We start from the raw sequence: 138,928 nt of genomic DNA, 5'->3' as shown, positions 1-138,928 counted from the left end.
AAGGGCTTCTTTCCAGCTCCGATGGGGAGGAGTGCAGGCAACAAAACACTCCATGCTGCAGGAATGAAAATTATTTCAATCTTGACTAAAGGTTAAGAGCTGTTTGGAGAAGTGAAAGAAGTGGCAGATGGCATGTAGAAGGCTGTAGAGGGGACACTTGGAAAGAGGAGCCCCAGCGGGAGCAGGGACACTGCAGTTTGGGGTTGTCACCCATGGGGGACCCTGATGGGGCAGGGACACCCTCATGGACCATCAGCAGCTCCCAGAGCAGAGGAGCAGCAGAAAGGAGCCGTCAGCACTGACCTGAATGGAGCTGCTCGTTCCTAGGACTTGGCAAGGTTGAGCGTATTACAGTGAAAACAGGCAGCTGTTTGATAGTAGGAAAGGTGTTGGACTGACACCAAGCTTGGGTGAAGGAAAGAAATGCATTTCCTTGGTATTTAAAACTTATCTGTATTTCTCAGTATCCAAATCAGTAATTAAGTTTGCTGGCAAACTAAACAAAATGCTGCATCTCCAGACCGCTTTGCCCACAGCAGGAGGGCTGTGACTGCTTCCAGCTCCAGGGGAGAGGGAGCTGCTTGCTGAGGTGGCAAACCTGAGGTCCACCAGCTGTGCAGGGACAGTGCAATGGCTGCTCTGCTGGAAGCCTGTCCCCAGGACAGCTCTGCATGAATGAGTGACCAGCAAGGGATAACTATCAGTCTGCCTCAATCCCTCCTGATGGAATTAACTTGCTGGAGCATAGATGGATGAGTGTAAGTGAAATGCTTTCTGTGCTGCACCCAGATACATTCCCCAGCTCCAGCCGCCCCATACGAAGCACTTGGAAAGAAAACAGCACAAATGCTGAGCATGCCAGGTACACTTTATTGTCTGAATGTTGCTCCTGCTCTGTGGGCAGTGCCTCTCCCCATGTTCAGAAGCGCTCAGTTTTTTTCCTTGCCTCAAACAGCAGCAAGAAGTCACACTCCAGGAGTGGATCACCATTCAGCAGCAGCATTGGTCCTTCTGAAGGGCAGCTCTTGCTGCTACCCCTTCTCGATGACAGCCAGGAGGTGGCTCAGTGTGGGCAGGATGTGTCCTGGTGGCACCTCTGGCTGTGTGCTCTGCCCAGGGTCGTGGAGCAGGAAGCTGTGCATGCCCACCTCCCGTGCCGCCCTGTAATCCCTGCTGTAGTCATCCCCTATGTGAGCCGCCTGCTCAGGCAGTACCCCGCCAAGGCGCAGGGCTGTCTTGAAGATCTTCGGGTCTGGTTTGGCAACACCTGCAGCCTCAGACGTGAGCACGAAGTGGAAGTGGTGCCGCAGGTCACACTGTGCCAGGATGCTTTCCAGCCGGTTATCAAAGTTGGAGACCACCCCCATGCGGAGGCCGCGCTGCTGGCACCAGCTCAGGGTCTCGCTGGCCCCTGGCAGCAGCTCCCAGTTGCGTGCACTGCAGAAATCCCGGTAAAGGTTTTCTGCTATCAGTGAGAGCATCGTGTCTTCATGCACACCTGTGAGCCGGAAGGTTTGCTTGACGACATCCACCCACCACTGCTTGGAGCTCAACCCCTCGGCCCGGCCGTAGTTGGGGAAGCGGCGGCTCTGGGCCCTGTAGGCCTCATGGAAGGATTGGCTGAGCGCCTCTGGCTCTATCTGCAGGCCGTGGGCCTGGGCCTCGGCCGCGTAACTCAGCCCCACGGGCTGCCGGAGCCGCAGGAGCGTGTCTTTCACATCCCACGTCAAAAGGCGCAGCCTGAGCATCGCTTTGGTCAAAGTTAGGACTAAAGGGAACCTACAGCACGCACGGGGGCGAGAGCCTGACGCATCGGAGGGCCACGTTAGTCCCGGCTTCACCGGCGCTTGGGGGCATCAGCCCCGCTCTGGGGCAGGACGGGGAGACACCGCCCCGCTCTGCCCCGGCCGCGCTGCTGCCCACACTGTGCCCCAGGCCGGCGCCGCGGGGCCGGGCCGAGGAGCGCCGCTCCACCCCTGCGCTTCCGCTTCCGGCACAGGCGCTTCCGGTTCCGGCCCCCGGCGCTTCTGGGCCCGCCTGCCGGCTCAGGCCCGCCCCACCGCCGCCTCCTCCCTCAGCCAGCGCAGCAGCTGCGGCGCGAAGTACGTGATGATGGTGTCGGCCCCTGCGGGGAGGAGAGCGGATGGGAGGTAGGGGCTGGGGCCGGAGCTCGAGGCAGCCTGGCCCCGTGCCCACCCGTTTCTCACCTGCACGCCGAAAGGCGGCCATGGCCTCCATGACCGCGGCCCTCAGGCTGAAGGCGCCCGCCTGTGCCCCGTGCCACAGCATGGCGAACTCGCCCGAGACGTGGTACACGGCCAGTGGGTGCGTGGGGTGCTGCAAACAACGGGCAGGGGTCAGCGGGACAGCAGGGGCATCGTCTGCCCACCCCGAGGACTGGAGCCCTCCGGGCTGTGCTGTGTCCCCATCCACTCTGGTTTTGGAATGGTGCCGTGGCGGTCCCCAACCCACGCTCCTCCTCTGGGGACACCTGGTGCCCTCAGCCGGGCCTTACCCGCTCCTTGACGTCCCGCACGAGGTCCAGGTAGGGCATCCCAGGCTTCACCATCAGCATGTCTGCACCCTCACGCACATCCCGGTCCTGTGGGGACAATGCACACAATCCCTGCAGCTCACAACCAATGGATGTTTCCTAAAAATTTGATTCAGTGTTTACTTTCCCAGGAGCCCAGGACACAAGGAGCCCACAGTGGCCACAGGAGCCTGCAGCCAGGCCTGGCAGCTTGTCCCTTATCCCCACACTCCAAGCCACAGTGGTGAATGGAGTGCCCAACTCCTTATACGTGCTCCTCAGGCTCTGTGGTGAACTGATGGTCATCAAGGTTCTGACTTGTGCAGGGCAAGGACCCTTGGCCACGATGGATGGATGAGTTTTTTGGTCCTCACAAAACCACAGGGCCTAGCTGTACTCACCACAGCTCGCAGTGCCAGGCCACGGGCACCTGGGGGCAGCTGGTAGCAGCGCCGATCTCCAAAGGCAGGTTTGGATTGTGCAGCATCCCTGGGAACAAGCAGTGCACAGGGATCAGTGCCTTCAGTGCGAGGCCAGGCCGGGACAGCGGCCAGAGCTGCTCCCCCTTCCTCCCCACGTGACTCAGGATGGGGAGCAGCCCCAGCGAGAGCTGTGCCTCCCTGCCCACAGCCCTCCCCATGCCCACAGGGTTGGAGTGAAGCTGATTCAGACATTTTCCTTTTGATCTCTTCTGTGTCCCCTGTTCTGTTGGGTTCTGTTGGGGTCCAGGCCTTTCTTGGGATGAGCTCTACATGCTGGGTGAGCCAAGGCTCATCCTAAAATATGCTCTCTGGTGCAGTGCTGGCTCCCTCCTTGCTGCTCCTGCAAATGTGGGCTGTTCCTGTCTCTGTAGAACCTCACCTGAAGGGCCCGTAGAAGCAGGAAGCAAACTTGGCACTGTAGCTCATCACTGAAACCTGCAGAGGAGAGCAGGGCTGTGAGGGCTGGAACTCTTTGCTGCATCCCAACTCATGGGTGGTGGCAATTCCCTCCCACAGCTGGCTTATATTCCGTCCTGCATCCTCTGTCCCCTGCCAGAGGCCTGGCACCTCACTGGCCCCATGTGTCTGGCCAAGAACCTTCCCATCCTGCATGCACCAGGACAGAAAAATGCCTGTAGCATGTCCTCAGCAACATGGAGATTTGCTTCTTCCACTCTGTGCCCAGGCTACTTCATGGTGCAGCCACCCCATTGGGGTTGCTCCCATGGCACACACATGTCCCATGCTCACCTTGTTGCCCATGTCGTTGGAGATCAGAGCCTTCTTAATGGCTGCAATGCGCCCATCCATCATATCCGAGGGGGCAACGATGTGGCAGCCTGCAGGGGAAGGCCAGAGATAACAAGCCGAGGGCTCTAGTGCTTGCAGGAGGGGGTGAGCCTAGGCATCTCCCTCTTAGGGCCAAAGGAGGTGTCTGGGGTCCCTGCAGCTGTCAGGTGGATGCTTCCCCAGCTCAGTGGAAGCCCTCCCACTGGAGCCAGGCACGGTTTGCTTTTGGGCTGGCTATAAGTGAGAGGGGGCAAGATGACAAGAGCTGTGTGTGGTTGCTGCTGCCAGGGACTGCTCACCTGCTTGGGCATAAGCCAGTGCCACTTCTGCTAGCCGCTGGCAACTGGCCTCATTCTGGATGGTGCCATCTTCCCGCAGGATGCCTGGGAGAAAAAATGCATCAGGCAAGGGGCAGGACAGTGAGGTGAAGGCCTCGATCCCTCAAGTTCTATAATAAACTATGGAGATGCTCAGAGCAACAGTGGGGAAGGTGTTAGTGCTGGATAAGGAGGGGCTGAGCAGGAGACTAACAATGCAGTGCCCACAGGCTGGACTTGACATGTGAGTGCACCAGGAAAGGGATGACAGTGATGGGGGACCCAGATGGGTGCTCAGACAGACTCAGGCATAGGGAGTGGGTTCCTGATCCACCTGTACTTCCCACCCTGACTGCAAAACTCAGGTCATCCAAGCTCAGCACAGTACTGGGAAATCTTGAGGCAGGTGCTGGCCAGGCCCTGCCAGCACCCAGAAGTCCTCACGAGAAAGCAGAAACCCCCAGGGACTCCTGGTAAGAGGAAGGTGCCTGAACAGCACCCCAGTCACCCATGCTGCGTGCTCACCGCAGTGCCCATGGGAGGTGTAAGGGCACAAGCAGACATCACAGGCAATAAGCAGCTCTGGGAAGGTGGAACAGATCTTCCTGATGGCCTGGATGGCAGGCGTGTCTTCTGCATCTGCAGCAGAGCCTCTCTCATCCTGCAAGAAGAGAAATGCGTGAGCACACAGAGCTAAGGGCCTCCCACCAGCTCCTCCATGGCAGCAGGTGAACCAAAGGAATGTTCTTGAACTGTGAGACCTCATACTGCAGAGCAGTGTGATCACCAGTGGTGGAAAAGGGTGACAGAGCAGTGATACCGAAGTGAGCGCAGATCTTGGGGCCACCCTGCAACAGCTCCCAGTGCAAGAGTGGGGCAGGAGGAGCAGCACAGGATGTGCTCTTATCAAGCTTCCATGCTGCTCTCTGCAATGCAGAGCTCTCTGCTCTCATCTCACCGCTCATACAGAGCAACAGAGCAGAGGCACCCAGAGCTACTGGGAGCACTCTGGGTGTTGCTGCAGTTTTCCATCCCCATCCTGCTCTGTAGAATGGGCTGCCACAACCCCAAATTGCCTGTTTTGTTGGGAGACCCTCCAGCCCCACAGTGCTCCCCCACGCCTCTGTGGCCCCCTGCCACCACCTGCTCATGCACACTGACCTTAGGGACCTTGCTGGGCACCCCGAAGATGAGCACACACTTCAGACCGTCCTCAACAAGGGGTTGCAGCATCTCCTCCAGCTTGTTGACTCCATACCTGAGAAATGCAAAGTGAAGGGGGGCTGCCAGGCACCCAGATCTGCCCTAGGGGGTGAGCTGGACAGGAGCCATGCTGAGTTAATTGTTAACTTGGGCGCTGGTGCACACCAAGCAGCAGTGAGAGATACAAGGGAGGTGCTGCTGAGAGGAACAATCCAGGTCCTTATCTGGGGCTACAGCACAGTTATCTACCAGGCAGGGACAGAGCAGGGAGCCTTGCTCTGTCTCTGCTCTGAAAGGATGAGCGTGCCTTGCCCTTGGATCCCTTATCTCAGCTTTCCTGTTGCAGCCCTGAGCAAGCCAGGCTTGGGCTCAGCACAGCACGCAGGGTGCCGGGCACAGCGCCTGGTATGGAACAGAGTGTAGGCTCTGCTGTACACGCTCTGCTTGCACAACTGTGGCCAAGTGCTCAGGGCCAGCAGACTGGGTGCCAGGAGCAGCAAGGTCCCGTGTGACTTGGCGGAGCTGCCAGGAGCCCCTCCCGTGCTGACCCACCTCCCACTGCCCAACAGCAATGGCTGATTTGGAAAACCTGCCTAACACACCCTACCCCTGGGAACATCCCACTCTGGCCTCTGTCCAAACTTTGCAAACACAGCAGGAGCTGCTCATCGTGCAAGACTGAATACAGGACAGGAGTCCAGATCCAGCTGCTGCTGGCCTCCCTGTTCTCTTCCAGCTTCTCTGTGTGTCCAATGAGACCCTGGCACCACCCAGTATCCCCAGTTTGCTCTCCTTCCCTGCTTTGAGCAGAGGGATGTTCCCACTCTACTTGATGCTGGGGGGATCCTCAGGGCAGGGAATATGGGGAACAATATGGAAGCATTGCCCCTGTCCTGTGCTCATCTCCGGCTGCAAGGCAGCGCCTGGCTGGCTCCAGCCCTTACCTGGCCTGTCCAGGGAGGCTGGCAATCGGCTCCACCGCATCAGGGCTGTCACTGCAGAGGGAGGATGGGACAGAACACGAGCACTCTGTGTGAGAAGGAAGACTGCAGGCAGGCTGTGCCTGCAGAACCCAGCCCCTGCACCACACTTGTCCACAGGGAATCTTTTGAGGAGTCTCAACCTCCCCCATTGCTCAGGGGGTGCCCATGCCTGTAGCACTATGCCCAGCCAACCCAAGCTCGGTCTGTCCCCAGCCCAGAGCACCAGGGCTCACTCACGTGACAAAGATGGGGTAGATAAGGTTGGAAGCATTGAAGGTGGTGGCTGTGCACTGCCACGAGCGCAGCACAGGGTGGAAGTAGCCACTGTGAAGGAGCGAGTCTGCCTGCATCTTGGGAATGCACAGGAACGCTGGGAAAAGAGACCCTGAAAAAGCAAAAAAAAAACCACAGGTGGTGAGGGGCTGGGTGCCACTGAAGCACATTTATTGCTTTATGTCGGCATCAAACCCCTCTTGCCCTGGCGGATGCCAGACTGAGACTAACAGGCTTCAGTGCAGGAAATGAGCCCTGCTCACTGGGAATCACAGCTGCTGCTCAACTGGTGACTGTGAGATGGGGAAAAAAAGAATGTGACGGCCCCACGTGCTGCTCTGCTCGGACATCTGTGAGCTGCAGTGAATTCCCCAGGGCATCTGCTTCCCAGGCTGCGGGGATGGAGCAGGAGCTTCCGCTCCATAACCCAGAAAATGCCATTCCTCCTCTGCTAACGCCTGCCCGTGGGCTGCACAGCGCCCTGTACACCCACAGGACTCGCCTGTGCCAGTATTTTCTTCCACTAGACCTCACTAATAATCTTGTGACTGGGTAATTTAGATGTACATTTCACAACAACAAACCCCTGGCTTACTCAAGCTACGCTCCCTTTGCCCACAGTACCTGCAGCGGCATGTTAGCACCTGCCTGATTTCCCCAACACTAAACCCCAGTGCTCCTCCACTGGTATCCAGCTCTCTGCAGGACACACCAACCTCTTTCTGCTTGCCAGAACCGCAGCCCAGGAGCTCCTACACCAGCACTCGCCACACTGCGCAGCAGCAGAGCTGGGCAGGAGATGGCTCCATTCCTCCAGGAAACTTAAACTGGAGGTGTTCCCATGTTTTACACTGGGAGAAGCTCAAAGTCCCCTCAAGTATCCCAAAGTGGAGCCAAATTGTCCATCTGTATCAGACTCGCCCACTTGAACAAGTTGCTTGCATTCCTGGCTTGGGGACGGAGCAACCTCTCGGTTACTTACACAATTACATATATAAAAGGACTATAAAACCTATGATGGTGCTCACGCACGGTGTGGAACAGCTGGCAGCATGCAGGCAGTGTTCTGGCACTGCAGGAAGGAACGCTCAGCCCAGGGTCGCTGCCGCTCCGTGCCCACACAGCAGAGCCCCTGGGCACCCGGCAGTGCCCGGGCACAGCTCCAGGCAGCGGAACAAAGGGCTCAGTGAGCGCAGCACACCTCGAGAATCCAGAAAATGCTCCGAGCACTGATCCCACGGAGGGGGATAGGAGGGAGCAGAGGCAGCAGCTGCCATCGTGCTGTCAGGGACAGATAGAGGCCACAGCCTGCACTGGAGAAGTGGGGAGGGCTTGTCCAGAGGAGATAACAGCACTGCAGGGGGACCCCCACCCCTGGCCCCCCCGGCAGGGGAAGCTGCCATCAGCTGAGCAGAGCGCTGACACTGCTCAAAGGGCATCGAAAAGGGGCTGGGGTGCATTGCCCACAGCTGAAGTGGAAAGCTGAGCTCCTGGGAGACACAACAGAGCTACACTAATGAGGGCAGGTTAATTAACAGTAACAAAGGACAAGGTGTTCGGAAGGATTTAATCTTCCAGATATGATCTGGAAACGGTGTGCTCAGAGGTGCTGTTGGAGCACGAGCAGTGACACCACAGGAGAGACAGCACTGTTGCCAAACTGCAGCAGTCACTGCTCTCTGAGTTCCCCTGCTCTGTTCTCCTCCCTTTGGCCCCAAAGCCAGGCACTGGTGGAGCCCTTTGGGGCAGAGCCAGGCAGAGCTCTGGGCCTCAACACCAGAGTTCTGGCACCACACACTGAGTGGCTGGTGTCTGCGGCTGACTTTGCCATGATGATCAACAGATGAACAACACCGCAGCTGGCAGGGACCCACAGGGATCACCGAGTCCAACGCTGGCTCCGCACATCAGCACCCAAACCCCAGTGCTATGGCTGAGGGCGATGTCCCAGCGCTCCCTGAGCTCAGGGCCGTGCCTTCTGGGGCAGAGCCTTTCCCCAGCCCCCGCCTGACCCTCCCCTGACACAGCTCTATGCCGCGAGCAGAACCCTCAGGGCCCCGTCCTGGAGCTGCTCCCCAGCGTCTGTCCGCACTCTGTGCACAGAGTCAGGGCCGCCCCGTCCCAAGGGCACAGCCCGGCACTGTCACACTCCCTGCGCTCGGTGCCTGCCTGGCCCTCCATTTGTCAGGATCTCTCCCCAAGGCCTCTCTGCCCTTGAGGAAGCCCGGGGCTTCGCACGACCGAGACCCGTACGAGTGCTTCCCCCGCCCGGCGGCGCCGCGGGAGGCGGCGGGAGCGCCGAACCCAGGAGTGACCGAACCCCTGTAGCCGCGAGCTACGCCGCAACGGCCCGGGCCGTACGGGCGCCTCCCGGCCCCGGAGCGCTGCGAACCGGCCCGGGCACGGTGGACCGCCCCTCCGCGCGTGCAGCACCGCCCGAATTCACAGCAACCGCCCCGCAGCACCGAAAAAGCCCCGCTCGGACCCCAACCGCCCCGCGCTCACCTGCCGCCGCTTCCCGCCGCGAGAGCCCGGGGAGGTTTGCATAGCCCCGCCCCCTGATTTGCATAGCGACGCCCCTCGGCTCCTCGCAGAGGAGGCGTGAAGTCTCGCGCGGCGGAGCTCGGGAAAGGGCGGGCGCGGGCCCGTGTCTTGGCGCGCTCCCAGCGTCGGGGCGCGCCCGCCCGCAGCGTGGCTGGTGGCAGTACGCGCTGCGCGCCGTGTGTTCGGAGACCCCGCACGCGAGGCAGGACGCAGCGGGCACTCACGCTCTCCCCTCGTTACCTCCCGCTCTGCAGCCAGCTCCGTACCGTGGCCGCTTCTGCTGCGAGCTCAGACATGCACTTAAACAACTTAAAAAGGCTCATTTATTAATGATGGAAATCAAAGATTGAATTTCTGTAAAGAATCTGGCTTTTATTTAAATACTGGTCCCTGCCGGAATATGCGCCCCAAATACATACTAGAAAATTTAAAAAAATAGAATAAAACCCCCAAACCTAGAAGGACGGCCATTTTTGTTCTTCAGAACTTGGGAAGACATCGCCTTTCATCCGCCACTGCCTGCAGCCTGCACACCAGCAGAAACCAGACAGCAGAAAATCTTTGTTGGTTCAGCTCTTTTTGGGAGCTGAGCATCTGTTAGGAAATCATCGTGCCATACAAATGGCAAGGAGCTCTGCATCCACTCTGCAGAACACAAAAGGACGCACTGCTCCTCCCAAGTGCTGGTGTTTATACTGCACATCAGCCAAACTGCTGCATTTGTTTACACGTACCTAACTTCTTCCTCGTGTTTCCTTCACCAGACCCCAGTTAAGACTAAATGTTAGGTTTATTAGTCTTGAAAAAGATCAGTCAAATAATAAAGCACTGTGTCCCAAAAATGAGCTTATTCTAACAAGTAATTTTTCAGCTGGTCTGACCCCATCTTTCTCCAAGAGGCTATTCTAAGAGCACAGGTTTGAAGCTGGCCATCCTACACAGGACTGTGCTGTCCTCACTGCATCCCTGGAGCCCGCTGCACTGGGAGGAATCCCACACACCTCGAATGACCTGAAAAGTAATTCAGAAAACAAACCAAACCAAAAGCCACCGCTATTCTAACACCTGCAGCAATCACCAACCTGTCTGCAGGAACTGCAGCTCCGCAAAGGGAAAGGAGCTGAGACCATCAGAGCCACTGCTGCCCGCTGCTGCCCTGCAACATGCATTCCACTTGACCCAGCCTTCTTATTGCTCCTCAGACACTATTTTTCAGTTAGCTTTGCTTCAGATTTTTCATAAAAATCGCTCTTAGTCTCTGAGGGCTTTAAAGACACAAAACAAGCACTTCTGCTAATTAGTTTACTTCGTAAGTGCTGTGAAGTCTTTTTTTTTCCTTTTGGTTTTGGTTCATTTAGGGGAGGAATTCAGCTCAGAGGACCACTGGCCCTTGTACAGCTGTGCTGCATACAGCTGGTGAGGTTGAAAGACACAGTATCACTGTCAAAGAGCGGGAAAGAGAAGGCACAGCCAGAATGCAAGAAAATGAAGGAAAAAAAACATATCACTTGGATAAAAAGCTTGAACAGTCAGCTTCTAAGGCTCTTAACATCATCATGTAGACTCTAAACCCCGAAGGGTTAATGAACCAGGACTCAGATCTTCGCTTGGTTTAACGAGCTTATTCAAAAGTTCTTTCAGGTTGTCCAGGTCAGCTTCTGTACTGAGCATGACATTTCTTTTTTTTCCCCTTTGTTTCAGAGTCAATCCAGCATAAAAATACCAGCCCCATTACTGTCTGTTCAGCACCTGGGGAGGCTGCCAAGTCCCCTGCGTGCAGGGAGGAGGTGAGGCACCCATGAGAAATGCTTTAGCCAAGTCCTTTATGTACATGCTAAAGCCAAAGACAGATTCCAGAAGAACAGTACAGAGCTCTACTGGAAACCAGAGGGGACACAGCAAGATTTCTTTACAACATTTATATCCCTAGTAACAAAAACCCAACCCCGTATGTCTCATTGGCAAGCTCAGTTGTCCACCTCTTCCTCATCATTTTGCTCTTCTTCCTCCATTCTTTCATCATCATCATCATTATCATCTTCTCGGCTCTTATCTTGTTCCTCTGAGTCTGCCTTCTTGTCTTTATCTTTTCTTGCTTCTTTCTTTCCTTTCTGTTCCCGTCTGTAAACTAAAAAGAAAATAACAGTGAAAAACTGCAAGCCAGTGTTCCCACTGCATGAACAGTACAGCAACTGGGGCCAATGTCCACTTGCTGAACCCATAGCAACAACTCACCAAGAGCTGTGCTGACCAGCCCCATCCATGAGAAATCAGGTTAAGTTTCAGCAGAAAAATGCTGAAAAGAACACAGGAGTTCATATGTACAGGCAACACCTAAGACTTTCCTTAGATAAACATAATAGGGGATTGATATCAGATAAGACTTTCTCAATTCTCATCAGTTGTGAAATGTTATCCCAGTCCTGTTAAGGTGCACAGTATTAATCACTGTAAAGCAGTGTAGGATGCTGGGTGAAGAAAAAGAGAAACAAGACAGGCAAGTAAGTGTTGCTTGTCTGATGTTCAAAGAAAACAGAACTTGGCACTATTGAAGCTCCCTCAATATGATCTGAGGACAATACCTTCCAGGGATTCTTTCAAAGGGGCTATAAATCGCTGAAACTCCATTTCCTCCATGGCAGAGAGAACATCACCAGCATTCAGCGTTTTCCTCTTCCCCTTCATGGCAAAATTATTTGCACTAGTCAAAAACAAGGAGAAGAGAGGTAATTGATAACTGCCATCAATTTTTTCTTATTACAGTTCTAAACATGTCCAGAGGAGGGCCACAAAAATGCACCAAGGGATGGAACACCTCCGTACGAGGACAGGCTGAGAGCTGGGGCTGTGCAGCCTGGAGAAGAGAAGGCTGCAGGGAGAGCTGAGAGCGGTCTGTCAGTGTCCAAAGGGCTGTAAGAAGGAAGGAGACAGACTCTTCAGCAGGGTCTGCTGTGATAGGACAAGGGGAAATGGTTTCCAGTTAAAAGAGGGGAGATTTATACTGGATATAAGGAATAAGTCTTTTACAGTAAGGGCGGTGAGGCACTGGCACAGGTTGCCCAGAGAGGTGGTGTTGCCTTGTCCCTGCGGACAGCCAAGGTCAGGCTGGACGGGGCTCTGAGCACTGATGGAGCTGTGGGTGTCCCTGCTCCTTGCAGGGAGTGGGACCAGATGGCCCTTAAGGGTCCCTTCCAATGCAAATGATTCTACGACAAATTAAAAAATTAGCAATATCCTAAATATTCAGCATTTTTAAATCATTTACTATAATAATTTAAGATGCTCTGTTGTTCTCACTGGCTGTTTGTGTTTTCACCTAGTTGCCCACATCATTAGTCTTCTGATTGCCTGGGCCTTTTCTACAAATAACCATGGGGAAGGAGAAAGCCTGAACACTGGCTACAAGGCAGTAATTCCACAAAGCCAATCCAGTACTTAACACCAGAGAAGCAACTTCTGCAAAGCATATTGTGGACGAACACTCACCCCCATGTTCCCAGCCACCAGCTCCAGGGCTGCATGGTGAGCTTTCTAAGTCAGCCAAGGGTTCTTGCCTTTGCCAACCTGTAAAAGGCAATCCAAACCCAACCACTGCAGACTGTTGGACTGGGGTACAATGAGATTGTTTAACTGAACAGACAAAGCCAAAACACATCCAGGAACAAATTTCCAAGACAGCCAGCAGAGAGGTGTGTTATAAACATCAGTTACTGGTTATCTGATGCAACAAATTCTTACCATGACGTTGCATAGAGCACAAACACACTTGCTGCTCGAGATATTGCGCTCCGAGCTTCTTTGGATATGTTCACTCCATCAGGCAGCTAGAAAGCAAATTCAAATTTGTTAGCTGCTGCTATCAATGACTCAGAGTTGCCTTATGCACATGTCAGTTCTGCTGTGGCATTCAGAGAGCTCAGCATGACTCTCAGGTGTCACCACTTTTCAGGCTGGATATTAGGCACAATTTCTTCTCAGAAAGAGTCCTGCTGCACTGGCACAGGCTGCACAGCGGGGTGGAGGGGTCACTGTCCCTGGAGGTGTTCCAAAAGCGTGGAGATGTGGCACTGAGGGACACGGTCAGTGGGCGTGGTGGGATGGGTCAGTGACCTCAGAGGTCTTTTCCAACCTTAACACTTCAGTGAGTCTGTGATCACAGAAAGCTGGACCCCAGCTGGAGGCACCCACTGAGCGCTCCCCCCGCGCCATGGGCTGCACACAGGTGGGTATGCCCCATCGCAGCCATAATCCCTGGTGGCTGTCAGCTCCCTGACACAGGCAGCTCTGCGAGACCCAGCCCCGCTCACTAAGCTCTCAGGACCAAGCACACCGTTAAATTAATTACTTCTGGAACGGCGGCTACACAAGCACAGCCCTGTCCCGAGCAGGGGCCGTCCCTGCGGCTCACGGCGGTCCCTGAGGGGCTTCTCCTGGGGCCGGGACGCGTTTCGGGCAGCGAAACCCCGAACCGAGGATCCCTCGGGGTGAGCGAGGCCTCTGTCAGCGCGTCTGTCCCCGCGCACCGCGGAGAACCACGAGCCCCGCGGCCCGGCACCCACCGCCTCCTTGATGATGCGGGTGATGACGGCGTTGGGCAGGTTGAGGTCCTCCGGTCTCTCCGCCATCCTGAGCCTCCCGCACAGCACAGGCGGTGCACCCCGGGACGCAGCCCCCCCCCCAATCCGCTCGGCACCGCACCACCCCGCGTCCCGCGCCGTCCCACAATGCACCGCGCCGCCTCCTTCCCGCCCTGCCCCGCGGCCGCCGTTGCCTGGAGACGGGGAGGCGGTGGGCGGGAAACGGGAGGGGCTGTGAGGAGGGGTGGGCAGGGGAGGGGGGCGGTATGGCGGCGGGGGGAGTGTGTGGGGAGAAGTCAGAGCAGAGAGGGGCCTGTGAGGGGAGAGCTAGGGGAGGTCTGTGTCATGAGAAATCTGGAAAGAAAACTAACTCCAGTGTGGTGTTAGAAGGTGGCATTCCTTTATTCCTCCAAGTAAAACGTCCTTGCACGTTCTGAGGCAAAAGATGAAAGTATTCTATTATGTCCCCAGTGCAGAATTATTGAGGAAAACAAGACTATTCACCCACTAAAGCTGAAATGGAAAGTTTTAGGGCTATCGCTTATGGATTCCTTTTGCTAAACTAATATATTGGTTACTAACCCCTATTGCTAAGGAAACCAACCTATATCATCTGTGAGGGGAGGGGGGCTTATGGAGAAGAGGAGGGTCCTGTGTGGTGGTGGGTGTGGGTGTGGGGGGAGGCTGCTGGGAGGGAAGCAGGAGGCCTGTAAGGTGGCAACCCTATGGAGGGGATAGGGATTGTCAGATGGCACTGAGCTGCGGCAGTTAGAAGGGACCTGTGGGGGTTGGCAGCGAGGAGGGGCCTCAGCGGGGTGGTGGGAGCCTGAGGAGAAGAGCAGGGGCTGTGGAGTGTGAGGGGCAGGGAGCGGCTGGGGCAGGTTGGGGGAACCCTGAGGCTGAGGTGTCAGTGGGGAAGGTGGCTGTATTGTCCCCATTTTTGGGTTCTTCCCTGTCCCCGCAGTGCTATGTGGGTGTTGGAGTGTACGCAGGGGCACCCACCACCTCACCCTGTGGGTTTTGCTGTGCCAGGAGTAGCACGGAGCCTGGGGAAGGAGAAACTGCTGTGCTGGTGCCTGAACCTGCCCACAGTGCAGGTGTTGGGCGATGCAGAGTGAGGCCACGCTGCCCTACAGACCCAAGCCCCACAGCTATCATGCCTAGGCTTCAATTAAATGTACAAGGTTATCTCTCTTTGCATGATGAGGTAACTAAGTAAACTCAAGTGCAAGAAGGCAGAAGGTTAATCTGGTCCTGTGCTGGGATGATACCTGAAGTTGGGAGCAGTAACTGACAGTGCAGCTTTTCCTATAGCGTGCATTTTCCAGTAGCAGGAGCAGCACTGGGGATAGTGCATGGGCAGTCATTTATAGGTGAAGTTATAGCTTGTATTAGACATAATAGTGTGCTGGGGATAGCGCACAGCATTTTGGATACGCAAAAGTCAGACCTGGAGGAAGGCTTGTGTGCGTGACAGTGCTGATTACTTTTCCACTTACAGTAATTGTATTAATAAAAATCACTGTTCATACAAACCACGTCTCTCAAGTCTCCTTTCTAGCGCGCTTCAATGTATTCTTTGGTTAACAATTCTTTTGCAGGGTCATTCTGCGGCTGTCAGGGGTGAAGTGCTGTAGCAGGTGTTGCATTACTTTTTAATGAAATAATGACCGATTGTAACGGGTCCATTTGTAACTGTAATACACAGTGCTAATGCCTGCTTCTGGACCAGCTGCCGGCTTGCTGTTGTTAGCAAAGCCATCAGAAGTTGATTTCTGTTTTGCCAGAAGGCGAGGTTGTTTCCTATATGCCTAACTTAAGAACAAAGGAAGGCAGAGTTGTGTTATTGTGCAGTGGTGGGGGTAGGCTGGAATAGAAACAGAGATGATGTTGGCCCAGAGCCAGGGTCAGACAAAGCTCCCCTGCTCCCAGATAAATGCCAGGGAGTAATGCCAGGCTGTCAGCCTGTCGTGGCCTAGCATGGGGATACCTGAGGACAATCTGTGATCTGATTCATCTACAATTTTGTACTGTTTATTTTACACTGTATGTTTCCTATAACCCCTTTATTTTTTTTCCCCCAAGTTAATTTGCATAAACGTTCTCTTCTGTATGATACCATCTTCCCGCTCTCCCTGCTGCAGTGGTTGCCAAAATGGCATCTGCAGATGTGAGCCACTGAACTGTAAGTGCTCAGTTTCCAATGTGATTTTTTTCTTCATTTGTACGCATAAAACCTTTCTCATTGATAATTTCCTTCCACCTGAGGACCTCAGCATGCTTTAGTTATGTGTTTGTGGATGAGGTTTGTATATCAGTACCTGGAATGTGATCTGCATATAAAAAAAATAACAGTAACTATCAGTGAATTCTTGTTTGCTAGCTGGAATATAGAGTTAGTGCACCAGTGGAGCTGCTGTGGCAGCACACTCCATAGTTTGTAATTAGCAGATCCTCAGTGTTACATTTGCTAGTTAGTTATGTACTTATATTTGCTTTCATCTTAGATTAACTTCCAGCACTGAAAATTGTGCACATCTTCCCCAGCCAGTGCTCGAGGAGACAGACCAGATGTTCCAAAAGGCACCGAACTCTGCCTCTGCTGCACCCTCCCTTCTAAGTTGTAAGAAAGCTCAGAAGAAAATACCACTGTCAGCTGAATTACTCTGAACACCTGCCTGTAAGCTGTAAGCTTGTGGTAAGGCTGGGCAGGTGGGCTTGTTTTATTTTCTTTATGGTCCTGCTGCAGTGGACACAGCTTGCCAAGTGCTTTCTGTACTGTGCAGAAGACACTGTTAGCATCAATGGTATTGAATCTTGCTTAACTTCTGTGAAAATGATACTTCAGTACTGTCATGACAAAACAGGTGATAAAAGTACAGATTATTCTTGCGTAGAGCCATCGCTGTGGAACACCTATGTTGTTTCTGTCATTCTTGAAACTCTATTATGATGGATGTGATACAAGTTGGGAGGAAATGCAGGTCCTACAGTAATGAGATTGTTAGTTCAATAATTTAACCTCTTCCTCTCCTCAAAATTGAGGAGAAACATGCCAGAAAGTGGCTCACGTAGACACTGAGGTTCTGATCTGGAAAACCTTCATTGTGTGCAGAGAACAACCCTATTTGTTCTGCTGGGAACTCTCTGGGATTGCAAGATTAAATGTAGGTGTAAGAAAGGCTCTGTTAGTCCCTGAGCCTGTGAACCTGTATTCCCAACCCCTGCAGGCTTGTGAGTCAATTCACACCTCTTCTTCCACATTAATACTACCAGCGTCTGCCCTAAGCTGCTTTTTGGAACAAGTTATGACTGAGCTCAAGTCGGGGAGGACTGCAAAGTGCTCAGTGCCAGAGCTGAGGGCATGTCCTGTTGGCTTTATTAGTGTTGGATGAAAAACAGGAAGAGACCGAATGTTCACAGAGCTGAAAGCAGGACACAGCTCAAATCAGAGTGACTTCAGTGACATGGGATGTTGTTACAGGCGCCTGTTTTCACTAGTTTAAGTTTGTTTTAGAGGCTATTCCTGGCTGCTCTGTGTGCTTTATTTATTTATTTTGTGGTTTTGAAAGAAAATAAGATTTTTTTTTTTTTTCAAATGATATCTTCTAAATTGTTAAGTATTATTAAGTTTTTATTCCTGAAACTTAATTCCAATGTCTGGAATTGTTCCTTTTTTCCCATCTCCTAGATAAAAGATAGCCACTGCAAGGAGGAGTCCAGCTCCTAGCTCAGCGCACTAGCACACAGATGTCTCTTGCCCAATTATCTCCTGACCTCAGGTTTGTTGAGGTTAAATTATCTCTGATGAAGGTCTTCAAATTCAGTTGTTTTATCTTTAAGATATTCCTATGGGATCCTCTTCCACCATAAACTAATTCAGTGGTTTTGACTACGAAAAATTGCCATCCTAAAATTCTACTGATTGAGTACATGTTCCTGTCTGCCCACAGAAAGATATTTGGACAAATTACGTGTACCGGTTAAGGAGCTATTTTCAGCCGCGTGTACCAATTATTACGTTAATGCTAACTTTGTTAATTCACTTTGGAAAGTTAATTCACTTTTCTTTTGAAAAGGAGACCTGTAGGGTAACCTCTGATTTGCCTTTCACGCTGTTTGCCTGCATTTGTTTCACTATGAATCTTGCTTCTGTTTGTGCTGCAGCTCAGAAAGACCTATTTTTCCAGGGCTGAACTCTGCAGCAGGGTTGGACGTTATCTCACCTGGACAGATGAACTGAATGATCTTTAACAGCATTAGAAAAGTGAATGTTTTCAGCTTGGGGAGGGAGAATGCCTTGCTGACTACAGAGAATGGAGCTGTCATGAAACGAAGTATGTAAAAATCAGGCTATGCTCTGCTAATTGATTTAGAATGCAAATTACACTATAGAAGTGTCTTAAGGTGGCCATGTTAGGGCTGAACTAATGGCATGCCACTGCTCAAACGGGAGCTGTTTTGGTGACAGTGAGCTGTTGGACCTGCTTGGCTGTGACATGTACCTTCATCCTTAGAGCTTGGTTTTCAGGCTAGTTTAAGCAGATCTCAATCTTCACTCCTCTGAAAGAACATTCCTGGCTGGGTGCTCCTGCTGTTTGCTTAAATCAGCTCTGGAGTAGGTGGCTAGGGTGGGCTGGTCCAGCTGAGGTCAGCCTTCTGAAAATAAAAGTTTTCAGGTGGATCAGTGTGCTGTGCCCGTCAGAAACACAATGCTAAGCTACACAGACCTTTGTCTGACCCAGTGTTCTGCTTTTAAATTCTTAACTTTTTTTGGTACCTGTTCCCGTGGTTGGACAGAAGATGGGAGTCACAATGGGGGAAGAAAAAAGCAGATGTCCTTTCAGCAGCAGCCTACAATTAAATTAGTTTAATCCAAAAATGAAAGCGTAGGAAAATTTGTTTATGTACCTCAGTACATTTTGCTTTGCACTTGTGTGAACTAGAAGTGGGGTTTCACCAGGTGTTGAAGCAGATCTCTGCCAACAAAAGGGAACTCACCCTTTCCCATTGTGCCATTTCTGGTATTTGATCTCTACCTCCTCTGCAAACCCTGGCCAATCCAGTTTGCTGTGCCAGAAATAGTTCAGTTTCTGCTGGATTAGTGAGCTCAGCTGACCCACTGAGAGGTTGGGCAGTGCCAGCCCTGGCTGAGGCAGCGGAAAGCAATGCCCGAGTGCATGGGGTCAGCTCAGCCACTTGGTGTAAGCTCAGCTTCAGACTGCACACAGCTCAGCTCAGGTGACAGGCAATAACCTTTTAAGCTTTTTCAACCAAATTGCTTTGCTCTGTGTGACATCCTTGCAGTAGGGGAAACCTGTCTCGGGTTTCAGATTGGAGAAGGATTTAGTGGTCAACCGGTCTGTGGCACCTCACTGGCATTTTTCAGGGAAACTGCTGCTCTTGCTGCAGGGATGGTGCTGGGTGATAACGATGCCCCAGCTACATCCTCTGCTCTGTGTTTGCCATAGACCCTAAACAAGCCCAATGCTGGAAAGTGTTGAGGTTTTGTGTCTGCCCTTAATGGCAGACTTTGCTAGTCCCAGAAATAGCCTTTCTATTCCTAAAAATCTGTTTCCTGGGAGGGCAGGTAATTTTTCCCAATGTGATTTAGCTCCTTGAGTTTCAAAGCCAGCTTTAACTTTGGGGGTTTTCTGTGTGCCTGTGGTACCCTTTAGCCTGACATAGCTGTCTAAGCACGTGTTTGGATTTGAATATCCAGCCAAAGGCAGATCCCAGTGCTGGCAAACTGAAATTTGTGATGGAGAACTGTGTTAAATTTTAAAAGAAAGTCATTAACTCCCAAGCCAAGCAGCTGAGTGTGCAGTTTGCTGGAAACCCTGATAGAAAAGCAGGTGAAGGTCAGTCTCCAGGGGTTTGAATGTTAGGAGGGAAGTTGGAAGGAGTTGCTAACGTGCTGTTGGGAGCCTGGAGGGAGTGGGGCCAGCATTTGTCACATCTACCACCTCTTCCCTGCACACAGATTAATTTTTGACTTCCAAGAGCTGAAGCTCTGCTCCCTTTGGACATTTCCATGCTTTTTTCCCCCTTCTTTTACAGTGGTACCAATCTTGTGGCAGCTGAATCGCACAGGACGTGGGTGCTTGGACGTTGCTGGAGCAAGGGACAGTTCTGTGCCGGAGCCATGGAGCAGCGGGGAGAGTCGGAGCTGGTGTGTGAGTGCTCGGGTGGGTGATTCCTCCACTGAGTTCGTAGCGCTGCTGTCTGCTGGGTGAAGCGTGAATCACGACCATGCAGGTGCCAGGTTATTACTGCTGAACCAGATCCTAGTGCTTGGAGGAGACGGGACCGTATCTCCCACACATGCTTTGCAGAGTACTGGAGATGCTCGGCTCCTTGTGGGATGTCAGATCACGGGCTCCCTGTTTGCACCTTGTGCTTCAGGATGGAGTGGGCATGAGCGTGTGGGATTTGAGAGTGAGGTCTGAGTTTTGCAGCCAATGAACTTCAGTCCCTGTGGGTGTGTGGGACTCCCGTGGTCCTGGAGCCCCAGAGTCAGGGTGGGAAAAACTATGTCTAATGGCATTCTTTTACCCAATTCTGTGAGAATGGCTACTTTAGAGAAATTGTGCTGTTCTTTTATTGTCCTGTTTGTATTTCCTTTTGCCTCTTAAAAGCATTCTGCAATGACAGCATGGAGAGGGGAGGCTTTGTGTGAGCATGGGCAGCTCCTAGGAGACAGGGAGGCTCTGGAGACGTCTCGTGCTGTATGTGCAGCAGTGTGCAGGGAGAGCCACAGGCTTGGAGGCTGGAGAGGAGCAACATGAGCCACAGTCTCCGTGCTGCTGTGGGAAGGTGCAGGGAAGAGGGCAAGGTTTGGGCCAGCACACGCTCTGCTTGCATTAATAGAGATGAGATTTAGGACACATGGGACTGAGGAGTATCTATCCCTTGGTGGGACTGCTTGGTGTTGTGTGTCCTGTGGGTTGGGATGTCTTGTGCTGATTGCTGATAGTTGGGATACTGTGTGCTGAAACATGCAATTCCAGGCTGTATTACTATTATTATTATTTTTTTCCCAGGGGCTAGTACACTTGTTGGGATGAGCCCTTGATTTTGATGGGTGGCAGATGGAGATAACTGGGAATGTCAGCAAACGGTTTCAGCTGAACAAAATGAGGGGAAGTGTTTTTGATAAGCCTGGAGGGAAGAATATTTTGCAGAGCCTGCTTTCCCCTAGAAATTGTTCTGTACCCCTAGGCAGTACCCATTCCACCTGCTTCCTGGTTCCTGATTGCCCAGCACAGTGCTCTGACACCGCTTTCCTGTGATCTGGTGTATGGTGTCTCAGCATTAACAAGGCTTCAGGGGCATGCAGCGTGTGATAGGTGCTAGGGATGGTGGCAGTCCTCCAGCCCTCCTGTCCAGGGGGTGACAGCAGCTCTGGCTGTGACCCTGTGCCAGCAGCTTGTTTTCTGGGGACCTCAGTCTGTGATCTTGCTGTTAGACACTGCTTTAAGATGGGTTTTGAGCCTTCGTGAGACTTGTATAGCATTCCCCTGGGCGGGGATGATGAGTATCTCCTGTTGCAGTGATCCATAGTGTCGGTACATCTGACTCAGTTTCTCTCCCAGGTCCTTCCTCAGTGCTGCCAGTGAGGGCTGAAAGAGTTCATTCCCTCCCCAACTCTGTGTCCAGGGCTCTTTGGCACAGGAGCAAACATGGCTGGGTGGTGGTGAACAGGACACCTCCAGTTTCCAGTCTGGATGAGCTCTGGTGCTGGTGAGCTCTGCTGAAGCTGCAGGAAAGGCAGACCTGTTTCTCTGATGTCTAGAAGGCACAGAGCATGCCGTGGCGATGTGTTTCTAAATGCTGGGATGTGGGAGACATGGCAGTGTGATGTCTGGGAGACAAAGCAGAGTACACAGGATACCACAGAGCGATGTCCCCTGTGTTCTGGCTTTGTGACCTGACCTGCCTGTTTCTTTTCTCCCTGGCAGGCACAAGGCAGAGTCCTCGGATGTGGAGGCTGCTGGAGGTACAACGCAGGGCAGTGCGAGCCTGCCTGCGGAGCCAGGGAGTGGTGCTGGGCAGCAGGAGGAAGATCAGTCCTGCACGGGTGAAGGGGAGAGGTAAGGGATGAGGCTGAGGGGGATAACAGGTTGGCTTGGCCCTGGCCAGGAGTGTGGGGAGGAGGCTGGGGTGCCAGCATCCTTCACTCTGCAGGATTCCGTTGCCTGCTGTGGTGGGCAGAGCTGGCTGCAACCTCATCTCCTGTTGCCCACCTCAGCCTGGGCACAGTGTGGGCTGGCCACTGCCACTCAGAGAGCCCCATGGAGATCGGTCCCTGTCAGGTCTTGCCCCGCAGAAGCAGGGCTGCATGGTTCTGTGGACCGTGCTCACCTCCAGGTGCCTCTGCTTTTTTTTCTGTCACTTCTTCTGAGCTAATAAAAGTGACCAAACATTGAAAGGGAGCACAAGAGGGGGAAGTATGTGCTGTTTGGCCCTGCTGCTAGAAAGGGTCTCTGGGGCACTATGTAGTCTGTGTGTGCAGAAAGAGAGAGAATTCTTTCAGTTGCTTTTGTATTTTTCTCTCTTCCTGTGACTCTGGTGAGCTGTGGCACAGCTCCTGGAGCTGCTGTACACACTGCCCAGGGCTCCATTCATTGCCGTGAGCCCTGTCCTGCTGTCCCTTCCTGCTGTAACCCCCAGAAATGAATTCTTCTGCAGCCCTTCCCCTCCTGTGTCATTTGTCCAAACAGCTGTGAATGCTTCTCTTGCTCTGGTGCCCCAGCAACTGATTGCATACTAACAAACCGGGCAGTACAGCAGAGAGGAAGAGGCACTATGGCTATGGGGCTCCTGGGCGGGCAGAGCGCTGCCAGGCGCAGCGGGCTTAGACCTGTTTGCCCAGACAGGTGCGGCCTCCATTCAAATCCGCGGGGCCAATGGGAGCTGGGCCAATGGGAGCTGCATCATTCAAATGCAGTGGTTGGAGCGCGTCCCTTGGAAACGCGACTGCTGGCCAGCCTGTCCCTCCTGGCTGCAACTCGCTCAGCTTTCCCAGACCTGCCAGGGAGGGCTGCAATTACTGCTAGTTAGAGCTGTCCTGCCATGGAGCTTGGCAGTGTGCACAGTGTGCACAGAGTCTCGCTCTGCACTCGCCGGGCTGAGCCCCTGGGAGCTTCCTTCTGCCTCACCACCTTCGGTAAGCCATGAGCCTGGCTTGGCTCGGGGTGCCAGGGGATGTGGAATGGCACTGGGAGCCACAGTGGCTCACAGTGGGAATGGTGGGAGTTGCTTCAAAGGCATTAACACAGAGCTTCTGCCTCACTGAGCTGGGGTAATGCTTGGCTCCATTGAGCCCTGGATCCAGGCCGCAGCTGATGAGGTGATTTGCACCCCTGGCTGGGCATGAGCCGGGATTGTGTGGGGCCGCCCACAGTTATGGCAGAGCCCCTTTCTCCTTCCTTGCTATTTGTGGATCCTCCTGCAGCTACCTCAGTTGTGCTGCATAGACTCAAAGAAGGCCCAGGGAGACAGGGAGCTGTGGCTGGGTCCTGCAGCCATGACAGCACGCATCATGGCCTCCACTCATGTGCACAATGGTTTGTTGGTGGCTGTCCTGCACAGAGGAAGGCTGCATGCCCTTCTCAACTGTGAATTTTAAAGCAGAAGTTTTATTTCAAGGCTGCTGCTCATTTTTGTAGGTGAGCATTGCAGGCAGTCATAGCACAAGGGCATGGAGAGGGTGATGCGAGCAGAGCAGGGCAGTCCACGGGCAGCCAGGTGTGCTGCACTTTCCTTCTCCTGGCTTTTAAGTAAGTGTCCTATTGCTCAAGACAGCCTGGAAGCTAAAATCCTCCTGTCTTTGAGACAAAGACTTTATCTGTGCCAGTAATGTTGGACTTGGTCATTCTTATGGGTCCCTTCCAACTCCAGCAGCATTGCAAAGGCTGTGCTGGTGTCTGAGGCTGGACATGGTGATCTTGGGATACTCTGCCTTATGCTGCTAAGAATCCCCCTTTGGGGTAGAAGCACCTTGCTGTGCACCCCTGTGGTTCTCATCTCTTCTGGCCTAGGCAAAACCTGCACTTTTCCCTCAGTTAGATAAAAAAGCATTTTAAGGCGCCCAACCCCATTTTTCCATTCACCAGAGATCATCAGCAAGGAATACGTTTTCCTCCCTGCTGGGTCTGCTCCCAACATATGCCATTCTTGTGTGCCCACCAAGCTTCTCTCACAGATGGGAATCTGTTTTGTTGCCAGCTAGTGTTTGTTGCTGCCTGGTTCATCCCTGTTCTCTGTGTGCCTGCTCTGCCCACCAGCTTGAATCACCTCTTTCTGAAATCATGAGGTCCAAATGGATGGGCCCTGGGTGTCCTCTTGTAGGCAATCCTATGAGCCCTGCTCTCCACCATGGGTATGCAAACAGGAGCTGTCTGTGGGCCCTGCTGTGGGATGAGCTGTCTTCTCTTTCCTCTTCCTCTGGCTTTTCTCTGTACCTATTTTCATTTATATTAACACTTTTGATCCAAGTGACCTGGGCAGGCTGTGTCAGGACCTCTGTGCTGAAACTGTTTCCCTTGGTGCATTTTAGAGAAGCGCTGAAAAAAGCAAACCTGGGAAAAATCTTTCTCTGACCCTTTGCTTTCGATGAGTGGTGGAAATGCAGCCTAAGTGCTTTCCTAGGCAGGAGCTGTGTTTCTACTCACCCAGCCCTGGTGGGAGGTTACTGCTCCGTGCATCTGAGAAAATGCAGCTGCTGCTGCTGCTGCTGAGCTGCTCTGTCCAAGTGCACCAGCGTACAGCATCCTGTCTGCCCCAGTCCCTTGTTCCAGCTCTTACTGGGCAGAGCCTTGGCCCCACGGCTGTCCTGGAATTGTGCAGCCCCAGCTGCTCCCAGCCCAGGGCTGGGCAAGGAGCTGCCTCCCCTGCACTACCCGGCACAAAGGCTTCCTTTCTCCTCCCCAGCACCCATTCATTACTGGGCTGACTCCTCGTCATGCTTGGTTAGACGGGCATTTTACTTGTGTGCTGTAGTGGTTGTTAAATGCTAACAGAGGAGCAGCGAGTTGGTTCCCACAGCATCAGAGATCTGGAGATTGCAGAAGGGTTAAGTCTTGGCTCAGAAGGCTGGGGTAGCTTTGGTGGCACAAAATTCTCAGTGTTGCAAATTGGTATGAGATTAAAAAGCTGCACTGATTTACCCACCTGAGAAGGTCTGTGTCTTGTCTTTCTTGCCTTACTTTCACTGGCACATGTGTATTGCACATAGACATGCGTTTCCACATGTACATGTAGCTATGCACTCAAACACACATACACACACGAGCTGGAGAGAGATCTGGCAGTTTTCTGTCAACGTTTATTTTTTGAGTGAAAGATGAGATATGGGTTCTTTGAATTGTTTCAGGTTAAACAATCCCTCAAGATATCCCCACCCCTGCAAAAGCAAGCTCTTGGGTGCGTCTTTTACTAAATGAAACGTTGCTTTGTAATTGAAATGATGTTTATATGTGCATGAGTGATGTTTACCAGTTAGTTTGTTGGTTTTTTTTGCATGCCAGGAAAGGAGTGTAAATGGGCTATTTTGCTTTGGACTAAATAAGATGTGCCAGTGATATTTTCCATCTGTTTGACTCTCCAGGAGCGTTTAAAAACGTTCGGTTTTGGGTTGATTCAGAATAATTAAGTGGATGTGAGACGCTGCATCACCCCTAAACTCTGCACATCACATCCAGGCTGGCAGCAGCTCCCTGGGACCCTGCTGGGGTGTCATTCAGTGGGGAATATCACACTCCACACCTCAGCAGCATTTTACCTAAACCGTGCCAAAAGCCATCATGTGAGAATTCGTGCCAGTCTGATCACTGGAGACGGATTTCTCATGGAGTGGAGTTGCTCATGTGTGGGAATGGGAGCATAACAGTGTGCTGGCATGGCAAAGCGTCAACCCCATGCTCTGTGCTCACTTGGTGTTCAATGCTGGGAATCAGCTGCCTGCGGCCAGGCCTTGGCAGTGCCAACAATCACAAACTGCAGCTCCAGATAAGTGGTGGGAGCCTAGAGATCTGGCATGGGAGTTTTGAAAGGCAACAGGAGCTGCAGGTTGAATTTATAGACATGCAAGAGCTGGATTTTATTCCTGGGTCCGCCATCATCTGTGTGAAGAGTGGGCTGTGAGTGATGTGGTCTTCAGTTGTGGACGCTGTGCTTGCAGGTGGTGACTTTGTTGACAGGCAAAGGCATCTTTGGGATGTTCCTTTGTTGGTTTGTTCTTTGGAAAGAGTGCTCCTATCTTGCCTTCTGTACAGGTGCAGGGACTTTCTGGATTCAGAGTCCAGCCTGGATCCCCCAGGGTTTCAGCTGATGCTGTCCTAGACACACAAGTGTGAGCCTGGGTCTGCCTGTGAGGCCCATCCTGGGGGCCGTTCCCAGCACGATGCTCAGGCTGGTCTGTTCCCTGCAGAGCCCTTGTCTGGCACTTGTCTCCATTAGTCCTGCCTCTTCTCTCTGCTGGAGTCCTCCCATTTTTTTCTCACTTTAAGTACTTCAAAAGACACTGATGGCTATAAATTCACACAAGGTTGCCAGGTCTTCCAGTTTGTCTGGTTTGTCCCCTGTTTTCACTCCCCATCCCTTTGCATGGCACCAGGCACTGCCATGTGCCCCAGGTGGGCTGGGAGCCCTGCACAAGCTGGGTCCTGGCTGTGATGATTGTAGCAGGTTGGGTAAGTCTCAGCAGTCCAGCCAGTGCCACCTTTGTAGTCTCCCTCCCAGCTTCCATGTGCTGATCAGTCCAATTCTTCTCCTGATGCCAACCTTCAGAGGGGTCAACTTTTTGGAAGCAGTGTTGAATCTGGAAAACTTGGCTGTAGTTTTGGCATTGTGGTGGTCAAATCTCAGCTCCAGCTTGTGGAGCCACTTTTGATCTCTTCTTGGCCTTGCTTTGCTCACAATGTTGGTAACAGTGGGTTGCCTGGAAGGCTTGGACACTGGGGGCTTGAAGGCAGTGCAGCGCAGCGCAGTTCTTCCTGGGGCTGGCAGCTCCCAGCCTTGTTCACTGTCTGACAGTTATTTGGAGTCAAAAAGGTGACTGAAACCAGACTCTTTTAATTCTAGGTTAGGGCAGGTGTTGACTCCTGGTTTTAGGAGCTTTGCATGTCTGCTTGCCAACCCATGCTGCTTGGGGTCCCTAGGAAATGCAGCCCTGTGGAGCTTAGGAGAGGGGAAGAGGAAGCTGAATGTGGGCTGGGGGAGGCTTTGAACGTGCAGCATACATCAGCAAGGCTCATCTTACTCTCTGCTGAATTCATCCCACAGCAATCCCTTGGTGCTCTCCCTTCCTTTCTGTTGTGGGTTTGTGCCAAAATCTTACTGCACACTGAGAAAACTGTATTCAGTTTTACCTGGAAAGTTTTGGGGTCTGAAGGCTTCCTTGGTAGCAGATATCCCCTCTCCACCACGTTCCCCTATCTCCATGAGCAATGCCCCTATGCTGGGGGTGGGGAGGCAGGATGGTGACAGCATGTGGGTCCTACCTCCTCACTGTCTCTCCTCTCTGTACCCCCAGGCCAGCTGAAGCTGTCTATTGAGGTGCAGGACCGCTCCCTGGTGCTGCACGGTGAGTATTGCCCTACAGTGTGTGGAGAGGTGGCCCCAGAGCCATGGGGGACATACTGTGGGTATAGCACTGCCATGCCCTCCTTCTTGCTCCTTCAGATCCAGGGGACAGCATTGTGGTGGCTGTTGGGAACAGCTCCGTGAGTAGACCAGCTCTCTGGTTTAGTGCTGAACCAAATTTTCTGGAGGCTCTCATATCCAACTGGTCGCACTGTGTTTTGTGTTCCAGTTACATCAAGTTTTTATTTCACTCTGCATGAAGAAAGAAAAAGATAAAGATGTAATTTGGAAAAGAAAATCTGAAATGCTTTGTCTCTGAGATGTCTCACATTGGCCAAAAACCATTTGCCAGCATTTCCAAATGGTTCAGTTCAAACATTGAACATCAGAATTATTTCTTCAAAAATACATCTGACTTGGTCCTGGATGGTGGTGCTGTTCCTCACATGACATGTTCCCCTAGGGACAAGTGATACTCTGTTGAAAATTTCATTATCTGGGGGTCTGGAACTTACATGTGGGTGGTAAGGAGAGTTGTGCAGCACCTGGGGATCCAGACCTGAGGCCCAGGGCCTGCAGCACCGCCACTTTGTTGGCAGGTATTGAGCCAATGTGAGTGTCAGAACCAACTTTTCCCTTGGGAAAAGACCTGCCTGGTGGCACCCATGGAGCTCACTAGGGTTGCTCCTGCAGTGAAAGATATGTGTGTTTGGGTCTCCTGGCACAGAATTTTCCCTGCTGGGATCTTGTCAGGGCTTTGGGATAAATAAATGGTTGTAGGCTCAAGGAAAAAGCCAAGAATTTGAAGTGGAGTCAGAATCCCCTTCCTGTGAGCAAAGCAGGCTCATTGCTGCTATGGAGTTAAACTCTATAGAACAAAATGGAAATCAGGTACCTGGGGCTCCCAGCAACTTTAGGGGTGACTGTGCCAGACACCTGTACAGAAGGGATGGAAAAGGCTTTTTTCTTGAGCAAAATTCACCTTTTCAGCCCAGCCTCATCCCTGCCTGTTTGTGATGAGATGGAGGCATGGGAAACAGCTGAGCCATGCTCAGCCCCTCGTCTTCTTCAGTTGCTCCCCTTTTCCAGCTGTGCAGGGAAGCTTTGTACAGAAACAACAGTAGGAAAATATGGTTTTTTTCCACCTCAATGCCTTTAAACCCAAAGGAAGCTCTTAGTGGGGCCTGTGCTGGAGGAACCTTGCAAACTGCTTCACAGGGCAGCAGAGGGTCCTGCAGAACCCCTTTCTCCTTGTGCACCATGGCTTATGCCAGGATGACTGCACTTGCTAGGCCACACATCCCGCTCTGACAAAGGCAGAGGCACTTCTGCCTTGCTTGCACGTTAGGAGTGAGCTCAGCCTCACTCTGGTAGCCTGTCTTGCACTATCTGGGCTCTGCAGCACAGATATTGCCTTCAGATCCTGCCTGGGAAGCGCACAGTCCCCTGCTTTCAGCACGGGGACAAAGCCAAGTCCCTGCTGGTGGGGCTGCCATCAGGATGTGGCCGTGGATGTTTTACTTGATGATACATTTGGCTGCAGGGCAGAGAGCGCAGTGCAGAGTGAAGTCAGGCAGATGAAATGCTGTTTGCCATCCGGATGCTGCAGTGCATCTGCTGCCAACCTCACCCACAGATGCCAGTATTTGTAACACAGTTGTCATTAAAGAAAAAACACAGCAGAACCCCTCCCCTGTTTAAGGCTGAGCTGCTAGGGAGGTGTGCAGGGTCCTGCAGGGAGGGAGGTGCAGAGAGTTGCCTTCCTGATACTTTGGGGCCTGAATGCTTTGTTTCCTTTCTAGTCATGGAAGCAAAAGGTCTGATGGGGACAGAGTACCAGCCGTGCAACTCCTACGTGAAGGTTGGTTCTTCCTGCTGTCTTTGGGCTTTGGTGTTGGCTCTTCCATGCATGATCCCTTCTATTTCCTCCTTGGGCTCCTCTACCCTACCCTGGTTGAGCAGTATGCAGGGAGGTGGCTGGTCTTGTGGCTAGGCTCATGAGTTTGTTGACACGATGGAGCCAGAAGAGCAAAGGAGAGCCCCGTGAGAGAGACTATGTGAGCCATTCAGGGGTGAGAGCATCCCACTGGGCAGCCAAGGGAATAGTGCTCTGGGCTGTCCTGTGGTGTGTGCAGTGCAGCAAGCATCTCCTCTGCGAGGGGGCTCCAAGTCAGAGACCGACCAGCACCATTTGCGTACACCAGTCCCTGATGTTCTGCTGTTTTCCTTCTACCACCCTCTAAGGAGTTTTGTAATACGATTGCTTGACATATGCAAGGTTAAGCTATTTAAGCTACCTGTGAGCATGGGCTCAGCCAGACCTTGGAGGCTCAGCCACCCATAACAGTGGCTGTGCTGCTCTCCTGTACCGGTGCTGTGTTACTTTGAGATGGCTGATGAGCTGCTTGCTTCTCCATGCAGATGTCGATTGTGCCAGATGCTGACTGGAGGTGCAGACAGAAAACAAAGACTGTGCCAGACAGCAAAAACCCAGTCTTCCACGAGCACTTTGTCTTGTGAGTACAACGGATCAGGGATGGCTCTGGCTCATCCCCCTGCTCCCACAGAGCAGTGGGAAAACAGTGGCCACTGTTGTGGGGCACCCTCTGGAAGCCAAGATGATGCGTTCACTTTTACATTATGATTTGTAATAAACATGCATCACGCATGAGCTGCTCTGCTGCTGAGATGAGGAGTGACAGACATTATTCTGCTGTTTTTTATAGCTGAAATGTCTTGAACTTTTGGGCAGAGCTCATAAAGCTGTCAGCACACGACGTGGCAGTGGTGTTCCTGCACAGTTGGGCTCTCTTTCTGGGCAGGAGTTGAGCAAACACACTCAATTTCCTTGCGCCTGCAGTAGTATGGGCACCGGTATGGAAGAGAAAGGTAAAAGGATTTCCTGTAGCTCCAGCATGTCTCTGCATGGGAAGGGAGCTGTATGGCATGGAATGTTTCAGTAGAGCTCCTCATTGCTAGCAAACATGTCTGTCAGACCTCCGTCCTCATGCAACATTTAATCTGGGTCAGAACGGTTGTTTCATAGCATGCATGATTCCTTGTTCCTCATATTTATCCATTGATGTTGGATGTGTCCTTTTGCATGATACCTCCTTAAAGCACTGGAGCAGTGCCCCCAACACCTGCCTAGGGGGGCATGTCCCTTCACTACAGTTTGTCAGGAATGAGTACATTGGTGTAGCAGTGCCTTGTTGGAGGAATGCCAGCTGGGGTGATGCTGCAGGGCTCGTGCAGGCAGTAGAGAATACCCGGCTTTGAGGAGAGTGTGGGACCCGTGGCCATGAAGGCAGCCTGTGCTGAGCTCTGCTGGGCAGAGCATGCTCATGGGCTGCTCCTGTGCTTCTTGCAGCCTGGTGCAGGAGGAGGATGAGCAGAAACGTCTCCTTGTCACAGTCTGGAACCAAGAGAGAGATTGCAGGTATGAGACCTCCATGCTGCGTTTTGATCTCTTTAGGACAGAGCTGTCACTGCAGTGAACCTGCCCTCTGCTCTGGCCACCCCATGTGAGCTCCTTGAGAGCAGGTCCTGACACCAGGGCTGCTGCACATGGAGAATTCAGGCTGCTCCATGTGCAGACTGCTGGAGAAGAAACCTGACCCTTGCCATCCTCTGCCTGCGGTGCTGCTGCTTGGTGGCAGTCACCAGGGCCAGCATTTAACATTCCCATATGCACTGCTGGCTGGAGCTTGGGGCCAGGGATCTCCCTTACCTCCTGGGGTGATGCAGGGAAGAGGAAATCACAGCAGCTTGGATTGTGCCACCTGCTCAGGCAAGTAGCTGCTGGCTCCTTGGCCAAGCTCCTGTCAGCATCAGGGAGGTGACCAGGATGCTGCAGCCCAGGTCCTTCCTGCCCCTGCTGCAGCCAAGCTGTGTGGTTACACCACGTTTGCTCCAAGCATGGAGAGAGGAGCATGTCTTGGGCATGGCCCAGTTCCCAGTGTGGGCAGGGATATCTGCATGGTCCCTGCAAAGGGGTGCAGGTGGGGAGATGGTCCTTGGGGGGGTTTCAGGTAGCGTGTGCTGATGGTCTCTGACTCTCTTGCAGGCAGAGCAAACTGATTGGGTGCATGAGCTTTGGCGTGAAGTCCCTCCTGACCCTGGACAAGGTACCTCCATCCAGAGCACTGTGTGTGGGATTGGGGCGAGCAGGTGAATGTGGTGCACCCTTGGGGCAGGAGCAGGGAGGAGCTGGCTCCTTACATGAAGGGGCAAAGAGACTTTGAAGGTGTCCAGGGACCTGCCAGGACAGAGGCACTGTGAGCTGGAGGCAGGGGTGGGGAGCATAGGAGGGGTTTTAGATCAGGGAACTGCCACTCCATTCAGTGAGGACACACTCAGCAGCACCTGGGGGTGCAGAGATGTGGTTCCTGTGAGTGCTGTGTAGGAGATGGGACCAGCCTTACCCAGCGTGCTGGCACTTGTCACATCTGTCCAATGGCCTCTGGAGGGTAACCAAGGGATGGTAGGGACACACTCCTTGGAATAGGATTCTGCCTCTCTCCCTGCACTCAGCAGACAGGGCTCTGCAGCTGAGGTGAGTGTGGGGTGGGCAAATATAGGGGTATCCACATCTGAGGGTGTACCTGGTGGCAGCAGTTCTGCAAGGTGCCTCTCTGCCAGGCTGCATCCCTGCTGCTGCAGGTCTGTTCCTACTGCTGCCCCGGCCTGGCTGCTGCTGGGTAATACAGCTCTCGCATAGCTGGCGTTGCCTTTCTAAAGGAGACTGCAAGGCTGCTGCTTGTGAATGACCTCTGCTGATCCACTGAAACAATGAAAGGTTCCATTCTAGCCATTCACAGTTAGGGATTTTGTTCCTGGACAGCCCGGATCAGGTGCTAGCGCATCAGACAGGCTGGAAGGGCTTTGAGGAATGTTCATAAATCACCTGAGGTGTGGGCATTTGCTGCCTAGCAAGAGGTTAAAAAGAGCTGTTTGTTCCAATTACGTGTAGCGAGGGTAAGAGATAGCTTGGACAAATGATATGCGTGGGTTTTTTTTGTTTTGTTTTGTTTTTTAATAGCAGTGAGGATAATTAGACAGAGCAGCTCTGAACTGCAGCTGTCCCCAGGAACAGCCTTTGCTTTGGTCATACCTACCCCCTCCAGGATGTCAGACTTTGGCCATGAGCTTCACAAGTTCTCACTGCAGGGAGAATCCTTACATGCAGCCCCAAGACACCTTACTCTCACAGGGATGGAAGGAGGATATGGGGAATCCATGGTCTTTCTGGGACCCCATTTGGGTCTGGGAAGGGCTGGTCCAGCCTCCTGGGCTCTGTGGTGCTGCTAGATACCCCCTGCTCTGCAGTTTCCCCATTGTGGATATAAAGCATAAGTTTTTTTTAAACAGACCCCACCTTCTCTGGTCTTTGTGGTTCCCGCAATCTCCATCTGATTCCTGGGATTGGGTGCTGGATGTTTTGTTTTCTGGCTTCTGTTGGCTGCCCAGAAAGTAATGAAAGATGGTGGCTCCTGGACGAGATGTGAGGGATTGCCAAGGCCATCCCTGGCCACATGGGTGGGACGGGGCAGAGGGAGCTCTGATGTGGAGCACCCAGCACTGCTGGAGGTTGGTGTGGTCACCCTGCTCTGCAAGCACAGTGTGGCTAATTTTACCTAGGTTCACATTTCCTGTGAGAAGTGCTCCAGGGCAGTCTCTGTGCTCTGGCCATGGCAGCTTCTGCAGCAGGATCCCAGGAGCTTTGGGCAACCAGATCAAGTTAAATGGGATGGAGTACCTGCCCCACTAATGAGAGCTTCTTTCTCCCTACGCAGGAGATCAGTGGCTGGTACTACCTCCTTGGGGAGGATCTGGGCAGGACCAAGCACCTGAAGGTGGCTGTGCGGCGGCTGAAGAAGAGCAGAGGTGCGTCACCCTCCAAAATGGCCTGGGAAGGGTTGGCATGGTGTGGGAGTGGGGATAAACTCATGCCTATCCCTGCTGTGGTGTGGAGCAGCCCCCAGCCCTATGGAGTCTGTGTCCCCACATTAGCTGTAATGGTCACTGGGATCAGTGTGGTGGGCATCCTGGGCAGTTTGGTAGGCTCTGCATTGGCACTGAGCCTCTTGCTTATGCTTTGCTTTGGGCTCTCTGTGGGTCCCCACTTTTGCAGCTGCCTCTCTCCTCTGGGCTGATGCCATGGCTGGGCTCTGATACCCAGGGGCTGTGATGAGCTTTCTCTCCTGCCTTGGTCTGTTTGCCACAATGCTAGGGTGTTCAGAGGAGGATCTGCTGGGGATAGCAGGGTGAGGGAGCAATGCCCATCCTAAATGTGCAGCCCCCTCACAGCTGTTGTCATGTGGGGCAGCCCCAGCCCAGAGGTGATGTCCCCTAACACATAGTGATCTTATTTATGGTGTGTAGATGTAGTGGGGAGGGAGAGTGGCTGTCAGGAGCTGTGTGCTGTTGGATTGATGTGCTTTTTTCTTTTTTTTTTTCCTTAAGAACCAGTGCTGGAAGGTCAGAGTGCAGTGTGTGAAGCCCAGGACGTTGTGAACATGAGGCAGCTGAAGGTGGGTACGGCCGGGCTCTGCCCTGTCAGCGATGAATGGTCTGAGGCTGGGGAAGCAGCACACCCTGTGTGCAGGGGTTTAGATGAGCAGGAGGGACAGAGTGTTAGTGAGGATCATACTGAGGTGGGAGCTGAGTCAGTTTCCCTATTGACGCTATGGCTTTGCAAACAATTAATGTTCCCAATCCAAGGAGGCAGTGGAGGTAGTAATTCCACATTTGCTCCCTGTTGCTGAATAGGGACCTCCTGTTTGTCCAGGATAGTACCACAGAGACCAAGTACCAGCCACTGAGTGGGAGTGATGGGAACAAGGAGCAGTGGGCTGGGGTTGGCCGCCTGCCTGCAGCGCAGCGTCTGTCCCTGGCCGGCTCCACGTCGCCGTGCACGGGTGCGTCTGCTCCCCTCCTCCTTCTGGGGCCGTTTGCTCTGGGAAGGGAAAGGCTCTTTGTGGAGCCTCAGTGATTTATAGGAGAGGCAGGGATGGGAAATGGGAACGCAAACACATGGCCTGCATCGGAAATAGGGCTCGGCTGTCCCTGTGATTTATCTGTACTGAATTCCTCTTCGCTGCTTCCCTCAGCTGCATTTTCAGTTATTTGTTTTAAAGCGTAGGACTGAGCAAGACAAACAAAGCCAGCGCCCCTCTCCTCCCTTCCTCTCCAGCGGTGCTGCTGACTGGGAAGATGGTGGCTGGGGGGAGGTGGATCTCCCCATGCAGACCTCGCTGCACCATGGGGGCATTGCGCCCAGAGCAGCTCTGATGACCTTGCAAGGTGCTGGAGCCCCTCTCCTCCCTCCACGGCCAGTCCCGGTTTTGCAAAGGGGCCCAGTTCTTGGCTTTCCTCGAGCTTCACCTTTCCATCTCCACGTTAGAAACTTTCTCCAAGAAGCCTTGTCACAACGTGCAGAGCTCCCCAGTGCTGCCCCGTGCCCTGCTGCTGGCTGGGCTCAGAGTTTGTCTTTATTTTTGAGATTACACCACGGGTACAATTCAGCTGACCTCTGATCCCACTCCATGAGCACAAAGCATCAGGATGTGCTTTTCCTTTGGGTCTGCGCTTCCAAAAACAAACTATTTTTTTTTTTAAATTAAAAAAAAAAGCCCCTCTCTGTTGTCCTCTCCGAGTATAAGCAGTGCAAGCCATCCCTTTAATGAAGTCGGGCTGCGTGGTCGGTGCCTGTGAAACGCTGCTCAAACATCCTCCAAGTGTTTGTGAGAACGCCGCAATAACAAAGTGCTCCGTGCGGCCGAAGAATGCCGCGGGAACAAAAGCCACATCAACAGAGCAGGGACCAGGGAATACTAAATAGTTGACAGGAATTTTAATATAAAACTCTCTCTCTTCCTTGTCACTTGGGGTTTTCAGGAAGCCCTCTGGCTTATCGTAAAGCGGCATACAGCGCAGACAGGGGCCGGGAAGGTGAAAGGTGGCTTCCTGCCATTCTTCTCTGGAGCTGGGTTCCCATGGGCGGTCATGCCAGTTTGACTGGGGTTTGTTCCACGCTGGTGCAATACGAGGAGATCAGGAGCACGGCTGCTTCGGGACGCTGCGTTTTCATGGGCTGACGGCGAGGTTAGGGGCTGCAGCCATGAACCGCTTCAATGGACTCTGCAAGGTGTGCTCGGAGCGGAGATACCGGCAGGTCTGTGCCCCCGCTCTGTGGGTCTCGGTGCTGTCTGAGTGTCCGTGGGCTTTCTCCCCCTTGTTGGGCTGAGTGTGCACTGCTGATCTGCTGTTGTTTGTAAATGGTGATATTAGGAGGGAAAGTGCCTTCAGGTGGGTGTCTGACTTCTTGCTGCACGTTGTTGCAGTGTTTAAGTGGGGATGGAGGAAGGAGAGTTCTTACTGCAGAACTTAGGGTGCAGCTCAGCAGCTGGCTGTGTAAGTGCTCAGCTGAAGGATGTTTCTGTTTACTGCACATAGACGTAGGGTCAGCTCTCTGCTAGGTGGCTGTGATCTCTTAAAAAAATAGTTTTTACAGAAATATATATGGGAATGAAGTGTTGCTTGAAGCTGGCCGCAACCAAAGGTGATCAAGGCAGCTCGCTGTATTGTGCATGAGCTGGCATGAGCTCTCAGATGCTCTCAGTGTGCAGCTCTGGTGGGGGTTTTGCTAGAGCAGGTCCTGGTCTCCCACACTTTGGAATAGTTTTTCCACTGGGGTCTGCACTGGGGCTCCCAGCTCATGCTCAGCATTTCTCTGCGCTGCTGTGTTCATCTTGCATGTCGTGGTATGGCTGCAGTGGGGATTGCAGGGAGAGTTAGCTTAATTAAAAATGCCTGCTGCTTATCAGGGCTGTAGTGAGTGTCTCATGCAGGCAAGCTCCTCTGCTTTGCACTTATGGTAATGGTGACTTGTGTCCTACATCTCTTCAATTCTCTATTTTGGCAATTTCTGCTGCACCTTCCAATAAAGTTATGAGCACAGTGAGCCCTTCCCTGCTGTGGGCTGGAGCCTCGCATCATTGTCGCTCATCTTCCAGCTTACATCAGATGCTCATATTAGTTCTGTGCTGAGTGGCAAAAATGGATGCTGAGCTCGCTGCTAATCCCACAGCGGTAGGAGCTGAGGAAAGCAAAACGTCAGCGGTGGGAAGGTGGCGGACAAGAGCCAGGAGTAGAAGCAGTGGGAGCCCTCTTGGTGTGGGGAAAATTCTGGGCTGGGAGGTGGCTGCTGGGGGAGATGCTGGGCTGTCAGGGCTGGTGACATCCTGCAGAGCCCAGGTCCCTAGGTGTTGTTTTTATGGTGCGAGGTTGGTTTGAAGGTGCAGAGCCACAAGCAGTCTTGTTCCCTATTTGAGAATACAATGACCTCCAGAGGAAAAAAAAATCAGTGTGGTGGGACTGGACCTATGTACTTGATCCTGCCAAGGGAAGACACTTTTTTTGTTTTGAAACCCTTTTTTTTTTTTTTTTTTTTTTTTTGCTGAGCAATCAAACAGGGACAGGGAGCAAAGAAAGGAAAGCTTGCTGGGTTTGCCCTCAAGCTGCAAAGGAGTGTGGAAGCAGCTCTTGGCTGTTTCAGCTGGATTCTCCTCTCTGTTTGTTCTCAAAATAGCTCAGGTCACATATGTCAGATTTTTTTGTTTTCTCTGTCGGTAAAACAGGAATCCTGACAAATGTCTTGAGGATAATCAGGTATTTGCAGGAACCGTCGTGCTGAGCGGCTGCTGGAAGCCAACATAAAAAAATAAATACAATTTTATTAATGATCAAGTTGTTTCTAGAATCAGGAGGAGAAATGAGCCTGGATCAACACAGCATCCATCCTATTCAAGCTCATCAAGAGAAACATACCTCAGCTAACAAGGTGATGCACATAGCCTGCCCCAGCTGGTGCCTGGCAGGCCGAGCGTGCTGGTTCTCACGGCTTCCCCTGGAGCAGAGGAGTGCTGCTATTTGTGTATTGCCCCACTGGGGAGGAAATGTTTAAGTGGCTTGCTTGGAAAAGCCGTGCTAGAAGTGAGCATTGGAGCCAAGTTGCCAGGTTTTCCTTCCTAGTGTCTGGATAGACTTTTCCTTATGCTTTCAGGAGTCATGAACAGGGACTTGCATATATGCTCAGTAAATGCTCACCTTGTGTCATTTATTTCCATTGGTCTTGGGCTTGATTTCACATCGTTTTTCAGTGCCCTTCTCATCCTCTGGGCTGCAGAACAGGAGAGACCTGTTGTCAGTGGGGCTCCTGGAGTGACAGTGTTCACTGGGACAGTTCCTCTGGGCTCTGCAGCTGCTTTTAGAAGTGCTGTGCTCCTGCATTTCTGAAGGCTGTGGTGCAGCATGTGGGTGAAACAAGGGATGCTCCCTGATCACAGGCAGTGGATACTTTCCTATTGAAAAGGGTGACCCTGGTGTTTCTTTTCAGATTACAATCCCTCGAGGAACAGATGGGTTTGGCTTCACAATCTGCTGTGACTCCCCAGTCCGTGTGCAGGCAGTGGACTCTGGTAAGAGATCATCTCAGTTTTATCCCTTTTGATTGGAATGAAGCTTTGCTCCTTTTTGCTTCCTGGAGCAGGGTGTGGCTTGGGGGCACCCATGCCTTCATGGACTCTGGCTACCTCGAAGAAACTTCTCTTAACAAACACTGTTGCCTCTCATGAGGACAGAGGCTGCTGTGTTATTATTTTGGTGTTATATTGCAGCGATATGCAGAGATTTTGTTTTCCCTCTCCAATGTGAGAACTATCTGGTTGGGAGACCTATGGAAAGCATGTGGGGGAGTCAGTCTGGCACAGGAGGGAAGCAGAATTACGGTGGGCCTTGATTGCCTGAATAGATGCTCCTGGTGTGAGCCTCCAGGATGGATTCAGCATCTCTGTTATCCTACTTCACACCAGGAAATCCCCCTGGCTTCCCACTTTGGGCTATTGGCAGTGTCCTCTCTGAGAGAAGCAGTGTGTTTGGACCACAGACCAGCAGCAGAGATCCATCTGTTCACATCCTGGAGTACCAACGCATAAATGATGCGTTCATTTGTACCTAATTCCTAGTGTTATTTATGTAATGTATATTTAACACAGCAAACTGCTGGGGAAAGCATTGCACTCAAACACTGTAAAATTGGACTTAACAGATTTCAGTAAGTTCCTCAGTGATACATTCAAGACTCAAAAATATACTATCCTTAAAGTGAAAAAGAACCTTAGCTCTGTTAGGGGAAACAGTTGAATTTTGGTTGAGGGAGTAGTGCAAGCTGTGAAGCTGTGCTATATGGGTGTCCCCTCAGCCCTGGTGTTCTCAGCTCTGTGTCCAGCAGGTGACTGACACACACACATCCCTTCCCTCCATAGGTGGCCCTGCAGAAAAGGCCGGTCTGCAGCAGCTTGACACAGTGCTGCAGCTGAACGAGCGGCCCGTAGAGCACTGGAAATGTGTGGAGCTGGCACACGAAATCCGGTGAGCATTTACCCAAAGCATCAGTGCAGGGGTATGGGAGGAACAGCCTAAGGGAGCCCAGGGCAGGGCAGCAGGAACTTTGGGTGGCTGCAGAAAGGGGAAGGGTTTGGGGAATGCGGGAAGCCGGAAAGGAATCTTTGGAGGGGAAGAAGAAAGGATGCAAGGACTGGGAAGGAACGTGGCTGTCTGAATGCCTCAGTGCCCGCTGCTCTGGCTCTGAGTTGCCCCATACCATCTCTTCCAGGAACTGTCCCACGGAGATTATCCTGCTGGTCTGGAGGCTTGTCCCACAGGTCAAGTCTGGACCTGATGGCATGATCCGCCGCTCATCCTGCAAGTCTGCCTACGACCTGCAGTGCCCTCCCAGCAAGCGGGAGAAAAACAGCACTGTGCCAACACGGCCTGAGCAGCGTCGGAGCTGCCATGTCCTGTATGATGGGAGTGACGGGCTGGTGCTGAACGGCTGGGAGAGGTACACGGAGATTGGCAAGCGGGGCCAGAACACCATGCCCCCTCTGTCCCATGTGCCCTCTGCTGCTGACCAGAACTACATCATCCTTGCACCTCTGAACCCAGGGAGCCAGGTAGGGCTGCCTCCAGCCCCATGCTCGCGGTACTGCATGAGGTGCTGGCTTTCTGACTTGACCCTGGCTTCAGACTTCTCAGGCATAATCTCTAAATGTTTACTAGAGCACATGCCATGTTTCTAAGCTGGAGCCGTGTCCCTGGGTGACCTTTCTCTCTATTTCTAAAGCATTTGCCACTAAGGCAGCAGAGCCATGGTGAATGAGCTGTTGCCTCCTCTCAGGACTCCTGCAGAGGGTGGGAGTATGGAAAGTGTTTCCACTGTGCAGGTCACAGCACAAACCACTTCTGTCATGTTCTGATAGTAAGAGGATGAAGGTGATTCTCACCTCCGGCTTCGCTGAGTTTGGCATGCTGAAATATGCTGTTTGTTTTTGTGAAGTCTGCCTTGAGCTTCCTTCAGGTGGCTGTTCCTTTCTGGGTTGTGTCTTGCAGCTGCTGAGGCCTGTGTACCAGGAGAACAACGCTACTGAGGGTAAGTTGCTGATGTGTTGAAAACATTGCTCAGAGCTCCCGGCAGAGCCAGACTCAGTCTATCCAGTGCCAGCGATCCTTGCTCCTAGCCCTTCAACCAAGTCCCTCATGTTCTGAGGACAGTGGCTCTTGGCAGTGTCACCTTACCACTTTCTGGATCAAGCATAAAAGCAAGAACCCTGCCACCGTGCCCGGAGGAGAGCACAGCTGCCGGTGTCATTGCCCCATGGTGAGGTCTCTGGGAGCCCACAGGACGGCTGGGGAATGTAGGCTGGTGACAGAAACTTTCCACTGGGGGATAAGAGAAGCATGAAGTGCGAAAGTGCTAGACATTTATGATGTGGCAGATCCCCACATGTTCATGGGTCTGTCTGTGGTGTGTTTCCTTTGTCAGGCATGATGCAATGGCTAGGGGTGCTAACATTGTGTCCCCCTGCTTTGTAGTTCATTTTATTACTAGTAAGTGAGGATGGCCATGAGTTGAACTTATGCAAAGTGGAATGCAAGTTGAAGTGCAGGGTTTAGGAAATGTTCATTTCCTGGGTTTCTGATGGTCTCTGGGCCAGCTTTCCTTGAAAATCCTTGGAAGTATTAACACTTTCTGCAGTGGATCTGGTGGATATCCCAGGAAAACTGGGTATAGGTGGACTTGCAGGAAGAGCAGGGCTGGGGATAGCTGCATGAATCCTGGCATGGGACAGGGAGCAGAGGCTAACACGAGGTCTTACTGAGCAAGGTATCAACAAATGACTGCCACTTGGAATTAGAAACCGGGAGCAGAAGCAACCCAGGAGCCTGGAGATACTGCCAGGCTGTTTGCTGCTGTTGACCTTATTAAAGAAATGGCAATTTTCAGCATGCTCAGCTCCATGCAGAAACACCTCTGGCCTGCTCCTTGATTTGGGAGCTGCAGGAGGCGGCGCTTGTTCTCTCATCTGTTAGGATGCCCTGGGTTTTAGCTGTGTGTCCTGGCAGAGCTGAGCTCCTGGCCATGGTCTCGTAGGAAAGAATCTCTCATTCAGCTGTCCCTCCTTGGTGCAGGCACAGCTGTCAGTGCAATTTCCAGCTAGAAAATGTTCTGCAGCCTGTAAAGGTGCTCAGGGGTGGTGAAGTGTGGGGCTGACAAAGCCCCGGTGGGGTCATGAGGGAACTGCATGGGGCTGAGGCCTTGGTGGCTGGATGGCCCCCGCCCTGCAGCTCTGCAGATGGATGAATTTTGTGCACTTGAGCTGCAGGGAGTGTTCTTTGCTGGTGTAACTGCAGCTCTTTCCTGCTGAGCTGAGCTGAGCTGCAGGGACTTGTTCTTACTGAAGGGTATAATTTGAAAGACTTGAGTTTCTTCCTGGTGTAATTTTTAATGATTATTTTCAGTTTATTTAAAGATAAGTCTTCAGAGAGAGGAATGCAGTGGTTAACCTGAGCAGTGCAGAGTGGACAGTAATGATAGGAGTTGATGCATCTGTGCCAGCATGCAGAAGATGGGGTTTATGCAGGTGATGAATCCCTCAAATGAAAGAAGGTGAATTAGGGGTAAGATGAAAAGCAAACTGCGCATGGCCCAGACAGATCATATCTGCCCTATGTTGGACTGTCTCTCAACCTTTGATTTTTATCTGGCAGCACAACCATGAGAAAGGGGAAAGAGAAAATATGAGAATTATTGCTCTTAGAGGTGGAAACAACACTCTAGGTCATGAGAACCCCCCGTGCAAAGGCAGGCAATGAGAGCAAACAGCAAGCAGTGGGGCTGGGTTGCCAGCAGAGCATGATCTGGCTCTGCTGGCGTTTATCCGAAAGAAAACATGCTGCTTCCTAATACTTAATGGAACATGTAATGTTGGGTAGATTCATGTGTTTGCTTTGGACCAGACCCTATCTGCTCTGATCCATGTTCAGAAGTGTTTTGGCCCATTCTGCTCAGGAAGTTATGGGTATTTGTTGTGGTGCAAAGGCAGAAAGCACTTCACTGAAAGCTGCCGTGGTAGGAACAGAAGGATGTGGGGCTGGGGGCTGGAGGAGGGATGCTCACAGTAGCTGAGCTGGGGCACCCCTCTAGCATGGCCCTGAGACATCGCTGTGGGTGAGAGTCCTGGGCTGATGCTGCAGCTTCTCCCCTAGTCTGCCTGCTGGATCTGAGCTGCTTTGGTTCATCAGCTTTAGGAGGGAGAGGATACTGCAATATTTCATAGGAGTGTCAATGTTTGGTTAGGGAGGCATCCAATTTCCACTGGAGTTTTTTCTTGTGAGCTTTAAGACAGAGCACAGGTGACTTGAGAGTGCTAAGAGACAAAATGCTGGAGGAATCCTGCGGGATGTATTCAAAGGTTGTGAGCAAAGGGCTTAGAAACCCAAACAGCAACTAATACCCAGCAACAGGGGAAGGAAGGACTCACCCAAGCAGGAGCTAGCAGGGAACAAGGATAATCCATAATGCTTTTAATCAGAGAATTGTTATTTATATTAGAGATTCTGGGACTGGTGTGACGTACCAGGTGCAGGCTGGCAGGCGTGAGGTGGCTGTAGGAGCTGCCATTGGCTTGCTGGGAGATGTGGAAGCTGTGCTTGCCCAGCTAAGGCTGTGTCGCATCGCTTCTGTGTAATCCCTCCTCTGAATGCAGATAACAGCTCTTTGCAGTGGAGTGGGACAGAGTGAAAAGCCGGTCAGGCTGCTCAGGCTTCCTCCAGCACCAAAATGCGATGCTGAAAACTTGGAGGATGATGTGCCAGCCTCATGCCTAGTGAGGTCATCCTTCGTAAATTCCCCTCCATCGCTGAGCAACCATCACCTCCCTGGAGGCAATTTGGAAGGACATGGGTAAATCCCATGCTCATGAGTGTGTTTATCACTTCTGTTCTTTTCTCCAATCTAAACGCCTTCTGAAAGCTGTGATTAAAAGCATCTGCTCCTCCTCATGATGTTACATTCCTGCACTTTGTGAACTCCCATGCCCTCAATTTCATACAGGCAGGATTTCTGTGGATAAAAATGTCCCAGGGTTTGAATTTCCAGTGTTTAACTTCCACTCTAAATTAGTCATGGATGGTTTTCCCCCAGCTGGGAAGTGACTGGCCGTGGTTTGGTGGTGCGGGCAGCAGTTTCCTGATGGGGGGATCCTCCTTGGTGCTTGTGAGATTTGAGAAAAAACAGTTAAGGTGCTTGGCATTCTGTGTTTCTTGTTTTGTACGCTCAGTACTGCGTAGGGAGATGCGTGTCATCACACCACATCTCTTTCTCTGAAGTACTGTACTGTATTCGTAAACTGTGCAGAAGACTGCGCACACCCAAACACAGGAAGACGTGCTGGCCTGCAGTGGGGCAGCTGTGACTTTGGGGTTTTGCCTGTTGCTGTTCCCTTGCTGCTGCTGGGCGAAGTCCCGGGCCCAGCAAGAAAGTAGCTCTTAGTTGTGCAGAAACATCAAGGGGCATCTCATTTTGCGTTAGGAGAAATGAAGTCAGCGCTATTATTTCATGAATCCCTGAGGGGCCTTGATAGCAGGGTGATGAATGTTCCTGCAGCTCCAGGCTCCAGCTTTTTCTCTTGGGCTCTCTGTGCCCTCCTCCAGCCTGTGAGGGCAGGAGCCGAGCTGGCAGTGTGCAGGAGCTCTGTGGGAGCACTCCTAATTCTCTCTGCATTGCTGCTTCCTCTCTCGGTCCAGGAAATGGATGCAAAGGGAAATCACACACGGGGTCTGGGAGAAAATCCAGGCTGATGAAGACTGTGCAGACTATGAAGAGCTATGGGAACTACCAGAACTGCACTATAGTGAGGCCACACATCCCGCACTCCAGCTATGGCACATACGTGACACTGGCTCCCAAAGTGCTGGTGTTCCCCGTCTTCGTGCAGGTAAGCATGGCTGCAGGCGATGTGCTACGGATTAGTGCACATCTGTGCACATCTGTGCACAGCACAGAGCTTGCTGCTGTCTGTTGGGTCCGTGCTGCCATGCCAGATGGTTGCCTTTCCCAGTGCATGAGGTCAGCCTGAATTTTCTTCTCTGGGGCTGACTGGACTCAGTTCCAGGTGCTTTCTTTAAGGGAGTTGTGTTCTGCCCAAGCAGTGCTTTGTTGGATTTCCCCTTTTCAGCTTTCCAGTCTGGCTCTTGGGTGCTTGCCTGCATCAGGAGAAAGTATCCCAATTTCCAGGCTTCAGCAGACAGCTTTGTATAACTGCAGATCAATATGGGTTCTTTATGCTGTTAATTAGTGTGTGGACAGAGGTTTTATAGTCCACTTGGTGGCCTGCACTAGAATTACTGACAAGGATCCAGAGCAGAGGTGTCGTGACAGAGGATGTTCTTGATCCCCAGCTACATAAATGATTTTCTTAAAATTACACCTAATTTTGGTGCCTTCCATTTTTGTCCTTCATAGGGCCAGAACCCCAGCAGGTCTCTGACTGTAAATCTGAGTGCGTTACTGATGGATACAGCATCTCTGAGGCTGTGGGAAGCTGTCAGCCCTTCTGTTAGCAGCTCAGACCATTTCCTGTAGGCTCAAACCCATGATCTGTGTTGCCTGTGACTCTGGCCTAGGCCAGGGAACTGCACGTTTGTTGCCCATAGCCATGTGCACCATTTGTTCATCAGCAGGAACACAATTAGCACTCTGGACTCCACTCCTCTGCAAAATCTGTGTCTTGAACTGAACCTGGGCTGTTTCTGCCCCTTCAGGAGCTAGTTATCCTGCTTTGCTGTCTCATACTGCACAGCCCCTGTGCTGGGTACTTGTACCCTGCCTGCGGGCTGTGCTGCTCAGTGGGATGTCTGAGGGCTGGGCAGCAGCTATGCCAGCCAACACGCTCCCGTTACTCTGCTGTTAAATGGGACACACTGCAAGTGCTGACTGGAGAGCAGAATGTGACAGGAGGAAGGACAAAAGCCTTAAATTTGCTTAAACTTGTTGTGAAAGTAATCCACAGAATCATAGAGCAAATATTCTGTCCGAGGGACGTGAGAACCTAACGGGCTGCAGTTGTGGTTGTGCTTCCTGCTGCACAGCACCCATAACCCGCGTGGTGCAGAGCAGTTAATGTACCAAGAAGCAAGCAGCTGATTATTGTCTTTTTATAGATGAGCCTGACATAGGCGTTAAATGTAAGGTTTTCTTTTCTATTGCATGGCTGGACTGCAGACTTCTGAATTTCTGAGTGCAGCGCGGGGTGACTTCTCCCTGGATGAGTTACAGCTTAAAGTGAAGACAAAGTGGGTTTGGTGGGCGGAAAGTTTTTCTGGCAAACCACACTTCCAGTGGAAGGTTTGACTGTTTCTTTTTTTTCTTTCTTTCCATTTCAAATGTAGCCCTTAGATCTTTGTAACCCAGCCCGGACTCTGCTTCTGTCAGAGGAGCTGCTTCTTCACGAGAGCAGGAGCAGGACTATCCAGGTAAGGCTATTTCTGTGCTGCCTGAGCTTTCTAAACTCGCTTTTCTGTGGACTCATGTGGTAGATTGAGAAGGGGAATGTACTTCTGTGCTGAACTTTTATTAGTATGATGGTTGGAAAGAATCTGTAGTCAGTTTATGCAGGAATAGCTGGGATAAACTAAATGTCGGTACTTTATATTTTTTTATTTATTTATTTTGCTGGAAATCAGTTTTTTCTTGTCTCTCTTTGTGCTCATGAAGGAGAAAATGCACAGGACAAATCCTCTGGCAGACCCAGAAAGAGGGAACTTAGGAATATTTCACGCCTGTTTAGAGATCTAGCCATAGAACGCATTATGGGGCTTTTTAGAAGTTTAGTACCTGAGAGTCCTGTCCAAAATCCTCTCCATTGTGTTATTTCAGCTTCTTTTCTGCAATGCAGGGAGTTGATGTAGAGGACCTTTAAAAGTCCCTTCCAACTCAAATGATTCCATGATTCTATGTTATCGGAGGGATATTAAAAATCTGGGGAACACCTAAGCTTTGATTACATGCAGAACCCATGTATGTGACAGCTTTCAACAGCCAAACCAGCAGAGTTTGTAATGCTGTGTACATTTTCTGTTGGCTTTGCTTGTATCCAGCAGTGAAGCCTGTAAACTGTGGAATTTGGGATGGAGGAGGCATCTCAGTGAATGGCGTGGTGCATTGCGCAGCCAGAGCAGCTCACTTGGGCATTGCTCAGCAGTGCTGAACAGTGACAGTATCTTTTGGGGCATTGTCACTGAATCTCACTGCTGTACAGAACACATGTGTTTTGAATTTGGTGGGACTGAACAATGTGTCATCTTCACAGAGCTGCAGAGGACCTTTCATTTGAGTAATTTAGTTTCTGTGTAATGCTTTCTGGGTGGCTGACAGCAGAATCTCAGAAACATATCATCTTGCTGGCCTGTAGAAAGCTGTTCAAGACTGTGCTAAGGAACTGTCCTTGCTCTCTCTCTGGCTTTCAGCATGTAATCCATCCTTTATTTTTGTCTTGATTATTTCTTTTTTCTGCTAAAGTACGTGAAAAACTGCATCACCCATCAGGAAACTTGTCACTGATTTGTAAATAAAGCTCTTCCCCTGCCTGTGCTGCTGCTGTTTGCTCATCAGGGTCTTCAGGGCACGTGCATGAATGAAAACATAGATAAAGCACATGGCTGTGTAGCACAGCAGTGCTATGATGGTTGGAAATATGATAGCCAGCCTGTGTTCAGGATACTCCTCCTACCTGGTTTGTGTTCCTTGCCTTCAGGTCAGCCACAGAGGTCTGTAAAAGCAGTTGAATGTAAACTAATTCTGAGTAACAAATGCCATTTTTAGTCTGGGTGAAGCATGTTTGTATGTACAAGGATGTTCAACGGTAGATGAAGCAGAGTCTCGGGATCATTATGTTTGGAGGAGGTGTGCTGCTCTGTTGCCTAATGGCCACATTAGCTATTTTGGCGACCCAGCTGTGGATAGGGTTAGGAAAATGCCTCAGGGAAAGGGTTGTCTGTTTGCTAATGATGCCCTACGGATGAGCAAGCTGCTGGGAAGAGGATTTCCCTGTTGGAGCTGCTGCCAGGGAAGGGTAGGATGCTGTACAGTGGCCAGGAGCACAAGACAGCCTCTGAGAATGATGGTGCCTTGAGGCTGTTATAACTGTGCAAGCCTGGCAGAAGGGCAAGGAAAGAGGCTGTGACTAAGTGCAGTGAAATAAATAGAAACAATGAATGGAAAAAAGTATGTGGCAGACTCTGCTCTGGGAGGCAGGTGCCTTTCCCTCAGTGTGAACCCAGGTGTGGTGCTGAGCCCGGTATTGCCAGGAGCCAACAACTGTAGGAAGCAACACCAGGACATCAACCATATCTCTGGGGAATGGCTGCCTCCTGTCTGCAGTGTGTCACTTACAGCTTCACCTCAGGGCTTTGCAGAGCTTTGAGGAATTGGTATGTGCTTCTCTGGAAAGCTGGAGACCTCCCTTCTCCTGTGGAGCAAGGATGTCTGCTTTCGTCCTGACAGGCTGTGGGATAAACTTCTGAGGCCAGCAAGACCTGAAGTGGCCTGGCCACAGTGGAATTTCCCTGGTGCAGAAGGACTCTTACTTCTCTTTTCACTGGACTTGAGCTTACTCCCAGTCCTCCCTTCTCTGCTGTCTTGTTTCTGATGAGTCCTTTCTTCCTTGCTCCATGTGACTTTCCATTTCCCGCTGCTTTTCCCTTGCAGCCTCTCAAATTGGAGTCTACTCTTTGCAGGAATACTTTCTGCATCTCATTCTGCTTTGCCCAAGTGGCTGAAGAGAGGAAAGCCTAGATGCCCAGGCTGGAAATCGAGATCCTGTGTCATTTTTACTTTTTAAACCAGAATCTTTCCCCCTTGGTAGTTTCCATGTCTGGCAGCGCATCCTTGTCACTGAGCAAGCCCTCTCCCATCTCCTAAAGGAGACAACCTATCTCTCTGGAGGCTTGCCAGGATCTGTTCTTTCCCTGACCTTACCTCTGGGGCAATCCTTATTCAGGCCTTAATCACATCCTGTCTAGACTTTGTTGCAATTCCCATTTTTATGATGTTCTGAAATCCCTCCAGCCTGCAGAGTGCCAGAGGAACCAGCACGATGCAGACAACCACGTGCGAGGTGCTGGATGCAGGCTTTGTCCTTTTTGATGCTTCTGTGTTGCACCTGGAGGCAATTTTTCAATGCCCTGAGGAATCTTCACAATGTACATCACACTCAACCCCTTCTCAGTTCTCTGCTTTGCCATTTTGGCAGGGTCTGTAGGTCAGGATAGCTCTCCCTTGAAACCTGGAGAACAGGGACTGGCATGCCTAGGGTCTTCTGTCCCAAGTGCTAAAAGCAAATACTTGGCACTCTGGGCCCTGGCTGGGTCTGCCAGCTCCCAGTTTCAGTGGGTGGCTGGGTTTGGCCTACACAGTGGGTTAACTAAAACCCCACTCTCTAGCACAGATGTTTCATGATCTGTTTTTAGACAGTTTCATTTGGGTGAGAAACCAGAAACTTGCACTTACCTCCTACCTCCACCACATTAGTTCCTCTCACTCTGTCCTTTCTTTTCCACTGCCTCTTTATGTTCTCATCTCTGTCATTTTTGAGTCAGGTGATATCATTTCCTCATCTGCAGAGCCACTGCTTATGCTGGTGCTTGAGCATGGGTGTGTGACCCTTTGGGTCCTTTGATTCTAGTAAACCAAGGTGAGGTTCCAGGTTGACAGCTGGAGCCTGCAGCATGGATCTGCTTTTGGCAAGTGTTGTCTTGTGTCTTCACCAAAGTCCAGTTGAGCATGTAAACTCTTTGCTGAGTACCCAACCCCCTCGCCAATAATCTTGACAGAAAAAAATGCATGAGGTGGTAAAAGGGTCTGAGCATGCTGTGGGTTAATGACTGTTTGGGTGTCTTAGAAGGAAAGCATGCATTTAGAATGGACAGATTCAGAAGTCAAAATCCAAGAGCAATAGGGCATGCTTAGAGAGTTAGGGCTGCAGTGTGGAAAGCAATGGCCCAAAGGCTTTGCCGTATCGCTGTGGGTGGTAAAGATTCTCTGACCTGGGAAGCTTGTGCCCATTTCCAGTGCACCATGCCTGGTGAGCATGCACTTACTCCCTCTGCAAAGCTTAGACCACTTCTCTAGTTAGATGGTGGCTCTGAAAAATGCCAACATAGTAAGCTTGTGGAAGCTTGATTATTTTTGTTGCTGGGCTCCTAATCCCATGGTCTCTGTGAAAACCAAGTGAATAACTGCCAGTGTAAAGCTGCAGCCCAGAAAGTTGTGACTTTGGAGCATGTGATCAGGGGAGCAGCAAATATAAGTTCTGGGCATTCACACCCTGCATGTGGGAAGCTATGCTGTTTGTGGTCTGGTGAGCACAGCACTAATGTCTGCTTCCTACAGTATGGGCACATAAGAGCATTGCGAAGATGAATGTAGATCTGGAAAATTTGAGAAAAATTGAAGACAGTTTCGTCCATTTAACTCAACCCAACAAATAGGGCACATGAACTTCGTACTGTTCTAGCTGGGCTTTCTTTTTGAGATTGCACCCATTTCTGCTGGAGGAGGTCCCAGTGCTCATAAACATGTACAAAATGCGTGTGGATCAGAGGATGTGCGTTCAAGATATCTGGGCTTGCTCTAGCCAATTGCAGACGGCAGTCTCTGTCCAGTGATGCAGGGGATCATCACCGTGTTCTCCTTTGGCATCTGACAGCTTTGTTGCAGAAGATCTACCTCTGCTTCCCTCTGCTCCCTCTGTTTTGCTGGGCATGGCTACGGAACCACAGGAAGGGAAGAGGGAGATGTCTCGGAACACAGCCTGGGTCTGTGTGCCCCGTCCTGAGGTGGCTCTGCTAATACCTTGCTGCAGTGACAAGTGCCAGCTCCTCCCTGCCATAACCCCAATGGCAAAGGCTTGCTGTGTGTAGGTGTGTGAAGAGGGCAGGGGTAACTATTCTTAAGCTTGAATGCAGAGGTACTTTGGCTGCAAGGCTTAATTTGCAGGCACCTTTTCATCATGGTTTTGTTATCTTGATGAGGCTTGGTGTTGACCTTCCTTCAGCAGGGCTCTGTGATCTCCTGTTCTCATCTTGGGGAAGTGTAGTGACTCGTCACTTTCTACCTTATCTCCTGGCTTTCGTGTTCTCTTGTTTTCTTTTAGGAGACTCCTTAAATGTACCTCTTCCTTCTGTAACAATGATTTGCCGACTGTATTCTGTAGGTAGAATCAAATCTGTCAGCAGAAGGGGCTCTGTGGTGTGCCATGGTGCAAAGCTCACACAGATGAACACCAGTGCCAACCTCTAAAAACAGATTTTTTGTAAAATCTACTCACAGCCTCTGGAAGGTCTGTGTGACAACAGCACGTGGCCTTGATAACTCTAATAATAACAGAGCTATGCTTATCTTTTTCTTCAGAGGAACCCTTTCATCATCCCGTTTGTTTACTTTCTCATTCTGAGGTATGAAACTTAGTTCTGGGAAACAGACAGTGATATTCTGACTCTTCAAGTAGCAGCTCTGGAGAATTCTGTGTTGTGCCCAGATGAATCCAGGCACTGTATTTCTTTTTTGCTTGCTCTTTTACTCTCTGAGCCCTGTGATTTCATATGGCAGATACCAGATCTGTTGTAGGGGGCCGTTGGAGGTATGTCAGCACTGTGATGCCCACCCCAGGCTGAGCTCCAGATGCTCTCTGCAGCCCTCCCCTCTCACACCAGCTGACCACTGCTACCTGGGGCTCACCCCTGATTTGGTTTCAGGAGGTCCCACTCCCAACCTCTGTGAGCAGGGTCTGCTGAGTCCTGGCCCTTGCTTTGTCCCCCTGTGGTTTGCAGAAGCTCTGTAACCACCTGTGAACTCCCCGTTGTGCAGAGCTGCTCTAAAATCAGATGTCTTCCAGGAAGGGGCATCTAATGGAGATGCTCTTACCTAACCCACACCAACCGTGCTTTTATCTTCTCTGCATCCTGAATTCAATCAGTCCCATCTTCCCGTCAAAGAACAACGTTACCTCCAAATGCTTCTTATGTGATTGTTTCCATGATTCCCCATTTAACTCTATTTGGTTTCAAAGCAATATTTTTTTCCTTGCTAATCCTTCCATCCTTTTTTCTTCCCTTTAAACTTCCATGTGCATTAGGTCTACATTTTCTTTCCTCCATTTCCACTCTTATCACTTGCTGGTCATGCTTTTATTTCCTTCATTTCACTGCTCTCATCAAAACCCCTGAACATCTCTTCGACACTGATGCACCTGGAATGGCACTGGATGTGCCCCAGAGCAGAAACTTTGTGAAGAAAGAAAGGCACAGGCGAAAGTTTATAGTGCACTTTGTGCTTGTTTTAGTAGTCATAATGCCAGAAGTAATGAAGAGGGGGAATGTGGGCACTAGGCCAACAGTGTTGAGAACAGGGGAAGGGATTTTCCAAATAGTACAGAGAGAAACAGACGCTCCCTGGTTTAATTGTCCATTTAAGCAGTGCCGGGAGCTTTCTGCTTATTAAGAATCCCACAAAAATGAGTTGGCACAGCAAGGAGAAGTCTTGTGGCAAGGACTTGATTTTGGTTGAACAGTTGGATGCACTGCCTTGACATGAGTCTCAGCACCATGGGATCGATTGCTGCGCAGCTTGTCCCCTCTGACACGTGCCTGTCAGCCGGCGGGCACAGACACGCTGTGCCGGCAGTGCATCCCCATAAACAGTGACTCAGCCTCTGTCCTCAGCAAAGTCACCTTTCAAAGGGTGACTTGGTGGCAGTGATGCCAGCCCGTGGGATGCTGGGCGGTTTTCTGCTTTTGCAAGTGAGTTGCTAAAAGGTCAGAAAACACTCCTGGTTGCTGCTCAGTGCTGCAAAGCGTCTTTCCCTTTGTGCTGGGGTGTGTTTGGGGGCATCCCCAGGAGTGGTTATTAGCAGCCATGTGCTCCTGTGCTGCGTCTTGTGATCAGAGCAGAGCATGGGTTGTCACTGTGCAGAGCGTTCAGCATCCACTGTGCCCACTGGCATCTTGCAGCTGCTTTCTGGCGTCATCTGAGCTTTGCTGCATGCCCCAAGCTTGTGCTGCAGAACAGGACAGGCTCAGCCCTCAACTCCTGTCACTCAGACAGACACTCAGACAGAAGCCATAGGGCTTCTGGGTCAAGGATCTCCAGTACAGCAGAGAGACTGGTTCTTATTTTAAAAATCACCATCTCCTGTACCGATCCAATGAAGGATCTCATGAGCCAGAGGCAGAGCAAAATCTGCCTGTTGAGTTGTGAGCACATTCCGCTGGAGTAGCTTCCCAGCTTCTAGGACTCTTGAGTCACTGCTCAAGCACAGAGCTGGGCAGACATGCAGTGCAGTATTTGCTTTATACCCCTCAAAGTGGTTTAAAGGTATCAAGTATGTTCCCTGCAACCACGCTCATGGGTTCTGCTTTTTTATTTTCCCTCAAAGGGAGTAAAACAGGGCATACAAAGAGTGAAAACAGTGAGGAGCTCCTTCCTGAGTGTGTTGAGGGGAATCGCATTTGCTTTTATGCTGCAATTTCTGCAGTGCATTGAGATTAGTTGGCAACTCATTCCCTCCTCCTGCTCCCCTGATTTATAACTTATGTAAATGGGAAGTGACATGAGAGAGCAGAGAGGGTGTGTTTGTGCGACGCTGCACTGTCGGGCAGGTTTACCCCTCCTGTCACGGGACTGCACAAGCCTTGGGAGGTGGCTACCAAGCAGGGAGCCCTGTCTGGGGCTTGCTGGGGGCACCCGGTGGCATGCAGCACCCTTAGGGCAGGTGCCTGGGTTGCTGTTCATGGCTGGTGCATCTCCCTGGTATGTAGGGTCTTTTCCAAGGCTCTGAGTGCCAGGAGATGGATTCCTCATAACCTCTCCTTCGCTGCTCTTCTGCTATCCAGGTGACTCTCTTCGTCTACTCTGACCTGCTGCTCTTCACCAAGGAGGACGAGCCTGGGCGCTGCAACGTGCTGAGGAACCCTCTCTACCTGCACAGTGTCAAGCTCCAGGAAGGTGAGTGTCCACTGCAGTGGTTGGAGGTGTTTGGGGTGTTTTCTGGGCTCATGGTTAGAGATCTCTGGATAGCTGCACACCACTATCCCATTGCTTCCAGTTTGCAGCAGTGCTGGCTAACGCACGCTGCCAATCTCCCTGTGCTGGACCGTAGGTCTAGCACCACCCTTCCCAGCCCAGCATTAACCTAGTCTCCAGCAGCTCTGTCCCCTGGTGTGCCCTGGCAGCACCTTGCAGGCCTGTCTCAGGGATTTTGGGCTGTGTTCTGCAGAGTCCTGCTCTGCTGGGCTGCTCCTCTTGCTGCTGTCACCCAGCCTGCAGCAGGGGCTTGCAGGGGCTACAAAGGGAAGTGAAGTTTTGAGGTTCACCCCTACAGTGCCTTGAGAGAACTCAGAGGAGCTGAGCCCTACTGACCTTTGCTTCACTGCTTCTCCCTTCAGCCACCCACGGCTTCCCTCGGCAGCATCCCTCCCCCATGAGCACACATTGGTGAAGAAAGAGCAAACCCTGGCCTTGGTGGGAGGCTGTGGGCTGCATGTTGCTCTCTTCGCCTTGGTTGAGCTTTCACATCCAGCTGAGGATTCTTGGGGCAGGGGGACGGCTTGAATTAAGTTATTTTGAGTTGAAATTCTGAGGCTGTACAAAAGATGACCTCAGCTACCTAGGGTCAAAAGAGGAACGAACAAATTGCTCTGCCACATCCTATTTCCTACAGTGGGCCACTTCTTGGCCCCATTCCAGTCCCATCATGTTCCTTCTTTGGTGCAGTGGCTGTTCGGCCACAGAATTTCTGTGCAGCTGCCCAGCTCCATCAGTGCAGGGCTGGGGCTCTGCTGCCTCCTCAAGCCCAGGCAGCACGGCTGGGGAGTCTGCAAAGAAAATCATGTTTGGATGAGAGGAAGAGTTTTTTGGTAAACAGAGTGTCAAATCCTGGGTTGCCCAGAGAAACTGCAGGACCTCCAGCCTTGGTGATATTCAGGGTTCAAATGGGCACAGCACTGAGCACTGTGACCTGGGTTCTTTGGGCAAGGGCATGGAATAGAGATGTCCAGAGGCTCCTTCCAGCCCAGTCTTGCTCTGTGACTGTATGAGCTGACATCTCTGTGCAGTCCTGTGGCTCTGACCAAGAGGGATTAATTTAGAGCTTGGCTGCTTTTCCGTAAGGAATGGTTTTCAGGATGATTTTGTCACTTCCCGTGATTTTCCCCAGTTGAGCAGGTAGCTCTGGCGAGGAAGAGCTGTGACTCTCTGCATGCCCCACAATGTATGAGCCTTCGTGCTGGGGATCTGCAATGGCACAGTGGGCTGCCCATCTTCTATTACCCATTTCCAGCAACTTTTCTGCTCCCATATTCATTCACTAACATATTTGGTGGAGGCAATGAGGGGAAAGAGGGACACAGAGAGTTCAAGCTGTTTAGAAAAGCCATTGAGCTGCACTGAGATTTGCTGAGTTTGTTCTCAGCACTGCTTATTACTAAGGGAAGGACAAAAGAAATTGTTCCTCACTGAAGTGCTTGCTGGTCAGCATCTGCTCCAGTGCACGTGAGGTTCCTGGCTGCTCTCAAAGCTGCTGCACTGCTTCTCTTCTCCTGGAAGAAACTGTCTTCCCCAGTGTTCATCCCGGCAGTGCAGCAGCTCTGCACACTGAGCTGTGTTTGCAGGTCGGCACGAGAATGTGTCTCCTAACCTCATGCTGAGCAGTTGGGTTCTGTGAGCAGTTTTCTGCTGCTTATTTCCTTGTTACCGTAATAACTTGGCTAGATCACATCTGGAGCAGCTCAACGAGCCTCTCGAAGGGGATGTTTGTCTGTGCCGTGCCGCACTGCCCCCTGTACACCAGGAATCCAGCACAGTCAGTTTTGAGGCAGGTTTGGGTAGGGCTGCTTCAAGGCGGGTGGAACAAGCAAAGAGATGTCTGTCCCTTTTGGCAGGAGTTTTCTGTTGGTCTCCTCATAACTGAATGGCACATTAATAGGAACAGGCGTATTGCTGAGTATAACAATTGAGACATCTCCGGTACACTGAAGACCATTGTGATGTTTCCTGTTTCTGCCTCTCACTGCACTGTGCGAAAGCAAATCAGTATAATCTGCTTTACAATGCACTGTCTTCCTGCTTTAGAAGCAGAGCATGGCTGATGAGCACGCCGGCCAATGTTTCCAGTGCGATGGGGCTGGCTTCCTCACTAGATGCTGTGGGAATTTCCATGCTAACGGTGCTGCCTTGCTGGGGTCCCAGCCCCTGGGTGGGTGTGCTTGACTTGAGGACGGGGAGGAGAGAGCCCGTGGAGCTGCCTGAGTGAGGACCCCGCCTGTGAGCCCCATCCCTAGGCTGGATACTGCTGCTTTGCTGTCTCCTGTGTCCCCGTGCACTGTGTCCTGCAGCAAACAGCTTTAAGATATCCAAAGGCCCACACTGATTTTCAAGGCTTTTGCCTGTGAGCTTCTCTTTGGGTCCTGGATGCAGTGCTGTCCTCAGTGAGTGGGCTGGGGAGCAGGGTGCCCTTGCCATGGCTACTGTCAGTGTCCTCTAGGCTGTGTAAGGACACCGTGGAAAGGGGCAGGACTGATTTTCCTACTTCTCCCATCCTTTTGACCCAACACCTGGTGTGTACCACCTAAGCCCTGCAACCAGAGGGTGCTTTCTGTGGGTTGCACGGGGCAGGTGGGCAGAGCAGTGCTGACAGCCGCTGCTGTGCTGGGAGCTCTGTGTCACCCAGCCCTCGTGCCAGCGTTGAGTGCTCAGGGCTTAGCAAGGGAGGGGGACGTGTTCCTACAAAAGCCATGCGCTCCTCTTGTGCTGAGCCTGCCCAGCCCAGCCATGGGGCAGGAATGGATCAGGTTACCCTGAGAGTAAGTCCCTACCCTGAGCCAATCCCTGTCATGATGCATCAACATGAAACCAAAATATCTCAAAGGAGTTTTTTTTTTTTTCTCCTGCTTATTTCCTTTTAGCATTTCACCAACTGTGGCTGAGTACACATTGCGCAGCTGTCAAAAAAGATAGCAGTGGTGCTGGGTAGGGGACAGGGCCCTGTGTGAGTCTCTCCAGGGTTCAGCATTGACAAAAGCCTAGCTGTGGGGCTGGGAAGACACGGGAGTCTTACAGTTCCCATTTTTCTTTCCTGCTAAAGGCAATTCCTTGTGGAAAAAATGGGATTTAAGCAGCTCTTTGGCCCTGGCTGGCTGGCTGCTCTGGGTGTGCAATAGGCACTGGGCTGCTTGGCCACGTGAGGCAGCGAGGCCCCTGTGGGATGGGTCTGGAGCCTGCTGGGTGGGGAGGCTGCTGACACGGAGAGTCAGAGGGGAATTCTGAAGGAAACTTAATTCTGATGGCTTTGGGCTTTTTTGGGGTCACTCCTTACTATAGAAAGCTGGAAGGAATGCACAGAGTTTCAAAGAGTGGGGACTTAACCCAGGCTGTTACACTACAGCATCACCTTGCCTTGCCTGCCCTCCATAAAGGGCAGCTGGAGATGTCCAGCACATGGCTTTGGGTGCTTGCTCATGGGCTTCGTGTTGCCTGTGCAGGGACTCAGATGGCCCTTTGGTGGGTCATAGTCCCCATCTTGATCTCTGGGCTGCAGCTGCACTCCTTGGCAGTGGGCTACCTCCACCACCATTCAGAGCCTGCTCCCATTGCTAGCGCAGCATGGGATGTTGAAATGAAGCAGAGCTCGTGCTGCTGCTGCTTCAAATAGGATCTGCAGCCATGTCCAGACTGCAGGGCTGATCTCACGGCAGAGATAACATCGTTAAAGGGGTTATGAAAGCTGCTGCCCAGCAGTGTGGCACGCTAGCAAGGACAAAGCCTTGGTAGGGCATGCTGGGGGCAGTGCGGCGGCACAGCTGGCTCTGGATGTGGGATGTCCTGCTTTGGAGCTGTGGGGCTCTGTCCTGCGGTGGCATTGTGTCCTCCTGTGAGGTGATGTGTGCTTGAAGCTTTCCTTGGGGCTGGGGAGCCTCATGTCCTGCTGGCGGGGAGCAAAAGCCAGGACGGGCCTCGTCAAAGCCTTCCTGATGAGGAGCATCCAGCACCATCTCCCTTCCCAAAGCCCTGGGAGGGAGCTCGGGGAGCAGCCCCTGGCCCTGTGGAGAAGGCTGGGCTCTTCTCATGCCCCGTCTGTTGCTTCCCCATGCCCTGGGGTTTGGCTCCATATGCTTGAAGAAGAGCTGACCCTAGCTCCTGACATTGATGGAGACTGTGACATACAGCACCAGGCAGAGCTACAGCTGCCTGTTCCAAGGGCTCAAGGGGAGAAGCTGGGAATGAACAAGGATATAGGAAAGGGAGCTGCTCTGGTGAGTCCTGGGAGCAAAGCATTTGTAATGATGTAGAAAGATCTGACCCTGGTGCCCAGGCACCTGCAAAAGAATTGGGCTGCACATGCTGTGGGAGATCAGGCAGGAGAGCCCACATATGGCCCCTGAACAAATCAAACCTCTTTCCAAAAGGACTCACAGGAAAATCTGTGATAGCACAGTGAGTCCATGCAAGAAAACCATGCAATTGCAGCCCGCGTGGCTCATGGCCCTGCAGATGCAGCATACATCACTCCCAGAGCGCAGCCTGGTACTGTGGGATGACAACAATAAATATTCATTAAAAGTTGTCTCTTAGCCAATTCCTCTGCCAGTGTCTCTGCATGCAGAAATGCACTTGTCGCTTAATTTTGATCCTGTTTTCTCTACTTTGTAGGTTCAGAAGATCGGAAATTCTGCATCCTTTACCTTGCAGAGGTGAGTGTTGCTGGTTTCCAAATTAACTTTCCAGTGGGAGCTGGACACGTACTAACAACTCTGCTTCTTTTTGCTGGGGCTGGTTGATTTTAACTTCCTTTTTTATTAGTTTGTTAGAGGTCTGGAAAAGAAACATGACATCCGTAGCCAGAATATATTAATAAGAAGCTGCTAAGAGGAATCTATGAGCTGGGAGAGGATGGGCAGCCCCAGGACAGGCTTGCTTTTCCCTTCCCCTGTGTACCTTACTCACTGCATCTCCCCTCCAATTTCTCTTGGGGTTCTTTCACCCAAGGGTTCTGTGACAGCTGTTTTCACTTTATTCATTAGGCATCTTCCTCTCCTTGTCTTCAAGCACCCAGCTTTGAAACCCTCAGATAAAATAAGGAAGCCCAGTGTCAGAGACACACAATCGTAGCTTTAAAAATGTGTGTGGCTGAATGCTCTAAACAGATTTGAAATCATTCAGACGTTGACACAGTTACTTTTGTGTTGGGAAGCAGCCAAGGAGAATTGGTTCACAGTGACTGGTCCTCCCTAGTCACTGGGTGCTGCGGCTAATTTTTTTTTTTTATTTTTATTTTTCCTTTCAACTTGACTTTAGTTTGTTCCTGGCTTCAAGGCCTTGTGTTTTCAGGGTGGAAATCTGGGTCTGGGAAAGATCCCCAGGGCACTGAGGAGAAAGGCACACATTGCTCAGCAGCCACGCAACATAATAAGCTATTGTGAAAGTTAGATGAAAACGCTCGGGGTGGAAGTTGTTCACCTTGGGCGGCTGGGACTAGGGCCAAAGTGCAGCTGGCTGCGTAACCGTGTGCCGACAGCTCTCCTGAAGGTCCACCCTTGCTCCTTCCTTGTCTTTATTTCTACTTGGGGCAGTCAAGTGGGAGCTGCCTGCTCAGCACGGAGACCGGTGTCTGCCTGCATCTTCTCATGTGCTTGGAAAAATGCATTTGGAGCCTGACATTTAATTTAGAGGCTCTGGAACCCTAAGTTGAAGTAACCAAATGAGAAATGGCTGTGTTTCATGGGATTGTGGGAGGGGAAGGCTCCTCTTGGGTGAGATGTAGTGAAGGGTGTAGCTTTTTCCTGATGGGCTGCAGTGGCCGTGGCTCTTGTGGTTCTGCTGATTGAAATATGAAATGTGAAACACTTTCTTTCCTCCAGGCTGTATTTATGATCTCTCTAAAACCATTCTTGTTCTTCCTGTCCACCCAGGGCATTTCAGGGCAGGCAGCCTTGTGCCATACCCAGCAGTGGGTGCTTGTACCCGAAGCTGTGTCAGTTCACTTCCAGGCTTGTCAGGGACTCTGGCAATAGGCACATTTGGTTCAAGAGGGGAAGCTGAGATGAAGAAAGAATGGGACATGCCAGTGAGTCAGCAGCATGCAGGCAGGACAGTGCCATCCTGGTGCCCCCGTGAGTGCTCTGCTGGGAAGCTGTGACATACAGACCACAGCCCTGGGATCTGCACAGAGCAGATGCTGGGCTGCATGGGTGTGAGCTTGGGTAAATGAGGGAGCCTATGGAAGGAAGGGAGGGGACAGTCCCTTCCAAAGGCATTCCTGCACACAGAGGCACAGCATGTCTCGGACGCCTTGCTGGGCTGGGGGGCATTGCTTTGTGCTGCTAAGGTTATGTCTGCGGTTGGGGGTACTGGAGGCCAGGTCTGCTGCTAAATGAAAGCTGGGGCTGGGACCCGGCATAGCACCCCTGTGTTAAACTGGCACATGGGGCTGTGATGTCCCCTGAGTCACAGCCATGCTCCTGTGAGTCACCTTGTGCAAAGCTCACGTTCTTGGTCTGTGGGAATGAGAGGGATGGTGTCCTGCAGAGAGCAGCTGGCTGTGCTTCGGGGCTGTGGGAGACTCAGAGGGGTGTCCCCAGCACAGCGATGGCCTTGGCACCCTCCTGGAACCCTTGTGGTCTCACAGATGGAATGCAGCAGTGATCTGTGCCTGGGTCCTGATGTAATTGTCCCACTGCCCACCCCCGGCAACTTGTAGCAGCTAGAGAGCTTGGAGGAAGGATGCAGAAGGGAAGGATGCTCGTGTGGACATGGCTCTTATGCCCCATGTCACCCTGAGGGACATTTCTCCGATCCTGAAGTTTGCAGCCAGTGGCCAGCAGCGCATTGTCCTGGGATGGAGCTGATGGGGCTGGGCTTGGTGCTGGTCATCACCTGAGCCCCTCTGTCCCTGTGACCTGGGCAGATGTGTCCCTCGCACTGCTGTGACACAGCTCTTGTACCAATGCTTCTTACCCACAAATCATCCGCAGTGAGCTTTCATGCACTCAGTACTGCTGTGAGTTGTAAGGGAGTCCGTGGGGCTTAGTGTTTGCTGCAGGAATGGTGCTTTGTGCAATCCAAAATGGAAGCATGTATCAAAATGCCTAGGAGTTGCTTAATTTATTTTAAACGAGAAAGAATATTCCAACCTTCAGGGAAACTGATGTGTCAGGAGAGAAGCTGCTGCTGGTCATCCTGTCCAATCATGTGTAAATAAATCACTCACAGGGCTTAAATCCTGTGCTCGGTGGGCATTGACAGCCAGATGGCAAACTGATCCCCATCGCCCGGTGTAGCTTACAGCAGGAGCGGTGTTTCTTTTGCTGGCCCTGCAGGGTGTGAATTTGCAGTGTTTGGAGGTCCTGCAAAGAGTGGGGCACGCGGCCTCCAGCATGGGAAATGCTGAACATGGGATGGGGAACATCCCCTGCGTGGTGGGAAGCGGCAGCCCCTGGGGAGCCTGTCCTGGGGTGTGAGCATGCTCCGGGGCTGCATTCACACCCTTCCCTGCTCCGGAAATATCCCACTGATAGGGAACTGCAGATCAGGGTTTTATTGCATTGTTTGAGATTTTTTGATTCAAGCCCAACATGTTCAGACCAAACTGACTTAAAATCAAAGAGCTCATTAAGTTTTTTCATTGTAAAAGCGCTAGCAAAATCGATCGTTTTCTCTGGAAGTTTTCATCCGCAGACACTGGTGTTTCTCTAGGGAAATTGCTCTGACAGAAAATCTTTCCAGCAGATGCTTGTTGGCCTGCTGCAACGAGCACACTTACAGACCTGAGCAAATTAATGCTTGCATCTGGGCTCAGTCTTGGTTTGTCCATGCAGGAGATCCTGTAGGCAAGCATCAGTGAAATGACATTGTCCCAGCTTGTCCCCCACCCTGGGTGTGTGCAGGGACATCCCTGTGCTGTGTGGTCCCGTGGGCACCGCTCCTGTTTGCACCCTCAGACAATGAGCCTGTGTCCCAGGTGCTGGCAGGGGCACATTTTGCACGGCTCTCCCTTTGAGCTGAACCCTTGCAGTAAGCAGCAATCTTGTGTAAATGTGCACAACTCTTCACTGAGGATGTCCCAGCTTGCTCCATGGGAGAATTAATTCCCCAAAGTGTCCTCTGTTCCTCCCAGGACAGAGCACTGCAAATTTTCATTCCCTTCAGGCTCCCATTTCTGTGCAGGGAATCTGAACCTGGACAAGCAGTTTACTGAGGACTTAAGGGCTCAGGGACATGGTAGACAGTCTGTCCCTGCATAAATTTGAAGTTCTGGACGTGTCATCAGAGCGGTTTGCCAGGAACTTTTTGGGGCACTTTTTGGCAGACCTAGGGGACATTTAGACAGGTGGTTTGGTAATGAGGGCAAAGGTGGAAGGGCTGCCAGGAGCTGATATCAAACCTGTACAGCGCAACAGAGCGGCTATGGTGGATTTGTTTGGTAAAGAACATAGAGAGGTCTTATTAATGACAGAAAGAGAAGTGCAAGGAGAGCACAACTGGAGCAGATGCCCTCAGAGGCGCTTGCCTTGATATGATGCAACACCTGGCCTGAAAACCTAGAAAGACGGGAAATTGTGGTCGTACGTAATCAATGGTTAAAAACTCTGGTTTTAAACATCAACAGCATCTTCTGTAAGCACTGCTCTGTTTGGGAGAACTTGGGGAGCCTGGCTCTTGCTTCACTGCATTCAGAATTACTGTTGGTATGGTAAAAACAGCAAATCATGCCTGATTACATGTGCATGTGGCTGGAAGTTTGAGGAAGCAGGAGGTGATACAGAGGCAGATCAGTGATAGAGCAGTGTCGTTAGTCATTAGGGTGGGTGAAAGCTAATGCAGCTTCCATAGATCATGGGGAAAGGACTGTGCACACAGGTTGCAAGGGTCAGAAGTGAGAAAGGCCTCTTGGGAAAAGGGCAATTGCTGGCTGTGAGCTCCTGCAATGGAAGGATGGCATCAGTAGTGATAAAATTTTGGGATACAGTCAACTACAGATGAGATATTCTCCATCCCTCTGTCCTGACCCAGTAGTGACAACTGTAAGTCTTGTGTTTGGGGCTGAACTTGTTTCCACCCGAAGTGAGATAGTTTTGGCAGTGAGTCAAAGCTGAGGGACCTGTTTCCTTTTTCCTTTTTCCTGGCATTATTGGAGATCTGGTGGCCTGGGTTGGGCTCCTCTGTGTGGAACCTTCTCAGTTCCTCAGCTCCCTGGTGGGACTGGAGCAGCCTGAACGATGCCTTCATCACTCCTGAAACTCTCCATCAGTGTCAGCTGGTGCTGGGTACCACGTGCAGGATGGGAGAGAGTGGGAGAGAGTGTGGTTATCTGTGGGCTGTGTGCTCGCTTGAAGTTGTCTCAATTTCCTCTCATCTGCTATAGGTAAAAAGATGTTGTTTGTCAGGTTCATGGACTGTGTTGTTTGCCAGGTGAGCTTGTGGCTGGGGAATGTTGTGCTGCTGGAAGGTGGGAGATCCTCTGGGATTTCGAGGTTCATTTCTCTTTGAGGGTCACGGTAGAGCAAACACTGCAGCCAAGGTTAGAAATGTTGAATTGGTCATACTTAGGGACTTAAGTAGAGAAAATCTACGCTCCTTACTGTCTGCTCCTGTCAGTTTCATTGCATTAATTTGAAGCACATTGAGAGAAGACGAAGTGTGCTCCTCTACCTTCCCCTTCCTGCTTGAAGGCCTATTTGGTGCCGGGGGGACTCCCTCCCTCTACCGACTGAGCTGGTCCTGGGCTGAGAAATCCCTTCCTGCTCTTGGACTTTCCCTTTGCTTCCTGGTGCACTGTTGGGCTGTGCACCAAGTAGGGCTGTGGCACGCATCACTTCGAGTCACACAGCTCACGTGAAAGCTGGATGCTCAACCTGCACGTGCTGAGTCCCTGTGCCATGTCATGCCTACAACAGTTTAACTCTGTCCCAAATGAAAGTTTCCTTTTTCCTCCACCCAAAGGATGGCAGGCCCCAGCTCCTGGGTTCTCTGTGCACAGCACTGAGAAATCTGAGCTCTGCAGCCTGAATCTTGCAGGGAGATAACACCAGTGCAAGACTGGCAACGTTCTGAGAAGTGTTTCATAAGGAAGTAATGTGCAGGTTACTCCAAATGCTGATGCAGCCCTACCCTGCACCCCAGGATGTGCCCCAAATGTCAGTGCAGCAGAAATGCTTGCAGTTATATTGGGAGGATCTGTCCTTTAAATAACATTTATTTGGTCCAAGCCAGTGCTCTCCTGGTGCGTGATCTGAGCCAGAGCACACAAAGTCATGGCTCTGGAGCTGTTGGCTAGGCTGCTCCTTTGCCCAGGACACTGCTGCTTCTGCTGGTGCGTGTTTGCCTGTGTTGAAGATGTGCAGTGACACCAGTAGCAGCCCAGTTACCTGGGCTGGTACAACCCATGGCCAGGCATTACAGCAGCTCCCAGTTCAGGTCTCTTTGGGCAGAGCAGGCAGTGTTCGTGCCTCAGTTGGAGAAACACAATCAGGGATATACTTTGCTTCCCTGGTCGTGTGAATCTTTGCTGTTCAACATCAATCCAAGTTCTGAGACAACCGTGAAATGTACATTTTAGAGCAGAAGTTCTAACATTTTTCTTCTGGCTCTAATTCTGTGGTCACATTTCCTAGATGTTGACAAAAAGGAAGCAGTTAAAGCACTCGAGAGCTTTTTAAAAGTCACAGGCACCATTGGGTGATTTTGGAGGGGAACTGCTGGAGGCTGGGGCTTGCTCTACTGCGGCAATGCTGGGGACAGAGGGACTCTCAGCTCTGGGGCTGTATCAGCAGCAGGTGGGTAAGCTTAGTGTTACCATTGCTGGGGCTGATGGTTCTGAGCCCTCCTGCCTGAGAGGGAAGGGCCTTTGCAGCATGGGAATCAGTAGACCTGTTCTGTTTGCCCAAGTAGTGTTTGCCCAGGGAGCTCTGTGGCTTGTGTCAGGGCTGGGGATTCCCATGAAGGCTGTTGTCTTATGAACTCCTTCAGACTGGTCTGGGAGCCAGGTGTCACAGGTGTGTGCAGCTGACGTGGCAGCTCCCCTGCTCCCTGCCCATTGGTGGCTGTAGGACAGCGAGAAAACCCATTTCCTAAGAGCCAGCTTTTCATGTGGCAAGGAAGGATGGGGTGCATCCATCCTTTACCTTCAGTTATAGTGTCTCCTTGGCCTGGAAATAAGCCACAGAGCCGCACTTCTCTGCAGGGATTACTCTGCTCCATGAGTGGCAGCTCCATGCACATCTGCTCAAGCACCCATGAGACCCTTTCACCTTTTGGCCATCTCAGCTTTCAACAGAACCCATGCTGTTAGCACCAGCATTTGTGTTTTGGGCACCACCAGTGTGCCCAGCAGTCCAAAAAACACAGGAAGAGACATGGTCCCCCCAGCCCCCCCAGCAAGGGAGCAAGCTGAACTTTCTCATCAGACCGAGCTCTGTGGGCCATGAAGGCAGTGTTGTGCACAGGATATTCCCAGGGCTTGCTGTTTCACCAGTGGAAGGTTTTCTCTGCGATTTGAAAGCTATTGTAGTCTGGAACCCGTTTCCGAGGTACTTCCCCTCTGGGATCTCTGCTGAGTTTGGCCATGGACCAAGCTCTGAATGATGGAGCCAGGGGCTGGGCTGCAAACCGTGGCCCACACCACCGTGCCATAAACCCTGCAGGGGAACAGAGCTGGGAAAGGGAGCAGAGCTCATCCCCTCATCTGTGTGGGGAAGCTCCACAGGGTTGAACTTGATGATCCTTGTGGCTCCCTTCCAACTTGGGATATTCCCCAGGTCTATGATTCTATGAAACATCCACCCAGGGACCTGACCACACCAGCAGTGTGTCTGAGATGAGACCAGCCCCTGCGCCATGCTGGTTGCTGAGCTCCAGGCTGGAAGGTGTCAGGGTGGGACTGGCTCCTTCTTTTTGTGTCTTTGCCTCACAGCCATGTGTAGAGCCACACTCGGGCACCTGGTGCTGCACGTGGTCCTGCACTGAGGGTTATTCTTGCAGCAGGGCACTTGGCTGAAACAGGACACAGTTGGGGTTTGTGTTGGCTACTCTGCATCCTCCTCTCTCGGCATTTTCCTCCTGCTCTTCTGCAGGGTCCAGCACTGGCGCAGGGTCCACTAACCTCACCGAGCAGCACCTGCAATAACATGTTTTTCAAAACGCTGGGATGAATGCAGGAAGAAAGCCACTGGCAGCCACTTCAGTTGCTCGCTTTATCTGGTCGCAAACACCCCCTTCACGCCATCTGCATCCTCCTTTCCCAGCATCGTGAGATTAAACCCTATTTTCTCTTTATAAATATTGGCAGGCAAAGCAGCAGCCTCCCTGAATGAAAACAGTAGCGGGGAGGCCAGTTCCCAGCGCCCTCAAGAGCAGCCGCTCACACTGCAGCCCTGTGGTTGCCTGCTCCAGGCTGGGCTGGGCAGCATGGTCCCTACAGCCCTCCTTGGGCTGCACCCAGGGGCTGCCCCTTCTCCTGGCTGTACTGCTGCCGTGCTGCTGAGCAGGGCTGGGGGCAAAGGGGCACTCTGCTGTCGGCTGCCAGTGGTGGCTGAGCATCGCTTTCTGCCAAATTCAATCAGAGAGATGGGGATGGTAATCAAATCAACGAGGGGCTGCACGGCAGGGTAGGTGAGCCACGCATCCATCATGAGCGGGGGAGCTGAGATGCCCTTGGAATCACTTTAAGCCTTGTGCCTAGGGAATTGTAGGAGCTTGGTGGGGACTGGAGCATGCATTAGTTACAGCATCATTGTGGCACTGGGCTCTGCAGCTGTGCCGATGGTTAAACGCTTAAAAGCTCCTCTGAGCCCTCATCATTTGCTTCTGCCTCAAGTGCAGGGTGGGTAAGTGCTAGCCTGGATTTCCAGCATGTGGATGGGCACCTGTCCTTTCCCCTGAAAGGAGGAAAGATTAAATGCTTTTCTGGAGTCGGGTGGGTGTCATGGTGCTATAGCCTGCTGGTGGGATGGGGGGAAACCCAGACATCAGCTGTGGGAGGGAGCACTGCTGTTCCGACAGAGCATCAGAGCTATCGGGATCTGAGGGCATGGAGTCACACCACCTTGTGTCCTCTGTTTGGTTTTGGGTATAGATCGGCCTGTGCATGCATTTTCCATGTTTAAGCCCATTTCTGCTCTAGGAATAGACGTGGTGAAGCACAGACATAAGAAAAATCAAAACTTCACTCTTCAGAAGTCTCCTTAGAGGGGGTAGAGAGCTGGACTAGTGATCTGTTTATCTAGAGCTGACATGGGAGGCTGGTTTGTTTACCTCTATGGCAGGAATTGTGGATTACACATGAATGAGTTAGAATCCAATGCAAACAGTTTTAAATGGTGTGACTAAACAGCATTTCCCCTTTCAGTTTTGTGTCTCTGGAGTCACAAAGTGCAAGTTCCTTAGTTTTGTCTGACCTTTCTGGGAAAAGCAGGCAAGGCAGAGAGCTGCCACTCCGCAAGGAAATCCTAGGCGGAATGAAAGGCTTTTTTCATCCCATTTTAGTACAGGACTTTTTTCTTTCTTTGCAGTTCTGTCCCAAAGTTCCACTTTTTTTCACATCCGGCTGTAGATGGAGGTAACCCAACAGGCATTCTTGGCCCTTTTTAAAAGCGAGTACTGCAATATCCTGATCGGCATCAGTTGCTGCTAACGCTTCATTTTTAGCATGAGACATGAGCAGTGTAAGAGCATTTGTGAGGGAATTTGTTCAGGCAGTTTTGTAAATGATTGGGATTCGGCCCAAGGAAGACGTGAGGAACAAGTCCCTGTCACGATGGGGCTGTGTAAGGATGGGGCACGAGGGGCAGCAGCAGGCCCTGGAGCTCACGATGGGCTCCCAGGGATGGGCTCCCAGGCTCCCCTCCTGTCTCTCCATTCATTTCCCCCTTGCCACACGCTGCCTGCAGACAACATGTGAGCAGCACTGAGCGTCCTTCTCCAAGCTTCCTCTGATGCCCCAACGGAGGAGACCCGCATCTCTCCCAGCCCTGCCCAGCCTCGAGGTGTTGTTTCCTTTGACTTGGCCTCTTGCTAATGTTTGCGTACAGCAAAGAGCCATTTCCCCCTCCCCCCAGTGCAGCTGAATAAGCACGTTCACACGGTGGTGGCATAGGGTGCAGAACTGCCAGTGCTCTGCCTGCACCTTACCGCTCTGCTCCCACCTCTTACAGCCAAATCTGCTCCCATCGCCTTCCCTGTCTGCCTGCAGGAGAAGCCCCTATGCAGCTGAGTTCTCACCTATTTTACTTTCTCGTTCCCAGAGCTCTGGGCACCATGTGAGCTCTCCCCTTACACCCTTGTTCATCTGACAGCACACTGGAAGTGAGGAGTTTGCAAACAAAGCCAGGGCCTGCGCCGTGCAGCTAATGACCTTCTCTCTGCCTGTGTTTCCTTTACGTCAGAAGTCGGAGTGCTTATTAAGTTTGGAGGCTTACTCCCAGGAGCAGAAGAAGAGGATCTGCTGGTGTCTGGCTGAGAACATCACCAAGCAGCAACATCCGGCATCGGCTCCTACAGAGAGCAAGGTAAGCAGCCGGTGCGGTGCAGCCCTGATTGAACCCCTACTCAGAGCGCTGCAAGGCTCTGCATGCCATGGGGCTGTGCTCCAGTGATGCTCTGGAGCCGGTTTTTGTGCCAGGTGAGGAGGGAGTTTGCATTCAAGTGCTGCTGCGTTTGCAGCTTCCTGCCCGGCTCAGGGAGGCAGTGATTGCTTTTGCATCCGTTGAGCTGAGTCGAGCAGCACTGCCTGCTTCTGACGCCTCCTAGCATCTGTATTTGGACAGCTGAGGCCATGCAACCCATCGCGTGGCCTTTCTGGAGAACTTGGCTGCAGGGCAGGGCCCGGTGCTGAGGGGGTGGCTGAGGCTGTGAGCTCTGGGTCCCAGTCAAAAGGCACTGGGGTCATGGGAGCAGCGGTGTGGAGATGCGTCCCTTCTGTGCGCTTGGACACACTGTGATGCTCGGGGTCCCACAGCATGGGAAGGTCATTTGAGTGCTGCTGTTGGTGGTAAGCACGGAGCACCGGTGCTTTCCCACACTGAAGAGCTTCAGGCTGGCCCAGGAGCGTGATCTCAGAAGGGCTGGCAGGAGAAATGTGTGCATGAAGTGGGTTTGAAGCACGCAGGGAGCGTCTATCTGGTGCGAATGCGGTCAGCACCTCCACCTGCTTGGTGCATGGCAGCCTTTCCACTGAGGGGCTGCGTGGAACCATTTGTGCTGGAGCCGTTTGGTGCCTCAGGGCTGGGGCTGGACTAGTGGTGGGGGACTGCTGCGCTGGGATGAGAGGAACATGCTGTGCTGAGCATATAAAGTGCTTTAAGAGATGCAATTGGGCATCCTGGGGGCAAAGCTCCCGACTACCTCGCTGTGCACGGTGATGAAGCAGTGCTTGTGCCATGGGGCCGTTTGTTGCAGCCTGCAGGGTGCTCTGGCTTTTGCTCTCGCTGCATGGCTGTCAGTCCTAGAGGCAGAGCGATGCGGCTTTTGCCCTGCAGCATCCCACGCCAGGTCAGCGCTCGCAGCGTCTCCGCAGGAGGCAGAGCTTTTGGATTCCTCTTCCTCTGTGTTCAGCCCTACCAAAATAGCAACAGCGCAAAAAGCCTGAGAACATGGTTAACAACCCAAGCTCCAGAAATGCAAATAGCAGAGGGGCTGCACGGTGACAGAGCAGGCTCTGCGACATCTCTTGCTGTCATGAGGTGGTGGCAGGGCTATGCCCTGGGCTGGCTGACATCCCACCTGGGCGGGGGATCCTCTGGGGCAAAGCCCTGCAGGGACACCTTGAATGTGAGCATTGCAGATGGTGATCACCATCGCATCATGATACGGGCTCCGCTCTCCCTTCCCACCCGATTCCATGTCCGGGGCAATGTGTGGGGCTGTCCCCTGATCTGGGCTCTGTGCTCGATCCACAGACCCGATGGCTCGGAGCAAAGCTCTGGGGGGTGCCCGCTCCCTGTGCTATTGTGGGGCCACTGGACAGGTGAAAAAGTATCATCTACGGCTTTCCTGTGCCCCTGTGACAGAGAGGTAGACTTGGGGAACAGAGAACAGGGGAGCAGAGGGCTGTGGTGAGCCCTCCAGTGTTGTGATAGGGATTTGTCTACACTTGCTGAAGCTGATGGAAATCCTGCTGGTAGGATATGGGGCTGGAAGGCGGAAAAGAAGCAATGAGAGCCACTACCAGGTGCTTTGCTTTGCTCAGAGCCCCATTTCCTATCTCAGCAAGGTATAAACCTCCTTGGCTGCAATTTTACAGCAAACCTGATCCTGAAATAGAAGAAACAGAGCAGGGACTGGGGACAGCTCTCAAACAGCCAGGCACAGACACATTGGAGTGGTGGGTGCTGCTTGGAATGACACCACACGTTGGGCACCATCCCTGGGACAGCGGTGCAGCAGGGTGCGTGCAGGGAGATCAGCCTTGGCTTGAAAGGAGTAGTGATCCTGGAGCTTCCTCTCGTTGCTTGCAAGGCATTTGATACTGGGCCTATTTAAGGAAAGCAGGCAGTGTCTACCTTCTGTGAGCAGACAAACTAAGCTGGAAATGTCAGCTTCTGCATGGCTGATTTCTGCTCCAAATGGGAATCTGGTTTGTATGGCCTTCAGATTTGCTCCAGCTTGGCAGCAGGCAGCTCGTCTTGGGACGTGGCTTTGTTGGGCATCAGGAGCCCCGGGCTGGTGTGGTCTTGGTACCAGGCAGAGATGTGTGGCATGCCAGCTGCGCACCAGAGCCAAGTAATGCTGCTGGAGCAGAGAGCAGCTCCTCCAGCCCCCCAGCTGGGCACAGCTCTCCCTTCTGCACAGCTATGCTGCTAGCGGCCCCGAGCCCTTTCCAAAACATATGCTTTGTGATGAGGTGAAGGTTCTGCAATGGGATGGTCCTGTCTGGAGAGCAGGGGCTGGACTGGCCGAGCACAGCTGTACATCGGTGACTTCTTGGAGCTGTGGGAGTGAAGACAAGTTTAGGGCTTTGGGATGGCACTTCTTGGTTTTTCGGGGCCCCAGAACCATGCCCAAGTAGGGCAGGACTTGCATGAGGTCCTCCTGGCTCAGGGACAGCCACTGTCACCTCCTCTGGGAGGCGAAGATGCTGGGTGCTGGAGCCACCACATGTGTGGTGTGTCTGTTTCTGGGCGTGCAGGAAGAGAAACCAGGAGGGACAAATCTGTGGTGGTCCCACCGTGGTCCTGACGAGCTTTTGCTGCCAGTGAGTGCAGCATCAGCCCTGGGGATAACCAGGACTGTTGGTGTGGTCCTGCTGGCTCGTCCCCTGGTGATGGGACATGGGTGGGAGCGGGGCACTGGTGGCTTCTCTGCCACCACTACAGGGCTTGGCGGAACTTCCCCGAGTGGTGAGCCCATCTTGTGGCTGCAGCAGCTCACGGAAGTTGTGTTGTGGATATTTTCTCCACCCACAAAGCCTCCCTGCCCCTCATCCTAGGGTCTGAGCCTGCCTCAGGTGGCTGCTCCCTGCCTTGGGTTGTGCTGGGCAGGGATCTGTGGACCTGCTCCATAATACACACTGGGGGGGTGACCCCGTTTGATGACAAACATCCCCAAACGGGTCGGTGCAGAGCCTGGAGGTGGGCTGGGGCTGGCGAGGAGCCGCAGCCACCGCAATGTGATTATAGCAAAAGCAGCTTTACGCATTAATCGAGTTAGCGACGCTGCCTCCTTGGGCCGAATAATGACCATCTGCGCTGAGCGCGGTGCTTTTTTTAACCCTACATTATTGCACTGCTCCAGTTTCCACATTAGCACGGGACAATCTGCAGTGCAAAGCGAGGTCGAGGCACCGGGGCTGGAGCTGCTCCAGCGGCTTTGGCTGTGGGGACAGAACCGAGCAGCGCAGCGCCGTGCAGGTAACGAACCCGCTACGACCACCTGATTCTCACTGCTTGTTTCTTTGTGTCTTCCACACTCAGAACGGCTGATTACTCTTCCTTCTGACTCCGTGACCTGAGATTACCTCGGAGATGATGGCTGGCTGTGTCTGAAAGATGTAGATTGTCCTTAAGCTAAATAATTACGGACACTTGGTGGTGCGGACTTTGGGCCATGGGAGCCCAGGATGGGTGCTCCCGTCGCTTCCTGAGGGAGGTGGTGGATCCTCGGCACTTTTCGGATCGCGGCCGCCGCTCTCTCTCCCGTGGCTGCTGATGCTGTGAGCAGGCGTGGACCGATCCTGAGCCGGCCCTGGGAACGAGGCGCCCGGCCCCTTCCTGGCCGCTGCTCTGATCAGGAAGGGCAGGGCTGATTCTCTCACTATTTACAGCGTACTTGACAAGTGCAAGTAAATGTGCTGTCAACGAAAGCAAACTGCGTGTAATCGAGAGATGATTGAAACCAGGGCTGGAGTGACACGGGGAGGGTTCTGCGCCAGGACTGCCCCAGCGGATGCGCAGGCAGGGGGGCAGGGAGCAGCCCCATGCCCTGCTTCCTCTCCTTCTTCCTCACCCCAGGACTCCCTGTGCCCAGGCACCCACCTCGCCGTGTGCCCACATCCCTGTGCCCAGCACCTTGCTGCCCTCAGCAGCACGTTTCTCTTTATTTCCAAAACCTTCCTTTGGAGGGGTGCCGTGTGCGCCCATGGGCTGGTGGTGGCCACGACAAGCACTTGGGCTGGGGACAGCTGGGCTGAGCTCAGTACCATCGGCTGCTTGAGGGGCGGGAGGGAGGATTCTGCACCTTTTCACTTTGCTTTTGGACCAAAGCTTTTGGATCCATATCATGACAGCACCTACAGGGCCAGCCTGGCTTCTGCCCCGTGCCCTCTCAGCGCCTTGCTCCTGCTGTCAGGAGGAGAAACTACTGAGGTCCACTCTGCCCCAATAAGGGTTAAAGCCTCATCTGGCAGGGCTTGTGAGCCAGGTTATGAAAGGAAAGCAAATAAATGCGTTGTTCCACACCGGCAAGCACAGCCTGGCTCTCACCCTGGGCCGGAAAAACTCATTTACGGGCAGCAGCCAAAGGCTGTGTCAGTAATGCCATGGATTTGGGAGGCTATGGGAATGACCCTGTGGTGTGAGTCAGTGTTCCAGCCCACCTCCAACCACTGAAGGAAGGAGGAAACTGTCCTTGATGGAAATCCCTGTGCCATCAGAAGCCAGCAGGACCCTGAATCTGTGGTAGTGACCTCCAAGCACACTGAGATGCAGAGCTCTCCCTTGGCACCCTCAGGCCAGGAGGACAACACGTTGACTTTAATTCAGCCAGAACAGGAATTAAATAGATGGTAATGTGTGTGAATGAGGCTGTAACCGTAGAAGAGTTAGATCCAGATTGATCCATCCAAGTGCTTAGTGTGGTCTCGTCTGCAGTCTGCTCTCCTGGGCTGCAATGGAGGAGCCTTCCTGTTGGGTCGATGGCACTCTTTCATGGGCAGAAGCCCCAGATGCTCTGTGGGGGGTTGCTGCAGCTCCGTGTGAGGCTTCAAAGCATGTCCCAGACATCACTTTATGAATTTAGGGGCCCTTTTAATGCAGGGTCTTGGCCTGACCCAAAACTCCCTGCCATGCAAGTGAGCCTGGGTGGGTGCTGAGGGCTCCTGGAGCTCTGTCACCCCCCACCCCCTTGTTGCACAGCAGCTGACTCCCAGCCCCAGGCTCAGCGATGTGGTGCAAAGCATGGGGCAGCAGGGATTTGCTGGAGCAGGGTGGGGTGCTGTGCACCAAGCTTCCTGACATCTCCCCCATCCCCAGGCGCTGCCTCCTTTACACTGTGTCCGCTGCTCGATGGTGCCACAGAGGCACGGTTTGGGCCACCAACACAAGACAGCTGCTTGTGGGCTCCCGAGGCACGCGTGTGCTGGTGGAGCAGATGGGCCAACAGACAGCCATGGCTCTGGCTTTATTTGTTCATTTGCTTAGCTGGACTCAAAGCCATTAGGAGAGCAGACCTCTCCCTTCTGGCAAACACCAGCTCCTGTTTCTCTGGCACCTCCTGTGTGCAGTGCCACATTCCCCAGGCAGGAGGACCTGGCAGCATAGCGGGGGCTCGAGCAGCTGCCAGCAGCTCTGTCGCAGCTGGGGACACTTCTAAATCCTCGCAGCTTGTTTCTCCTGAATCCCCAGAGCTCTGCTGAGAGCCAGGGAGCTGCAGGGAGCAGTGCCAGCAGCCTGGGGGGGTGAGCATCGCTGAGATCATTTGCACGGGGTTGTCAAAGGCACAGACTAAGTGGTTGAAGCCAGCGCTGCTGTGATTTAATGCAGGCGCTGGAAGCACTCGAGCTGGCACCATGAGCAGGGCTGCAGTGCTGCTCTCACTGCTGAAATGCTGATAAGGGGACGTTAGGGTGCGGGGACCCAGCAGTGCTCCAGGGAAACGAGGTGGTCCTGAGGAGGGGGTGTCACCATTGCCTTTGCAGTAGTTACGTGAACCATGAAATGTCTGAAGTGCTGGGGGGGTTCTGGGCCGTGATGCCTACAGTGGTGCTGGAGCGGGACACAGCTTAATTCTTCTCCCTGTGGGACCCTCAGCACCCTGCCCCATGGCAGACACCTTCCTGCTGCAGCAGCAGGGCAAGGCTTGCTGACCTCAGTCAGTTGTGTTGGGCTTAAGAGCTACCCTGGGTGTCTTCGGCACCACTGGGATTCCTTTGGGCACAGCTCTGGTCATGGGCACAGCTGTTCAGCCAGATCCTCTTCTCTAAGGTAGCCGTTTCCATCATCCACACCAGCAGCAGCAGTGGTTTCCAGAGCCCACCTCGTGGTCCTGTTGTGACACTGGGATGAGTCCTTCACGACAGCTCTGCAATGGCTGAGTCCATCCTGCTGCCACGTCCCTCATCCTGCTCAGAGGGGTCAGTGCTCTGCCCCTGCTGATAAGAGCAGCCAGCACCACACAACACAACCTCAGCCTGCTGCCCCGAGAGAGCAAGGATGCTGAGGGCTGAGCCCCGGGGACACAGGGATACATGGTGGCACTCTGTGGGCTCAGCTGAGCTGGGGCTGATGTCTCTGTATGGCCACTGGGCTGCTCTCCTGGGAACACCTTCATCTGGATGTCAGCACACCCCCACACCATCATCACTGGGCTCTGGGGCTCTCCTGGGGACACGCTGGGGTTGGGACTGGCAGCAGTAGTTGGGAGCAACCTGGGCAAGCTGTGACCACTGCGATCATATGGATACGGGAAAGAGCTGGGGTTTTGCTCGGGGTCAGAACAGGACTGAAAGGTGGATGCAGCAGGACCTGCTCAAGTCCACGTCCTGACTGTGCCCCTTTCTGATATCTGCTGCACTGGTGCCAGTGACGGGATCTTTTTCTTTCTTCTCCTTTCCCATCCCTCTACTTTCTTACTGCCAGGGATATTTATGACCCAGACGTCATCTCGCTGCCTTCCAGCCCAGCTTCCCAGTCAGGGAGACTGCAGACCACGGCGGGTGCCTTGCTTGGGCACACCAGAGCTGTATCTCCAAATGCTGAGCTGGGGGAGCAGCTGGGCACCTAAACATGATGACCCCTGGGGTGGTGACACCCCTGAGCCCACAGGGGTGGGGATCCATCAGCGAGCGGTGCTGCAGTGCGGATAAACCACAGCACACTGTGCTGCGAAGCATCTCCTGCTTCAGAGCTGTCCCTTTCCCATGGAAAGTAGTTTGGAAAAAAAACAACCGCCCACCTGAAGTGGAGTTTTGTTAAGCAGCACCGAAATTGGTCTGAGGCTCAGCATCGCCCAGGGACAGAGGAGGGCAGGAGAACGGGAGCTGCAAAGCGGGTTTCAGGGTGATGCACGGCTCTCCCTCCAGGCAGAGTGGACGTCTGCTGGGATCAGCAGGTAACCAAGGCTCCAGGGACCGCTCACAGAGCCGTAAATAGCACACGGGGCACAAGGGAGCGGTGTCTGGGAGAGGCTGGGGCGGCTGCAGCCACTGCCTGACACAGACATTAATAACCGTGGAGGCAGAGCCAAGCGCTGCACCAGCATCCGCCGCGCTGAGCTGCGGGCACACGTCGGGGCCGGAGCTGGAGGGAGATGCTGCTCCAGCTGGGATGCAACTGAACCCGCATCTGGTACGTTTTGCTTGCAACATCTGCAGCCCACAGGCTGTGCTCTCTTCCAGGCAGGTCTGTGCTGTGCTGTCGGCAGCACCGATGTCCTTTAAATTAAATGAATCTGCTCTGCACCCCTGGGCTGGGCTGGTCCTCGCTGTCTCCTGGGTGTCCTACGGCTCCATCTGGCTTTGGGCTGCACTGGGAGGGTGGGTTGGTAACGAGCAGCATGGTGTGGGGGGACCAGGGGACGTTTGCAGCACTGGGGACTTTCTGAGATTCCCTTGCAAATCGGGGCTGTACCACCAGCTCCACGTCGGCTGGCGGCAGAGCGGTGTGCCCACCATGCGCACTTCCCACTCCAGGGCTTTTGGAAACCCTCTGTGTACTGGTGCTGGGGAGAAGAGAACAAATTCAGCCCTTGCCACTGAAAGCAGACCTGGGTGTGTGCTTGTAGGGAGGGAGGGACGGGTTGGAGGCAGGATGGCCAGGGCTGTCTGGGGCTTGGTACTGTGTCGGTGTCAAACCTATGTTAACCGAAGCACATGGCATGGGGAGGTTTTGTCCTGCGCTGTTTGCTGACACCTTCAGCCATCTGATCCCAAAACGTGGAGTGCAAGAGCTTCCCAGCCGGGCTCCATCCCGCACGCAGCGACAGCACTGGGCGATGCCCCAGTCAGATCCCATTTCCAGAGCCATCAATTGGGGATGGTGGTAATGGGGTAATGGGATTAGTGCCGGCTGCTGCTGCCATGGGATCATTTCCTCCCACGGAGCCCAGCTCCTCCTCGCAGGGCTCCTGGGTGTTCCCAGCACAGGTTTTTGGGCAGTGTGAGCACTCACACCACCACGGGTCTCACTGGAGCCATCCATCCGCCCTCGCTGCTTTGTTATAGCGTGGGTCCTGCTGCTTGGGATTATACATCCCTGCTTGCTTTTGCTGTTACAGTAATTGCTCTGTATCAATTATTCATCGGTGCAGTAATGAAGCAGGGGATGGGCAGAACGCCTTGCTGTGTGCAGGACCCGGCGATGGGGCCAGGAGCAGTGCTGCGGGGGGGGAAGCTCGGGAGCACTTTCAGAATGACCCATGAAAAATTTCTCAAGTTTCGGTAGTTCTGCTTTGAGTTTCTGGCTTCATTTTGTTCCTCTCAGCCCTGTGCTGTGTGTTCAGTGCTGCTTCCCACAGCTGTGTGTGTAGTTGATCCTTAGTGGTCACTTTCTGTGTTTTGAGGCGTTCATCATCAGTAGTTTCGGAAGCGTTACGGAGAATGTTAGTTAGAAGTTTCTAATGGGATGGATCTGGGCACAGTTCGTCCTGTGCTAACCCCCCCTGAAATTGTAGGGTTTTTTTCCTACCACTTTGGGAAAAACATATTTTGGAAACTTCGGTGTTTCCCTGTATGATGGCTCATGGCAGGGGGGGCCCCAAGGCAGGGGGTTGGAACTGGATGATCCTTTGGGTCCCTTCCAACCCAAGCCATTGTATCGTTCCATGGAGGTGCTTCACTCACATCCCATCTGCCCCGGGGAGGGATGTTCTGCTGCACAGGGAACGTGCTACATCCTCCCCAGAATCCCCCTGGATAGGGACATGGACTCATTGCCATGGGGTTAAGCCCTTTTTGGGGTGAGTGAGCTGGGGGCACCTCTGAACAAGAGTAGGCTGCGTGTGAGAGCCAGTGACACAAGGGGAATGCTTCATCCTACAGCTGTGCCATTGCCATGGCCGGTGTATTCCCAGCCATGGGCCACCGCAAAGGGCATGTTGTTTGCAGCAGTGCTGGAGAAGTTGAGGCTGTGCTTAAAAAACTCTCATCTGCTGGTTGAAATGTTCTCTGCTGGCATCAGAGCAGCAGCGACCAGAAAAAAAACTCATCAAATTACAGACCAAGGAGCAGAGGTTTGCCATCGTCCTCCCTCTTGGTTATGGGAAAACCTTTGTGGCAGTGAATGATGAGCTGCCCAAAGGCAGAGGGAGTCCAGGCAGTGGGTGCAGATGCAGGGTTGAAGATGCTGGAGTAGGCAGGGCAAAGTCTGGCTTTTTTGAGGTGTGTTGAGGGTTGTTCAATGGGGAAATCACTAGGGACTCCGTTGATCTAAGAGCGAGCATCATTGTTCCCTAATACAACCCCAAAAAACCATGCTGGGGCTTGGAGACAGCTCATTCCTCTACTTTCTGTTCCACTTTTTCGGACATGCAGCCTTGGCAATGTAGTCTGAACAGAAACTGAAAGAGTGATGTGAGGTCCTCTGGGAGGAGGCAGGAAAGCTCCTCAGCTCCTCGGCTCAGGACAGGGTGAGCCAGAGGTTGAGGGCGGAAGAGCCAGATGTTGACTCAGACCCAGATGTTGATGGCAAGGTGACGAGATGTTGAGGGCAGTGAAGCCAAGCTGTTGAGGATGGGCAAGCAGTTATTGTGGGTGGGTGGATCGGACATTGGCTGTTAGCTCCAAAGCCTCTGATGCTTGCCAAGGGAGAGGGACCCTTACTGCAGGGAGATCTTGGGGTGTTTTGGTGGAGTCCTTGAGCTGGAAGGACGTATGTCCCCTTCACCTTTCTGCTGAGACAGCATCAGCACTGCCTCCATCTGCTATCTCCTCCTGTAGCCCCTTGGCCATGGTGATGGTGAGAAGGAAACCTGGTCACGGCCTTGTCCTTTCTCCCCCAGGATGGGCTTTGCCCAGCAGGGTGGCTCTTTGCTTTGTGCTGATGAAGTCCCCAGTCCCTCCAGCCTTGGTTGGGCTCATTGACCGACCGTGACTGCGCTCCTGTCCCGCTCCTTCCCTGTCTTTCCCCACCACCAGGTGATGTTCAGCAGAGCTCGGCCATGGCCCTTTCTGCAATGGCAGCATTTCACAGCCCCAGCAATGCTTCCAACCCAAGATTGAAACCTTGCTCAGTGGCAAGTCTCCCGCTCACATCTTCCGTGCCGCTGAAGAGCAGCAGATTCTCTGATTGAATTAGCGCAGGAATTTAATTTCATCCCCAAATCTTTCTCATTTTAAAGGAGCCTGTTCATTTCCTTCTAGAGCCTTATCTGATGTGGGCACCCAGCAATGTTCAGCACAAGGGAGCTGTCAGGGAAGGGGAGGGCTTTGCAGGGTTAGACTGAGGGCTGCATGGGTTTTTCCTCTAATTATTTCATGAAATAATGATGACAGTGATTGCAATACACATAAGACATAAACAGCATCAGTAGAACACTCAGTGCGAACAGCATCCTCGCACAGCATGTCTGGAAACATTCCCTTTTGCAAGAAATTACCGCATGGGGAGTGAAACAGACTCGAGGATGGAGTGAACCCAGCGTTCGCTTTGTGCCTCCCACCAAATCCAGCTGTTCTGGGACAGTTCAGACGACACTAAATCGCTGGCTGCTGCAGGGCAGGCTGTAAGGGGACAGAGCAAGGTCCTCTCCGTGGTCATAGGTGTCAGAGGGGACCTTTTGGGATGACAAAGAGCACAAGGCACTGGCAACTATGAGATATGAAGGTTCCCTTCCCAGTGGGATGTGACTCTTTTTTGAATCAAACCTGCTTTATGCAGGGGTGGAGGCTTGGTTAACTCCAGATTTCTGCTTTTCATTGGGCTCCTGAAGATGCTTGGCTTTTAAGTGGGGATACAGCAGCTCTGGTGGGGGGAGCACGTCACAAGTTCCCCCAGCTCATGAAAAATCCAGGCAGGTTTTTTCCCTTGGACTACCCCAGGCTTTTCCCTTGGAAAGGGCAACACTCACTGGCAGAAGGCAGCCTAGAAAGCCTGAAAGTCCGAGGAGGGTGAGTAGGAGTGGCTGTGGTTTTCCAAGAGCATGGTGTGCAGCCACGGGGAGCCCCGCAGCGGTGGCTGTGGGCCAGGGGGGCTGAGCTGCTCAGCCTTGGGCAATTGGATGATGTGCAGAGCCTGGCACTTCTCTCCTGCCCTTAACGCAGGGCAGGAGGTGCTGGAGCTGCATTTTGGGTTTTCCCATCCTCTGCTGCAGCCACCCAGGGGCTGACCCCCAGCAGGACAAAGGATCTGTCGTGGTAAGGATGTTCCCAGCTCGGTCTCTGTGCTGGAGCCATCAGCCCCATTGCCCCCCATTTTCTCCAAACCCACTCACCCACAGTGCTGCAGGAGTGCTGCCAGCCCATAGCCATAGTGGGGGATGTCGTGCTCCAGGGACCAGGACTGGGACGGGGGGCTGTGGAATGAGAACATGGGGACAGTGCTGTCCCAACTGCTGGAGCCCTGTTAGTGCTGTAGGAGCACCCCTGCCTTGTGCTGGGTGTTAGGAGCAGAGAGGCTGTACGGGAGGGCTGCCAGCGAGAGATTCGGGGTGCTCCTGCCTTCATCCTCCTTTGTCTTCTCCCGGGGCAGATGCTGGAGACGGACGCCGAGAAGCCGGGGCAGATGCACTTGGAGGACAGGAGGGCGGCTGCAGGCGATGCTCCTCCGGCCACAGAGGCTCCGGCTCCACCTGAGGCTCCAGCAGCCGCCCAGGGGCCCGTCCCAGCCGAAAAGCAGCCGGCGGCTGCCGAGAAGGGAGAGGAGCAGCCCAGCTCCGTGCCGGCCTTTGTCATCCCCGAGCTGCGCCTCGACAGCTCCTTCAGCGTGGTGGGCACAGCCGGCGGCACCACGGACGGTGAGGACGAGGAGGATGAAGATGAGGAGGACGAAGAAGAGGATGAGGAGGATGAAGAGGATGACAGCGACGAGAACTACCTGGAGCGGAGCGAGGCGAAGCGCAGCAGCATGATCGAGACGTCGGGCTGCCAGCCCGTGTACACGCTGAGCGTGCAGAGCTCCCTGCGGCGCCGCACCCACAGCGAGGGCAGCCTGCTGCAGGAGGCCAAGGGGCACTGCTTCACCTCCGACACCACGCTCAACTGCTCTGACAGCCAGGGCGGCGCGGGGCACTGGGCCCTGCCCTCCCCCAGGACCCTCAAGAAGGAGCTCACCAAGAACGGCGGCTCCATCCACCAGCTCAGCCTGCTCTTCTCGGGGCACAGGAAGGTACGTGGGTCGGTGCTGGCTCTGCAGCTTGGCCCTGGGGTGGGTGATATCCCCAGCATGGGGTGTCCCTGTGTGTGGCCCTGCTCTCCAACACCGTGGCTCAGTCGGTGTCTGACAGGCCAGGAGTGTAAGGGCAGGTAGTGACAGGACGAGGGGAAATGGCTTTAAACTGGAAGAGGGTAGACTTAGACTAGATGTTAGGAAGAAATTTTTACTGTGAGGGTGATGAGACACTGGAGCAGGTTGCCCAGAGAGGTTGTGGATGCCCCCTCCTTGGAGGCATTCAAAGCCAGGCTGGATGGGGCTGTGAGCAACCTGGTTTGGTGGGAGGTGTCCCTGCCTACAGTGGGGGGGTTGGGAAATAGATGATCTTAAAGGTCCCTTCCACACGAACCATTCTATGATTCTGATTCTACAAGTGTCCCATCCCCAGCTCCGGGGCACACTCAGCACCCTGGGGATGTCACCAGGTGCTGGTGCTGGGGCAGCAACTCCCACGGTGCCAACAGATCCCATGGGCTGCGGAGCTGCTGTCTGCTGAGATGCTCAGAGGGAGAGGAGCACATGTGTCTGCACGTGCAAACTGCAGCTCACTGCGGCAGGAACAGGGAAAAGCTGGGCTCCAGGGAGCCTCCCCTGACCCGGCATCCCTGCTGTGCTCAGGGACACTGGCAGCTGGGTGCCTCCTGCAGGGCTTTGGTCCTTGCAGAGAGCCCATCCTAAATAGGCTGAGGAGGAACTGCTGTGCATCAGACACTGGAGAGCAGCACTGGCACACATAGGAGCGTGCAGGAGCTCTGCATGGGACTGGCCGTGCTTTGGCATCGCTACTATTTATAGGGGTCGAGCTGCCATTGCAAAGATGGTGTGTGAGATGTGCTGCTGCCCCATTCCTGCTGGGTGAGGGGCCGTGTGCCTTCCCAGCACCCAGCTCTGCCCGACCTGCCATGGGCAGGGCTCTGCTTGGGGCTGCATTGCATGGCTCAGGGCTGCATGGTACAGTTCGGGACCACGCTGCACTGCCTGGGACTGCACTGCGCGGCTTAGGACCACATTGCATGGCTTGGGAACTTGCTGCATGGCTCAGGACCTTGTTGCACAGCCTGAGATCTTGTTGCATGGCTTTGAACCTTGTTGTATGGCTCAGCACAATGTTGCAGAGCCTGGGGCCTTGTTTCATGGTTCAGGACCTTGTTGCATGGCTCAGGACCACATCACACCGCTTGAGAGCACCTTGCAGTGCTCGGGACCGCGCTGCATGCTGCTCCACCTCTTGGCAGGAGGTGCTGGTGCAGAGCTGTGTGTGCCGCCAAGCACGACAGCGACAGCACCGTGGGTTAAACCCAGGATGGGATTAACCCTCTCCATGCCAGTCTCCTGATGCTTCAAAAGCCACCTTGGTTGCCATTTCCCGGAGCATAATTTGCCCTTGGAGCCCCTTGGTCCCCTGCCTGCTCCTCCTGTTCCACCTCTCCCTGCCTCAACCACCGTGCACATGGGGCTTTTTTGCCACAGCCATTCCCCTGCCTACACTTGGGAGGGACTTCTGGAGCTCCGTGCATTTGGAGGAGCCCAGTGAAACCCTCCAGGTTTTCCAGATCTGGCGCAGATGTACAGTTCCCCTCTGCATCCCCCCAGGCCCGGCACTGCCTGCAGCACTACGGCACCCAGTGGCCTCGCCTCGTCCACCAAGTGAGATTATTTATGGGATCATCCCATTGTGCCCACAGTTCCCTGTGCCTCCCACTGCTCTCAGTCCGGGCAGGTTGTTGTTTTATGGCCGGGAGTGCTGGGACTCAGCGGTGGTTGCCTTTTGTCCCCGAGCGCGGCGGAGCCTCTCCGGACAATGGCAGGAAGCGTGGCCCGGCTGCGCGTCGCCCCGGCCGGCCCTATCTGTGGGGGGAAGGCGCTTTGCAGGGGCTGCATTGTTTGGGGCTGATAAACTCCGGAAACCCGGGCGCAGAATGGAAGGAAGTGTCAGAAGCCTTGAGCCCGGGGCTGCTGGGCCATGCAGCGGGTTCCCACGGCACGACCGCAGGTCGGCAATCCTGGAAAGTGCCCCGAGGAAGCAGTGTGGGGCTGGGCTGGATGTGGGGCTGGGCTGGATGTGGGGCTGGCTGTGGGGTTGGCCATGAGCCCCCTTCCAGCTGTGCTCAGTGAGGTAGCCAAACCCCTGAGCAAAGGTGGCCCACAGGGTCCCCATGCCTGGCCATGGGGTTTGTGGCTCAGGAGCTGTGCTGGTGACACCCTGACCTCGCAGTTCCTCCGAGGTCCCCAGGGCTGCCCAGGTCACCCTAGGGTGGAGGTTGGGGATAGGAACCCCTGGGTGCTCCCAGAAGCTGCCATGTTATGGTTCAGTTCTGCTCTGATTTTTCCCACCTGGGGACTGCTGGGAGACTCCCGGAGTATTTTGGGTGCCCCAGCCCCGTGCCCACTTAGAATAGCTGAGATGGGAACATTGGGAAGGAGGATGTGGGTGTCCCTGCAGGAAGTTGTCAGCACCTTGAAGCTGAGGGGTCCCCAGGCCACCAGCTGTGGGGTGTCCCCAGGACATGGGCAGGGGGAGGGGCAGGATTTCAGCCCCTGCTCTGCTGCAGCCGCTGGGGGAAGGAGCTGCTCCGCGGGGACCTCAGGAGGCGCTGGCAGAGCTGCTTGGTGGCGTGTGGGCATGCACGGCACAGTGATGCAAACACTGCTTTTCTCTTCCCCCAGCTGAGCGGAGGTGACCCTGAGTGCAGCTGTGATGAGGGGGATGAGACCTCCCGCAAGAAGAGGAGCAGGAGCCTGTAAGTGGCACGCCGTGGTTCGATATTGCCATCTGTGAAACACCAGGGCTGAGCCCCTGGGGACCCGTACCCCATTCTCCCAGACTTTGTGGTGGTCGGGAGGTGGGTGGGATGAGCGCTGGGGATGTTGCCCAGCCCAGCTGGGAGCATCACCGTGTTCACTGCAATCTGATGGCTGGGATGCCCGCAGCTCTGACACTGCGCTAAGGGTTTGGGTTGCCCCACAGCCGGTCTGGGCAAGGACAGGGGGGCCATGGCTTTCACTTGCCATGAGCACAGCTGCAGCTCCGTGGGGCCATTGGGAGCATGTTTTGCAAGGCAGGATTGCTGTGCCCCAGCACTGCCCCGTGCACGTGAGTGGGGGCAGGCGGAGCGCTGCACGTGGCTGCGGTGCTGAGCGTGGCCGCATCTCGACGGCGGCTCCCCGCGTGCAGCCTGCCAGCGAGTGGCACTGTTGTCCCGCGCGCTCCGCCGCAGCCGCCTATTTATAGCTCTTTTCATTCTCCAAACACTTGAAATGAAAATCAATCCCTCGCCATCTGCAGCGGGGACATCCCCCACGTGAGCCGGGGGAATTGGGGCGGCGGCGGGGGGGGGGTCTGCGGGGAGGGTTTGTGCCGCTCACCTTGGGACGGCGGTGGGAGCGCGGCGCATCGCAGCGGGCGGCGATTGGCTGTGGGGCCGGCTGCCAGGCGGCCTAAGGGGTATTTATGGGGAGAGTGGCCGCGGTTCGGCACTGCCAGCTGCTCCCGATGCACCTGACCATGGTGGATTTTTCTGAGAAGTGCCTGGAAAGGTAGGAGGGGGCTTCCGTGGGGATGGCGATGCGCGCTGCTGGGGATGGTTTGGAGGCGGCATGGGGAGATGGGGCTGGACGAGGCCTTGCAGGCGGCTGATGGGGGTGGCTCCAGGTAGAACCCAGCAACGCGTTGGGAATTTTTGTGGCAGCACCTTACTGGGGGCTGTGTGCATCCCGCAGCGGGCGCAGCCAGGTTGTGTGCTGCTTGCTGTTTGTTTGCAAGCAGAGCGGTGAGAGCGCAGCATCTCGCAGGTTTTAAGTTTGGGAACTCCTCTGGGGCTTTGCTTCCTGCTGTGGGACAGCCGGGAAACCTGGTGCTGGACATCGCACTGCGGAGCTGCGGGTGCAGAGGGTGCACAGAGTGCAGCCCACGTGCGCTGCTTCCTCGCACGGACAGATGGACACATGGGCACGCACACACACACGCAGGCACACAAACACACGGACTGTTCAGTGCTTTGCACACCTCCCCAGGCTCCCAGCTGCGGTGGCCACGTCGCTAAAGTGGGAACAGTGCTGAAATTGTTGCTGGGAGCTGTGTGGGGCGGCTTGCGCCTCGCTGATGGGATGCAGGTGGGGTTTGGAGCTCCTCGCTTGGATCTGTTGGTCCTGTGTTAGTGCTGTGTTAGCGCCAGTGCCTGGCAGCAGCTGGGGACAGCGGGGGACACCTTGAACCCCTCCGTGTCCCTCGTGTCCCCAACCAGCCCCGCTCACAGCCACGCGCAGTGGTGGCTCCTCCGAGCACCCTGCGACGTGGGACCTGCGGGAGGTGGCCGTGCCACCCCGCGTCCCCAACCATTCTCGGTGCGCCCTGAGCCACCGCGGTGTCATGCAGGGGCTGTGCCACCAGAGGTCAGCATCGCCCACGCCCGTCCTCGCCCCGTCACCTCCCGCTGCCCGCTGGGAGCCGGGCAGGATTGGGGCACGCTGGTGCCCACTGGAGCCCTTCCCATGGGCGCTGTCCGAACCGCTGCTGTGTGCGATGGCAGCTTCCTGGGCGATGGGAGCGCCGTGCACGGACGCGCATCTGTCTGTCTGTCCAGGGACAGCAGCGTGGGCACGCGTGGGGGGTGGCACCGTGGGATGCCATCGCCGTGGGTTTCCCAGCGTGTCCCAACCATCCCGCTATGGAGATGTCCCCATGGCCGTGCCCACCCCAGACTGGCACCGCGCTGCCATTCCCACTGGCTCTCAGGAGAGCTGCAGCCCCGCGGAGGGGACACGGCCCCGCTCGGCTCCGCCGCATTCCCCAGCGCCCTATAAATAGCGCTCGTAAATCCCCGCCGCGATGACTTTCCCCGCCGTCCCTTGAAAGGCCCCATCTCCCCGCCCTCTCCCATGCTTTTTTCCACCTTTCCTCGAGTTTCCCCAGCAACGGCGGAGCCGTCCCGAGCAGGCGCTGGGGCTGACACGCATCCCTCCTCACCCACACCTCGTCCACGCCGCGCAGCTCCGCTCGGCCCTCCCACTTCCGCGCTGTCCCGGAGCGCGGTGCGGAGCCGCAGAGCGCAGTGCCGGGCCGCGTGTGCCGGCTGTGCGGGAGCTGTCCCGACAAACGATGCCCTTTTTCCGTGACCTCTCCAAACCGCAGCCCTTGGAGTTTCACGCCGAGATGCTGCTGGGCGTGCAGCGGCCGCACAACGGCAGCCTGCAGCGCCGGCACACCATGAAGGAGTAGGTGGTGGGCGACGAGCGGGACGGGGCTCCCCGTGGCACCCCGCACCTCCGGGTGCTGCTCCCCTCCGGCCCTGCCCGCCCCTAAACCTTGCTCTTCTCCTCCAGAGCCAAGGACATGAAGAACCGGCTGGGGATTTTCCGGCGGAGGAACGAGTCGCCGGGAGCCAACCCCTCTGGCAAGCTGGACAAAGTGCTCAAGTCGCTCAAGTAGGTGCTGCGGGCGGGCGGCGTGGGGCTCCGATGCGTGGGGTTTGGGGGTGAGCTCTTTCCGGGCTCGGTGCCGCCTCCGGGGATGCTGGGTCACCGAGCTGGGGAGGCTGTGGGCAGACAGCTCTCGGAGCTGAGCTGTGTTGAGTTCATTTTTCGTCTGAACGCTGCCCCAGGAGCTCCCTGCCCTGTGCCGGCGGCACCGCAGCACTCAGGACTGGAAATTTCCCTGCTTTCTCCCAGTGCCTCTGCATGGCACCGTCAGCCGGACAGAGGATGCTTTGGGAAACCGCTCGGCTCTGGAGGTGCTCCAGGAGCTGGGATGAGCGCTGCCCGGCCGCACGCCCTGTGGCTTCATTGGGGCACCCCAAAATCCCACAGCCCCCGGGCGCTGCCTGGGATTTTTCCAGTGCTGGCTCGGAGGCAGCAGCACGCACAGCCCTCCCTTACCTCAGGTTTTCTTCCTGCCACCCTAAGCACGGAGCATTCATTCCGGCAGAGCCAGCACAGCACTGTGGGTGCTGGTGTGGGGGTTGGTGGTGGTGCAGCCACCCCAGGGTGCACGGTGATGTCGCTGCTGCTGGAAGCGTTCTTCCCCTGGGGCGGCTGCGTGGTGGCAGGCAGCAGCTGTGGCTTTTGCCGCTTTGCTCTGCTAACGACTGCCCTTATCCCACAGGCCTGCGCCCGAGGAAGCTCTCAAGTGGGGGGAGTCCCTGGAGAAGCTGCTGCTGCACAAATGTGAGTGTCTGCCCCTCTGTTTTGTCTCTGCAACTGGGGAATGTCCAGGCGTGTGCATGGGGAGCACTGTTATTTCTTAAGTTCTGGTGTCTCCTGGGGAGAATGGAGACGGAATGGAGCATCCTTTCCCTGTACTTGTTTTTCCTCTGCCAAGCTCTGGGGGGGAGCTTTGCTGTGAGAGCCAGGGAGGGCTCAGGATGTGGCCCCACTCCAATTCGGGAGGGAAAGGCAGGATCCCCTGCCTGCCTTGTGTCTGCAGGGCAGGATCTGCTTTGCACTGCTGCTCTCCTTGCCCTACCATGCACCACATCTGTGCACAACATGTTGTGCGTATGTCCCCATGGGGATCCCGTCCCTGTCACTGCACCCAATCCATGCTGAGCTTCCCCTTGCGAGCTCAGATGGCTGAGAACCAGCCAATAAGCACACGTGTGGTTCATGTTGGTGCTGCCAGGCCGGGTATCGCCACCTGCACCGCTGCTGTTCATAGGGGACTTCTAGGGAGTGACACGGTGGGGATTTGGGGTTTGATAGAGTCGTGTGTCTGTCCAGGAGTAGAGCTGTGTCTGTCCCCACAGATGGGCTCGCGGCCTTCAGGGCCTTCCTGCGCACTGAGTTCAGTGAGGAGAACCTGGAGTTCTGGCTGGCATGCGAGGAGTACAAGAAGATCAAATCCCAGTCCAAGATGGTCTCCAAGGCCAAGAAGATCTTTGCAGAGTACATTGCCATCCAGTCCTGCAAGGAGGTGAGGCCGGCTCCTGCCCGGAGCCAACTCTGTGCCGTGGTCCCATGGGGCCGCTCACCGCTCTCTCTGCCCACAGGTGAACCTGGACTCCTACACACGGGAGCACACCAAGGAGAACCTGCAGAACATCACCCGCGGCTGCTTCGACCTCGCACAGAAGAGGATTTACGGGCTGATGGAGAAGGACTCGTACCCCCGCTTCCTCCGCTCTGACTTGTACTTGGACATCATCCACCAGAAGAAAGCCAGCTCCCCGCTGTAGGGCACTGGGGCAGACTGGGAGCTGCGTGTTTACATGGAACCGGCGGTGGGGACCTCGCTGCGGCCGGCCGTGCCCCCCGGGTGTGGGGCAGTGGGGGCACCGGCGCCAAGCAGGCTGGTACTGCTCCATCGCCCCGTCTCGCCATCGCTGGTACGACGCCGTCGGGGCGGATGTCAGCCAGGAGGGAGCTCCTGCATGACTACTGTGAACCTGAGCTGCGAGCATCGCTGGATGGCGACGCTTCATCCCGACCCGGCGAGGAGGAGGAAGGCTTTTACGCAGGGCTCTGGTTTTTCCCCAAGCAGCACCGATGTGGGCATCATCCCTGGAACAAAGGACTGCTGACCTGACCCAGCCCCGCGGTGCCGCTGTGCATCCCTGCCCTGAAGCAGCCATCCCGCAGGAGCTTCTCGCTCCCCTCATTCCTGGTTTATTTATTGACCTCCTCTCGCTGGACGCATCGCTGTATTATAGGAAACCCTTGTTCCCAATTTACAAGTGCAATAGTTGTGCGTGTCGCGGCGGCGTTCTCCCGTGGAGTGGATGCCATCTCTTTTATGAGTGCGTGCAACATTTTCTAAGTCTGCAGGTTTTATCTGACAAAGAAAAGGAAAAAAAAAAAACAAAAACGCATTCCCTAGCAGCGCTGGGGGAGCCTGGGTGTACATATCCTGCCCTGACGACGGAGGGCTTGCTGGTGGAGATAAGCAGCTCTGGGAATCGGTGCTCTCCCTGCTCTGGATAACAACACTGCGTTTGGAGACGCGGGGCTGTTGCTGAACGCGGCGGAGCCGGACGGACTGCATGCGTCCGGGCGCCCAGTTTACAGTGCGAAGCATCTCTGCAGCTAGCAAAAATACATTGTCATGGTCATAGGTAAATAAAAGGATAATGTAATTTCTTGTAGCCTTTTCTTCGTGGCATGTTTCTCTGCGCTGGTGGAGCTGGAGGAGCGTAAACATGACTAAAGATGGGAAAACCTGGTCCCACGAAATGCTGAGCTGTCTTGCACGCTGCAGCAGCTGCCAGATGCTCCTAGGTTAAAGGCTGAGGCCAGAAACACAGAGAGTTTTGCCCAAAATGAGACTGTTCCCAGGGACAGCATTTGCTGTGCATACCCAGCGGGGCAGGGGCCTGTGAATGAGGAAGTGCCCAGAGATGTGGGTGACCTCGTGTATCAGCGTGTCCCCATGGGACATGTCAAAAGGAGCAGCAAAAAGCCCAGTGTTGCTGTGTCAGGTCCTGGCTGCACGGCTCGACCAGGCACAGCTGGGGGCTGTGGGGAAAATGCTTTGTAGGGGCTGGCTCCCGTGCATTCAGTGGTTGAGATGTCTCGTGCCTGTCCCTGGGGCTGCTTGTGGTCGGGTTTGGGTGGCTCGGTGTTCTCATGGCACCATGGGGCCATGCAGTGCCGCTGGCTCACGAAGCTGTCCCTCTGTGTGGTGTGGGAGCTGCTGGCAGTGGGAGGGGGGTGGCATGGCTGCCCCCTAACCCACGGGCACAGCTCCCCATGGCAGGTACAGCCCTTCCCTGGTCACCATCCCTGGAGTTGCTGGCACCCGGTGGCTCAGCACAGTGTCCTTGTGAGCTCTGCCAGCCCCATCTGGTGTAGGGGTGCCCCTGGTCCCCACTGACCAGGCAGGTTGTCCTGGCTCTTTTAAGCCCCAATGTATGGCCCAGGATGTCCACACAGCCCCAGGAAACACCCTGTGCCCAAATCTCCTGTAGAGCAAAGGTACTTCCAAGCTGGACCCTCCTCTTCCTCCCCATCCCAAGAGCCTTCCTATCCTCTCCTTTCTCCTGGGCTTCAGGGGTCTCCATGAGGGATTTTGTGTAACCTCGTGCTGCCTTCTTGCTGCCAAGGGTGCCATGAGCCCTGCGCATCCCTTCCCATGGCTGGGTGATGCCCAGGGGCACCCAACATCACAACCCTGTTTGTTGAGTGCGGGATGTGAGCCCATCCCTCAGGGCGGGCAGCGAGGGCTGGGGCAGCGCTGGGACACACGGGGCAGGGACCTGGTGCCAAGGTTCACATCACCACCTCCCAGCTGCCTCAGACAGTCACGGTGGGGACAGAGGCGGCAGCGTGTGAAAGACGGAGATGTGGGCACCTGGGATCACTCCCTGGAGAAGACAGAAATAGCCCTGCAATAGCAATAGAAGTTTGGTTATTGCTGTAACAGAATTTATTACCAGCACGTCAGGGTTGTGTGAGTCACTCCGCAAACACCGTCCCCACATGCTTCAGAGATGTGCTGATCTCCAGGAGAAGCTGGGCTCGGGTGGGAGGTGGAGATATCAGGTGTGTCTCCTTTGTTCTCCTGGAAATGGCACTGCCCTCTGCTTGCCCTCCAGTGAAAGGATGCATCTCAGAAGACCCCGTGGTGACACTGCAGCTCCAGCTTCGTCCTCACCGTGCCATTGCCCCAGGACTTCATGCCCTGATATGAAGGGTGTGGGAAACCTGGAGCAGCTGGTGGGGATGGGATGAGGTGGGGGACGTCAGCTCATGGATGGGGCTGTTATGGATGTCACCTGGTTGGGGATGGTCGTGGGGAGAAAAATCCTATTGCCAGGGCCCAGAGCACTGTGGGTTCTGTGGACATAGCTGCCGCAGGCGAATTCCCAGTGGGGAATCTGCTCCCTCCCCAAATGAGGGGATGCTATAGCGGGCCTTATCTCAGCAGATAGCAGGGATTTATCTTGGAGATAAAACCTGTGGTTGCTCAGTTGCTGGTAGTCACAACTCAGCTGTGTTTGTGGTGTACAAACAGGGGGAAGTCTGCCTGGCGTGGGTGCCCTCGGCGCCTTGGTGGGGTGGAGCTCACCAGGACAAAGGCAACAATGAGGCAAAGGGCCATGGGGAAATGATTTCAGTGGGAAAATGGGAGCAGTCATCTTGTTGGGTTCAAAAAAACGTGCAGACTGCATAGGTGAAAAAGGTGACGATGGCTGATGAAAATGTCCTGAAGTCATGGGTTTATTGCTGTGGTTTCCCCACACTGCTAGGGATGAGGAGGCTGGGGTGAACTGAAATCAGGTTTACCTATTGCAGGTGATGTGTCCTCGCCCTTCAAATGCCCCGCAGCTCGGTGCTTCATCAGCAGAGGCTGCCAGAGAAGAGTGTTGGGGTCATCTGTGATCTACAAATGACATTCTGAAAATAGAAAATGGAAATATTTTCAGCTGATGAGTATGTGATGGATGAAGGCTTATTGGGAGCAGGCACTAAGCCATGTGTCCGCCTTACAGCAGCACCCAAAGGAGCAGCCCAGCACCTGGGAACAAGGAGTGCTTTGTGCTGAGCAGCACCAGGTTGCACGTGAGCCCCACTTCAGAGCTGCCCGCAGCCGTGAGCACGGAGCCCTTCTCTTATTTCTGCAGAATCACTGAAGCGTTTGCCTTCCTCACAGGTGTGCGCTGTGTCCCAGGACACTCCGGCACTGCTCAGCCTTTCTTGGGCTTCTCCAAGGCGCCCATCCTGGAGCATAAACTTATCCAAATAAACATAGCTTTCTACTGAGCTGAATAATTCCTTGGACCCCTGATTAGACAAATATTCTCAGAATAGAAACAAGGCTACTTTACAGCCATAGACTAAACATAACCCATCAGCTAGATACTGAATCTGCAGACGCAAGAATTCCCCTGCCCTGGTGAAACAGCTGACCTTCTGTGCGAGCCACTTAGCTGTGCTCACCAAGTGATGTAGGTGGATGGAGACCACATCAAATTCCTCTTTCTTGGGTAGCTGAGCTCCCTGGAAAGTGACTGGGGACCTGTTGTAGGAGCACCCAGTCTTTGATTGCCCGGTCAGTCTGGGTTTGTCCAGGGACTTTTGCTTCTGCTGGGATGGGGGGAATGCAGGGATGCATTGAAGTGGTTGTGTCCTTACCAGCTGTGACCCCGGGGGGCTCAGGGCTGCCCTTTGTGGGGTTTCATCCTGCCCAGGGGAGCATCATGCAGTGATGCCCCCCAGGTATACGTCCTTGCCTTGGGTCTGGGAGGACAAGTCCCGCTGTGCTCCGGGACTGGCACTTGTGGTGTCACTCCTGCAGAAATCTGGGGGAGCAAAAAAGGAGAAAATAACACACTTCTGAAGTAAAAATAAAAACAGACTCAGATGCTGTCTGTCAAGGAAGCAAAATAAGCCAGACTGGGCTGCTGCCAGGACAGGAAATCCAGCGGCTGTGGGAGTCCCCTGGGTGCTGCTAACTCATACGGGAAGCATTGTTATAACCCTCTCTCATTGCTCATTTTCTAATTCTTTTCTGCATTAGGTCATTTTTACTCAGCCTGTCCAGCTCACACATTCCCTGGTGCCGGGGGAGGAAGGCCAACAATGCCGACTCTCAGCTTGCCTGGAGGCACTGGGGAGGGCTGGAGGAAAGGGTGAAGTACACATCCCCTTGTAGCTGAGCAGACCCGTGGCATGGGGAGGATCTTCGCAGGGTGACTCACCACCAGCATCCCTACCCCACTCCAGTGACCACTGAGTTATGCATGGGGAAAGCTGGGGGTGACAAATGGGATCCCCAGCTTGCAAACAGCCAGCCCCCTTCCCCCAGTCCCAAGCCTTCATCCTTTGGCAGAGGAAGAGGAAGGTGGGAGAGGGGGAAGAAGGGGAAAGAGCCAGGCAGGAGCAGGTGGGGACCAGGGATGGAGTGTTTACGTGGGAGCCATGTGTAAGTCATTTCTTGTCCCTTCCTGAACTAATAGGGTAATTATTTTAGAAGCATGCACGTGTTTCTAATGGAAAGTTCCACGTAGGCTGTGCGTCAGTGCGTCAGTCTATTGGTGCAGCAGCTCTGCTCTCCCTAATGCCTTGCAGCATTTCTAGACAAAGAAAAGTGGGTGAAACCTCCTGCACGTGGCACCAGGGATGGTGGTGACCGGTCAGACAAACCTGGCCCAGCTCTGCAGCAAACGGCTGCACGCAGTGAAGCTGATCAGCAAAGCAGAACAAACACTGGCCTGCTCTTTGATGCCGCTCCAGTGCTTGTCCCCAGCTGTTTGGACTGCTGTGTCTGATTTTGTGCCCTGTCCGCTCCAAGAAGGATGTGGAGAGCTGGCAAGGTTCCTACTGAGATGGTCATACTGAGATGGGCATAGATCTGGGGCACAGGACCTGTGTGCACAGATAGAGAGAGCTGGGCTGGTCTAGTCTGGGGGCAAGAAGACAACACTGATTTGGGAAAGATAACTACAAAAGTGATGGAGCCAAATTCTTCTTGGTAGCACAAGGTGACAAAATAAGCGGCAACAGCCACAATGTGTAACAACTTTTAGGCCTTCAGGTTGGACATCAGGAAAAAACAGAGATCTCCAAAGATACACAGGTCTCCATATATAATATATATATATATATAATGAAGATTTGCCCAGACAAATTCATGTCTGACCTGACGGGTATTGATGATATTCCTGGTCTGAGGAGGGTTGGACTGGAGATCAACCCAGCGCACAAAGGAGTCTGCCCCTCACTTTGCTGGTGGACATGGGTCTTCCATGACATGTGGTGGAGGTGCAGAAGGCCTATATCCTCATGAGACCGAGCCAAGGGGAGAGCTCCTTCCTTTTGCCCTCTGACCAACTCTGAAGCCATTAGGTTCTGGGTAAAAGATGAGAGCTGAGTGCCAAAAATTGGCCTGCTGAGAGCCTGCATTTGGCTGTGGGATGTGACATGGAGCACAAGGTGACGTCTCTGCCCTGTCCATTGGTGGGGAGAGCTCATCTCCATAGGAGGTAACTCAAAAATTTCAATCCTCACATTACCTTGTTTTCCAGTACTAATTTTTAATACCATTTTTGGCCCAACAGATCTGCCAGCCACCTAGCCCTGAGATGCGGCAGGGGAGGTTCAGGTTGGATAGGAGGAAAAATTTATTCTCAGAAAGAGTAGTGAGGTATTGGCAGAGGCTGCCCAGCGGGGTGTTGGTGTCACCCTCCCTGTGGTGATCAAGAAGAGGGGAGATGTGGCACTGAGGGACGTGGTCAGTGGGCATAGGGGGGATGGGTTGGGGTTGGACTATATGATCTGAGTGGTCTTTCCAACCTTAATGATTCTACGATTCTAAAGCCTGTGCCGCACCCTGATACCTGTGCAGGGACCAGGAATGGGATGGGGATCCTGGGTGGCTATTGCAGATATTGCCCAACACGTTTCATTTGTTCTGCCATTTGAACACCAATAATTGACTTAATTAACTAGATTATTTTTCAAGGAACAAAAACGTTGTTACAGGTAGGAAGTCTGATAAGTTAATGCAGCTAGTCTTTCCTAAAGCAAATAGAATGGAAGGAAATAGAATGGGAGACATCACAAATCACGTTTCAGCAGAGTGTCAACTTTTATGGCTAAGCCATAAAGTAGTAGTTCCTGAAGCACTAGTACAGCATTAATTAGATGAGAATTATGGACACTCTAATTACCGCAGCCTCATTACAGCCCAGGAATTGACTCCGGCAGTGAGCATAGTGGGTTCTGCTGTACCAGCACTCATCTGCTGCCAGGTGTCCGCGTGTTGGGGATGTTATTTCCCAGGAACACTCATCACCACTCTGCATGTGCTTCCCACCAGCTGAGGGTCAACCCAGTGTGTTCACAGTAAATCTGGATGATGTTCTGGGTCATGCGGATATTTTCAGGATGCACGGAGGCTTTGAAGTGTGGTTGCAGACTGATATTGCTTGAGGCAGTCTCTTTACTCTCCTCTTTCCCTTCCATGCAGTGATGAGGCTGAGGAGCAGCCTCAGGGCCATTGCTTGAAGATCCAGAGGGGTCCCATCTTAGACCTGCTGGTCCATCACTGCAGCCACAAAGGCTTCAAGGGCACTGGCCGCTCTGCAGAGGAGCACTTCAGAGGGATGAATGTTTGCTGGAAATGTAGGAGACCTCATTCAGACATATTCCCCTTGCCCAGAGCATGCAGATCTCCACCTCTTCACTCTGTCTGGCACACCCTGCTGTCCTTGTCCACCTCCTCCTGCATCTCAGCCTGCACACATGGGCTCTCAGCCTCCAGGATCATAGAATCACAGAATGGCTTACGTTGGAAGGGACCTTAAAGATCATTGAGCTCCAAACCCTGCCATGGGCTGGGTGTCCCCCACAAGGTCAGGCTGCCCAGGGCCCTAACCACGGCCTTGGGCACCTCCAGGGATGGAGCACCCACAGCTCTCTGGGCAAGATATCAATATGAAGGTAAGAGCTGTAAAATCCAGTTCTCACTGTGGAACATGCAGCGGTATCACATGCTGACAAAGCCTCCTGATGTGGTTTCCTATCTGGTGGATGCTCTCTGAGTTTTGGGTGGAGTGAAGACACTGCTAAAGCTTTGCCACAAGATTTTGGCCACACAGGTTTGTCCTCAGACAAATGTCATCTTCATCCCTGGAAGCGTTCAAGAAACGTGGAGATGTGGTACTTGGGACCATGGGTTAGTGGGCAGTATTGGTGGTAGATGGATGGTTGGACCAGATGGTCTTACAGGTCTTTTCCAACCTTAATCATTCTATGATTCTATGACTCTATGATCATGGCCAAATTTCAAATAGAGCTCAAGGAAAGCAACAAAACTTGGGAAGGACCCGAAGGTTCTTGTTTTGGTCTAAGACTGATCCCCACTGCTTCCTCCAAGTACCCTAGCTTCAAATCCACTCCTGCATGGGGCCTCATCTGCTCTGTTCCCAGACCAGCATCCCACAGCTTCATGGGGATCCTGATCCCCATGTGTCAGCTGAATGAATGTGTCAGCTTCCTTCGACACAAAGATGGGCAGAATCCTCCCCCGTTCCTCCCATGACACAGTTCCTGTGGTGCTGGGCCAGGTGAGGAATGCGTTTCTTGGGGCTGGAACGTGTGCTAGGTTATTTCCAGCTGTGGCTTTTGGAAATGTTCGGTGCCTTTGCCACTTTTAGCTCTGGCGGCTGCTCTTCGTTTTCTGGAAAACCTTAAAATGCTCCAGAGTGTCAGATGGATGCCCAGCTAAAGGAAACCAGAAAACAGAAAAACACAACCCAGCCTTTTTCCAATCAAGCTACAGTGTTGGGTCGTTCTTGGTGGTTATTATTTTTTTTTTTAGTAGAAAAAAATGTATCTATTTTCTTCCTGGATCAGACTGCCCCTGCCAACACACTCCCTGTTGTGCTGCACTCCTAAAATAACTGCAGTGGTTAATGGAAATAAAGCGCTGGGAGATTCACTCATTTGTGTCTCATCAGGCTGATATGTTGCAGACCCTGCTCAGGGATGCAGACCTCTGCAGGGCAATTCCTGTTTGGCTCTTCAAAGCTGGAGTAAATCAGACATAGCACAGGGATGGCCAACACTCACTCGGTGGCTTTGCACATTCTGGAGTTACATGGGGGTGGGGGTATTTGCGGCGCTCCAGCTCATCCCACCAAACACAGCACAGGGATGGACACCCCCCAGTTAATCTGGGGTTAAGTGGTGCTGTGGGAGTGCTGAGGTTCTGAATGTTCCAGGTCAGGAAAACCAACAGCCATAGAATCATAAAACTGTTTGTGTTGGAAGGGACCCTTAAGGGCCATCTGGTCCCACTCCCTGCAGTGAGCAGGGACACCCACAGCTCCATCAGTGCTCAGAGCCCTGTCCAGCCTGACCTTGGCTGTCTGCAGGGACGGGGCAACACCACCTCTCTGGGCAACCTGTGCCAGTGCCTTACTGCCCTTACCATAAAAAACTTCTTCCTTATATCCAACCTAAATCTCCCCTCTTACTGTTAGAAACCATTTCCCCTGGTCCTATCACAGCAGACCCTGCTCAAGAGTCTGTCCCCTTCCTTTCTGCAGCCCCTTTAGATACTGACAGGCTGTGCTCAGCTCTCCCCGCAGCCTTCTCTTCTCCAGTCATGATACTCCATATTCAAAATCACTCAAATAGTTTTTCTTAAACCCTTTTCACAAATCATTTCCCAATCTCCTGCTGTCTCTCTGGACAACAGCTCTTCAGATGCTGATTCAGAGCAGGAACCTCAGCAACTCCCAGTGGCCCGTGCTGATCCCCACTGCCCACTACAGAGCTGGAGCCAGTAGAATTTGCACCTGCCTCTGGGTGTTGAAGCAAGGGCAGCCAAAGCAGGTGGCTCCAGAGGTTGCAACACATGAGACCCCAAGCACTGAGAGCAGGGATGGCTGCAGCCTTCATCCTCCTTCCTGGCTGGCCTTGCTGCCTGCTCTTGCACAGACGCAGGTATACTTTGTGAGGACATACTGTGCAATAAAACACAACAAATCCTACAAAAATACAGATTCAGAACCAGCCTCTACCAGCCCCTCTGGGGTGGATAGCCTGGCTTGGGGCCACAGGGGCTGTCGGACACAGCTTGAATTTCCTTTGAAGAACCCTGCCGTATCAGCAGTGTAGGACCACATCAATCACGGAGAGCCAGAGCTTCTCCGCCTCTCTGCTTCCTGCTCTGGCAGCCTTATCAGTGCTTGCTCCTCATCTCGTGGTGTCTGCAGCCAGGTGGGAGGGCAGCTCAGTGTGATGTAAGTTTCAGAGGGCACATGGTTTATGGTTGGAGGATCTGGGGCCAAGTGTTGTCACTGCAGATGTTCAGAGGGCAGGGATGCTGCTCCCCATGAGTTTGCTCAGGTTTCATTTAATTTTGAGCCTTTATGTGTCACTTTTTCTATCACTTTTAGCTAATCCATGTGACTGGGAGCAAAGGATGTGGGCTGGCCCCTTTCCCTTCTCCAGGCTTTGGAGAAACCCCCAAAGTGCTGGGAGGTGGCATGGGGAGACACGACTGCCCCACGCTGCCCCAGGTACATGTGGATGCTGTGTGTTGTCATGGTGAGTTTTGACTTCCAGTACCTCCCAAATGAGGTGAAAGCCAAGCACACCACCAGGGCCTCCACACCTTGCCCTGCAGTAGTGGGTCTGATTTACCCGGTTTCTACAGCTGTCCCATGCAAAAGCACCCTTGTGTTTTGGGAGGATGCTCAGCCTCAGCACCACTGAGCTTCCTGGCCCCTCTGCTGGTCCTTTCTCACCCTGCTCTTACTCTGCAGAGGCTCCTACAGCTGCTAACTGCATTGGCATGGTGACTTTGGGAGTTTTTGAGCTCGAGTCATATTGATCCAGATGTCTCATCACGGCCAGCAGTGAGGCCTTGAACATGTGTCCTCCCCCAGCAGGCTCTGGGTAGGACACTCATGCCTTTTCCTGTCCTCCAGCCAAGGTCTTTGGGAGAATGGGGCACCTGGCCAAGGGCTGGAGGGCTTGCTGTTAGATGGGCCGAGGGCCTCCATTTACGCCCTGACCACTCTGGAGCAGCTGTGGTCCTCCTGGGAGCAGTTTCCATTTGGGACTGGATCCAGCCTGTTGCAGTGCTGTTTCTTAGAAGTTGCCTGAGCTTCTGTTCCAGTCATTTCCCTGGCTGCTCTGCTCCTGGCTTCCAGCTCAGCTCCTGCCACGGGGCTATTTTCATTTCATACACTCTCATTTTTGCAGGCTGTGAGCTCCTCTGCTCTTGCAATAGCTATGCAACAGGCTGGTGCGTGGGTGGGGAAAGACAACAGGGCTGGGTTTGAGCCAGGAATGTGATAGCAAATAGCTTTGCCTTGCTCCCCTCCAGTGCTCTTGCTCTCAGGGTGACAAAGCACCTCCAGGACATGACAGAGGGTGACCTCACTCTGACTGCCCATCCTCTGACCCTGCCCTTGGGGTGCTTGGCCTGCGGCAGGATTCCTCCAAAGGTGGAAAAAAGCAGAGGTCGATATTGCTGTGAGGCATAGCTGCTATCACCCAGGGCTGGGAGAGGAAGGGAGTGGCAATCCTGGCATGTCCCAGTGGTGACAATGAGTCACAAGTGGCACAGCATGCCTAGGTTCACAGGGTTTGGTGATGCAGCTCAGGAGCTCCTATTGCACCATTTCTTCCTGCATAGATCGATGTAGGGATGTGATGAAAGTGTTCCTTGATCTGCAGAAGGACTTTAGAGAAACCACAGCCAGCAGAGAATCATAGAATCATTATGGTTGGAAAGACCATTAAGATCATCTAGTCCAACCATCACCTCATGCCTGTGACCTCTCTAGACCAGGTCACTCAGTGCGACATCCGCTCTTCTAGTGAAAACCTCCAGGGTTGGTGACTCTACCACATCTCCTGACCCATCTCTGCAGGATGGGTCCAACCTGCAGGCCACCCAGAGATCTCATTTGAATCAGAGCTGGAGAAAGAAGGCTCTGCCTAACCAGGGTCCCTCCAAGGAGTAGTGTTGGCTGCATCTGTACCTCCCAGGAGGACAATGCTGGTCTGCTCTGCCCAATGCAAGGCATTGCTTGGGCCAGTATGATCCTGCAAGTATTTCTATGGCATTGTGCAAAGAGAGGAGCTTAGAGCATCTACCAGTACACGTGTTTGCAAGATGAACAGGCCATGGCCTCCTCATCCTGCCCATGGAGACAGTAAGCAGTCAGGTTCCTTTCAGGAGAAATGGGAGCTTCCTAGAACATCCCTTTAATGTCCAGTGCAAGTTGGTAGGACAGAAGAAGGTTGGCTTACCTGCACTTAGCATTTAAGTCTCTAAATGGTGCCAGCCAGGTTCAGAGAGTCAAAAAAGCTTGGGTGGTACGTGCAGAATGAGTCAGTGCGGAGGGTAAGGACAAATAACTCCCAGGTGAGTCCTACTGAAGGTCAGCTCCTCACTATCCTTCCATGGAAAGCCCCAGTTGGGTGCTGTTTTGCTTTAAAAAGACAAGGCGCAAGTTGGTGGTGATGCAGCAGCTGCTTAGCAGCAAGGCAATGCAGGGGATGGGTTCAAGATCAGGGGTCCTGAGTGACCCAGCTCAACCTGCTGATAGCCTGCATGGGGTCTGTACTGAATGGGGATTTGCAGAATTGGTGCTGGTGTCTCTTCCTAGGGCATGGCCAAGGGAAATCTCTCTTGGAGGGATCTGGAAGACTGTTTCTTCATTGGACTGAAGAAGTTTCATGGACCAAGCAGAGAACAGCAACTTGGCTGGCAGGTTGGAAGAGATGGGGACAGGGATTTTCTCAGCTGTAGACTGAACCTGAAGGCAAACTGTAATGGGCCGAGGGCTTCATTTACCTGCAGACACATCTGTTTGCCTATTGTTTTCAGGCAGCTGGACCTGAGGGTTGGTCTCGGCTGAGGCACAGAGCTCTGCTCTGCAGGGTCCCCTTCAAAGGGATGGAACTTGGGTGAGGAGCCAGCAAATAGCCTTGGAAGTTGGTGCCCCATCTGCCCTAAGGATTGGAGCAGGCTCTGGAAAGGGAGGTTGTAGAAAAAGGCTGAACTCCGTGTAACTTAATGCTCATATCTATGAGTAACTTACTCATATCTATGAGTAAAGGGAGCAGGATGGAACAGGCTGCCCAGGCAGGTGTTGGAATCACTGTCCCTGGAGGTGTTCAAGAAAAGGGGAGATGTGGCACTGAGAGACAAGGTTAGTGGGCATGGTGGAGGTGGACAGGGGTTGGACTTAGTGATTTTAGTAGTCTTTTCCAATCTTAATGATTCTATGATGGTGCTGGCCTCAGATGGCTGATCCAGCAGCTGCTCACAGCAGAGCTGCTGCATGTAGCTTACCCACAGTCAGCTCTGGCTTGTACCAGCCACCTGGGCTTTCTTGTCAGCCCTTCCTTGGATCCTTGATGCTGTATTCACAGCAGCTTCTGAAAGAAATAACCTTGAGCTTTGCAGCTAAGCTCGATCTGGGCACAAAATGAAAGTCATAACTGGGAGAGGCCAGCACAGGGCTCAGTAGCATCGTCTGATGCTGATGTAGGGGGGACAACTGGAAAATGGCCTTGGGAACCTGGGTCTGTGTGCAGCTGGTCTTTGTGGGCAACATTCCTTCTAGATCTTTGACTTTCAAAAAGAAAGCTTTCCAAAAGAGTGTGCAAGCAGCATGGGCCATTGTGCTCATTTAGGGACTGAATGACGTCGAGTCTTCCACCTGCATTCCCAGTGCCTGCAGGGAGGGAGCAGCTCCACTTCTTCACCATTGCATTTCCCAGCATTCTGGAAGTGATTTAAAACACATGCCAGGAGCCACTGAGGTCAGCTGCTGCTGGGGTTTGCCTGTGAACAGGGCTCTGGGCTGGGACTGGCCTTGCAAATCATCATCTGTTGCATGCCAACAGAGAACTCTCTGATGGCCCCACCACCCTAGGCTGCAGGGGGCAGGCTGCTGTATGGGCAAATGTGCCCCACATCACATATGTGGTGAGCCTGTGTTTAAAACGGAGCCACAGAACCACTGGAAAGGAACAATTATGAATTTTTAACACCAGAAATGGAGAGGGTGTAATAAAGAAATTTACTCTAAATTTCTTTGGGCTCCATCCCCACCCACAGGGGTTCACAGAATCATTATGGTTGGCAAAAACCTCTACAGCTCATCACGTCCAACCACCCACCCACCTGCACCTGCCCACTAACCATGTCCCACAGTGCCACATCCTGACATTTCTTGAACACCTGCAGGGACCCTACCATTTCCCTGGGCAGCCTGTTCCAGTGTCTGACCACTCTTTTGGATAAGACATTTTTCTAATACCCACTCAGAACCTCCTCTGTCGCAACTTGAGATCATTACGTAATCTCTTATCCTATCACTGTTACTTGGGAAAAGAGACCAACTCCCCACCTCACTATAACCTCCTCTCAGGAGGTTAAAGGACACTCCACCCCAGAGGGATGATGACTTCTCTACAGTAACTTGCATCTCATTAAAATCCAAGTCTCTTCTCCTTACATTTAATCACATTTCATTACCCACAGCTCCCTCCTCGAGATATCTTTTGGGTGAACTTCTTCCCGAACCTGTGGTAAAGCTACTGCAAGTGAGAGCACTTACCTTTCAGAGTCTTCTTGAGATGAGACAGGAAACCTCTGAGTTGCTGAAGGTCAAAATAATCCACCTTCCCATTAGAAAAGGGTTGGGGAGGGACACATGCCTCTGAAGTAGAGAATAAAGCTCATCTGTCCCATCACTGCCATGCGCAGGACTCCCACACAGGTATGAGCACCAGCAGGTAAGCCCAAAGACAGAGCCCAGCCCAGAGCCACCTCAAGTGTCTGCTTTCATTGTTCTAAGAACACAAACCATTGAGGCAGAGGTAACTTCCACAACAAAGCACGCACTAGTTCCACACTGAAACAGGAGATAAAGCCTTTCAGCCCTTCCTCCCAGTCACAGTCACTAGGGAAAACTTTGAAAACTCATCAGCTTTCATGTGTCAAATCCAACATGAGCTATCCACCAGCCCTCTATCAACTAATCATCTTGCTGTCCACTACCAATAAAGGAACTATCTCCTTATCCAATAATCTCAGCCCCTTATACCCCCCCTCCGGGGTGCTCTCGCCCCATCCCTCACAGATCTTGCACTGGATTGCCACTCCGTATCCTGCAGCTGCAGGTGGGAAGGGCAGGCAGGTGCCCAAGCCTGGCTGGCTGGAGCAGCCTGACCAGCCTCTGCTGAGCATCTCTGCAGGTCCTGCACAGAGCCCCAGCTGCTGGGCCACAGGGAGAGCAGAAATCAGCCAGCACTGGATGCTGTCTGTGTCACAATTTTCCTATCATTCCCCACTGGGCAACTCCCCATGTGAAGAACTGCTCTGCCAGCAGAGGATGCAAAGCGTGAGGGCACCGTGGGCAGAGCTACGGGTGGGAGCTGGGGCAGAGCCAGGAGAGTCCTGGAAGGTCCCTAAGCACCCTGTAGGCGCGCCCCAAAGAGGCAGGGAGTGATCGACTGGGTTTGTGTCCAGAGCAGGAGGGAACAGGCTGGGGCCATAGAAGCTCTGCATGGGTATAAGGGCTGTACACGCGTATAGGGCTGCAAATATGTACAGATGCCATACAGAGTCCCCAGATACCACCACCCATCGCTGCCCTGGGGTCACACAGGTCGCAGCACAGGCCAGGCCTGCTCAGCCCACATCCTCATCTCTCACCATGCAGGGCCCAGAACACTAGAGCATTCTCTGGGGACACCTCGGGCACTGGGGCTGTCTCCTCCCCGTGCCGGGCCAGGCCCTGGCAAGCTGTACCCACAGCACCTTGCCCACCCTGTCCTGGAGGAAGGGCCCAGCAGTGCCACAGCCTGAGGCCTGTCCTGCGGCCTCTCCCATTCACAGCTTGGTCTGGATGGTGGCATGGGGCAGCTTGGGGCAGCTTGCAGAGCTGCAGCCTTGGTGCTGAGATGTGTGCTGCCATCCTGCCTGGCACTCACCAGCCTGGACGATTAATGCTCCATCTCTCCTGCACACTCTGGAGGTTTCATCCTTCCACAGAAACTGCTAGAGATAAGGGCCATGACCTGGCATCAGCTCTGCGAGCTCAGGAATTTCTAAGCTCATTTTCTGATAAGAGCTTTGACAAAGCCTGCCCCGGGATGTTGGGAACTGTTGGTTTTCATGGGTGCTATGCAAGGTCAAGTCATCCAGCAAGGACCACCCCGCGCTTCAGCTGAACAGACTGAAATAGTGATGGAACACAGGGCTGTGGCACTGTGGACCCTGAAGCTCACAGCAGGGCACGGGTTCTTCTGCTGCAGATTAAGAAATGTGCAGGTTCAGGAGAAGCAAAGGAAAGGAGTGGCATCAGGGGATGTTATGCTGCTGAATGAGACATGCATGTTCTCCCTCTGGAAGCAGAAGGGAGTGATGCCTGATGGATTGCTGCCCACCCAGACCAACAGAAATTGCCTCCCATGCGTATGGGGAAGAGCAACAAGTTCTGGCTTTAGGTCTGATTAGAATTTGGAAACTGCAGCATGACATTTGCATCTTCATTGGGGAGCAAGTCTGCTTCCCCAGGCAGGATGGGACACCAGGCATTATCCAGCTCAGCAGAGCTGGATGTCATCTGCTGCAGATTCATAACCCAAATTCTGGCTCTTGCCTCTGTGTGCCACATCAGTGCTGGTGTGATTCTGCTCTGTCCAGCAAACTACCTCTATTACCTTAAAACAGAGCAAATCCAGAATGTCCCTGCTGCACCCAGCTTTGTCTCACAGCCCGGCTGACTGCTCCTTGCTCTTTCTGTTGGGCTTTGTGGGGCAGATGTCCAGTGCAGAGCAGTGCAGCAATCCTGATGTCAGGATATGTTGTGCGCTCCAGTGCATATGCTGAGAGGCAGCAGGCTGGTTACTGCAGGAAAATCCTTCCTGTGCCTGCTTGCTAAAGGGATGAGGAAGGGAAGTACATGTGCCCTGGTCTGCCCAGCCAATGTGGGAGGCCCTGCAGGCTGGGTCCTACCCCACTGAGTGCTGCCCCAAAGGGGGCACTGGGGTCCCAGTGGTCCTGCAGGGTGGTGGATGGGGCTGTGGAGCCAATAGCGTTTTCTCCTGCATGCAAACTGCTTATTTAGGAGCTGATCCAGCAAAACCCTCCTGTACAGAGGTACCATTGAGTTCAGAGGGACTCTCACCTCCTTGAAGGAGGTGCTTGTGTGTTTGAAGCTATGGACCCCTGGAAGCTGTTTGCTGGATTGAGGCCTTAGGGCGTAGCATGGGCTGCGGGATGCTGAAATGCCTCAGGGCTGAGATCACTGTTGGCTCTATGAAATGACTGTGGAAGACTTATTGCCATTTATCTTCACTGCTGCAGAAAAAAATGAGCACGGTTTAGGCCAGAAAGTAAAAATTAGACTCTTGGAAAAGCAACACAAAGCTGTTCCAAAGCTGCTACATACTTCAGTTTCCCCCACTCTGGCCCATGCAGTGCTCCTGCAGTGAAGCTCCAGCTGCAGCACCGCGGGAGATAGTTCTGCCCTGAGCTTTGGTTGTAGTGTGCACTGTGTGTAGGAGCATAGAATCCTTTGAGTTGAAAGAGAACCTTAAAGGCCGTCTTGTCCAATTCCCTTCAGTGAGCAGGGACACCCACATCTCCATCAGGCGCTCAGAGCCCTGTCCAGCCTGACCTTGGTTGTCTGCAGGGAAGGGTCATCCCTCAACTTAGAGAGGCGGTGAAGGAAACCTCTGAGACCTTCTTGAACATGGCTGATGCTGGTCTGGTTGCTGGTCCTTAGTGCCAGGTGTGGAGCGAGGCTGGCTCTCCATGCGCTGGGGGAGCTGAAGGCTGCTGCTGAGGATGGTTCCTACCCATGGCTCCTTGGCAGAGAGCCCTGTGCTGCTTCTCACTGCCTGCTTGCCCTCAGCCCTGCCCGCACCATCTGCAGCATTTGCAAGGGAAACCTTGGTGGATCAAAAACGTGCTGGGATGGGGTGAGCCTGCCCTTCAGAGCCATGGGGCAGAGCAGGATCTCCCTACAGACATGCCACCTGGACCCGATGTCCTCAGCAAACATCTGGAGATGCCCTTGGAACGTGGTCTTTTGATAGTGTAGGCCAAAGAACTTTGCTAATGCCCTTTGCCACTTCTGCAATGTCTTCCATTTTTTCTTGCTCCAAGGCATATTTTTAGCAAGTCGCTGCATATGCTCTGGCTGCAGCTCTCCTTGTGAGTCCTCCAGCACAGATAAGGAGGCCGGGAGGAAACAATTGCGGCCTCGGTTATTTTTGGCTATGAGAAGATCCTTATTAACAACGTAACTTCTTAACAAACAAAATACCCCTTCACTCAAGGCAAAGGGGAAACAATCAGCCCATTTGTCCCATGCACTAACGAGGCTGCAAAAAAGGAGCTAATGGGAGCTCAGCTGACTAAGCAGAAAGGGGCTGGAGAACAACAGAACTATTCTGGGAAGGGCAGGAAAGGCTGCTGGGATGGGAGGCTGCTTCCTCCCGTGGGTTGCTGTCCCAGGATCTGTTCCCAACCCCTGATGCAGCCCCTTGGGCTCTCTTTTTCTTGCTGATCTTTCCTTAAGCGCAGTGGTGTGGGTGATGGCACAAGGAGCTGAGGGTGCTCTCTGGTGACAGCAGAGCACCAGGGACCTGGGCTATCTGTGCAGCTGGTGGCAGGTTGGCTCTGCAGCTTGCTTGGGATTTGGTCTCTGATTTCAGCAGTTTCACTCTCTCCCTTTCTACCTGCACCCCAAAAGCCTTAGCGGGCAGAGTCAGCGATTCCCTGAGCCCCTCTACTGGGGTTGGGGCTGGGGGGGCAGGCACACCAGCCCATGTAGGCTGCTATTGATGCTCTGTAGGGCAGTAGGGACCTTCCTGTTCCGCGGCCGGCGGGCTGTGATACAGGGAGGTCAGGCTGTGTGGTCCATATTAGAGTCCTTGGAAGATGGGGCTTTTGTCCGTCCTGAACTGGGCATCGAGGTGACATGGGGTGCTGGCTCTGTGCCTCAGCAGCAGGAGATGGGGTCACAGCTCCCAGCATCAGGCTCAGTTCTCTTCTAAGTTCCCCGACTCTCTCCTGTGCAGTTGGCCAACTTTAAAAAGGAATTAAGTCTCCTCTGGAGAGATGCAGCAGGCTTATTTATAAACACTTTCAAGTGCTCTGTGCTCTGCAGATGAAAGGCACTATTAAAATGCAAAGCGTGGTGTTCTCATCTATGCATTAACCTTTTGTCTGATACACAGCCCAACTTTTTGCTACGTGGAACTTTCCCATTCATTTCCATTGCTCTGACAGCTTACCGTTGCTATCAGAAGGACATATGCAACATCACCTGCAGTGGTAACAAGAAGCTGCAGCACCCAGGCCCTTCCTTGCCGTCTCGGTTCTGTAGTGGTGGCAGGAATGTTGGCTGTGTTTCCTGGGAAAGTGTGCACCTTGGAGCATGGATGGCAGATGCAGGGTGATAAAAACAGGTTTTACTTGCATTTATGTGTCAGAAATGGGGCAGTGGGGTGTTTGGGCTGCATGGGCTCATGGTCACGTTGATTTAACACGGACTTGGCACCTTTGCTGGAGGAACAGGCAGATCCCAGACTTGACAGCTCTGCCCATGGTGACCTCCTTCCACGTGATGTATGACATCTCCAGTGAAAGCAGGGTCTGCCATGGTGGCTGGAGGAACAAAAGAGAAGGGAAGAAGAAGAAGAAGAAAAAAAAAAAAAGTAGATCCCAGACTGTTATCTGTGTGAATCTGCTGAGCCCTGTGCTGTTTCTGGGAGGCTTAGATGTGGTTGGGGCTCTGACTCTGGAGGAGGTGGGAGGGCTGGCAGTCAGACAAGCATGACTGCAGCTCTGGGGATGTACTTTCCAATCAAGTGATCCCCCACAAGCTGGGTAAACATCCTTTGATTTGTGCAGTGTTCAAGCAGGCAAAGAGATCCTGTCATTGTGCTCTACTGGCTCAGCAGGTCCCAGCACCATCACGCTGCTGTCCAGGTTCCAGCTGAACCCGGATCTGACCCTCCCACTAAAATCCACAAAAATTTGAATCATACAATCGTTTGAGTTGGAAGGGACCTTAAAGGCCATCTGGTCCAACCCCCCCCGCAGTGAACAGAGACACCCACAGCTCCATCAGGTGCTCAGAGCCCCATCCAGCCTGACCTTGGGTGTCTCCAGGAGACTTCTCCAATTTGCAGACTGGAGGCTGTCAGATTCGCTCTGGAGGAAAGGGAGGTATGTTTTTTTATTATTTTGTATTTTCTCCCAAAGGGGTAATGGGTTGATAGCTTTCAGAAGCTTGGCTGCTGCCTTGGTACAAGGTAACTGAGCACAAGAGGCCTTGAGACCACAACCCCAAAGCACTTCTTGTGGCTTCTCAGCCCTGGAAGAGCAGATATTTTCCCACAGAGGTTGGGATGGTGACTTAAGTGAGCCTCTGCTCCTCTGGGATGGTTCACCAGGTCCCTGCTCCAGTGTCCCCCAGTCTGAAGCTTCTCAGGGTGAGAGCTGGGGAAACCTAGCTTATCCTCATCCCAAGGCTCTGAATGCAACTGGCCCCCTCCTCCCTAGAGCCTTCTGGTCAGTCTTGATGGCTAGAATAACCTACACCATAATAAGCTATTTTCTCTCAGTTGTAAGGCGATCTATGGCCATCAGTTCAGTGAGAACCTGTATTTCCCATGTTTTGCATTCACCTGGGGATGTTTGTGCAGGAACATCCCCTTGTACCAGGCTGTTTCACCCTGTGGATGTTTCTTTCCCTTATTCTTTATTGCTGTCTGGCTTTCACACCAGGCTGGGGATGGAGTTGTGCAATGCAATGCAAAACAACATTACATCTGGTCTGGCCATTTTGGATACAGACCTTGTCCACTGTCAGCTGCAGAGCTGTGCCCAGGTCAGGAACTGTGTTCCTGCCTCAAAACCGGGGCTCAGTATTGGTTCATGCACATAAACATGGGAATCTAGTGCCTTCAGAGATGGTCTGGCTTGTCCTACCTGACTTCCACCTTTGACTGCAAAAACCCTGGGCTGAGCCATGGGTGCTTTAGGTACCCTAACATTTCTAAGACAGCACTGGGTGCCCATGTCTGAGCACCTGACTCCAGGCTGATGTACTGTGGATGCTGCCATACAGAGAATCCTTAGTTTGACAACAGGGAAAACTGGAGAAGTTATCAAGGCAGGACAGAGCCTGGAGGGGTTCAGTGAGGCAGCCTGGTCCTGACTGCCTCTGAGGATGGGCTCTCATGGAATGAATGGTCAGTAAATTTAAAATACACAAGAGGAAATATTTCTTTGCTTGGCATGTGAGCAGCCTGAGGAATTTACTGCAGAGCAGGCCGGTGATGGATGCAGTCTTTGGTCTGGAAAAGAAGTTGGGACCTTTAATGTTATGTTTCTGGTCCCATGGGCTCCCAGAGAGTCAATCCATCTCCTGGCCAGGGCTGGAGGAAGATGTGTCTCTGGCAGCTTTATTAACTAGACGCACAGTGAAGTGCCACTTCTCTGAAATGCTGCCTGTTGGCTAGTGCCATGGCAACCTTCAGAGGTTGGGTTAAGGGTCAGCTCTCAGCCCAGCATCTCCAGAACTGGTGACGGATGCCAAGGCTGGCCTCAGAACAGCTCCGCTGCAGACATCAGGGTTAGTCCTACCTGCAAGAGTGCACAAAGTGTGCACACTTTGGGTTACAGATCTTCTGTGAAAGGTGGGGAAAGGCTGGAGGTGGAGCATGAACATGGTCACTCAGGTGGAGAGGGATGTTTCCAGCTGACTTATGTCTAATGAAGTGCAAGTGTCGCCCATAGATGGATGTGTGGAGGGAGGGAGCCGTCTTGGAAACACCTCCTAATTAACCAAGGAAACAAGAAATCCCTTGGGAAGGTGAGGAGGCATTTCCCAAGTCTTCATTCAGACTGATCTCAGAAAAGAGACTTTCTATAAAGGCAAACAAGCAAATTTAGTCCTGGGTCCTCCTCAGTAATTGTGAGCTTGAAAGCAGAAAGTATATGAGACCTGACCACATGCTTGTGCACAGCCGTCCAGAGGAGAATGAGGATTTGGATTATCTTCATAGAGCCAAGTCTGGTTTCCTTTCATTTCTGCTATCTCCTTTATACCATTCATGAATGTGTTTCTACTGTTTGACTCTTGGGAATAGATATTTGCTTACTTACACCATAAACCTGGCTTGTGTTGATGGTAATTTCCCAGCTGGCTGCCAGACTGTGAGTCATTACATCCCTCTGGGAGAGCAGTCCCAAAAATCAGAGACTGAATCTATCCTGCAGCCCCAACAGGCCAGAGATGATAGGCAGAAACCATGCCTGACCTCTCCTTTGGGAGCCCCTCCTTGGTGCCTCCTAGATGAGCACCAGCAGCACCATGGTGCTGAATAGGGTAGCTGGGTGATTTACCCTTGTCCAGGATGTCGGATTTCCTCTGAGAAAGGCTTTTGGAAGTGCTTTGGCTCGGGGGAGAGCTGGTGGGTGGCAGCAACAAGTGGGTGGCAGGAGGTGGCAGGTGGGGCTGGTACTGCTGCCGCTGTCCCTTTGGGTCAGTCTGGAGTACGTAAAGGCACAAACTCCAAGGACAGCAACAGTTACTTTACTATACATCAAAAAAATTAGTCACTCCCACGAAAGAGCTAAAGCATTGTGTACTGTAAGGCACCGAAGATGAACTGTGAGCAATCCCAGCCTTTAAGGGCTGCTGTACCAACCTTCCCTCCTTGTCAGGATGTGTTGGGTCCAGGTTTGCTCAGCGCTGTGTGCAGAGTGCTTTCAGCCTTACTCAGAGCTGAGTTTCCAACCACACAACTGCTAATGCACGGAGAAAGCTCCTTTCCTGCATCTTTGTTCACTTACTGCTGCTCTGCCAATTAGAACTAAATGAAAACCATAGTGCCTTACAATCTGGGAAACATCCAGAAGAGGAATTATGAAATAATTTCCTCTTGGTGCAAGTAAGCAATCAATCTCTCTCAGCAAAACTACTTGTAATTTTTATATAATTACATTGCTTTTCATGATGCTAGCTAATGATCCACAGCATATTTCCTACCATGACTCTGACTTATTGCTGCTTTTGATGTGGGCATCTTTTATATTTCTTTTAAAAGTGAAGAAGTATTATTCCGTGGTTTACTTGATGCACATGTCCCAAATGTTTATGTATTTCAACAGCAGTATGTATTCCTAAACTTTATATCATTGCAAATCAAGGTTCCCCTCTTCTCCTGACAGCTTTCTGCACAAGTGAGACAGGCACTTCTGTCACTTTGTCCCCAGTGAATGGTCCAGGACTTGGACCACATACTAGAATGCATTAAGTTAGTAGGGGTACACCAGGTTTCTAGATGCAACCCCAGTGCCCCAAATGATCACCTATGTCTCTGAAGCAGAGGCAAACGGGTGGCTCTGAGATCTGGGCATTGTTTCCTGATGAGTGCTTCAGACCTCGGAGGGACTGGGGGGCCTGCTGGTATTTCTGTGTCCATTTGTCCATTTGTGCTATCTGCTAAGTGCTGGCAGCCCGTCTCCACTCTTCCTCCAAATGACTCTTACTCTTCAATCTCTTTGGTGATTTATTCCAGGAGAATGGTCTGTGGTTTGAGTTTCATGTTGCCTTGCACACATCACACAGTTCAGCTCTGCTCCAAGCTGAGGAGCACACACTCTTGTCCCTAGTATCTTTGTTTTTCACAACAAGATATGATTTTAACCCATTTTCTCTTTAACGGCATCAATCAGAGGAAAGGAGGGAAAATCAGAGTACAGTGAGTGAATGCAAATACAGGAAATCTTCATCTTTTTCTCTGCATCTTCCTGCAAGAGCACAAAGAGAAGTTAGATCCTTTCCCGTCCAAAGGAATCTAACAGCTGATTTTTCAGATGCCCTTAGCAATGTGCTGGCATGTTTTGGATGTCTCAGCCTCAACACAGGCACAATATACAGTTTTATCTAGAAGAGTCTTGTATGCAAGAGCACATGTTTGTTTTCACTCATTCCTGGAGCAGCAGGTGATGTTTAATCCAGAATAGAGAAATACTTGTTAACGACTGGACACCTGGAATGCTGCTGAGGATCCCCTCCATGTGCAGAAGCCCTGGCAAAGGAGCAGAGATCTTTGGGGCTGGCTCTGCCTATGGGTGAGGGAAGGCAAGGATATGTCTTCAGATGCCCTTTACTGGGACAACTAAGGAGCAATTCAAACATCTGGACAGATGTGTCCAACACTTTTGGGTGCTATAGCTATCCCACCCGGCTCCAGCCATTTCCAAGGGATGTGAGCATCCTACAGCTCCCATGCCATATATGCCAACCCCATGGGAATTTTCTTCCAGCATCCAAGCTGGCATTGGACATTGATGTTTCAGGAACTGAGCTCTTCCTCTCATTCCCAGAAAATCTGTGTTGCTGGAATGTGCCCTTCGCTCTCCGTGGGTCTCTTGCACAAGTCACCCTACAGAGGAGGTTGGAAGAGTGGCCTGCAGATGTTGTGGGAATCTCATCTTTGGGGGGTTTCTTTATCCAGCTTTGGACATTATCCTGCTTGGAGAAAGGACATAAGCTAGAGACCCACAGAGATCCCATTCAACCTCAGTCACTCTGCACAGCACAAAATACAAATAAGTCAAAGATTTATTTGAAAGTGAAGTTCTAAATTTGAAGGAAAACCCAAGATGTTGACATTTGTTCCAGAACAGATATGATAACAGATTTCTACTCTGTAACACTAAGCTGTTTCTTTCTGTTAACATCAGAACATAAACATTAATATAATCACAAGACAGTTCAGCAGATATCCAAAGCATCAAATGTAACATGATGCATTACTTTGTTAGGACATCGTTATTAAACCATTAATCTAAAACACTGGCAGGCATAGCTTGTAAGCTCCAATTGCAACTGGCCTGCCACAGATGCGAAATTAGAAATCAGGTGTTTCATTTTGGCTTGTTCTTAAGAAAAATTTTGGTTCCAGAGTGATCACACTCTCCAGTGGGAAACTTGCTCTCAGAAGAACTCATCTGCCCTGTGTGGTGAGGTTTTGTCCTGAAGCCCTTGTTCCCATGTGCTCCATGTCATGCTTTTGGCTTCTCCTTGCTCTTGTGGTCTCAGGATGGGTTTGGTTTCCTCTGTAGTTCTGCTAGTGCTGGGCAGACCCCTCAGCCCAGGCTGGCTTAGCTGCCCTTGGAAGACTTTCTGTCTACTTAACATGTGGCTGAGAACCACGTACCTCCTCTGCAGGGCTTGGCACGTCCTCTGGGTTTAATCAATATTGTCTTAGTACATGGTCACATTTCACTGCCTGTACTATTCTGGGGTACAACCTGATAAACAAATTTTCCATGTGGCCATGGTCTGTTGGAGGAGCAACCTTGGCAGTAAAAGTGCAAAGCAGTTGCCTGCCCCTCATTGCTGACAACTAAGTTTGTCTTTTGGGGACTGTGTCCTCATGTTATCAGAATCCAACCCACTGGTTTGTGGCTGAGACATGCATCCAGCTTACAGGAGGAGCCATCTCTGTTGTCCTTGCCCGGAGCACACCAAGCAAGTGTGGACACTGTAGACCTGCCTCGCCTCTGCAGCGGTGGATTGAGGCTGATCCTAGGCAAGACAGAACTTGAAGAAGCTGTTTTGTAGCAGTTTTGATCATGGGGAGAAAGATCCTGGGCTCAGCACTTGCCTTTGGTGGTGGAGTTCACCAGCCGCTTTGTGAAAGGGCTTGGCTGGTTTGCTGTAAATAACTTCTGGAGCCTCACTGTCGTGTCCAAGCCCGTGACGGCAAAAGATAATTGACTTCTGAGCACATGATCTTACTGGCTCCTGTCCATTGCAAAAATACCTCGTGAAGGACTTGTTGATCAAGAACTGCCCTGTATAGAGTTGGGTCACTTACAAACTCTAACAGTGTACATGCAAGAGCAGCCATGAATTATCTGGCCACAAGACACTGTTGCTGAGGGAAGTTTGAAGTCCAGCAGAGTCCACATGACCAGGAGCATCAAGAACTGAGGCTGGAAGCCTGGCTCTTGCTTCAGCCCTAAGGAGCATCGCAAGACAAGGCTTTCAGGCACTTATACCATGCAGTAATCACTGACCACAGTAATCACTGACCACAGTAATCACTGACCACATCTCTTCTCCCTTGCTTTCCCATCCTTCTCTCAGCCTCAAGATCTTTTGCACCTCCTGGAGATCCATCCTGCCAGGAGGCCCTATTCCCATGGCCCTCATATCTCCCAGCAGCGGTCAGCAGCACCCTGACTCTGCTCTGTGAGGTGCTGAAGGTAGGTTGCTGCAGCTGTTGCTTGTGCTACTTCTCCCCTCTCTGATCTTTTCTGTTCTTTGTCATGACCCCATGGGCTGCTCTTTCCCGGAATGAGTTGCTGGACAGGCTTGCCATCTACAGTCCTTACAATGACGTGCTGGGCAGGCAACTTCCTCTCCTAATGTTCTTCCAGGTAGCAGAAAAATATCAAAATACTCTATCATTCCCATTCTTCGAACTTAGCACAGCTCACAGGGACTCAATGGGAGGCCTAAGTACACTGGGGGTATGCCCCATCCCAAAATGTAGCAATAAAAAAATAAGGACTAGAGGAAGGACCTTTCTTCAGAATTAACCTCATCTTGTGTCCCCGTGGGTTAATGTGAGATTCCTTGCTCTGGTTTTCATCAGTTTAGAGGGAAGCAGATCTTGAACAGAGCCTTAGGGAGTGCCTGTGGGAAGGGGAGACCAGATTTGGAGGCGTAGAAGAGCTGTTCTGTTCTCCACCTCCCTTTGGCATCTGAACTTTACTAATGGTAGAAAAGCCCACTCGTCTGCAAAGGAGAGCTTGAAAAAGTCCGTGGAAGCCCTTCATCGGAAGTGACATGTCAGATACATGGGCACAGGTCTGGAGGGAAGAGAACTGATGTGTGCTGCACATCCCATGGGGCTGCAGGGGAGGAGGGCAGGACGAAAATGAGAGGTGATGCTCAGGACAGGGTTAAAAGATGCTGATGACTGTGGAGAGAGGGAGTTTGCATGATGCACTCTTGATTCCAGCCTGAGATATGAATCGCTTGCTTTCATCAACATCAGAAAAGATAGATCCCTCCCCCTCCATGATATAATAATCAGAAAATTCAACACTCCAGTTTAGCCAGAGCCTAAAACTCATTCTGGAAATACCGTTCCATTTTTCAATGTCTGTATGCCTTTGAAACTAGCTCTTGATTTTATTGGGCTGACTCTCACTTCCCAAAAAGAGCTCCAGCGCTGTCTGCGCAGCCCTTCTTCCAAACCGTATGAATCACTCTGGCCGCAGGGAACTGCCACAAGTCACTTGAGTGGCTAAAAATATCTCAGAGGAAGAGGACAAAAATACACTTCTCCACTGCTGTAATGGTAGGCTGAGGAGGGCACGCACTGAATTAACTTGTTCCCTGTTCTGGTGCTCCGCTCCCTAAAGGTTTATTTGTTAGTGAAAGCAGAGCTGAATAAATATAGAGGTTTATGGTAGGTATTTTGAGAAAGGTGCTTTTTGAGGGAGGAGGAGGGTGGAAAAAAACACTCAGATGTTTCAAAGGTGGTCCACACCTCCAATTTCCAGTGTTTTCTAGCTCAGGGGGCTGTAGAATGGGGGTTTCCTCCCAAGGGGGGGATTGGAGCTAAGTATGGGGAGATGAAGTGCTTCTTCTGCGGCCTCCTTCTGTTGGCTGATGGCACACTAGATGGTTTTCCTTGGTGTTATGAGGCATCAGAAGTGATTCACCTCCACCGTAACTGCCTTCCAGGATTGTGTGTGTTTATCTAAACTGTTTCCATGGGGAAAATTTTATTCCGACAACTTTTAGTCCTCTGGCAGCACGTGGACAGAAGGAAAGTGCACAGCCGTGTCTCTAGCTGTTGTGTGTGATGAGTCACACCAGATGCTTTACCTGCTTGCTGGCGTATGTACCATGCAATGAGTGCCTTTGGGAACTCAATCCAGGGGCTGAAGATGGACAAGCAGTCCTCACGCTGAGAAGCAGCTGCGTTGATTCTCCAGGCTGTCCAACACAGCACGGCCAGGAAAGGATTTCAGCGTCCCATACATCTCAGCAGGCCCAAACCATCCAGAAGGAAATCAGTCTGTCTGGAAAATACTTATTTTCCCACAGTACTAAATTTCCTGCCCCAACCACATCGAGCATTGTCCTGTATTGGAGCAACAGAGGCACCTTGAGAATCAATGGCCTTTAAGAGCCATCACACTTGGGAAAAGGAGATTGATCTCATCCAGTGTCCACAGACAGGCTCCAAATTTCTCATGTTATCACTTCTGTTCCATCTTATACTTTGAATTCACAGCACAGTGGTGGTTTCCTCTCTTCTATCTTCAAAGAGAGCCTGGATGTGTGGCTCAGATGGAGACATCTGCACAGGGTATGTTTACAGTCAGAGTGATGAGTCTGTCCCCACATATCCTCAGGGGAATCTATGCTGTCAGAAGACAATATGCCGTCACAGCGTCCCACGACGGCACTGGGGGGTTGCCAGTACAGCGTGAAATCAAGTTCATAGAACCCGACTGTCCTACATGCTCTGAGAAACGTCACCTAAGTGATGAAAGGCCGACCAAACGCTGAGCTCTCATGCTCGATGTGTAAACATGTTTAGGAATATATTTCCAGGATGAGGATGGACGTGGAATGTTGTTACAGCAGCTATAATGTGTGACTACCTATGCCAAGGATAACAGATGCTCTCAGTGTTGGTTGCTGTATATAGAATACATACTTAGGCTTTATGACAACTTGGAAGTGTGCCGTGTCCTGAATGGAAACTGCAAAGTAGGTTGATTGTTTCTCAACTTCTGAATCAAAAAAAGCCGAAACGTTCTGGGAAAGGCGTTCAGGTTGTGGAAAGTATTAAAAAATTGGTGAGTTAGACTGCATTGTGTTGTTTCAGATGAATGCAGATACTGAAAACAAATAAAAGAATAAAAAAAAATGGAAACAGCCAAATAAACATCCTCAGTGATGATGTTTCCAGACTCCAAACCCATGGTACAAAGCCAGCCTGGATTTGTTTATGCTGGAAACCATCGTATCCGAGTTGAGGATTATTGCATTCTCTTTCCAGAAATAGTCAGAAAATACAACCACTGAATATCATCTCTTGCACAAAGGTTATATTTCTGGACAGGGCATACCAGAACTCCTCAGACAGCCAGTGCCCATGGGCTGATGTCACAAACATCAGTGCTTTGCTTGGCATTGCAGAAATATTTTTTTGAGCAGAGAATACCCGGTATCTAATTAGCTGATAGAAATCTGGGGCAAGTGATTGAAGTAATGCTTATTTCATTGCAATTTAGCTGATTCCACACCTCTAGGTTGCTGGAATTATTCTTTCTTTTCCCCCAGTCCCTTGTAACAGGATGAGATCTGAGCGCATGGGATAGGCTGCCCAGCTGGAGATCTCTGGGCTGCTGCACCCTCTGCTTCTCCAAGAAAACAGCACCAAAATAGAAAGCAAAGCAAAACAACCCACTTAAACCCTTTTAACCAATTAACATTTGCTTTATTTAGGTAGTTCCTGGTTTCCCTTCCCCAGAGACAGGCAAGAGAGAGGCTGGAGCTACACGTCCCTATGGAGAGCTTGGGGACAGCTGGTGCTCATGGGCACACAGCCAAGGAACCCCAGCACTGGAGCTTGGTTTTCTTGGAGCAAAAGGAAACGTGACATGTGGGTCTTGGCTCGCACTCCAATCTGTTTACCCCTTGCTGGCCCACAGGAGAGGGGATTTTTTTTTTCTTGGGAAATACTGAGATCAAGAAGGAAGTTAATAAGCCAAATGGAGGCTGTCTCACTTCGCTGAGCTGCCTGGCTCCCTTCCAGCCCGGGCTGGTGTGAAATTACCCACTGTGACTCCAGAAAGCAGGAACAAAGAGCCCTGCACACCAGCTTTCCTAGCTGCCTTTGTTTTGGAGTTGTGCCTCTATCAGCCTAAATCATGAGCTGGACAGCAGCACACCTCCAACCAGCTGCAGTGTCCTGTGTGGGAAACTCACAGCACAGCTCCCCGTGGGTGCTGCAAAACCAGGGGGCATTGCAAATTTGGCTGTGTGCAATGGCACTGCCAGAGCTTTGCCTACAGACCAGCAACTCTGGGAGCACAAATTCCATCCAAATCAGAGCGGATCATGTCTGTCAGCTCAAATGCAGGATGTTTATTTTAGAATCAGTAGAATCACAGAGTTGTTTGAGTTGGAAGGGACCCTCAAAGGCCATCTGGTCCCACTCCCTGCAGCGTACAGGGACACCGACAGCTCCATCAGTGCCCAGAGCCCCATCCAACCTGACCTTCGGTGTCTGCAGGCACAGGGCACCAACACCTCTCTGAGCAACCTGTGCCAGTGCCTCACTGCCCTGAGTGTAAATTCTTTCTCCTTATACCCACCTAAATCTCCCTTCTTTTAGTTGGAAACCATTTCCCCTTGTGCTATCAAGATGGTGGGTCTCCAATTCATGCATCTCATGAGGTCTTGAACTCAAGACGCTGCTCAGCCAAGGAGGGGGCATTGGGGTCCCCCTCACCCCACTGAGGTTATTTCTTCCTCTGCAAAATGATCTTGGAGTCAAAAAACTGTTAGGGAGGCGGTGGCTTTCTTTAATGACCCATTTGGGGACACTGCGAAGAGGTTTCTCAAAGGACTTGCTGGGGAGCGCAGGCATCTTTGGGAGCCTTCCTGCCAAGTAGTACCACATTCAGGAGCTTTTTGTTATTGCTCATAGACAGGAGGACGATGAGGTTCCTGTTCATATTTGCTTCACTTTTTTTTTTCTTTTTAAAATCAATCTGTGAAATGCTTTATATGGATAGATGAGGTTAATCTGAGACTCATCCCAAGCAGAACTGAGACACAGTGGGTTGTTGCGGGCTTTGCAGATCTGCTCATACAGGGCACGCACTGAGACATAACTGCTACATGAGATCCCTGTAGTTTTGAAGAACAGAGAGAACTGAGACTCTCAGGTTGACAGTCAGACCCTTCTCTAACTCAAGAGAGCTAAATCATGTGCTTGCTTGCTCCCGATACACAGAGCTCCCGGCAAACCTGCTCTGAAATTTCCACACTTGGTGATGTTTGTGATTACCAGAAAAGTCAGCATTCATTTCAAGGAGAATGACTGAACCAGGTGGAGTGAATTTCATTTGGTGATATCATCGTGCAGGTGTTGGAAGCTTAACGCACACAGCCAAACCAAAGCCTTCGCTACCTACCCCACGCTGCAGTGCTGTTGCCTTTCTTCCATAGAGGCCACCCTTATGGCTGAGGGGTTGGGTGCCAGTGCTTGGCTGCGATGACACTTCAGTCACTGCACGTCTTAAATTTTGGTGCAAAAAGAGCAAAGTAGTCTCATTTTAAACTTATTATGATGAGTTTTAAAATAATCGTTGAAAGCCCTTAGCCCTTAACACTTGTGCACAAAGCACTTTCCCTCTCTCAGGCCATCTGTACTGTGTTAAGGGCTATGAAGACCTCAGCCGGGCTGCCCCTGCTGAATGCACCGGGATAACTTTCCAATGGAGAGGGCCACTTTGTGAGGGGCTGTCTCACCTTTCCCTTGTGTTTAACATGAAAAACCCCAACCCCTCTGCAGCTCTTAAGCCCTTTGCTGTGGAAAGGAGCTTATAAACTTGTTACTCAGCACTCAAGATCGCACAGTGAACTCACTCTGTGTTTTGCTATTTTTTGCATATGTGACTTGAGCAATGAGATGCAATCGTCCAGCCATTTCTGGATAGAGTGATGACTTTGGAATTTAAAAATTTGATGGCAAATGATGAATCATCATCAGAACTTAAACCATATGACTGAAACGATTTTCATGTTTTCCAGTATTCCTGGTGCTGTTTCATCCTTGAAAGTAATCACACAGCAGATCGTTACGACCTACTGTAGGGAACCTGCCTTAGCAGGGGTTGGATTGGATGATCTCCAGAAGTCCTTTCCAACCCCTACAATTCTGTGATTACCCTCTTAATTGGGTAGTGATGACCAAACAAAAGCCTTTGAAATCCTCCCGCTTCAAGACTTCAGCAACCACCAAGAAAAGTATGAACATTTTAGCCAGGTCTTGAATTATTTTCTCCAAAGAGTGGCTAATGTGTTATTGGTAATACATGAAGTTTTTGCCTGACCACAAAGCAGCATTGTAGCCATGGAAAACAACTGTATTTAATTTGCCGTCACAACTGCGTTTCTCCATGAATGATTATGAGCACCACTCTGGTGCACATCTGTGTCTTTTGCGGTGATCGTTTGCTTATTTTTATGTTTTTCTATATCTAGGCAACAAAAGGAAGCCTGAAGAGCTTTTCTTCTTAACAGTTACACCAGGTTTGTTTTCATGACCCTCTTTTACACTTGACGGTGCACTGTGAGCATCTGAGAAATTTCCTTTGCTCAAACTGCAGAATGCCTTTGGATGACCAGCACCGTCTGTTCTCTCTGTTCTCATCCCCATGAAATCCTTTCTCTGTTCTCATGGAAAATGCAGCATAAATTTGTAGATTGAAAATTCCCGTTGTAGTCAGTCACAGCCTAAATCGTCATATGGGCCTTTGGCTCAGTGTAAGAGACAGAGGTTCGGGATGAAACATTTAGAACTTGATTTTTTCCATCCCCCAAGCACAAAGACTTTGATTTAGGAGGGCTGTTCCCATTGCACAGCCTGGGTCTAGCTGCTGATGGGACACGCATTGAGCAGCAGCACCAAGGAGCACAGTGGGATGGGGAACAGCCCAGTGCTCCATGCTGCTGCAGTCTCTTCCAAAAACCTTATCTTCAATCAAGAATATTTTTAATCTGGAGATGTTCCTGTGTTTCTTTAAAGCCAACCACTTCTATGGTAACGTCAGACTCAGAAATGATTTTAGTTTTTTTCCAGAAAGAAAACTGTTCTGAGAATTTTCTCTGCCCTACTGATTCTGAAGAGCCCTGGGATTCCCGCTGCGGTCTGACCGGCGTGCCTGCTTGTTCTTCTGCCCGGCAATGTATAGACTCTGCTCTGCTGCTTTCACGCATGACTGGAAAACCATTTACTCTGTAAAACTCCCACATTCCAGCTGGAGAAAGTCACAGCCATTCTCTTTCCAGAGACATGCTTCCGACAAACAGCCCCATCCCATGGGGCTTGATCCAGACCCCCTGCACCATGGGTAGCCCCTCCCCCAGGGCACAACTTGGGTCTCTCAGGGGTATCTCTGGCTGGGGAGGGGCGCTGGAGGGAGGCAGCTCGGCTCCATTACCTCCAATGCTGCTCTGTGCATGCTGAGAACCTGGCCCTGTGTTTCCATCCTGACTCCTCCCTTCCTGCCTTTCCAGGCCACAAGTTCCCAAAATATCCCCCATCCCTCATTCAGGGAGGCAGAAGGTAGCACTGATCCTGATCTGTTTTGCAGACAGTGGCTGCTCCTCCTCACTCCCTCAGAAATTCTTTATAAACAGCTGTTAAGTGAAGAAATTGCACCAAGATGGTCGATATTTATGATTTTATTTTTTAAAATTACTTAGTAGTGTGGCTACAAGAGGAGATTTGGGGTTTCCTCTTCTGGGTTTGCATCCAGCAGATGAAGAATGGCAAAGGATCGTCCCTTGCGAGAACCTCTCCCCTGCAGGAGCCAGCGATGCACAAAGAGCTGCTGTAAATCAACCTGGCAGCAGCAATAACATCTGACAGTGCCAAAAGAGCCCCTCATTGGCTCTGCTGTCTGGAAATGCCTGGCCGATGGCAGGGTTTGTATTTATGCTTCTTGGTAATTTGTCCATACATCAGTTTATTTATAAGCAGAGCACTTGCCCAGAAAGGGCCATGTTTTCTTTGGCCACCCCGAGGGTTTCTCTCTGTTTGGTTTCCAAAGCACACACATGGAAAGCGGAGGGGCGAACTGCTGCACCAGGAAGAGTTAGTCATTTGTCCAGGATTATTTTTCCAGGTGGATTTTATAAGAAACATGAGGCAGGAGGAGGTACAGCGCAATGGAGTCAGCCACATGATGTGCAGTCTTGCTCCATCCTTTAGGCATGATCCCCTTGAGTATGAGAGCACCAGAAGTTAAGCAGATGAAGATAAACTGGGTTAAAAATGCACCTATGGTTTTCTTTCCATGGGAGGGAGCATCCAATGTGCTGAAGGATATTTTAGGGCTGGATCTGCTTTTTCATGCAGCAGAACATAACTCGGTCCCAGCGGCTGGTTCTTGAGAGGCTGGTGATGACACCAAGCAGCCTAATTGCCCACTGCTTTTGGATGTGCCCTGGGTCTCCCATGAAGGCAGAGGGTGGGAGCCTGATGCTCCGGGACATTTCATGTAGTGGGGCCAATGTGGCTGTGGCCAAAGCACTGGGAGTAACACCAGTGAGCTGGGGGAAATGATGGCTGCATGTAAAGCAGTGGGAATGTTGCCACTGCTTGCAGCAGAGCCAAAATTTCAGCCTCTGTCTGTGTGATGTGGCTGCAAGCCAGGGCCTGGCGCAAGGCCGTCCCAGCAACTTGCTGCACACCCAAGTTGGGAGCTACTGGCTCCTGAACATGCTGGTAACTGGTACAGAGCAGTATTGGGGCATATAGATGCTGAAATGGAGGTAACTATGATCCAAAGAACCCCAGGTATCTACATGGGGCTGAAAGACCCACAGGGTCTCCTTTGCAATCCACCAGGGCACCTCCAAATGTGTGTCTGGGCCACTGTGTCTTTTGTCACTGGGAAAAGTTCATCACTGTAGAGTGGTATCTCCTCCCTTTACCTTGGAAAAGTGCCCCAGTTCACAGCAGCAAACCCCCGGCTCTGCACTGCGAAGCTGACCAATGTTCAGCCAGATCTGAGCTTTAATCCAAAGCTGAGTTTGAGAGAATGGCTGGAATGCTGGAAACTTGTTTCTGTGTTCCTCTGTGGGCTTCCTCTTCAACCTCATCCTCCCTTCCCCCCTTGCAGGGAGTCAAAAATCCTCCTTGGGGCTTTGACATCTGTATTCAGGCTCTTGAAGCCCACGTTCAGCCACCTGCAAGGGATGCGGAGCTAGCTTGGCTCTTGGCTGGCCTGGCTGAGACCCAGAGCTGCTGACCAAGGTGCAGGTATGCCAGACTGACAGGAACATGGCTGAAGTCTGTGGTTGCGTGGTATCCTGTTCTGTCCGTACCCCTGGGCTGATGGACCACCCTCATGAAAACCAGGTCACTTCTGCAGGAGTTCTCTCCAAAAGAGAGCTTGGGAGGCAATCCAACGATGATCATTCCCTGAGATGAATGCAGCAGTGATAAACCCTACTAGGCAAATAGATACAGCTTTGTATACAATGAGAAAAGTCATGGAAATAGAGAATACAGCAGGTAGAAGATTTTGACTTTCGGTAAAGCACTGGCTCTGAAATTTCTTCAGGATCCTGTGGTAACCTTTGGAGAGAAACTTGTGTACTGAGACACAGTGAGATGGCTGCATGCAAAGGTGGTGAGGCTCCGTGGGTCGCTGGTTTAACCCTCTGAGACTGCAGGTGTGAGCAGAGAGCACAGCTCAAATGCCTTCATGTAGGATGTGGAAGATGATGGAGCATTTGCAGACACAGTAGCCCTGGGGAAAAGCCCTGGGCAGCTGGCAAAACGCCAGGTCGGGGGAAACCCAGATGGATGCTGAGATGTCCAAGAGCATTTTCAGGGAAAAGGCAAAGCTGGAAGAGCCAGGAAAGAAGAGCTGATGGCATGATGATACAACCATACGCACTCCCAGGGCAGCACATGAAGGCACATCAGAAAATACTCAGCACAGTCATGTGCACTGCTGCTTGTAGAGCATCCACGTAGCTGCTTTTAGCCCAGTTGGCATGTGCTGGCTTGGATGAGCCCGAGGTCCTGGTGAATACTGGATAACTGTAGCAGAGCAGTGCATAGCATTGGCCAGCTCGCCTGTTCAGCATAGATTTCCTTCCTAAATGGCACCATCCCACAGATTGCTGAGCTCTGGTCTCCATGTGCCTGAAGGTTTGTGCTGGGGACAGAAATAACAGGATAAATTGTTTTGAGGAAGAGTAGGTGTGGTTGAGAGTTGCTTTATTTTTTTTCCTAAATATCCCAAATCAGAGACACCATTTGTCTACACTGAACCGCTGTCACCACTACGCTTTGGCTGCTTCTCCCACGACTTTGGCAATTTCTGCCCCAGTGCTGGGCCTGATGCCTGGACAAAGGGTGAGCCTACAGCTTGGCAATGCTGCTTGTCCTGTCTCAGCATGGATCTCACTCCAGCACATGCCCCAGTTCTTTGTACAATCACAGCAGAAGTCTGTCCTCTTGCACTGACCCAACACAGTGGTTTCCAAACAAATTTTGGTTTCTCATCTCAGCTGGTCTCTGCTGGCCCTCTGCTGAGGGTATAAATCCCACACTGATGCTATTCTGGAGTTTACTGCTGCTGTATACGTTACCAGGGGATGCTTATATCATTTTCTGCTAAGTCCTATGTAGGACACTTCTTATTTTTATAAAGGAAGCTCAAAGTCAAACTCCTCCCCAAAACTCCTTGAGAAGTGTATTAAGGTGTGACCTAGTTTCTTACAAGTTCTTCAATCAGGACATTTTCTTCTCCACATCCTCCTCCATCCATCCCTCCACTGCAACTCCGCAGAGAGCACACATCAGTTGTGTCCCCATCTGCTTGGAGATCTGCTCCACCCCTCCTGCTTCCACCAGGTGCCCTAATTATGTGTGTGTTGTGAGCAGGTAAGTGCTGTAGGGGATACTGTGAAGGCAAGCTGGATGATGTGACCTCCTTTTTTTTTCGTGCTCCAATGATAATTTTAAAGATTTCTTTGCCTTCTGCTGTTTCCCTGCATTAGTGAAACTTCCCCCATATAAGAGCAGAACTGGACATGGAGATGAGAGCAGAGAGCCTGCAGGCTAGGCACTGGCCTTGAGGTAGCTGGTGGACACCTGGAGGTGATTTGCTATTGGCAGCCTAGTGGCTGAATCCCGCTGTGGAAGAACAACGACCTTCATAGAATCATAGAATCATGAAGATTGGAAAAGACCTCAAAGATCTCCAAGCCCAACCCCAGTCCACCCCCACCATACCCACTGACCATGTCCCTCAGTGCCACATCTTCAAAGTTCTTGGATACCACCAGGGACAGTGACTCCACCACCTCCCTGGGCAGCCCGTGCCAGTGCCTCACCACTCTTTCAGAGAATAAGTTTTTCTGGATTTCTAAGAACATCTTTTGTCTTGCAATGAGTTTCTTCCCAGCTCTTAAAGGAAGAGACGGCCTCACTTTACATCATCTGTGCCCCAGGTCACCCTTTCAGAAGGGACTCTAGCAGCCTAAGATGTGTACTCACCCAATCTTTACTCACAAAAAGACTGTTTACACTGAGTTTAGATCCTAAATCTTGATTCACTTCTGGTTTCTACCTTAATTTGTCCATTTCTGCAATGAGGCAGCAGACAGTGCTCCAGTCCTTCCAATGGCATTTAGACTGACATCACTGGCAGCCCCTTCCAGGCCAGCACACTGTGCCTGGTGTGCCTGGGGGGCAAGAAGGCACCGTCCCACTCTGCAGGCAGGAATGGGGTATGGAGAGGGCCCTAACTATGGCTAATCCCGTGAGAGCTGCCCAGCAGCAGCAGGAGCACATCGGGTGGTGGAGAGACCAGAGGTATCACTGAAGCGGGGGGTGGGGATGTGCTGGGGGTCAGAGCCGTAGTCCTGAGCAGTCTCCTGTGAGTCAAAGTTGGGCACAAGGCCCTGGGTAGAATGAACCAAGTTGGCACAGCAGTTCTTTCAAACTCCCAAGAGTGCTGCAAGTGTTTACATACAGCAGCACACTTCTGCCGAGATAATATCTGGATTAATATGACAAGGCAGCATAATTTAAGTGGGAGTGTGTTGCCTCTCTTCACCCTGAGCAGTTTTTCTGCTGATGGGACCTTGCTAATTTGCTTCCATCAGAATAATAAATGAATCAACCAAGTCAGCTGTGCTCTCCTGTTTTGAATTTTTATTTGTTTTGTTCTGATTGTTTCATTAGTACACAAAATTATAATTCCCTGGGCAAAAAAGGATCCAAACAGAGAGAGGCATTTCCATGTGCAGAAGTCCCAGGCTGCCTCTCCAGAAAGCACTGTGCCCTCGGAACCCACCGTGCCCCTCTCAGGTAGGTCTCCAGCCCTCCTGCTGGGCTCCCCACACCACGCAGGGCCACAGCTCCAATGTTGCTGCATCTCTGCTGAAGATTTTCACCCATCTGAGCCTCCAGGAAGGAGAAGACCCTGGGAGATTTTTGCTTGCGTTCCCAACCCCCTGGTTGCATTTCCATGCTTGGGATGACATATCTGGGCGGCAGCTAAATCAAAAGAAAACACAAGAAGCTGCCAGAGCGGGCAAGAAAGGTTTCTTGTGTGCCTGAACTTGTTGTTTGGATTGTGACCACTGTGCAGTTCATTTACAGGCACTGCAAGCAGTAGGTGGGCAATGGGACATGCCCTGTGCCATTCCCGATGGCCCTGTCCCCTCATGCATGCTGGATGTTCACCATTAAGGATACACAGATCTGCTGCCTCATCTCCGCAGAGCGGCAGATTGGGAGTTCAGTACAAGTCTAGCATGAAGAAGTGCCTTTCCTCCAGTGCTGAAGAAAGACGTCAGCAAGACCAGGATGGCTGCAGAAAGCAGCTGTTTGCTCAGTCTTAACTGCAGGAATGGGTATTGCACTCTACCTCCCCCGTTTCATGACAGCAGGCATGGAGACATCTGCCCAAGTGCTCCTATAGGGTGTGCATGGAATGGCAGAGAGGAAAGACCACCCATGGGGACAAAGCACTATACCTGACAAGGTCCTTGCTCCTAGCCTATCTGCACCAAGAGATGGGCCTTGTTCTCCATCCAGCAGTTCTGCGATGCAATTTGGAGCCCACAGCCCCGTTTATGGCCTCAGCTATATGAATCTGAGCTGGGCAAGGCTGCCTGAGTCTGAAGGTATCCAGCATGGAAAGGGATGATCTCTGCCATGTTGCAGCTTTCCGACTCTGAAATAGGGAGTTGGTGCCAGAGGGAATTTGATTTTTTTTTTCCAGGATCTGTTTGAGATGAAAGTTTCCTGGTACAAGCAGTCTGTGCTCCACTGAAGTTCAGCTGCACAAAGAGATATTTATGATCATTTCCCATTAAGCTGGAATCTTCCAAAAGACAGCAAGAAAGCTGTCTTGATGGTGTGGGACAGAACATATCCTCTGGGGCAAAATCTCTCCCCACTGTGACCTTGTGGGTGTGTTGAGGGCCAACAGATACTGGGTCTTTTCAATTCACAAAGTCAGGAGCAGTAGGCTATCACAGGCTTGGTTGGAGAGGAAGATGTGTGGATTAAATAGCCTGCCTTGGGAGCAGATTCCTGAGTACCAGCCCCTAAGATGTCTGGGTCTTTTGTAAAGCATCTTCTCCCCTCCAGGGCTGGGAACTGGAGGGAGACGTGCAACCGTGAGCAGAGGTCGGGGCAGTGGGGACATGTACAAGAGTCCAACCTGGAGCCCTGAATTGCAAGTGCCTTGCCATGCCTGAGGATGAAAGTGTACTTGAAGATGTTGAACTGGGTAAATGCCTGCTTTCCAGCCAGGCAGTTTCCTCCCAGTGTGGAACTGGGGCTACTCTGCAGTTCTGGATATCTCTTGTGTGTTTAGTGACTCTTGCAGACCTGACCATCAATCTTCCTAACACAACTGAGATACAGGAGAGAGCATGCTGAGAAGGGAAGAGTGTGATGATGTGAAACACTGGTTTCAGAGGAAATCTTGTTATTGACTTCCAGGGGTCTGGATTTCCATCTGACTTCACAAATAAAAGGAAGAGACTCCCTGTAGGATGGGAGACATAGTCAGGTAATAGGACAATTAACAGATTAAACCCGTATTAGAACTATTATCGTCATCAAGTTTATTAAAATGCTTCCAACTAAAGGATTGTGTTGATAACGACAATACAAACAAGGGAACAACGTTGGGCTGACTCATGTGGGGTTAAGCATCTTCCCTCTTCTCAGTTGTGGTAACAGCCCCAGATGGCCACTCATTGTGAGACAGTATGCTAAAATCACAGCGAAAATCATTCCTAACAGCTGGGAGAGCCAGCCAGTGAGTCATGGTTGCTGCTGGTACCTACAGGATTTTCCTGACTGACAGGGGATACTTGAAATAGAAAATACAGTTAAGGAGAGACTGCAAGAGATAAATCACCCTGAAGCCCTGATTCATCACTTCTTTGGCCATTAGCTATGTGGGAAAAAAGTCTTTGGCCTCGCATGAATAATGCTGTGTCTTTAATGATGATGTATCATAGGAGAAATTTTGAGCCAACACCGAAACATTCAATTGTGCGAAGCCAAACTCATCTCCACAGCACCGAGTATTTTTAGAAGTGGCAGTGATACTACAAATAATGCAGAACCTGATCCTTGTTCCTGCACTGCCTTACTCAAAGGCAACTGGGTGAAGCTGCAGATCAAAGGGACATGAAGAATGAAAGGGAACATCGCGTGTTTGCATAACTTCCTGGAAATACCTTTTCCTGTTAAGAAAAATTATACTTTCCTCCATAATTTTCTGGAAAGCAGGCAGAGAAACATTTCTCCCTGTCCCTGGAGAGCCTATGTTCCTGCTTAGAAGTGCTCCAAAAGAGTTTAAGCCTGTCCTTTCTTCCCTTGAAGTCAGTGGAGCTTCCTTTATTTTCGTCAATAAATCATCTCTGTTGTGGATATACAGTAGTAATTTTTATCACCAGCTGCTGTATTTCATTTTTTGCTGTTTGTTTTTAATGCTCAAATCAGGTGGCTAGACACAAGGCTTGGCTTTCTTTGTCTTTTCTAATAATAAAAATGCCATCGTGTCGTGTTCTCTGCCCAGGGCGTGGGACACTGACCGCCCCAGGGGACCGCCAGCATCAGCTGTGGGCATCCCATGGGCAGAGAGGTGGGGACAAGGTGACAAATGCGGTCTTGTCCATGCCGGCAGACTGCTGATCTCCCGTGTGAGCTCTATACTAGGGAGGCTCTTGAAGTGGTTCTTTACATTTTAATCTATTAAATAGTTTGAAACAACAAATCTTCTAAATTCCTTTTAGTTGTCAGTAAGTACTGAAGCGTTAAGTCCAGGTTTTCTAGAACATCTAAGATACTTTCTAAACCGTTTCCTAAGGCCAAATGCCAACCAAGCCATGCTGGCCTCAACACAACCATTTTTCTTGCTAAAAAAAGAGCTTCCAATTTTCCTGGCAAAATGAACTGCTGATTTCAAAATTACATACGGAATCATAGAATCATTTGAGTTGGAGAGGAGTTGTAAAGGCCATCTGGCCCAACTCCCTGCAACAAACGTACAGCTCCATCAGTGCACAGAGCCCTGTCCAGCCTGACCTTGGATGTCTCCAGGGATGGGGCACCACCACCTCTCTGTTCCATAACATATATATTTCGGAGAGCCCATTTGTGTGTGCTTCTTAGCACAGTCCAGTGTATGGTGTCACCATTGTTTATTAAACCATATCAACTTCCTGGAAGCCAATAGCCCCGGGGCAGTCTCAGGAGCACCCAGTTACAAGCCCTGGAGTTACAGCAATTTGCTCTTGTTGAAGCTTCAAATCTTTGTCTTTATGATTCGCCGGATAATTATTTCATTGTAAAAAGTCATCACCCTTGGAAGTAATTAATTTCTTGGAACCAAGCACAACAGATGGGCTTCTAATTTATTTGAGATCACCTAGGAAGCAGGAGAGTCTCTTCCCTAATTTGATAAACCCAGCGTTTTAACCTGTCAGTTTATTCCCTTTTAGAGTTCTTAGGAAATATCCCTTTGGGTATTTGATGCTGACTCGCTGCAGGGCTGAAAGGCTCAGGATGTGATCAATTTATAAAACACGGCCTTGCTTCAGTACTCTCAGGCACATTTCCTCTGGGCAGGATGTGCAAAAAAGCCCAACAGGAGCCATCCTGCTGTGACGGCTGCTGAATTCATGACAGATTTATTAGGCTGGCCAGGTGCAGAAGTTCCCTGCAAACAGCTGGAGCTCTCCTCACGCCTTCTTGACAAGGAGGATTTCTCACATGTTCCAGGCTTGCTCCAGCCCCCTGCTTGCTTCCCCACCGTGGGGTAAATGGCTGCCCTCACTGCAGCCCTGCAGCGGAATTGATGCGTTGTTTCTCATCTCCACTCAGGCAGTGCTTTCCATTCATCCCAGAGACTGCCCATCTGCTCACCGAGTCCTAAATTTGCCTTCCTGCAGGCTAGAAAGACAGCTGGGCTCTTGAATGTTGGGATGGACAGCTGGGAGGGCACAAAGCCCCTGGGCATGTCAATGGACAGGACAAAGTGAGAGCACAAGAGCCAGGGCTGCTCCAGCACAGGGTGGGGAGCAGAGCAGAGCCTCTCCAGGCTGGTGGTGTCTCTGGCCAAAATCTGCATGCAGCCAACGGGGATGTAAACCCTAAATGCTGTGCATTGGTGAGGATGCCCTGAGTCAACATGGACCCAGTTCATTGCCCAGCTCTGCAATTTCGATTCCTGATTCTAGCTGCAGGACCTTGGGCTGCGCAGCTGGAGAAACCATGACCATTGTGTGTTATGGGGACTGTGCCCCCAAAGCACAGCAAAATGCTCTTTGAAAGGTGCTGGAAATGCTGGCAGAAACTTCTAAAGAAAATTGCAGTGAAAATACACTGTTTTGTTTTTGGCTTTAGTCATAGCGTTGGTGGAAAAATGCCTCTTCTTTCTCCTCCCCACCCACAATTCCCCATCATTTCTGCAGCAATCTGACCTCTTCCAGGAATTAGTTTTTTGGTGTTTTTTTTTTTTTTAATTATTTTGTGTAAAACCAGTATTTCCCCTGGAAAACGCTTTGTGTGGGAGGCTTCTGGACAGCTGTGCTCTCTCTGTCAGATGTACATGAACCCAAAACCCAAATCCTTGAGTGAGTGGCGGAGACAGATGAATACCAGAGGCTACTGACAATGTGCAGCCACTTAATGCGCTGTCATTAAACACACAGTCATGAACAGAGAGGGAATGAAGGCCCCAAGGTTCCCAGCCCTATGGAGAGAATCTCCCCAAAGCTGAGGGTTCTGGTTCCCCACCAATTCATTCACTCCAGGATTGTGTGGGTGAATGTCCTCTCTTTGCCCACAACAGGAGAGAAAAGTGGGGTGCAGACAGCTTGAATCCCTGACATTTTCTGCCCTTGTGTTCTTGCTGAAAATGACCTAATCCAAACTATTGTTTCCTACTCCACTTGAATTTCCACTTACCCACATTTCCATTCTTCCAGCAGTTCTTAAATTACTTTTTGACCTTTTTACCAGGAAAGAAAGGAGACCTGACAATGGCTTTCTTGTTCGCTTTGGGTAAAGTTCATTCCTTCCCAACATATTTCCTGTTCTATTTATATAGAACTTAGCAAAGAGGAGAAAAATGCAGAGTTCATTCATTTTCCTGAGGAAAGAGAAGATTACATATTCCAGCTCTTGTTCAGATTGGCCTTACCCCCACCATGCTCATGCTTGTGTACTGGGCTGTATTCACAACGTATTCATCCCTCCCCAGCATGGGTTTTGTTTAACTACCTGGTAGCAACACTGGCAGCTGCTCAGCATAGACTCTGCTGTCAGTGCTGTCCTTATCCCTGGTGGACTGAGACCAGCATGGATCTGCCCAGCCCAGCTGCAGATTTAATTCATATATATATATATATATATACACATATATAGTCTTGGGAAGAGGGGTAGGTCATGGCTGCACAGTCATCTTCTTGACACATTGTGTTGGGTTTTCTTTAGTAATAATTCCAGCTGAGGAATTCAAAGATTTCTGTCTTTTGCTGGGATTTGTTTAAGCCCCTTTGTACACCCTGCTGCTGGGAACCATCCATTAGTGGAACCCATCCTTTGGCCCAAATCCATCCCAATCCATGGAGGCATCTTTGCTTAGGACCTCAGTAGAACACTGCTCCTTGGGGAACACATCCAAGGGAAGTCCCTTCAGGTGGTCTGAACATCTCTCTGCATGCCTATCTCTTTCTAATCACTAAATGGAATTGCATTCACCAACTTCAAGAGCTTCATCGAGGTGCATGGGTCTGGGGCAGTCAGGTAGGTTTGTAGGGCTGGAAGGAGGAATTGTGTTCACAAAAAACACCGTGAAGATCCACAGTGATGACAGGCTATGTCCCTTGTGCAGATCTGGACAGTCTGCTCAAAGTTCACTGTGAAAGGGAATGTGCACACGACTTTCCAGCGTCTTATTTTCTGATCTTTCTATGGTCTTATATCGTGCAAAATGGCTGGAAACCTCACAGAGCAAGGAAGAGAAGGGATAACCCCTGTGTGATCATCCATCTGATTCTTCCTGCCCAAAGTCCCTGCAGCAGCTGCTAAATGTGCCTGTACTTCGGTGCCATAGAGTTTAAGCAGTCCTCTTAAAAAGAATCACAGCATGGACAAAGTGTAAAACCAGACATGGGATATAAAAAGCATGCTTCTAAATTTAAACTCTGTTAAAAGCTAATTTAAGCAGCTCATTATTCTAAATATGCATGAGGCCCAAATTTGCCAATTAAAAGTTAATTAAACAAAAACTCAGTGAGCTCCAATTTGTCAGCTGAATCCATCTGCTTCCTGCAGCTTCCTTCAGTCCCACAGCTTCAAAGCTCTCCCTGCACTGGGAACAATTCTGCAAGTCATCGCCATCAGACAGCTGTCCAAAACCCCCCTAAAGCCCAGAGCTCAGTAAAACTCAGGCACAATTAGCAGCCTCAGCCTTTGGAATCCTGCCCAAATAGCTCACAAAAGTGGTGGCCCTTCAAAAGATGAAGTCTCTGGGCACTATGGTTTGGGATTGTGCCTGCTACATCTCTTCCCAGTGCTGTACAATTGCTGATGGGGTGACACATACCGGTGCAACGGTCCATGTGGTGGACAATGCAGTGTGAAGCATCCCTATCTGCCCTTCTGTTCTGCGCTGTGAGACCTCATGTGGTGTACTGCATCCAGATGGGGAGTGCTCAGTACAGGAGAGACACAGACCTGTTGGAGTGCATCTAGAGGAGGGTCACAAAAATGATCCCAGGGATGGAACACCTCCCTATGAGGACAGGCTGAGAGCTGGGGCTGTGCAGCCTGGAGAAGAGAAGGCTGCAGGGAGAGCTGAGAGCGGCCTGTCAGTTTCTAATGGGCTGTAAGAACGTAGGGCAGACTCTTCAGCAGGGGCTGCTGTGATAGCACAAGGGAAAATGGTTTCCAGTTTAAAGAAGGGAGATTTAGACTGGATATAAGGAAGAAGTCTTTTACAGTAAGGGTGGTGAGGCACTGGCACAGGTTGCCCAGAGAGGTGGTGTTGCCCCATCCCTGCAGACAGCCAAGGTCAGGGCATGGGGCTCTGAGCACTGATGGAGCTGGGGGTGTTCCTGCTCCTTGCAGGGAGTGGGACCAGGTGGCTTTTAAAGTTTCCTTCCAACTCAAACTATTCTATGATTCTATGATTCTATTAATACATCCACTCACATTAAATCTCCTCTTATATTTTTCCTGCTTCACAAGGACTCCTCATCCTCTGTGTTCACATGGAGTAGTCCCTCGAAAATGTGCCACCAGTTTGCAATACCTATGGCTGTGCTTCTATAGGGCTCTGGTGGTGGCCTTGTTAGTGGCCTGGGGCTGCCTCATCCCTCCTCACTTTGCTTCGCAGGAGGCAGTGAGCTCATGGGCACTGGACTGGAGCTCATGGCACTCAAGCTGGAGCTGCTATGGAGGAGGCTGCAGTTGGCTGCTGTTAGCAGCTCAGCCAGGCTGATCCGCACGTGACCAATGGTCACAATATGGGACAATGTTCCGAGGCTCTCCCAGCTGCAACTGGCAGAACATTACACTTTTGATCAGCCACACCTGGTGTAGCCTTTCTTATTGTGTTAGCTAAACAGAGCAGCAGTTTTAAAAGGAAAACAAATCTAGATGTCAGCTCGTTCCCTTACAGCAGGAAAATCTGCAAAGCAGAGCTGCCACTGACGCACTGCGGGAGGGTGTGCTCTGCTCTTATCCTGTGTAGTGGGTACTAAATAAAAGAGAAGGAGAACAGGATGCTCAGGTTCTTTGTTGCTAACACCAAGGAGTTGGTATGGTTCATGGGTTTGGCGTGCTCAGCTTGACATCAAAGAAACTCATCTCCAAAATAAGAAAAAAGCCATTTCTGGCCCTCCCTCTCAATCTCAAGCAGCTCATGTTCTTCAGAGCAGAAGAAAGAAATTCACTAAACTTTCCTCAGCCTGAATTTAAATTTCAAATAGATGCAAATAAGCACTGCACCGTCCAGGTTCTGCTGTCACACAGTCTGCTTTCTGCAGAGCCAGGCACTGTGCACGCAGGGATGTGTACATCCATCCATACCTCCAGCATGGTGACAGCTCCGTGTGTTGGGCAGCTGAATAACTCAAAGGGTGCATGGGAAGTCAGCTCACTCCCCTCTCATCCCACCCACTGGTTTCTCCAAGCTGGGACCTGGCTCCTTGATTTTCAGCACCTGCATTTCTGCAGTTGCCGCCTCCCAGCACCGTCCCTATGTTCTGGGTTCTGCTTTGATCTCTCTTTGTCTTAATTTTCTCTGCCGCCCATGTGTTTCACAGCTGTAAGTCTTCAACTTTCTTTGTGAATTTTTTTCCCCTCACTTTACCCCCCCGTCACTGTGTGAGTGCTTTTTTTTCTGCTCCCGGCTGCATTTATCCTTCATGAGAGTGGTTTTGTCTTTTGTTTTCCAACAGCAGCGTGGTAGTCGGCGTGTCAGCTATGAGGGGCATTAGGATGGGCTGTGGTGGTGATGGGAAGCAACAACTTCTGGGGATGGCTGCAGGGAGCAGGAATGGTCAGCTGGGTCAGGTACATGGTTCCCCAGAGCAGGATTACAGTGACAAAGCTCAGCCAGCTCTGTGAGACCCCTTCGTGGCTCTGAGTGCTCATCATTGCATGGCCTTGCAGGCAGCGTGTCCACGGAGCTGTGGCATGGGAAGACAATTGTAGAATCATCATAGAATCACAGAATTTCTTTAGTTGGAAGGGACCATTAGAGGCCGTCTGGGCCCACTCCCTGCAATGAGCAGGGACACCCACAGCTCCATCAGTGCTCAGAGCCCTGTCCAGCCTGACCTTGGCTGTCTGCAGGGATGGGGCACCACCACCTCTCTGGGCAACCTGTGCCAGTGCCTCGCCACCTTATTGTAAAAAACTTCCTCCTTATATCCAGTCTAAATCTCCCCTCTTTAAACTGGAAACCGCTTCCCCTTGTGCTATCACAGCAGATAAAGCTGAGGAGTCTGTTCCCTTCCTTCTTACAGCCCGTTAGATACTGACAGTCCGCTCTCAGCTCTCCCTGCAGCCTTCTCTTCTCCAGGCTGCACAGCCCCAGCTCTCAGCCTGTCCTCGTAGGGAGTTGTTCCATCCCTGGGATCATTTTTGTGACCCTCCTCTAGATGCACTCCAACAGGTCTGTGTCTCTCCTGTACTGAGCACTCCCCATCTGGATGCAGTACACCAGGTGAGGTCACACAGCACAGCACAGAAGGACAGATCCTCTTCCTCCCCTGCTGGCACGCTGCTCTGGATGCAGCCCAGGGCACGTTGCTGGGGAAGGATGGGTGCTTCTTGTTTTGTGGGCTGTCCTTGCTGGGAATAAAACCTAGGAGACATGAGAAAGCCCCCAACTCCTCCATGGCAAGTTTTGTGTCTGCAGAATGGCTATCGCAGCTGTCTGTCCTCAGCATCACCTCCATAGCACATAATCAGTGGGACTGCTGGCAGAGTCTCGTGCTGCCTGGCTGCAGTGGAGCCCCAGGCAGGGGGTCAGGAGCCTCCCAGGTGCCCCTGTGGTAGGGACTGAAGTTGGGTTCAAAAACCCACTGGTACATTTCCAACCCAACGTGGCACTTGTGTTGTGTCACAGCAGTACTTGGAAGCACTGTGGTTGCAAGGTGATGTGAGGCTAAATGGGAGAGAGAAAACTGTAAAATCATTGTATCAAAGGCTAAACCTGGGAGCAGCTGGCTGGCCAACATAGTGCTGGTGGAGCTCCCCAGCACTGCCACTGGCACCAGCCCAAGCCCCCGCCTGCTCCCGGTGCTCTGCTCTTTATGGGAACCGATTAAATAACACAGTAACGCAGTTGGAGCCTGCAGCCTGCTTCATTCTGTAACAAGCCTCTTCAAGAAAAATTATTATTAGCAGACACGGAGAGGACTGGTTTGTTTTACAAGGCTTCAGCGCAGAGTGCTGGCTTTATAAATGAGGTTGTGAGTCAGATCCTTCCTGGCTCTTATGAAAAACCCATCTCTTGGAAAACCAACCACCCTTTGTTTATGTAAGCAATCTTATTGCCCGTGGCGATGTCTTAGAGACACATACTTGATCCTAAATTCTGGCCTTTTATAGTGGCAGCCTACTGGGGAGGCAAGGCAGGCCATGAGCACAGCTATCAGAACCGGTGTTTGGATCTGCACAGAGCCACGCGTGCTGGCACTGGAACCCACTGCCTCATCCCCATTGTGTCCGGTTGCTGCTGCACCTGCCACGAACGTGGATGAAGGGATGCACTGCTTTGTAAGTGTCTTCTGGACACTGGTTGCCTCTCGACAGCCTTTCTGTTTTGGCAAAGTGGGCTGTGAGCTCAGACCTTCATGATTTAGGGCATTATTCTTCTAAACGTATCGTTACCAGTTTGATTCTCAATGCAGCATTTTTTCAGACATCCCTTTTGGGAGAAATTCACTCTGCTGTTTTTCTTTTCAAGCACAAAATATCAGAAATCTTTGGATGTGTTAATTTAGCCCCCGGATCAGGATACTATACTGCAAATTGGACTGTGCTGGGTCCTCCCCTGTGCCCAATGACCTGTCCCTCCCTTCCTCCCCCTGGATGGGGCTATGCAAATCATGTTGACTCATGGTCAGCCATGGAGCTGGCACTGGATGACTGCTCTGGGCAGGATGTGTGCCAAGGGACCTCCAGGAGCTCCTCCTAGCTGATGTTTCTGCGATAGCATCTGGTCATCAAGAGGAGCATCGCAGAGGAAGCAGAAGCTGGCAGCATCCCACAGCCTTGGGCAGCACGCGTGTCCCCAGCAGGCATCCCCAGAAGGCTGGCTCCTCTCCCAAGATGTCAAAGGACACCTCCACCTCTTTCAGCCACAGCCATGGTCTGCTGTAAAGCTGGGAAGGGTCCAGAGGAGACAGCAAACCACAGCTGGAGTTCCAGCAGTCACAAGAGCCAGGAGGTGCTGGCTTTTTGCTCAGCTTTGATCAAAGTTGGATGGTTTTTGATTTCTCTGCCAATGGTCATCTCCTTGCTTTGCCAGCCTGGTTGTGGAGGGCAATACAGAATTACTAAATCATAGAACAGCTTGGGTTGGAAAGGACCTCGAAGATCACCCAGTTCCAACCTCCCTGCCATGAGCAGGGCTGCTGACCACTAGATCAAGCACTAGATCAGGTTGCCCAAGGCCCTGTCCAACCTGGCCATCAACTGTTCTGCCTCCTGTTTGTACCATCACGTGTCTGAGAGGGGAATCCATGTTGTTCAAGCGTGCAGAGCATCCTGCTGAAAGGAACATCAGGCTTTATTGACAGAAGGAGTAAATATTGACCACTGGAAAGTCAAAGCCAATATTTACTCTGAGCTTCCCTAAATCTAAATGTTTATGGTATGTGAAGTGGGAAGTGCTGATCCCAAATTTCCCATTTGTGACAGTGCCTCGATGCGGTGGGGCCAATGTCCAGGCCTGTTAGTCCCGAGAGCCAGACTTTTCCGTACAACTATTGTATGATGGGGTCTTACCTTCATGCATCTTCTCTTCTTATAAAACCAGCTTTCCTCAGTCCTCCACCTAAACAAGATGGGAAGGGTTGAGACAGTGGAGCAAAGCATCTGTAATGAAGTCTCACTGGGCACCCAGACCCAGAGGTCTCTGTTTCCAACACCTGAATGCTGTCTACGAAGCAGGCATCAGGTTTTAGATGCCAGTCCTGTCTATAACACAGTGATAATCAGATTTGTATAAGGAAAACAGAATCACCCTTTTGCATAGATCTGCGAGCATTAATTTAGTCTGAAATCCATATGAAGATGGAAATCTCAGTGCTTTTCTCAGTGCAGTGCTCTGATGTTCTGTGTCATCTTTCCTGAAACAATGGAGTGGGGATGAGGAGACAGCATCGTGCAAAGGGCAAAACTTTTGGGACCTGTTTTCATCTTTTCACCTATCCACATTCCCCAAAGGCAGAGGTGCTAGGGTTGAAATCCATATTTCTCAGTACTCAAAACATAATATATATGTACCGTTATTTTTTCTAAGTTGTGTCTGTACATTGTTGCCATGGTTTATACATCAGCATTTTCTTGTTGGTTGCTTAGGGCCAACGCAGCAGGAAAAGTGCAGCCAGTCAGACACTGGGATCTGCCAGTTTGGTCCTTGGTCTCTACTCAACATCAATATTTGTCAGATTACCAGTGAGAGTCGTTCAATGAACAGATTTCAGCAGTTTATGGAAAAACATGCCATGCAGCTCTGCATTCCTGTTGGCTGTAGAAGAGGTGTGCTGCTGTTCCCAAACTCCAGAAGAAATTTCCCTGCAAGATGTCGCGCTCCAGGAGCAGGTGGTTTCTCTCACTGGGCTCTGTGGCCAACAGGGATGCTGTCAGGAGGCTTGGTAAGAATGATAAACTGCTTCCACTTTTCTATTACTAGCCCTGCACTGGTGGGATCCTCTGTGGGCTGGAAATCTCTGTGTTGTTTAGTAGCTTGTTTCACTGTGGACCATGTTTCCCAAGGGGGTGGCAGTGATGTGAGTGGCAGCAAGGTGAGCACCACTCAGTGCTCCATCTGGGACATGAATGACCAGATCTGATTGCAGCCAGATTCCTATTAGACCCCATCTTAACTGTAAGTGCTCTTATTCTACCTGCCCTTTCAGAAGTGGCACTTCCACCCTCTGAAAGTCCACAACTTTAACCCCTCTTGATCCTTCACCTTCACATTAAACCCTTCATTTCCTTTTGGCTCCCGTTTTTTTCCACACAATCACGTTAGTCTAATAAGCCTCCCCTCCTGCTGCTATTTACAACCACACTGTTTTGATTTCCATGTCGCAGATGTTCTTTTTAATGGATATTTACAGTGGAAAGGAACGGGGATCCAGCTGTGCTGATGGGACAGAAATAGAACCACGTTATCACTCCCGCATCCAGGCATGAAAGGCACAACCAAACTTGCAGAGAAACAAACAGTTTTAATGCAGGCAAGTAGTTCTGTTTAGGATTTATTATGAAGACAAGGACCTGATATGACTTCATGTATAGGGTCCAACTGTTGGGAGTGTTAAAATGAAAAGAAATATTGGCAGAATATTTGTGGGTAAGAATTGTCTCAGTGTGATCAAACAATCATTCTCCATGATACTTTTATTAGTAGTTATTTCTAGGACGGGCCTCCTCGCTGCCACACAGAGCCTCCAGAGCCTGGCCAGGACTGGTAGCCTTGGGTCTGTGTTTCCAAGTAGCAACACCACGTCCTTGGCCATTCTTTGTCATCTGAGGGCTTGGCATCAAAGCCAAGCTCTAGATTTTGAATGCCTTTGGGTTGATGCCATCAACAGAGTTTCAAGGCTCATTCGGTGCTCAGTATGGTCTGAAAGTATTGAAAACTTTCCACTGCTCCTTTCTACTGTACTTTCCCAAAACAGCACTTTTGGATGTCAGGGGGAAGTTCTTCACAGAGAGAGTGGTGAGGTGCTGGAACAGGCTGCCCAGAGAGGCTGTGGATGCCCCATCCCTGGAGGTGTTCAAGGCCAGGTTGGATGGGGCCCTGGGCAGCCTGGTCTAGTACCAGATCTGGAGGTTGGTGGCCCTGCCTGTGGGAGGGGGGTTGGATCTTGATGATCCTTGGGGTCCCTTCCAACCCAAGCCATTCTATGATTCTGTGATTCTATGCTCCTTTTGTAGAGTTGCTGCCTGATGGAAAAACATGACAGGCTTGAGTAAAAGCAAACACAGCCCGTTCCTTTTCCAGCTCGGCACCCTGCCTCACAATAGCCCATGGCACATCTTCAGGGAATGCAACAAAGAACATCTTCAAGAGAAGAAAGATCACTCCTTGGCTGGGGATGTTTTGCAGGAGCATTATGTATGTGTCATGGAAGGAGGATGGAGAAGAGAACTGGATGAGTTCCCAGTGCACAACCTCACATCCTCAGTCAGTCACTGAGTCCTTGAAGGCTGATAGCAGATTTTCACTGACCTGTCCTCAGGCATGCTGGCCTGGGGGTGTGGGGCCCTCCTACCCCACAGCATCCCATCATACCCCATCACTCTCACCCTTTTTTGCCCCTGGATCTGAACTCTGGCAGGAGAGGACATCAGCACAAGGGGATGCAGGGTATGAGCCACCACTCCCTTTCTCTCAGTTCCCCTGAAGAACAGTGTCCCGAGCATCTCTACCAGTGAAGGAACTGGATCAAATGTTAAAGACTACTGAGAAAAAGCTGGGGAGAAATGATCCCATCCTGTTCCAGTGCACAGTGCTTGCAGTGTAAGAGGAGATTGCTTTTTGCATAGAATAAACATGTTCTTGCCTTTTTGTCCTCAGGAATGTACTCCACTTCAAATTAAGAGTATAACTAGAGCCAGGAAAGACTTCATGTGGCAATAA

At 52.0% G+C, this 138,928-nt stretch overlaps 4 protein-coding genes and 1 long non-coding RNA gene across 13 annotated transcripts; 1 reads left to right on the top strand and 4 right to left on the bottom strand.

Moving 5' to 3' along the window:
• On the bottom strand, positions 848-1,776 carry HDHD3 (haloacid dehalogenase like hydrolase domain containing 3). Its single transcript, XM_021413912.1, has one exon. It carries the CDS (start codon positions 1,746-1,748, stop codon positions 1,032-1,034), a length of 717 nt encoding a protein of 238 aa, XP_021269587.1. The 5' UTR covers positions 1,749-1,776; the 3' UTR covers positions 848-1,031.
• On the bottom strand, positions 1,752-9,230 carry ALAD (aminolevulinate dehydratase). Of its 2 annotated transcripts, none has more exons than XM_021413910.1 (12): positions 9,086-9,230; positions 6,545-6,692; positions 6,269-6,353; positions 5,283-5,379; positions 4,647-4,782; positions 4,104-4,187; positions 3,766-3,854; positions 3,395-3,450; positions 2,935-3,022; positions 2,516-2,602; positions 2,208-2,337; positions 1,752-2,125 (listed from the first exon to the last, which is right to left on the bottom strand). In XM_021413910.1, the coding sequence occupies exons 1-12, from the start codon at positions 9,125-9,127 to the stop codon at positions 2,046-2,048; spliced, it is 1,122 nt and encodes a 373-aa protein (XP_021269585.1). In that variant the 5' UTR covers positions 9,128-9,230; the 3' UTR covers positions 1,752-2,045. The 2 variants fall into 2 exon arrangements, with proteins under 2 accessions (XP_021269585.1, XP_021269586.1); XM_021413911.1 differs by having other exon boundaries at positions 6,269-6,319.
• Positions 9,471-13,869, bottom strand: POLE3 (DNA polymerase epsilon 3, accessory subunit). The gene is made up of 4 exons (XM_021413913.1): positions 13,684-13,869; positions 12,863-12,948; positions 11,707-11,825; positions 9,471-11,252 (listed from the first exon to the last, which is right to left on the bottom strand). The coding sequence occupies exons 1-4, from the start codon at positions 13,747-13,749 to the stop codon at positions 11,092-11,094; spliced, it is 432 nt and encodes a 143-aa protein (XP_021269588.1). The 5' UTR covers positions 13,750-13,869; the 3' UTR covers positions 9,471-11,091.
• Positions 19,784-87,819, top strand: RGS3 (regulator of G protein signaling 3). 7 transcript variants are annotated; one of them, XM_021413652.1, is made up of 24 exons: positions 19,784-19,889; positions 21,663-21,794; positions 27,239-27,289; positions 29,091-29,149; positions 29,710-29,804; positions 30,659-30,727; positions 31,355-31,415; positions 33,084-33,174; positions 33,754-33,821; positions 37,688-37,769; positions 38,616-38,721; positions 38,966-39,305; positions 39,742-39,781; positions 43,438-43,628; positions 45,082-45,165; positions 52,582-52,693; positions 57,395-57,435; positions 67,123-67,245; positions 79,075-79,710; positions 82,423-82,496; positions 85,078-85,179; positions 85,856-85,917; positions 86,496-86,662; positions 86,739-87,819. In XM_021413652.1, exons 1-24 carry the CDS (start codon positions 19,847-19,849, stop codon positions 86,922-86,924), a joined length of 3,015 nt encoding a protein of 1,004 aa, XP_021269327.1. In that variant the 5' UTR covers positions 19,784-19,846; the 3' UTR covers positions 86,925-87,819. The 7 variants fall into 7 exon arrangements, with proteins under 7 accessions (XP_021269327.1, XP_021269329.1, XP_021269328.1 ...); XM_021413654.1 differs by lacking the exons at positions 19,784-19,889; positions 21,663-21,794 and adding an exon at positions 22,657-22,870; XM_021413653.1 differs by lacking the exons at positions 19,784-19,889; positions 21,663-21,794; positions 27,239-27,289; positions 29,091-29,149 and adding an exon at positions 22,741-22,870.
• LOC110406773 lies at positions 87,954-91,626 on the bottom strand. 2 transcript variants are annotated; one of them, XR_002443566.1, is made up of 4 exons: positions 90,820-91,626; positions 90,625-90,703; positions 89,971-90,417; positions 87,954-89,397 (listed from the first exon to the last, which is right to left on the bottom strand). It is a non-coding gene; the product is annotated as an uncharacterized LOC110406773 (long non-coding RNA). The 2 variants fall into 2 exon arrangements; XR_002443565.1 differs by having other exon boundaries at positions 89,971-90,405.

Source organism: Numida meleagris, chromosome 16, assembly GCF_002078875.1.
Source record: "Numida meleagris isolate 19003 breed g44 Domestic line chromosome 16, NumMel1.0, whole genome shotgun sequence".
In the NCBI taxonomy this organism is placed as follows: domain Eukaryota; kingdom Metazoa; phylum Chordata; class Aves; order Galliformes; family Numididae; genus Numida; species Numida meleagris.
The sequence above is the reverse complement of the archived record's forward strand: the minus strand, read 5'-3'. Positions and strand labels throughout refer to the sequence as shown.

Excerpts from the sequence above, each read along its gene's own strand:
- HDHD3 (XM_021413912.1), bottom strand. The coding sequence starts at position 1,748 with ATGCTCAGGCTGCGCCTTTTGACGTGGGATGTGAAAGACACGCTCCTG.
- ALAD (XM_021413910.1), bottom strand. The coding sequence starts at position 9,127 with ATGCAAACCTCCCCGGGCTCTCGCGGCGGGAAGCGGCGGCAG. Across the intron at positions 5,380-6,268 it reads AGCCTCCCTGGACAGGCCAG|GTATGGAGTCAACAAGCTGG; the intron begins GTAAGGGCTGGA and ends TGCATTTCTCAG. Across the intron at positions 4,783-5,282 it reads TGCCCAGCAAGGTCCCTAAG|GATGAGAGAGGCTCTGCTGC; the intron begins GTCAGTGTGCAT and ends CTCTTCTTGCAG.
- POLE3 (XM_021413913.1), bottom strand. The coding sequence starts at position 13,749 with ATGGCGGAGAGACCGGAGGACCTCAACCTGCCCAACGCCGTCATCACC. Across the intron at positions 11,826-12,862 it reads GTGCTCTATGCAACGTCATG|TGCAAATAATTTTGCCATGA; the intron begins GTAAGAATTTGT and ends GTTTTTGACTAG. Across the intron at positions 11,253-11,706 it reads TTTGAAAGAATCCCTGGAAG|TTTACAGACGGGAACAGAAA; the intron begins GTATTGTCCTCA and ends TTTTCTTTTTAG.
- RGS3 (XM_021413652.1), top strand. The coding sequence starts at position 19,847 with ATGGAGCAGCGGGGAGAGTCGGAGCTGGTGTGTGAGTGCTCGG. Across the intron at positions 33,175-33,753 it reads GCGGCTGAAGAAGAGCAGAG|AACCAGTGCTGGAAGGTCAG; the intron begins GTGCGTCACCCT and ends TTTTTCCTTAAG. Across the intron at positions 86,663-86,738 it reads CCATCCAGTCCTGCAAGGAG|GTGAACCTGGACTCCTACAC; the intron begins GTGAGGCCGGCT and ends CTCTGCCCACAG.